General features: G+C 47.3%; 1 protein-coding gene across 6 annotated transcripts; it reads right to left on the bottom strand.

Annotated features, from left to right (window-relative positions):
- Nucleotides 1–55,862: 55,862 nt before the first annotated feature.
- Nucleotides 55,863–124,897, bottom strand: LOC144175853 (calcium-activated chloride channel regulator 3A-1-like). 6 transcript variants are annotated; one of them, XM_077704875.1, is made up of 14 exons: nt 124,735–124,897; nt 106,060–106,219; nt 102,714–103,011; nt 101,222–101,328; nt 99,458–99,631; nt 98,656–98,792; nt 96,651–96,765; nt 89,220–89,447; nt 83,745–84,047; nt 74,447–74,563; nt 72,636–72,906; nt 68,715–68,870; nt 62,078–62,398; nt 55,863–56,925 (listed from the first exon to the last, which is right to left on the bottom strand). In XM_077704875.1, exons 2-14 carry the CDS (start codon nt 106,213–106,215, stop codon nt 56,381–56,383), a joined length of 2,928 nt encoding a protein of 975 aa, XP_077561001.1. In that variant the 5' UTR covers nt 106,216–106,219; nt 124,735–124,897; the 3' UTR covers nt 55,863–56,380. The 6 variants fall into 6 exon arrangements, with proteins under 6 accessions (XP_077561001.1, XP_077560996.1, XP_077561000.1 ...); XM_077704870.1 differs by having other exon boundaries at nt 74,342–74,563; nt 124,735–124,896; XM_077704874.1 differs by lacking the exon at nt 124,735–124,897 and adding an exon at nt 118,096–118,130 and having other exon boundaries at nt 74,342–74,563.
- Between the last annotated feature and the right edge of the window lie 19,282 nt (nt 124,898–144,179).

Here is a 144,179-nt window from a genome sequence, read left to right as displayed (position 1 = left end):
CGATTTCTATACTGCGCTACACAGCGCATTCGATTGCTTTTTGCTTCTGCGCTCTCAATCCCCACGTTTCCGATTGCTCCGGCTGCCTTCACCCGGGACGCCGATCATCTACAAACAGCTTCGGAAAAAAGTTGCGCGGCGGCGCCACCGTTGCTGGAAAGTGCGATTAGGTTTTAGCTCTGTTATATGCCACAAACGGCCGGCCAGGCACTCAATTTTTCCATTCGGGCGGCCGACATGACAACCTGCCCGGAAGGGGCCGTTTTTGGTCGTGCTTCGGCACCTGAGTCAACCTGTCCACTTTTTCCGTGTTTGTTTGTTTTCCTGCCTTTTGTTGTCACTGAGAGCGCACGTGGCGGGGTCGCGGCAGCTCGGCTCGCTCGCGGCTATCCCGATTTCTTCGGAGGCGAGGTCAGTGCGCCAGGGGGGACCAGTATAGTCCAGCTCGGGCGTCTCCGATTCCTGGAAGGTGACGTTACAATCACGCGAGCAGCCCCGCACTTGCGGATGCGGCGGGGTGGCGAGGGCCCAGGGAAAGAGGGAACAAATGAGCGGGAGAGTCGGGCGATCGGGCGAAGTTTAATTTAAGGGGGTGCGAGCGGCAGCTTGGGGCAGTCGACTGGAAGTTTTTCAACGTGAAAGACGCTGGGAAAGATCAGCGAAGTCCAGCGCCCGACCACCGCCCCATCTACGGGATCGAGTTCGCCCCGCCGGCGTGACTCTCAAGGCCGAGCAGACTCCGCACCCCGGGTCCCCGAAAAACGTAACCGGCTGCCCGGGGAAGGCGACTGCACTTCGCGGCGACTTTCCGTCATTGAACTCGTGGTTACCCATAGCCACGCCTACGGTTAATACGTATGCCTCCTTCTCAAGTGTTTCTTGCGAAGTTTGCGTACTTGCTATGTTTTGTTGTTGTTGTTGCTAGGGTAAAGATGTAAGCCTCCCCAGAGAGTGTGTATTTGTGTTCCCCGCATTGTGTATTTGGTTTTCTTTTTTAAATGCGGAGCATTTCTTAGGCTCGCGATGTCACTCGTCGATGTTGTAGGCGCCGTCCACACGCTCACTGCGGATGCGCGTCGCGTCGAGGCGCAGGTGCGCGTCTCTCCCCCGTACCCTCCTCGGTCTCAACAACAGGTGCGGCGCTGCGGGAGGAGCGCGTGTACCCCGTGCGCTCCGTCACTCTCAACAACAGCTGCGGCGGTGCGGGGGGAGCGCGTCTGTGCGCGCATGCGTCGTAGCTACCCGTGCGCTGCGTCGCGCTCAACAGTAACGGCGGCAGGGCGGGTACACGTGATAACGGCGTGGTGGGTGCGTGGAAAGTTCGCGCGCTTGTGTACGGAAGTGTGCGCATGCGCGTCTCCCCCCGTACTCCTCTCCCTCGAACGCGGGCGGTGTGTATATAAGCGGCGGAGCGCGCGTTCGGAATTCAGTCAAGGGCGTCTTTGCTTGCCTTTCGCTTGACTTGACGCTTTGCTTGACGGCACCAAGCATTAAAGACAGACTTTAACTTTACACTCCTTGCCTTCGCTTCTCCTTCATTCAATAAATAAGAATAATAAAGACGAAATAACAATTAAGCATTCCCAAACCATACCCAATTACGCAACATTCACGCGATACCCCCACCACTCTGCGACGCATTTACTCGAGTTCCCCCCGTGGGAAGATGCGGGCGAGTTTTTTTTCTCTTGTTGTCGCCTGTATAGTCGCGCCGTGCGTTAGCCGCCCTGCGCGCACGTGTTCCCATTGTTCGGCGTTCCCAGCTTAGTGCTAATGGATTGCTGACTTCCTACTACGTCTTTTTATATGCTCGCTCTTTATGGTGTAGAAGCATAGGAGGTCCCGCCCATGGTTTCTTACCTTGGGACCTCCTCTTGTATACTTACATTATGTAGCCGCACATTATTGTATTTTTTGAAGTAAACTTTGAAGTGCCTGCGCGCACAAAGTCGATGTCCGCGTAAAAGGTTTTTTTTCTTTCTTTTTTGTTTCAAGCGCTGTCTGTACCGATTTAATCTCAATCTCATGTTGTAGATGCAGTAAATATATTTAGTTTAAAGCCTACTCGTGCCCTCCTGTACCCTCTCATTCACTCCCGCAACTTCGGCGCACGGGCCGGCCACCCTGCAAACGTAAATAAGTGTTATCGCGCCTCTAATGTTTGCGCCAGCGGGCAAGGGGGGGTTTGTGACAATGTAATTCCTCAATGAAGTCTCAGTGCCCTCCTATTCTGCGCTGAATTTTTAGCTAGCAGCGGATAAAGCTTTGATATGGCACAATACACAAAAAAAGAACGGGGACACAATAAGGAACACTTACATCGGTCTAGCGACAGCCCGTTCTTTTTTGAATACCGTTTTGTCTCGCTTTTTACCATATTTAAGTACCAGCTATTTCCTGCGTTTATTCGTGGCACGTGGAACCTTGATATGCATTTTGATTACCGCCTCCACACAGTTTCTTGGAGTGTACGTGAACTTTTCCTGCGCCACCACGCAGATGATTTTGCGTATGTAGAAATGCAATTTTAGCATAGACGCATTTTTTATAGCGAAAGCTTGGTTACTCCAGGTAAAAATCCACAAAACGCCTCGTTCCACCAGTCTGACGTCTAAGCTCAGCCAAGGTAAAGCCGGCACCTCTACTTCTTTCGCAAATAATGCTCGGCAAACTTTGGCTTCACTCCGCGTTTACGCAGACTAAGCAGCGTCGGTGTATTGCCCGTGGTGCAATTTTTTTGCGGTAGTTGCTGCTGCAAAAGCGGCTGTCTGGAAGACGTCTGCGCCAAATGCGAGCTATCACTCGGCAAACTCCATTTCACCACCTTCAACGCGGTGATTTTTTTGGTCTACTCCGAACTAGCCTCCTTCCCTCTTCTCATTTTCTGGTCGCATGGCTTTCCTTTGATTACTAAAGAGTACAACAACATCGTCGAAGAGTCCCACCGTTTCCAACATGGCCTTCTTCAGGGATAAATGCAGCTTTGGTGCTTCGTGGTATGCAGCCATTGACAGAACCTATTCGGGGTTCTATGCAATGTTCTGTGGCCTTTAGATTTTGTATTATAATTCCACCACCTGCCTTCAGGCCAAGACTCACCAATGCTGGCTTGCACGGGCCATCCAGGAGCGCCTTCCTGGCAGCTTGGTAGAAGGAGCAGCACGGGACCTCGACATCAGGAAACGGTGAATACACGATGCCGTCCTCGATCCTAGCCTTCATTGCGCCGAGTTCAAGTCAGTTCGTGGCTTGTGATCAGGATTCTGGCTGGTGGAACAAGAAGTTAACATAAAAAATTTGAATTTTCAAGGATAAAACGCAAGAGAACCACAAAAACCGAGTGCACCAGGCGCGACGACATTTTTCTTCGCAGCTGTATTCACACCGAATTCGACAGCCCATACCTTGTCAGCCTGCTCATCTGAGATTCCAAGCAGACCACTTCGCTTGCACGGATGATGTCATTTCAAGAGAACACAGAGCCTGTTAACAACCGGCCAAAGTCAACATGCGTTTCACCGATTATTTTTCACATTCAGTCTACATTTTGTTGCCATTGCAGGATTTTATGTAGGTGCGCGTAAAAACTTACGATTTAAATACTTCTCTTGTATAGACATGGCATGTGCCCTTTTTTTTCACATCTTACACCTTTCATCTTTCAAATTATGTTTCGCTGCTAAGGGTGCCTACCAGCGCAGTAATCATAGAATGGTGCATTACATGGTCGATCGTAGAGTAAATAATGATTTACAGCATGGTTTATTTGTGTCACTCTCGGTTTCGACGAAACTAACATTCAGGCAACCGCCATGACCTGAGCGGGCTCATGACGTCACCGTTCTCTTCATACCGCAACCGGTCTGGAAGCGCGCACAGGAAACCGCGAGTGCGTGCCTGCGCGTTTATAATGGCCTGGGTCGTACGCGCCCGGGCCGCATGATTTCAGTCCCAAAAGTGTGACTTTACGTCATGTAGAAGCAGAGCGGCGTGTGCCAGCAGCAGCCAGCACGTTGACTACGCCATGGGAGCCCTGAGGTCGGCAGTTTGGGGCGGGAAGGTCAGCGCGCCGGGCTGATGGTGATGTCAAAAGGGCTTTCTCGAGCTTTCATGAGCATGCGATTAATAAAATTGATTTAAAATGTAATAACTAACGGTTATAGTACACACTTTTTGAGAGATTATCTTTCTGAGAGACCATATTATTCGAAATACTTAGTTTTTGTGTTCGGATTTTCATGGTTTACATTTCATTTCTCTCCACAGTTGTTTCTCTGTTGTTGAATTTACTGCATTTCTTTCTCGGCTGTTCGTTTTTATGCCGTCTATTTCTTGTGTACACAGTGCACCCCCCAAGAACACCCAGGGCTGTTGGTGAGCGTTTGCAATAAAAAATAATAATCAACAATAATCAAATCTAACAATAAGCAACGTCGCGCTGTAGTGACTTTTCGAGAGTTCCTGTGGTTCTAGAATGTAGAGACGAGTGTGTATTCGAGATTTATTCTTATGCGTAATCAACTGTCCCACTTTTGGGTACTCAGTACTACTTGGCATCACTACGTTCACTGGGTTGAACGACAAAAACAACGAGTTTGCTGACCCAAAGCCACCAAGCGCGGAATGGAGCAGGAAGAACACAACTAGATTTCCAGCCCTTGCCTCTGTTTTATGGCTGAACAAAGAACTGAGAGGCATCGCCCAATCGCTGCTGAACAAAAGTCACTTGGATGGCACTCGGCGATGCTGACTTGTACAGTGAGGCTCTGTGCGACCGATGTAAGAATCCCGAGGATGAATTACCGCGGACACTGCTGGGGACATAAGTTTGCTGCGACGGATTGCGGTACGACGAAGTACAAGCAAAGCTGTAAGGTGGGCTAGGTGGTATCGTATGTAGAATATTGAAACGAGCAATCATGACAGACCTATAGGTGACAGTACTCGACTCAAAACTGCTTTCATTTCGGGAGAAAAGTGACATATCAGAAGCGCGGAGGAAATAGTCACGAATAAGACGAGTACAGCGGTACGAGGAGAATGACAAAACGCAAAGAAACAAGCATCCTGACCCTTACGCCTTCGCGGTCACAGCGCAAATCACACAAAGCCAGACGGCCTCTGCGCCTTTCTCTAAGTACGGTCCTCCAATTCTCGCCCAACACACCAAAAAAAATGTTCCTCAAGCCAATGACTACGCTTCCTAGCGACGCCTAAGCACTCTAGGTAACTAGTGAGGGCTGTTTCACGTACAGCCTTTCCGTTTTACAATCTGAATCCGCGTTTGTGTATTCTTGCCCTGCCTATGTCCTAAGGTTCGAGGCCACCAAGATGCCAGGTAGAATCAACTGCGCCACCTGTTCGCAGCAGGTCAATGTCAAGCAGCAATCGCTTCGCCGTGCTTCATATAGAAAATGCGTGCACACAAAGTGTACTGCCCGGCCCGACCAAGGCGCCCAACTTCTCCGCGCTGGTGACATTCCTTTCCACTGCAACGATTGTTGGAAAGAGACACCAACATCTCAGCCCGACGAAAACGCTGCACTGGCGCCATTTGCAGCAGCGGCCACCTCGCCTCACTCGGCTCCGTACCGCAAGGCATTCTTCCCCTACCCCGGAGACTTTGGCGGCCAACTGGGTAGAATGAATGACCTTCTCGTCAACGCAGTGGAAGGTATATCTACCCTAACCGACGAGCTACGCCAGCTGCGGCAGGTGAAGGCGTGTTTTCGAAGGGAAACGACAGAGGCATCAGGACTTCAGGCAGCCGTAATTGGATCCCTTCAAACCGAGGTGTGCGCTTTGCCAAACGAGCAATTACGGTTCCTGACACAACTGCTAGACCAAGCTCTCACAACGCACTCATAGTACCCTCGCCAAGCGACCAGACCTCCTCGTCGAGTTACTTAGACGGCGCTTCCGCGTGGACCTCACCTGTTATTTCATGGCCCTTCCTATTACTCCATTGCCCTTTCACTGCACTTTGTTTCACTGCCGTTCGTTTCATTGCTCGTCCCTCCCCCGGCCATACCTGTGCCCTCTGTTGAGAGGCAATCCTTCGCCATGTAAGTATTAACCGTTCAATAAACACTTTCTCTCTCTCTCCCATTCTCTATCTTTGTCCCCGCCCCGGCACCCTCAACAAAACGCAATTTCGTAGGTGCAACCAGCGTGAACCTAAACGAAGACAAAGCAAGTTGAACACAAAGACAGCGGCTGGGTCCTTGTATTCAACTTCTAAGCCACTGTCCTTGTGTTCAACTTGCTTTGTCTTGGTCTAAGTTAGTTCATGCTGCGCCAACGAACATGCATATCCAGCTTGCAACCATTCTCCAAAAGGCAACCCCGGCACCACCCCCCACCCGCTCCCCCACGCTTCCGTGAGGGCGAACAAATGCAGTGAGCTATTGACGTCCCCGGCCAGCCCCGCAAGAAAGCGCTGTTTATGCCCCGCCTGCACCAGAATGCCTCAGTGTCTACTACGACGAAACTCGTCACGTCTGTGAACAACTTCGTGAGAAGGTTGTATGCACACCGCTAAAGGCCAAACAGCCGAGCTACGTCTCATTCCGTGTTGCTGTTAGCAATTCCTGCTTTGGCCTTGTGAATAACTCGTCAGTCTGGCCCACGGGCTGTTTATTCCGCCAATTTGACAGCATTCTTAGAGAAGAGAAAACGCTGCTGGCCACTTATATAAATATTTCATGAGAATTTCTTTTTACTACCAGAACGCGCGAGCCCTAAGTAAAAAAGCACAGCAGCCCTTCAATATTTTGTCATTTTTAAGCATGACGTGTACTGAATTACAAAAACCTGCTTATCCGAAAGAATTTCAACCACAAACTACTTCCCCGATAAGTACAATGTCTTCTACCACGACAGGGATTACAAACATACTGGCTAAACATACGGTGGCGGAGTTTTATATGCATTGCGAAAGCCTATGACTGCATTTTGTTGTTGTCACCAAGAATCAGGGATTTAATGCGCTTGGGTTGAAGCAGAATTGAAACTTAGAAAACACTTGTTCATCGATGTGTACTGCCTTCATCCAGCTCTATAAATCCCCGCCTTCGTGTCCGCCTTTCACCAGCTCTCCGAAACCTTAGACCCTGGCAAGTACAACTTTCTTTTATTCGGCGACTTTAACGTGCCGGGCCAATTGTGGAATCCAGGGTAATAGGCTGGCAATGGAACTTTTTCCAGCACCAGTCCTCCTTGCGACCGCCACGGCGAACTTAGAATGACTGTAAAAGAGCCCCTCCCCTCCAGTAAAGATGGTGGTGTTCGTTTCCCCGAAGTCCGGTGTCGATCAGGAACCCAATCGCCCGGGCTCCGGTTGATTTGGCAGGGGGATGGCAGGGCGATGGTGTTGAAGTTCTTGGAGGCGGCGGTCGAATTGACGAACTAGAGGCGTTGGGGTTGATTAAGTGAAACGAAGAGTTTATATACAGCTATTTACAGTAGGAAAACTTGGTACATGAGTAATGAAAAGAAAAACTTCAAACTTTAGCTAGACGCTAGCTCCAAGTGCGCACAAATCACTTGAGCTTCTCAACTTCGTCTAACTCTCCTACCTTCGGAGCGTACACAAACCGCTCGAGAAACGACGGCCGAGACTCTGTCTCGCCGCAAGATCCGTCTAGTTTCCCGGTACGGTGCTGTACCCTAAACTTCCGACGCGATCTTAACTTCTAGCCTAAGGAGCTCACAAATCCCAACCTAGCTTTAACGGTCAAGACTCTTTGTCCCGCCGGGAACTGCCCAGCTCAGCGCTCAGACAAGAACGATTCCTAACGGCCAAGTTCGGCCTTATAACACCTCGAGGTCACACTCTCTCGGGAACGCCCCTGTAACGTTCGTACACGCGTAAGGGAGTGCCCAAATTCACGTAGACAGCTGTCACTCAGCACGCTACGGAATATTCCATGAGGCGCCGCCATCTTTAGGTCAACGGCACGCTCGCGGTCGAGCAAGTGCGCGCGATCCTGCGGGGTGAGAGCGAAAGGCGGCGACCGTGCGTCGTGCTGACCGGGGCGCGTTAACAATGGAGGCTCGCGCGGCGCTCGTCCCGACGTCGGTAATCACACCTCCCCGGCGCTTCTCGGAATCCGGCGGCGCCGTCTGCGTTTTCGATGGGGGATTATCCCCGTGGTATTCGGTCGGCCAGACAATCCGTCTCCCGTGCGCGCCGTGACGAATTGGCGACGGCTGCAGCTCTACGTAGAGTTCACAGTGCTGAACTACCAGACAGAGTGGCGGGTTCTCAGGCGCCGCCCGGGCGCTTGGCCCCTGACCTCATCAGTGGACCTTACAACTCCCCCCTTTAAGAGGGGGCCTGGACCTCTTGGTTCAGTCAATCCGAAAAGAATTTAAAAGGACCGCTCGTTTCATCTCTCCTTCAGCAATAATAGCGGAACATAAAAAACACGTGGAAGGAGCTAGGTATAACCACAAATGAGCCACCTATCATTTCTGCAGTTCAGCGGATCCGAACTCTCTCTCACCTAAGCTACAAACGCAACCTATTTACTAGCCGTTCAAACGGGGACGAAATACTCTAGCAAACCGGAAACACACCAAAAAATGCTAAAACACAAAGTGCGAGTAAAAAAAAACATGTGTCCTGTCTCCAGGGCGCGTAAACGCCACAAACAACGAGACAACTCAACCTATAAATAACACTGAGGCACGCTATAACTGCAAACACGCACAAACCTTCCGGCACTCGACAACAAGAACAAAAGGAATAAGGACTGGCAAACAACACGGGCAATTTTGCAGTCAACGATAATAAAACGTTAAAAAAGTTTGCGATGCCACTATGCGCACGCGCGCAAATGTCCTCCTTGACGGCGTAGCCTGATAACGTTCCTTCAAGAATGTTCGGCTGTGCTCTCGCTCACTTGCGGTGCACAGAACAGTTTGGTTCGATGCGCGGATTGATGAATTTGGTGCAGGGATCGAGCACCCAAGGCATCTCGTCGCGCAGAACCACGGCACACACACACACACACACACACACACACACCACCGACGAAAAAGGACGGGTGAACGGAACGTTCACGTCCGTCGTGGAGGCATTAAAGGAGTACTGACACGAAATTTCTCGCTTTCAGTTTTTATGCTGTAAAGAATGCCTATTGGCCCAGTAATTACGAAAATCGAACCGAAAGCCGTCAGCCGCCAACACAGAATTAATTATAGCACGTTTATTGCAACCAATTTCAAATTTGGTCGCCGCGCGGGAAAATGGCCGTTCGAAGGCCAGCCTGCAAGCGGGCAGCCTTACGTCACGGTCTCACCCGTGACGTCAGGGACGTTTTTCTTTCCTCCATGCGTTCGCCGCATCGTCTGCTACGATTGTACATGGTCCGCGACTCGCCCGCACACGACATGTCGTCTGAATCTTCAGACTCGGATGAGTCACTGCCACCCGACAGACAGAACAACTTTATTTGGCCAGGCGATTAGGCCGGCGATGTCTTTGCCGTCGTCCGTTTTTTAATATCACTGCGGCTCGAACCGGCGCAGACCGTGATAGCAACAGCTTGTCGCCACTCTTCTAATCAATCTGATCACGACAAAGAAGCTCTACATGCGAGAAACTAGATGTTAGTGTGTTGAAAATTGTGCTAGGAGTTGTTATCAGAGCTGAATTTAAAAGTGGCGTTCAGATATTTGCCGCGATGGGAAGCCTACGCTGACCGGAAGCAGAGGTTGCGCTCCGACCCAGCAGTGTCGGCACCACGGTGCGGCGAACGGCCGAAAGATGGCGCCACCTGCGCGCTAGAATCAAACCAGGCCGCGGCAGATGTCTTGGTCACCGATCGCAGAAACGGAAAATATTGCCAAAATAAAGCTTCGTATGCGAAAAAGGGGATGATAGTGTGGTGAAAAGTTGTGTAAGGGATGGTCATTCGCAGTTGTACAGATACCAGCGATCAAATAGTCGCCACGATACTAAATTCCCAACACCCAAGGTGACCCGTGCAACCCCGAGCCCGCTGGCTTGGGCGACAGTTCTTGCGGCCGCCGGCGTGCACGAACTCCACGAAGTCCACATTTAGCGCTGCATGTCGTCGCGTGGAAAATAATGCATCTTGGCGTCGTCGTCGATTTGCTCGGGCAGGCTTCCACGAGCAGTACTTCGCATACCGCGAGCTTGCCATAGCACAACTTGGGCGAGCTCGGCGACGCGCATCGCCGCGTCGCCGCGGTGCCCGTCGACATCGCGCACCACGCCGTTTTCGGCACCAGTGTCGAACACCATGCGCCGGCAACGAACTGAAGAGCAAAGACGTCGAACACGCAACGTTTACAAGCATTGCTCACACAGCTACGCCCACGTCTCCTGCCCAAACGAATACCACCGACAACAGCAGCGCAGGATATTGTTTCCGGTTCTGAAAACGACTATATGACGTCACCCTGAACCGGCCAGACACGTAGGCCAATGTTTCGTCACGCCGAAAGCGATTGCGCTAGTGCTGCCGATTTGTGGAAGCTCGCGGCCTGGACAATCAAAATCGATTTTAGATCTGATTCCGGCCTCGGATCGCTGCAAAAATTTCTGTGAGGCATCTGTACAAACTACTGAAGCCAATTATATCATTTTTTAGGTATCAAAATTTGGTGTCAGTACTCCTGAGGCAATTCAATAATGGCCTCCCCAAGCAACATTCCGAAAACAGGGTAGTGAATTCGAGTATTTTCAACCACTCTGCAGATGATCCGGACCGTGTAGCGTTGCAATGCCAACGCAAGTCTCGACAATTTAGCCCCATGAGGCGAACAGAACTTCGGGGAAGACGGAGTGGTATCGCAAAATGCGACCTCGCTTCTTGTCCCAAAGGCCAAGTGGCCATGCCTCTCCAATGCCCCAACGTAAGGCAATGCCGCGTGCGGGCAGCGTGAGCGAAGGGATGATGCTGGTGGGAAGCGGCGGCCCGCGAACGCGACGACCTTCTCGGGGTCATTCTTTCTCTTATGTATAGAGTACCCCACTGCAACCACCTCACCAATATCAGTTATTACCAAAAACCGCTCGGACACGCTATGTGCATTCTGAGCAGCGGCCTGACCAAGACTGTTTTTTAGCTGTCCCGGCATGCACTCGTCCTGGCAGAACTGCGCACGATATCGCGGAACGTCAACTAACGGTCCCATAATACCATTTTTCAACCTATTTGCACTGCAGATATACGCCGGAATGTGGTTAATAAGGGCATTTTACCCAGTATTTTCTGTTATAAGTTGGAATATTTGAGCATTTTACTTTTAATGCGGTGACGTAAACCTATATGATAATATTAGTTAGAAGTACCGGCCAGCTGAATTCAATATATTTATAAGAAGTTCTGGGGGTTTTAAAATAGGCCTGGCTTTGGTTAAACACTTCGAGGCTCGTTAATATTTCTATGCTCTAAAATCTATTCAATCCTGTTTCCAGTCGTTCTGGGGTAAATTATGTTACTGCTGTTTGGCAACGAAAGCTTTGTTAGACCGGTAATTTTTAAAATGCCCCCCCTTAAAGACTTGCGTGCTTGGAAGGCGAAAACCGATCAATACATACCAAAGAATTGTTACGTGATGCATCGTGTTTGTGTCACCCACCTCGCTTTTCTTTTGCTTTTTCTTTTCGTGCCAATAACTTCTGCCGGCACCACTCCAGGCTACGGATTCACCACACTCACAGTTCTCTGGCCCTGGTGTGCAGTGTGTCTACCCAGCTTGTGTCACATTCATTTAGGGCGCGTCCAGCTGTAGGCCAACCCTCGCTCCGCCGATGTAACACGCAAGGGGTTGCGCCGTTGTAACGCACGTGACTTCAGGGCCGGAAACTACGATTAAATTCGCATATGAACTGAAATGTTATTTTTTTCACCTGGGGTACTAAAACGTTTATGCCGCGGACGTGAAAAATGTATGAAATACACCTCCTCTTTTAAAAAGGCCTCCACAACTCTCAATCTCTTGTTGGCAAAAATCTTATAGGAAGGTGCGAATAGTAGCATCAAGTGAGACAGCAAGGTAAAACTTTACTCTCAGAGAACAATTCACAGAAGTCACCACATAGCCAATGCAGATTACTATGGTCACACTATGGGACCCTCGTAATTAAAAGGGCATCATGAATTTGACAAATTATCAAGACCATTAAATTCAAAATGGGTCTGGTCTGTGCTAGTTCCTACATCTTCGATGGGAATCAGCTTGAATAAAACGAACACAAAAGGAAGAAGGAGATACGCGACACACTGCTGACTATCAACTGGAATTTTACTGAAGGAAACACAGATATATATATATAAGAAAAAAACACGAAAAATATAAAAAAGCATGTTCACGTCAGTCAGTTAGATGATTAGCGAAGATCGCTGCGCAGAAACTCTTTTTCGGTACGTGACAGTGCCACAGACGGCACACTGACGCAGCTATCTCTAGCTTCGTCTATGGCCAATGCTTCAACTACCTCTCGTCCGATTCTACTTCTCTTCCGTCCGATAACTGCAATTTTGTGCACGTAGGCTTCGCAGTGGCAGTCTCGAACGTGGGTGGCAAGGTGGCCGGATGGGGTTGCTTGGAGCGAAGCAGCATGCTCTCGGGCCCTGCATCGGCCGGTTTCTCCGATTCATCTTTGTTTTTCCGGCCGTTTTCTCTGATTAGATACATCTTTAGAAAATAGAAAAGCGAGGATTCCGCGCCCCCACTAATGCTTACAAATAAAATCAGTTCACCAGAGCACAAGCGCGGAATTAGAAGCTTTCATTTACACTAGGCTAGGGTTTAGACGCGCTTGTGACATTCCATATGTCGCAACCTGCTCCCGCCTGCTTTATAATTGTGCCTTTAGGTATTGCCCCCCCCCCCCTCCCGTGCATAGGGCAACATCTTGGCCTGCAATATGAATGAATAAAAGAATGGATGATTGCAGCAAAACTTTCAATCGTTACTTTTTCTCAATGGGATGTTATTTATCGCTTCGTGTAAATGCAGTTGCTTCTGGTAATAGGCTACGTTGGGTATTGAGGCAGACGCCGCAATAATGCAACCGCTTCCGGTGGATTTGCGCTACTTCCTGCAACAACAATTATTCGCCGAACTAACCGGGTTACAAATTGACCGCAGAAAAATTGTGACGAAACACCAACATTGTTGTCAGAAAAACACACGCATTTACGTTGGACCACAGCAGCGGAGCAGCTAAGGCTTCACGCTACCTTTTATCTCCCGCAATTTTCGTGTTATTGACGGGAGCGATTCCTGCTGCTGTACGTTGTGCGCACTTTTAAGGTTTTGTTACCCTGTACATTTATCCGCGTACCTCAGGCGTGGTGCTTTTCATAGCGCAGTTGGCAATAGGTTGAGATTTTGTTTACCAGTAAAAATGAGTGATTGCGAAATCTCAACTGTCGAGCCCATAGCCACCTCTCTCACGGATACAAATTTCGGATACTCGTTGTGGTGTTCTTGAAAATAAGAAATGGTAAACATGTTTTGCAACCAGATCAACGCGTGGTGAAAATGACCTCACTTGCCATATTTGCAACCGAGGTGAACAGGTATGGCCTACCCGGTTTCTCACTCTCACCAATGTGGTGTAAAGCGAAGATTCTAGAAGACGAGCTGGAGACTAAAACGTCGTCCATATATGCACGGTTGCCGAATTAAGGCATTCTTCTAAATTTAAATGCGGAGAACACGTAACCATGTCGGTGTTAAAGGGAGCTGCTTCCCCCATATTGTATATGTTTCACCAATCGCATCCTTGTAGTGTACGCGGTGTCGTTCTCTAATTTCTTGAGGTGTAGTTCTCTAAATATAAATATAAAAAACGTGTGTAGGCCTACAGTGCCAGCTCCTGTCACGCACGGTGTCGCAGAATAAAGGTATAGTTCTTAATTTGCTGCGTAAAGGAAAGTAATAACTATATCTATATTCCAGTAGCAACGTTTTTGAGAAAGTGGAAGTCTGGGCCTGTTGGTTCATCATGTTCAGGGTAAATTCAGTTCAGCGGTGTTCAATTTTGCACACAGAGCAAAAAGCGTTTTTTAGTACTGCGGCTATTTATTTTGAAAGATGGCACCCATTAGTAGGTGTGCGCTTTCGGGCATGTTCGCGCCATTTCATGACAAGAACATAACAGAATTTGAGGGCTTTCTATGGATTTCTCTTTCTCGCCGCTTATTCTTTAGGCAATAAATGCATGCAACACAATATAATTTTAGAGCTAGGCCTTCTGAACAATCACTATAAAACTTTACGATGGAGGCAACTGGTGGCCTAATGAACTTTCATCACGGTTGGAATATCTTCGTTTTCTAATTGCGCGCGCTGTGTAAAGTTCTTGTGCTTCGCGCTAAAATAGGCCCCTGCAAAGTGGCATGACTGAAAAACTTGGGCAATATAAAGATTTTTCAATCTCCCTCAATCTCTTAAGGGTCTTAAGCCTTTTGAAGTTTTTGCAATATACTGCGGCTTGTTTCCATTAAAGAATTTTATGCCATCAATTCAGTACGAATGAAACTTTGTTGAGCACCCATCTACACAATAATTGACGGCAGATAGTTCTCCTAAGTCATACCAGAGTCCTTCAATGCTTTAGTGGTCATGAAACTGCTCTGTAACTCAATGGGAGAGCTTCATATGCTGCATTTGGCCGCCGCGCGGTGGCGCCACCTTCTCAGTGAGGTCACTCCTCAGGCGGCGTTGCGCTGGCTCGAACGGCGGAGCCACCGCGAGTTGTGTTTGTTTTGTGCGGGGAAAAAAATGTAACGTGCATCTCGCGCTCTTGTGATGCGACTTACGTAGTGCAACGACGATGCCTAACATGTGTTGCTTCCCGGGATGTTGATCCTTGTACAACGATACCACAGAAAATGTTTCCTTGTTCTGTTGACCGAGCGACAGGGAGCTGCGAGAGAAATGGAGGCGCGCCATTCCAAGGCAAGAAACGGGAGATTTCAGCTTCGATTATGAGTGTGTGACAGTGTGTGGAAATGCACTGTGTGTGAGAAAGGAAAAAGCAATGTATCCTTTTGAGAGCATCGTGGACCTAGAATTGTACAAGGCTAACTTAAAGCCGGATTTTTGTCATATATGTCAGGTCGTAGCGGTGCTTCATTACCTGTTTGCAAACTTGTATTACATTGCGCTCAGGCTCGCGTGTAAAAAAGCTTTGGGACGTCCTTGTGCTTTTACTTTTCATATTTCCGCGAATTATTCCTTAGGGTTCGTCTTGTTTGTTTTGTAACCGCGCGTGGTCGATTCCGGTTTCTTATCTGGCGTTTGAACCGGAGCGCCCGTTTGCTCTTTTTGTCGTACGTCCCGTCGGGCAATATTGTTTGATATGAAAAGGGTGCCACCTTCTCGGCAACTTGATTTTTTGTTTCTTCGACAATGTTCTCGATCCCATTTTCATGGATCTGAAATTTGTTCCGAGAGTAATGCATGCATAGCAATCGCCGCGCAACTCACTTTATCGACGTTCATCTGTGCACGTCACACTGTGGACTGCTTCTTCGACGTTTGTGTTTCATTCTAGTCTTTTGTAGAACAGGAGCTCGCTTGCTCGCTGCGTTCAGAAAAGCTTTGCGTCGTTCTTGGCTACGTGGCAATATTCTGTTTCTTCCGTGTGCTGCACATCGCAGTGCAAAAAAATAAATTTTTGTACGCTGGACCACGCTCTTTTGTCTGCCTTCGTAACATGGAATTTTTGTTGCGTGTGATAAAATCAGTTTTATTGCTCTTTTTTCGCTTCCTGTTTTTGCAAGGATTGCAAAGCGTGGAAGCGGAAAGACACGTGGTGCAACATATATCTCTTCGTGTTTTGATCCTTCGCGTTTCTGCAGCGTTTTTAGATGTTCTCAAGTATGTACCCACTCATCGAAACGACAATACTATTGGGCTATCTCTTTTAGTGTTCTGTGCATTCCAGAGCAGTCAACGGATTCATTAAGCGTAGTCTGAACGACGCGTACTTGGTTTCTTTCAGTTTTTTTTTATTGTATTATCGATAGGCCCGCACAGTCCATGACTACGCAGCTACCGTATGACAACTTTTGCTTTAAGAAAAGAAGAAATAGAGATTTAAAAATCCGAAAACACGACGGCGCAGCGCTTGTGCCAGAGCATGCAGAAGCCATTGCCGTTCGCGGCCGAAGTCTACAGTAATTTACTACGAAAAATAAAAGCCCATTGTAGGCAGGTGATGACTGGACTATTCATCGCTAACTACTACGAAAAAGAAAACACACTTAATCAGCGCGCAGACACCAAAAGCACCGAGCGTTTGCACGCCAAGAGCAGGCCAAGACGCCGCGAACGCGGCGGCTGGCTGCCCTTCGTGCGGCGGTGGCGCCTGTAGTGGCGCGCGCGGTCCCTATATGAAACGAGCGCCGAAATTTCGTGACCAGTAAAGCATTGAAGGACTCTGGTCATACATGCGCATAACACGTTTGTTCAGTTGCCTATCTAAGCTCTGAAGCTGGTCGCTTGTAAAGAGTCTAATGAAACTTGTTTGCCTAATTTATGTGTACAAAACGTCCCCCGTGGTTACGCTGTTACGGCTCTAATAAAGGCAAATAAGCAAACGTCCTGCGCGGGAAACCGCCTTGGGAGGCAGCTGTTATTAAATAGTACAGCGGTACAGGGAATAAACATCGTACGGGGAAATAAACAATGTATTGAAATACGTCTATATTCAGCAGTTTTCTAATCAAACACGTATTCAATGACCACACACTTCAGTGCTCTTCCGCGCATGCCTTTGTACCCCTTAATCTCTGACATTTGTAGACGAGCAGCCGCTAGCAAGGAGTTCAGACTCTGATTTTAAGAGTGTCCTGTTTCATGGACCACCATGTAGTGTAAAGTCGGCTGGAATAACAGCGGTGTGCCCTGAACGCTTCTTGTTTGTAACAGAAATTCCAATAATCCGCAGCGAAAATGTTTATCGATTTCATCTGAGCACTCAGAGTTACTAGCGTAAAACGTGGCCTCGACAACTCTACCAGTCGGTGGATCTTACACGGATTGCGGACACCGGCAAGAATAGTGGTTGGTAGGATTGCAGGAGCTATAAAACGGATGTTGAATTTCTTATTTCAGAAACAAGACACAGTGTTCGCATCGTCAGCCGCCGAGAGCAAAATTCTATGGGAGCAGAGTACATTATGCTTCCTGTCTGTAATGATTGCAGCGCCGATGACCCCCGTCTTGACGATGACCCCCCTCCCTTCTCGTGGCCTTGATGGGTCTCCCCATCCGGTGTCGGAATGTTGGGGCGGCCTCCGCCGACGCCAGCGCGTCGCAACCCTTTGTTGGGCCTCGCCGGCGGCTTTTGTGCGGCGTCGGGGGAGGCTTTCCTTTCATCTTGACCTTCGGGGACGGCCGGGGGGGAGCGGAGGTCAAAACCCTTTTTGGCATGTGCGCTGCTGTGGGGGAGGCGGCATTGCTCGCGCCCTGCTCGCACACGCTTGGACGAGTTTGTCGAGAGCTGCGACTGCAAGCGGTCGCACGAAGACTCGCTCCCGTGGCGGTTTCTGGGCGCCGGAACCCCACGCATCTTTCCAGCCAACCGTGCGGCGGTTTGGCACCTTTTTGGCCTCCGGGCCCCCACGAGGGATCGTGCCGCGATACCCCCTTGCGCGCTGCGGCGCCTTTTAATTTTAATCCAGTTTTCCTTGTCTAATGTTATGCTTCGTCGTCTCTTGTAAATACGTGTAAATAGACTTCTTTTTCTTCATCACCTACTGGCCTCGTCTCGTCATCGGGTCCTTCACCACCCTCCACGACGACACCAACCACCTTCACCAACGAACCTAACTTTACTGGCGCAGCCCGACAGCGTCGTGGATATCTTCGTCGCTTCAAGTGACGAACTCGTGAACGAAGTGTGACCCAAAGGTGACCGCGAGAATAGAAGAAAAAAGTCGTCTACACGCAAGGACAACGATGAAGCAGGGCGGCTGCGCGCCGCCTACGAGAAAACGGATGAATTAGTTTTCCTGCCGGGGAAACTTCACTTCAGCACCTTCCGATCCCCGCGGGACGTGTGGGACCGACGTGTGTGGTGCAGTGGAGCGGCCGTATCATCGACGGTGAATGGTCCGTCTCTTCACCTTTTCTTTTTTTGGTGGGACATCCTCATTGCCAGGGCCCACCATGGCTAGAGATTACGAACTGGAAGCCGAACGCGCAAAAACGCGAGAGCTGGAGCGGCTGGTAAGGTTGGCTGAAGCGGAATTCCTAGCGCGTCCGCGAAACGAGGACGTTGTGCGGCCGTGCTGCAGTTGTGGTCAGACAACACACTCGTCCGCTGACTGCCGCCGTTACCGCTATCTCGATCACGAAGCCAGTCCACCCCCTCAGAGGGAACGGTGGGTTGAAGTAGCTGATTCCGAGGTAGGGGAAAGGCCGCGTCTGGTCACTGCGGCAGTGTCCGGAATCTCTAAAAGACGGCCATGCAAGGTGGGTAGCCGACTGGTGGGGCTGAGGGTCACCACTAAGCCGTTCAAGCTAAAGCTCGACAGTGTCAATGAAATTGCGGTGTTGCGAAGGGTTTTCACCGCTGATCACCTGACCGGGCCAGCGAAATCTGTCTCACTGGCAGGAGATTCCTGTGAAATCGCGACCGCGAGCCCCACTGTTCCTCCCACATCGAAGGCTAGTGTCGGCGACACCTCGGCTACACAGCCAAGGGTAGCGGAGTCGACAGGCCAGGCCAAGAGTCAGGCAGGCACGCTTGCCGCGAAGGCACGCGCCGGGAAGGAGGTGGCGGGCTTGGTCAGCGACTGCGCGGGTAAAGCCAAAAAGCCAGGCAATACCCAGGCGTCTCCGCTGAGATCCACGGCGGTAGGAGTAGAGGCGGTCGGTCAAACAGCCAACGCCCACCTGGGTGCTTCAAAACCTCTGCCGTATCATGACCGGCCCTGCCCAAAGGGTTTGCTCAGGGCAGACGCTACCGCGGACGGCTGCGGGGGTAAAGCTCCTGCAGGCACGGGGGCTGACGGCATAGTAAGGAGACAGGACGGTGGTGCCATGTCGAAAGACCCAGACTTGCACGCCATTCAGCTTCCGTCCGCTCAAACTTGTTCTCGCGCCCGGGCATACCCACCGGTGCTCTCTTGCTTTGACAAGCCATTGTACAGGAGAAAGGGAGGCTTGCGTCGTGCACCGGGTGACTTCTTTGGTCCCCCCAGGCGTAGACGAAGCTCAGCAGCGTCGAACGTGGTTGACCACCGCACTGCTCGGAAATCCTTGCCTAATCATGCCCGAGCCTGCTCGAACGGGCTTCCCGTGGCAGTAGCTCCCTCGGACATTTGCGGTTGCGAAAAGACGGCAGGCACCGCGCTGGCGGTATGCAGTGGGTTCGATATGAGAACAAGGGTCGACAAAAGGGCAGTGGAAAACAACTTCGCATGCGCTGGGGGGGACGGGGTCAAACGCGTGCATGAGAAAGGAAGCGTCTTAAAGCTTCGGCTCGTGGTCATGCGTGTGGCTCTGACAGTGGGGACTTCCCCCACGGCTTGCAGAGGCGGATCACCTCACGCCTCCTCGACCTTGGAACATCGCAATTGGTGCAGCAACCAGGTGGACTCTCACCTCGAAGCTGCGCCCGATTAATCTGAGTGCTACTGGCGGAAGGAAAAACTGTGGTGAATGGATTGAACGCTCGTGCGCGGTTCATTCCGCTGCTGTTTTTTCTTGCCTGTGCTTTGGGCGGAGTGTAACGTTCACGCTGCGTTTTGTTGCTTTATTTTGCAGTTGCGTTGTTCATTGGGCCGCCGTTTTCTCTTGTTCCTTCCCTTGTTCCCGCGAGTGAGCCCCACGTTTTCCTTTGTTGGTGTATCCCGCACGCGGGTATTTTGCTGGTTGCATGATGTGCCCCTGGAGTGTTATGCACCTTTTTTCTTTGATTTCTTTTGCACCCTTTTTGGTTGATTTCTTTTGCGTAGCCTTTACTGTGCGCTTTGCTCGCAGCGGAAATGTCGCTTGCATGCATGGAGTCCTCAAGGGATATTCCTCGCAGTTTTTTGTGTGTGTTTGTTTGGGTTAGAGCGCTGTAATCACTTTGTTTTGGCGCCTGTAGTAGTCCAAGCAGTCCTGACACAGGCTTTTGATAGGGGAGCTGTAATGATTGCAGCGCCGATGACCCCCGTCTTGACGATGACCCCCCTCCCTTCTCGTGGCCTTGATGGGTCTCCCCATCCGGTGTCGGAATGTTGGGGCGGCCTCCGCCGACGCCAGCGCGTCGCAACCCTTTGTTGGGCCTCGCCGGCGGCTTTTGTGCGGCGTCGGGGGAGGCTTTCCTTTCATCTTGACCTTCGGGGACGGCCGGGGGGGAGCGGAGGTCAAAACCCTTTTTGGCATGTGCGTTGCTGTGGGGGAGGCGGCATTGCTCGCGCCCTGCTCGCACACGCTTGGACGAGTTTGTCGAGAGCTGCGACTGCAAGCGGTCGCACGAAGACTCGCTCCCGTGGCGGTTTCTGGGCGCCGGAACCCCACGCATCTTTCCAGCCAACCGTGCGGCGGTTTGGCACCTTTTTGGCCTCCGGGCCCCCACGAGGGATCGTGCCGCGATACCCCCTTGCGCGCTGCGGCGCCTTTTAATTTTAATCCAGTTTTCCTTGTCTAATGTTATGCTTCGTCGTCTCTTGTAAATACGTGTAAATAGACTTCTTTTTCTTCATCACCTACTGGCCTCGTCTCGTCATCGGGTCCTTCACCACCCTCCACGACGACACCAACCACCTTCACCAACGAACCTAACTTTACTCTGTCACAACCGTAAATAACTTAGTATGAAAGAATAAAAGCTTCTTCGGAATCACCGATATAATGAAGACAAACATTGAAAGCCGAGACACAGAAACATGCTAAAGAAATTCCATTGATCCGCTGGTGGCCTCGACAAGCTTCGAACCTCATTTAAAGCGCCATGCCAGTCACACAGGGCAAAACGTGACTACAGAATGCCGCCGATAGCGACAAATAGATTGCCGGGCTTCTTTGACGCAACCATTCTAAAGTCTGTGCTCACAGAAACTCAGCTCGCCTAGCCATGCGGCCTTAAAATTTGAACTCTTTGTGCTAATTCCCAGTTTGGGCGCATGCATGAGTGTAAGTGCACAACCGGTATTATAACATTTACACGTCCTCGTCGAAATAGTTATTGTTTGCAATACTAAACAATCACGGACATCCTGGACAAGGCGCAAAAAAGAGGAAGTAAATGAGGGTTCGTCGCTTGGTTTAATGTGTTGATGTCGTGGCATGTAGAAGTTTCCACTGATGACCTTCGGTGGTCACTGCGGCCCTGTTGACACAAAGACGAAAATCTTAAGGTGAAAGTTCTTATTGAGGCAAAAGACAGACATAATATTTACAGTCTGAAGTGTAGCAGACTCATAATAAAATGGGAGTCTTAGCCAGCTCAAACTTTGTGCACGTGGCACACAGTAAGCGACAGAGCTTGGCCTATGACATCCCCGGAAGTGAGACCGAGCTCAAAATACGCCGAGCTCAAAAATACGCCCACGATGCATATCACCTTAAACCCTGAGGATCCGACCCCGAGACGTCGTTTCTGGTCGTTTCAATCGGTCGCTTAGGCTCCCTCCCCCCTCCGCACTGGTCACTCAGGATCTCGTGGTGATCGGATTGCTTGCATTACCAAATACGGACATAAAATGCGGTGGGCAACGCCCCCGTAACCCTGAAACAGTGATCACTCACCCCAACCCAAAAAATAAAAAAAAACGTAAAAACAAACAAAACAAGTAGAACGGAACACTCAGAGCCCCACGAAGACACGTTCAAGCACCCAGGGAACCTTTTACGTACGCGGCCCACGCTGCCTGTTCGCACGGCCTCACGATGCGCGTATAAAGACTCGTCCTAGGTCTGACCGCCACCATAAACCAGCGGTAACACATAACCGTCAAACCTTAACGAACGCGGCGTGCCTTCAAGACAACACGTCGTTTACAAGCAATTGTCCCCAGATAATTGCACACCACGCCAGAGTCCATGTTCAGAGAACACCGGACGCAGGTATTGCCTTCCCCTTACTCACCCGGGCACCCAAAAGAAGATCTTAGCACGTCCCTACTGTGCGCGTTAACAGGCCAACAAAGAAGGAACCACCGCAATAGTTAGGGCGCCGTCCAAACATTGTTGACAGCTACAGGCTCCCTGTTTTCAGAAGAGTGACGGCCTACTTAGCTCTGCAACCGTCTTTCCGTCCAAACGCACACGCAGGCGGCCTAAGAAGCAACTACCGCCATATCCACAGACTGCGCCCCGAGGCTTCGACTAACGCTTTCCCACAGTCTCACTCTGCAATGTAACCCGTAGTTAAAAATGACGCAACAACCCGGTTGAGGTCCGAGACCATTCTGCTTCACCCAGGTGGTGACGAAGAATGCTTGGCATGCATTCTGGCTGCCAGAAAGTCATTCATTCCACATTCAGGGAAACGCCGCTTGCCGCGCGTACGGTAATTGCAGCGTCGCTGGCGCCTGAGGCAAAACAGGCCATATTTACAAGCCTCGAAAAGCGCGATTTAGAACTAACACAATTTAGTTTGGTTTCTCCTTTAAGTGATGCCAACCAATACTTCCGGATCTTGAAGCATGCTGCATCGGTTACAAGAGCTGATCAAAACCTTTGCTTTGTTATTTTACTGAACAACTAGTCCTGTGCAATTATTTAGTACACTTCAGTTTTTCTGCAGGTCATGTGCTATGTGCGGAGATGTGCAACACTAGTGGAGAGCGGCAAACATTGTTCTCTCTGGTAAGGAAACTGCATAACCCCAGAAACCCTCTCAACTGATCGTCTTAACATAGGGATATTATATTGCGCGGAGAGAGGTGTCATGACCTCAGATCGTAAAGTACTGGCGACACGAGGTTCGTTCATCCGTTCGGCACTATACATATCTTCAACGAATCACGTTGATTTTGGCAGCAAAAAATTCCGAAGTATCCTCCAAGCCTAGCTTCAACCTATGCGACGACACCATCTACCAAACACCCACTTCTACTTCTCATCTCCGTGTACCGTCCCACGCATCAACGCGTACCTATGCAATAAAAATATCATATTGTCTGAAGAGCTTTGGCACCTTATACTCTTGCACCGATAAGGAGACGAAACAACATATCACATTATTGGGCCGAAACTTGGGCCGAAAAAGAAAAAAAATAAGTTATTTAAGACGGAATTGTGGAGAGAGATTTGCCGAAATGCGCTCGTGGACGTGCTCCCCTGCAGGAAAGGGAATGGCGAAAGGTAGTAGATTAGTAAGGAAGAGGGACAGACAGACAGACAGTCTGTGGCAGGTAGTGGCAGTCGTAAGAGATGGTCCTGGAATATTGTCCAATTCCCACAACGAGAAGCGCTTTTTCCTGAGGCGCTTGATGTGCCTTCGCTTACCATCATTATCAATTTGTGAAGCCCGCTGTATAAAGTTGGATTTCCTGCAGTGCATTCTGCGCCACGAAAGACGCCATCAGTGATACATATAATGCTTGGCTTTAAGAGGTACACGTAAACTACTGCGAGGGAATACGCTATGATAAGAGCTTCCCGATTTATTCGACCCACTTAAAAATTGCAACAGTAATGAAGTATTTGGCACCAACTATAGTCACCCTTTTGCTCTGCAGCAATGTTCCAAGTAAATATTGTGATAAGCTGCAGGCACTTTCTATGCGGCTGCAAAGCGGCTGTCATAACATTTAGCAGCAAACAGTTGTTTCGAGCAACATATGCCGTAAGAGTAGTTTGTATTGGCCCGTATTCGTTTTGCGCTCTCCTATTGCATGGCTACAGATATTGACTGAAATTCACCTTTGTAATGGCAGTCAGCTTTTTCCTAGTGCTTTGAACTATTATCAATGCGAGGATTATACTTCACTTACGGGTTTCCGAAGTTGAAAGAGGCCGAAGTGTTCACAGAGCCGAAGTGGGCCCTGTGCAGATTGAAGTAGCTTGAGGAATCTATGCCAAAACGGTTGAACTCTGTGAGGGTTGGTGTTAGGCGCAATGGAAACTTCTTTATTTCAATTTTTCGTCATTGTAGTGTGCTCGCACGGGATTCCTGAAACCGTTTTTTATATTCCTCTAATTATACTGCCGGTCTTTTACCGCTGCCCCTCTCCACATCCTGTTCAAGCCCTTACTGCCAACTGGCGGGTATGAATACGGATTTAGTGCCCACCTGTCGGAATATTTTATGCAGTTACCGTGACTTCCGGCAGCTGCACGTACCCAAGAATTGAATCAATCTCCCACCGGTCTAAAAGGAATTAGCCATAAACCCTGAAGCTGGCTAAGCAGAAGCCCAACAAAAAAACAGGGGCTAATAATATGTGGTGACAATACCTCATGCGAACAGGGTTTTATTTCAAACTCAACGGCGGTAATGACGATTTACGTAAAGGTCTAGACTGGGTTTGGTGTTCAGCACGCGCAGCCAATACCTGAGGCCTATTTCAAGGCAACCCCGCCGCTGTGGTTAAGGTATTCTGCTATTCTGCTGCTGAACCCAAGGACGCGGGTTCGACCCTGTCCGCACTGGCCGTTTTCACATAAGGCGAAAAGCAAAAACTCGCGTTTGTCGACATTTCAGTGCGCGTTACAAATACCCAGGCGGTTTAATTTAATCCGAGGCCCTACACTACCGCTCCTTGACAGTGTCGTTTTGGCGCTTTAGTTCTTTTTGCGAAAGAACGCACTGCAGGAGAGCCAACTTTCCGTGACGATGATGATCGTTGGTGAAGTGAAATACAGTTGAAACACAAAGTTTCCTCCGATTGAAAGACAATGTCTTCAAGCTGAGAACTTAAAATGCAAAATTCAAATGGTTACTCCTAATCCGCGCTGCAAGAAAACCAACTGCACAATGGGTTTCCACAAAGACGACACGAGAGCCTCAATAAAAAAAAAAACGCCCCACATTTTCTGAATGAACCAAGGCCCCGCGTGTTATAAAGCCAACGACTATCCGACTGCGCCATTCTGAAACCGTTAAAGCAGTTTGGAATTTGGACTGTGACTCACGTTGCTACAAAGAAAGCTTCTCGTTTTAACCATCTTTCTCTCAAGAAAGACACCTTGATTCTTTTTTTAATGATGGCAACTACTACCTGCATAAAGGTCTGTACTCGTTTTCGCTTTCAACCACCAAGTTCATTCAGGTTAGTTCCCACGCAACAGCACTAGGAAAAGCAAAGCTCGTTACGAATTATATGGTTATTTTATGATTCATTGACTATTGCAACCCCAAAAGCATGATATAGCCATGAATTTTAGAGTAGCGTTGTTTATGACGTTCGATGAAATAGTATGCAAACAATTGGCCACACGGGTGCCCTCTTCGCTGCAAACTGCGCAATACGACAGCGTCCCTGCTGCCTCTTGCAGGTGGAGCTCCTGCTATTATTCCTCCCTCCCAGATCCTTCGCCTTTACTACTCCTCACTGCGACTTTTCCAATGCAGGCATGGTATTCTCTTTTTCCTCGTCCCACTGCCGCATTTATTTCTCACTCGCTCGACCCCATCCTTCGCTTACCGTACTTCCCGCATCTCTCTCCATTCCTTTCCTCGCCATCTATACATGCCGACCCAGCATGCTGCACGCTTTTCCTTTTCTCTTCCGATTACTTCCCCTCCCCTCTTTAGCTCACCTTCCCCACTTTCTCTTCTCTGTCGCCAACCCATGTATCACCTATATTTGTGAAGCAATTTTTTTAATAATTTCTTCTCACAATCAGGCGAGTAGCAAGAAAAAAACACGAATTGAAAGAAGAGGACACAATCCGAATGCTACAGGCCCTGGTAATTAGCAAAATCACCTACGGCAACCCATACTTGGGGCTAAAAATCGTTGAAATAGGAAGCTGGAATTTTGGTTTTGTCAAATTTACACATTAGCACTGGGACTGCAACCCAAGACCTCCGCCGAGAAACATTTTCGGTTAGGAACCCACTACACGTGGCAAGAACTCACCGTGGCGCATAAAGCCAGCCAAATGTAGCAACTCAAGCTTACCCTGACCGGCCAAACTACCTTGTACCGCCTCGATTACGAGCCAAGCGTGAGACCACAAAACCAAAAACGACGCATCCCCCAGCCTTGAGGGAATACATCATGGTAGAAAACGACCCACGCAACATGCAACCGGTTTACCACAACGGGCGCAGGGAAGCCAGTCCCAAGGCCTTGCTAAAACGCTACAGCAACGACAGATCAACCACATACGTCGACGCAGCGAGGTACCCGGCACGAACCAAGTGGGCGTACCCGGTTAGTGTTTCAAACAGTAAAGGAGATGACTTGGGTTCAGCAACGGTCAATACAGATGACACCGATTCTGCGGAGGAGACAGCAGTCGTGCTTGCCTCCACCACAGTAACAGATACCCGAGGCCAGGGGACCGTCATCACCGACTCGCAAGCGGCCTGCCGTAATTTTGAAAAGGGCCGTGTCTCAGCGATGGCACTTCCTCTGCTGCATAAGGCTTCAAAAGCACAGAAAACTCCATTGGACATTTATGTCATTTGGACACCAGGTCAGGAGTTCTTAGAGGTTAATGAAGCGGCAAATACCACAGCCCGAGGCCACTAACACTGGGCTTCAACCCTCGTAGGCACTCACAACTCTGCCGACAACCACCCGTGCAACCCCAAGCGCAGCAGAGACATACTAGAGCTCTACAGGCTATCAAGAAGACGATACCCGCCCCCCCACCCGAACCTAACCAAAGAACAAGCCACACAATTCCGGAGACTGCGGACAAATTCATTTCCGCACGCCACGCAGCTGACCAATATACCCCACGCTCTTCAGCTACGACCGCAACTTCTCCTCTGGAACGCCCAACACCCTGCACCCCCTGGTGTTCGAGTGTAAGGGCGTCACCGAACTACCTGAAGTCATCGCACCGACACAGGAGTAGTGGAAGGTCCTGCTGACCAGCGAGGTCCTGGAAAAGCAGCTAGGCCTGCTGACCAGGGCCACCTGAGGTGCAGCTGGTTATAGCATCCAGGACTAAGGACGCCACCCACCATGGATGACCGACAAACACCCCGTGCTCCTTTCTTCAAGTTAAATGGGAGCAATAAACGTTTTTCTTCACCCACGTCCTCATGTATGAGCATGTGCATGTGTGTTTTAAATACATTACAGGGGCACGGACCCCGTCAAGTGGATCTGATGACTTTTTTCGGCGCTCCTGTCATCAAGTTGTATCCGCCTAGCTCAAGCAGATGTCCTACGCAACCCGCATATCATCCACTACATAGAAAATAAACCGGGTCACGTAGGAGCCAAGGCGGCGGTCACGGGTACGCTAACAACCAGCACTACATGTAGAGATTATAGAGACAAGGATGCATATGCACAGACTTCCTCTTCCATTCTCCTGGAACTTCGACGGAGTCGCTCCACCCCACAGGGACCCCCCCAAATCCGCTCAAACTCGCACTCCAGAAGCAGACCCGCACTCAAACTCGCACTCCAGAAGAAGGCCGGTACCTTACGCATCCTCAGTCAAACAATTGACCCCCTCCTCATTAATATTGACAAAAGAGGAGCACTGGGAAGCCCTCCCCAGACACGTTGAAGCAGTTCTTGGGGGCAACTGGTAACAGCAGCTCCACCCCCCCCCCAGCAACAAGAAGCCTATATAGAAGGGCAAATAGCAAATAAAGATGTATCTCTCTCTCTCTCTCTCTCTCTCTCTCTCTCTCTCTCTCTCTCTCTCTCTCTCTCTCTCTTTGTGTGTGTTTGTGTGTGTTTCATGTGACATAAATTGAATCCAAGTAGCGTGTTCGCTACATTCGGAAACTAGAGTTCTGGGGTACAGGGGCATCACAAAACCCGTTTCCCTCATAAATCGAGCACTAGCGTCATATTTATACTTCTATTTTGATGTGGCGTTGCAGGCCGTTTGAAGTTTTCGCACACAAGCCCGCAATTCTCCTGCAGCTTCTCAGCGAAGCCGGGTGAGAGGGGCTAACGGGATCATATCACTGCCGGCACGGCGCGGCAGGAAACAGCAGCTACGGAGCTGCCGTCATTGTTTTTTTAAACAAGCAAGGATGTCTTACGTATGTCAATGCCTCGGGACCGGTGTCTACCACGAAAAGCCGCACTTGGCAGTGATGCGTCAACAAACCCCAAGCTTTTTAGTCGTAAACCACAGTGCAGTTAGCTTATGAACTTTACATTGCAGCTGTAGCCAACGTAGTTTGCGAAATTCTTTTCCTTTACAAAGAGTGGGCACTGTGCTTTTTACCAAAATATTAATGAGCGTATCTTCATGATTTTGTGTTTGTCTATCGAACACGTTTTAGGAGAAATCCCTGTTTCGTTATTTTCTTTATCTCTTGCTAGCTTCAGACCGTTCGTGAGTGTTCACTTCTGACACCCCTGCTATAATCCTAAAGCGATCGGATTATAATTAAATAAATAGATATATAGACTGATCAATAAAAATATGTGAATAAATAAACAAACCCATACATTGAGCACGCACCCAAATAAATGAATAGGCACCCTGAGTATTTTGCATGCTTTGTATTTGAACGAACAAATACAGGTGTGTGGGCGGCACAGAGCCATGGCTGTCGAGCAATTGCTCCTTCTCGAATGTTTCCCAAACATTTATTACGTAATTGTCAATGTTTTTGGCCGACAAGCAAAAGAAGTAGTAATGCAAACAGCATGCCAGCCAAGTTGAACAAGGAGGGCGCTATCACAGAGGGGGGCGTTCTCGAAGGTCGTCCTTCATTAACGATATACCGTACACTAGTGGCCGTCTACCGCTAGTCAAGGATGGTAATATCCTAGCAAAATGAAGCCCCATCATTAAGAGGAAGACGCTTGAAAGGCGCAGCTTTCGTCATGCAGCCTGAGTCTATTCAAAGTCTACAATCCACCCTTGTAATATTCAAGATCCCAAGTGCCAATGTGAGATTCAAAAGTCCAGTTCAACTTAGCCAAAGTCCAAACCCAACCACGGCGCCACCAGCCCAAAGAAACTTCTGAGCCCCACGAATGCGACAACGGCAAAATGGAATAGACGGCAGAGTCATAACGTTAGGGGCCCTATCCACATTGTTTGCCGTTTTGAGTGACTCCAAACACGGGTGGGGTTCGATCTTAAAAAGATCCGCTACAAAAAGTGCGTGCAACCTTCGCTGAAATTGCGAAGACCGTCCAAGTGATCGCCAAACGTTCGGAGACCGAAATCGCAAACGAATAACGAACTCATTCGAAGATTTGTCGTGCACTAAGTAAACGCATATACGAATGATCTGAATGTATACCAATGTGTGGTTTATGAGATAAGGGTATACTATTACACCGCTTCTTCACGATCGATGCGCCTGGTGTCTTATGTAAAGCTGTCCCTTTTTAGCAATTATAAAGTAACCATTCTGACGCAATTGAAGGCGGTTCCACGCACGCTCCCTGTGGTGTCCAGAGGTCTTATCAGCGCTTTCCGTCGACCAACCGATCACTTAGGAAATTCACTAGTTTTTTGACAGCCCACCATCAATCCCACTAAGAAAGCTTTGATTTGATTTTGATTGTAGGGTTTAAAGCGCCGACGCAACGCAGGCGATGAGGTGCGCCGTAGTGGGCGGCTCCGGATTAATTTTGACCACCTGGGGATCTTTAACGTGCGCCGAAATCTCGTACACAGGGGCGTTTTTGCTTTTCGCGGCCGCGACCGGGAATCGAACCCGCGACCTCGTGCTCAGCAGCGCAACGCCTTAGCCACTGAGCCACCGCGGCGGGTAAGAAAGCTTTCGCGTTAAAAATTACAGCGAGCTTGCACTCACGCACAAAACATGAATAATAAGTAGAAACTAGAATGGCAACCAACTAGCCTAGACCAGGGCCATTCTTGAATGGTAAAACTGTTGCAGGTGAGCATGGCCGTACCCATAGTTGTTTTAGCATCATTGTATATTTACATACTTGCGGATTCAGTAATCATCGTAATACGCATCGAAGAGGTCGTCGTCATCTTCGCGCCGGATGATGGCTGCAAAGTCATCCTTAGCTTGGTAGAGTTCCACCAGCTTTCGTCATCGACTCGGGGCAAGGGTGGCGGGATCTGCCAATCGTCTCCGGAAGTGGCACACTCGTGGCCGCGCCTCCAATTGTTCATAATGGCTTCTAGAGAATGAGGGGGCCAAGGAGACCTCTCCCAACCAGGTCGTGTTTTAGACATTGCCGTGCGCGAGGGCTATATTACCGTACCTAGCGCATGCCCATGACGACACGAGGACAAACGAACAAGGGGCGCACACTATGACGTGTCTTTCTCTTTCCCACAGTGTTGCCACGATTTCGGAGAATGAACAATAGAGTAGTAGTAATAGTAGTAGTAGTAGTAGAGACTTTATTTTGCCGTTAACGGGATTAAAAAGGAAAGGGACGAATGGGAAGGTGGTGTCTTCCACTCGTCTTACTCCCCCTTCCGCAGTCGTCAGCCAGAAGCCCTTGGACTCTGGCGGCAGCCTCGGCCATCCGGACGACCCGAAGTTGCACTTCCGGCTCGGGGCTGAGCAAAGCGGTCTCCCATTTCTCGATATTCGTTACAGTGAACGAGTTTTTCTTGGCCTTTGCTTGGAGTTTCTCCTAGCCTAACCATAGCATGTGGTAGAGGTCCGCCCGACCCGCATATAGCTTACAATCTCCTTAGTATACTTCGGGATAGCAGCGACTGAGCGCAACGGAACTTCGAAACGTGTTCGAAACGTTACGTATGTTGAGCCTCTTGAGGTATGCCTGTTGCCGTACCACTGCGTCGGCTTCGAGTTTCTTTGAACAGCTGGCGTCGTCCTAATGGTGCGGTCCCTGACAGTTCACACATTCGGTGATGCACGTGTGAGCTTCGTCCTTGTTGGCGTACACACAGTTGGGGCAGCGAGCAGTCGTTGCGCGGGTGCACACATCAGCTCTATGTCCTAGGCCGAGGCATTTGAAGCATATTTGTGCCTTGTTTCTTGTTCCTCCCGCGAAGCCACTGAATTTCTTGACTTGTGTAGCACTTTTCATTTATCGCAGCTTGTGACGCCCAACCGACATCTGTAGTAAGCGCTAACGTGTTCGACTTCGTTCTAATCACTTCGCCAGATCTTGTCCACTCATCGCCTTCACGCCAGCTCTTGGCGATCACTGTATTGTCCAATTTTCAGCAAACACACGTTCAAATAAACTGTAAATACAGCGTATTGCATTACAGAGTACCGCCAGGCCGACTTTCCGGCTATTAACACCGAGCTGGAAGCCTTTCTAAGGAATTTTATGGTACACTTTTGTGAACGTACTGTGAATGCTAACCATGGGCTCTTTTTAAAGATAAAGTTAATCTATTCCTATGAAGAGAAGTGCCCGACTGACTGACTGACTGACGGACTTTCAACGCCCAGCCAAAACTCGTAGGTTTAGAGACTTGAAGTTTCTCGAATACATTTGCGTCATAGAGTAGGGGTTCACTCAGGCGGGATTTTCGGAAATGGCACTCGTAACCGACGAAAACGGTGAAATTGTGTTTTCGTAAATTCGTGATTATCTCGGTCACCCGTTCACATATCGAAGGGCGTTTTGCTGATATGTGTACTCTTCAAGAATACCTAAAAAGTAGTTTTAGGATTTCGACATAAGCTACCCTATAGAGGTGATTTCGCATTCCGGAACAAAATGGGTGTTCCGAAAGATTCACCAATAAATATTTCACTGATTCATTTATGTAACCGATTTTTGCTAACATAGGTTACTCACACAAATTCAGAAAACCATTTTTAAGGATTTCAGCTTGCGACGCCGGTAAAAGGCCAACTTCTTTTCTACATATGACATGCCTGACAAGCCGAAAAGGCCAAACAAGTGATGTGCATGCCCACCAAAACTGCTGGTTCAAACGGCTTCAAATTTGATGAGCGCATTGTGATTACGGTGTTGGAGCTGAACATTGGTGAAAATTTCAAAAAACACCATGGAGGGATTGAAAAGTGGTGAAATAGTTTTTCAGGTACTAATTTTTTTTTATCACACGCTATTTGAAATGTTGAACCGGTTTTTGCTGAGATAGGTAACCCACTCAGATATGTAAACACTTTTCTACAACATTTTTTGATTCCACCTACCGTATAGATGCAAGCGGGATTTCTCTGGACATGGAATGCAGTTGAATGTTCCCGCATTCGCATAGCGCTCGCCATTTGCTGGCACTTTCTGCAACCACGCACCTCCCTGTGACCTATGAGCGTTGGTCATACCTGCCCAGATAACACCTCCTATGGGTAAGAATACCTACCCTCACCCAGTCCGCTTCCATCGTATGTTCACAAAGCAACCTCCTCCAGAATGCAAATTCTGTTTACAACCCGGCACTCCTCCTCATATCATACTAGAGTGAGCAAAAACCCAACCTCTCCCTTCTTCCATCCACTCTTCCCACCCCTGAGCTGTGGGAGAACCTGGTGACTAGCAGCTATCTGGATGTCCAAACATCACATGGCAGCTCATCACATGGCTGCCTTGAAGAGGGAACCACTCCGACGTCACCGGCTGAATAAAACGGTTTCCACTATTTACTCACTGGTTTGAACAGACCATCTTGGTGCAATTGTTTACCGAGAGTTGCAGTAAAACACGACACCAGACGTTTACCATTACCACGATGCACCTCCGGCCAGAGGCCATGTATTAACAGCAGGCAAGAGTTCTTGTGTACCACGTCACGATGAACTAGCAATTAGGACAATGCAGAAATAACTGAACACGTGTTATACCCATTAGTGTCATTAGTATAATGGCTCACAAGGGCATCACCCGGTACTACCGCTAGTTCTTTGATAAAAGAAAGTATATAAGCATGCGGATTCCTTGCAAGCATCGTGACCTTGGTTAGAAATTTACCTCAAGCGTCTTTTAAATAGAAAGAAGCGATTGTTTCGCAAAGCACGAAAGTGCAACCGCCAAGATGCGTGGTTTACTTACCCACAGAATTATTATGCTTGAATAAGAAAGCAGTAAATAAAGCAAAGCATGTATTTTTTTCAATGCTACGCTTCCCTTGCTGCTTGTAGAAAGTACTAAAAGAGTCCTTCAATGCTTTACTGGTCACGAAACTTCGGCGCTCGCTTCATAGAGGGACCGCGCGCGCCACTAGAGGCGCCACCGCCACACGAAGGTCATCCAGCCGCCGCGCGTGCGACGTATTGGCCAGCTCTTGGCGTGCAAACGCTCGCTGCTTTTTGGTGTCTGCGCGCTGATTAAGTGTTTTTTTTATTCGTAGTAGTTAGCGATGAATAGTCCAGTTATTGTGTTTATCACCTGCCTTTAATGGGGTTTTATTTTTCGAAGTAAGTTACCGTAGACTTCCGCCGCGAACGGCAACGGCTTCTGTGTGCTCTGGCACAAGCGCTGTACCGTCGTGTTTACGGATATTTAAATCTATATTGCTTCTTTGCTTAAAGAAAAGTTGTAAATACCACACATACGGTAGCTGCGTAGTCACGGACTGCCGCGGGCCGATCGATAATACAATAAAAAAAACTGAAAGAAACCAAGTACGCGTCGTTCAGACTACGCTTAATGAAGCCGTTGATTGCTCTGGAATGCACAGAACGCTAAAAGAGATAGCCCAATAGTATGGTCGTTTCGATGAGTGGGTACATACTTGAGAACATCTAAAAACGCTGCAGAAACGCGAAGTATCAAAACACGAAGAGATATATGTTACTCCATGTGTCTTTCTGCTTCCACACTTTGCAATCCTTGCAAAAACAGGAAGCGAAAAAAGAACAATGAAACTGTAGTTATCACACGCAACAAGAAATTTCAATGTTACGAAGGGAGACAAAAGAGCGTGGTCCAGCGTACAAAAATTTATTTTTTCGCGCTGCGGTGGAGCACACGGAGGAAACAGAATATTGCCACGTAGCCAAGAACGACGCAAAGCTTTTGTGAACGCTGCGAGATAGCGATCTCCTGCACTACAAAAGGCTAGAATGAAACACATACGTCTAAGAAGCAATCCGCAGTGTGGCGTGAACAGATGAACGTCGATAAAGTGAGTTGCGCGGCGTTTGCTACGCATATTACTCGTGGAACGTTATTAATTTCAGATCCATGGAAATAGGATAGAGAACATTGTCGAAGAAACAAAAAAACCTCCGTCGGATGCCCCCGCGCGAGGGACACGAGTAAATGCAGATCATTGGGGGTGGTCACGTGGCGTAGGTTGTGGTAGTTGGCGGTGGTAGTTGTAGTTGTTTTTGTCGTACGGGTGTGTCGACGGCGCTTGAAGGCCAAGTACGACGAAATGCACGAGGCGTTGGAGCACGGGGAGTTTGCGAGCTTGGACGAGTTCCCGCGCGCCTTCGACGTGCGGTCCGGGGAGGAGTACTCAGAGATTCTGCGGGCTGGCGCGTCGCGTCCGTGCTTGCTTCACGCGAGGACCCCCGCCGAGAAACGCGTGAACGCGTTCAACCCGTGGATCGGAACGGTTCTCGACTCCAACATGGACCTGCAGATCATCCTCGACCACTACGCGTGCGCGGCGTACGTCGTGGACTACGTCAACAAGGCCGACCGCGGCATCTCGTTCTCGTAACGCGGGGTCCGCCGCTCGCCGCTGACGTTTCGAAGCCGTGTCTCGCTCTCGATTCGATGGATCCGCAGCTCGACGCTGACAACTGGCGGCGGCCTCTCGTTCTCGACGCTCGGGATCGGCCGCTCGACGCTGACGCTTCGCCGCTGCCTTAGCGCGTGCAGTAGAGGGAGAGGAGGTAGCACCTGCTGCTGCAACGCCTCTTTCAGCGCCGGAGCACGCGCATACGCGCCCGCACCTGTTGTTGAGAGCGGACAACGCCGAGGGACGACGGGTGACAGTGCGAGTTAAAGAAATGCTCTGCATTTAAAATCAAGTTAGCGACAAGGTGGCACCCTTTCCATATCAAACAATATTGCCCGACGGGACGTACGACAAAAACAGCAAACGGGCGCTCCGGTTGAAACGCCAGATAAGAAACCGGAATCGGCCACGCGCGGTTACAAAACAAACAAAACGAACCCTAAGGGATAATTCGCGGAAATATGAAAAGTAAAAGCACAAGGATGTCCCAAAGCATTTTTACACGCGAGCCTGAGCGCAAGGTAATACAAGTTTGCCAACAGGTAATGAAGCACCGCTACAACCTGAATGATATGACAAAAATCCGGCTTTAAGTTAGCCTTGTACATTTCAAGGCCCACGATGCTCTCAAAAGGGTACATTGCTTTTTCCATTCTCACACACAGTGCATTTCCACACACTGTCGCACACTTATAATCGAAGCTGAAATCTCCCATTGCTTGCCTTAGAATGGTGCCCCTCCATTTCTCACACAGCTGCCCGTCGCTCGGTCAACAGAACAAGGAAACATTTTCTGTGGTATCGTCGTACAAAGAACGACATCCTGGGACGCAACACATGTTCGGCATCGTCGTTGCACTACTTAAGTCGCAGCACAAGAGCGCGATATGCACGTTACATTTTTTTCCCGCACAAAACAAACAAAACTCGCCGCGGCTCCGCCGTTCGAGCCAGCGCAACGCCGCCCGAGGAGTGACCTCAATGAGAGGGTGGCGCCACCGCGCGGCGGCCAAACGCAGCATATGAAGCTCTCCCATTGAGTTACGGAGCAGTTTCGTGACCAGTAAAGCATTGAAGGACTCTGGTACTAAGAAGCTCTGGAGTGTAATTGGTGGTCCAACAAATAACTCTGTGCCTTTAGTGGACGAAACCGGTTCGGTCATTCCTCGTTCAAAAATGTTTTTTTTTTTGAACGACGGGCTCAAGAAGACCTCCAGTCAAGTGACCCCGAATACTAACTCATATACCATCTAAGCCTTCAAATTCCCATTAATGGAACGTGTTGTTGCTGACTTGGTTTGCGTCCTACCACTCATAAAGATTTTAGAGGTGTCATCATTATAGGATTACATGGAATTAAAATTTCTCAAAAACACTGAAGTATAGTATATTCATCTGTTACTCTTGCTGAGATTTTTGCCCAATCAACGAACTTGAGTGCTTTACCAGACGATTGGAGGATTGGCAAGGTGGTGCCATCGTTTAGATCCGGCGATGCCCACAATGGAATAAATTATCCTCCCATTCGTTTCACGAGCATCACATGCAAGCTTTTCGAACACATAATGTATTCCCACCTGCTTATGTTTCCGGTAGATATGTTGTTTTTCTTCATGCCAACACGGCTTTACGAAATCATTCTCTTGCGAGACTCAGCTCATTTCTTCCACTAATGGCCTTTTCTGTGCCCTGGATAATGGATCTGTTGTTGGCTGTATCTCCTTGAAATTCTCCAAAGCATTCGATCTTGTTTCTCATCAGTTATTTTGTTTGAAGCTTCGAAAATTAAATATTGACTCTCTATTGCAGCTTGGGCCGAATCGTTCTGTGAAACCGAATGCAATTTGTAACCGCTAATGGTTTTGACTCTTCTCTGTTCGGTCACGTCTGGCGTTCCTCAAGTATGTGTACTCGGGCCTCTTTGTTCTCATTTATATGAATGATCTGCCTCACACCATTACATTTTCCGTCAGGTTGTTCGCGGATGATCGTGTACTGTACTGGTCAATTTCGTCAAATTCCGACACATTTCGTCAAACTCAGTCTCATTTAAACAAAGTATCTAACTGCTGTATTGGCAAATTCGCCTAAACATAATGAGAATTTTCCGACGTCTTAATCCTCCTGTGGGTTCCATTTGCACAACTGAAGGCCGCCAGTTTGAACAGACTAAAGCATATAAGTACTTAGGTGCCCACACAACTCGCAACTTATCTTGGCAAACGCACGTTAATTACGTAATTACACTGCTTGGGTACCTACGAAGGGATTCTTATGCTGCACCTTCTGACCTAAAATTGATGATTTACAAATACTAATTCGTTCGAAACTAGAATACGCGTGCGCAGTATGGGACCCGGGATACGAGTATCGTACGAACGCACTAGAATCCGCACGAAACCACAGCGCATGTTTTATCTTGGTCTACTCTCGCATCTCAAGCATAACATCAAGGAGCTCACCCTAAGCCGACCGAGTCTTTCTTTGCGCAGAAAAGTAGCTCGATTCAATCTGTTTTACAAGATCTACCACTGTAACCCAATTCAGAAAAACGAACGGTTATCTAGGCAATCATACATACCACCATCATTCCTACAAACATCATCCCTACAAGGTTAACGTTCCGCAATTCCATACCAATCTATTTTTTATTCTTTCATTCCAGAAGCATCGAACCAATAGAACCGGCTGCTAACCTGAATTGCCACAATAATTGAAGCACTGGCATATCGAGCAGCAGCTGAAAGGTACATCCTTTTGTTGGTAACCAGTTCTTTTTATCTTTTTTTGTACGCACGCCCGTGGTACGTCCAGCACAATTATTTTCTCATTTTGAGCTTTTTGGCTGATTTGTGTGTGTGTGTGTGCGTGCGTGCGTGCGTGCGTGCATGCGTGCGTGTGTGTGTGTGTGCGTGTGTGCGCGTGTGTGTGTGTGTGTGGGTGGGTACCTTCAAATTATTCCTTCAGTCGTTCTGCCTTTCGTTTTCCTTTGTTTGAGTATGCATATTATTGCACTGTATAAATTTAGGCATCTTTATTTTGGTTTGTCTAACCCACATTCTCGTATACCTCAAATATTCCCCCAATGTGAAATTGTTTTTTTACTTAGAACTAAACAACTGCATTCTGTAACGCCCTCCCGCCATTGAACGTACAGAAGTGAATAAATAATCAAACAGAAAATCCCGGGCCATCTCTACTAACTTCAACCCTGTGGAGGAGCGAAGCATGCAGTGTAGAAGTGTATTCTTGGCCCTTTGGCGTTTGGCCAACGGAGATGAAACCATTGGGGGTAAAGTGCAGCTTTGTGTAAAAGTCTTTGAACCACGAAGCTCTCTAGCGCGAGGCGCAAACGAGTGTCCCGGTGTTCTGTAGCGCAAGCTACACTACGCTACCTCGGGCACTCTCCCTGGGGTGACCAGTTTTGCCCTTGAGGGCTAGAGGACAAACCATACCCCCTTCCGCAAATGCCCGGCACGGAGCAGTGGCCCGATAACGGGGAGAGACAGGCGGCAGGGGTGAGATTGGCGAGGAGGCAAAGGAGACGTGCGCGGGGCACGTGTCACCACCTGGCAGAGGAAAACGAGGAGGCCGCCGCCGCAGCGATAAGCCCGCGCTACGAACGAAGGCCACGCGGCCACGTGGGGCTCAGAACAGTGTGCGATAGAGGAAGGCGAACATCCGGGTGGGGTCTCTTGTACAGCGGCGGTTTAAACAACACCGTGTGAAGAAACATAGAGTTTCATACCAATGAAACATATTAGTATGAAACTCTATGTGAAGAAAAGCAGGAAACACGCTACTGTTGCGTACAGCTTCGCTACCCTCAAGTGTTGCGCATTAGTGTGAGCTTTCTTCGTTTTTAGTACGCGTTACGAAGCGCTGCCAAGCGAGGTGTAAACGCGTGTTTTTAGTACCCCTTACATTCTAGCGCGAAACGTAAACGAATTTCTTGGGGGTTTTAGTACCGTGACTACGTGAGACGAACGACGATTACGAGGACGACGACAGGAGACGCCAACAGCCTCAGCTTCGCCCCTAACAAATAAATTGAGCAATAGGAGAGCGCAGTGACACAATCATCGCCGGAGAAACAGCAAGCCCTCGTGTTTAGAGCCTTGAAAGCAGCGCGGGCTACCGACCTTCTGGACTAAATAGGCAGAACTCAGCCCCTCAACTCGGGTTACTACTACCGCCACTACCACCGCAGCACCGAATCCGCAGAAAAGTGTCGTTGCTGAGTGAAAGTGACAGTGAAAGGGCTGAGAGTTTTGAGGCACGTATATGAAAAACCATGGGAGGGTACACAAGTAGAGCCCCGCTGTAAAATAAAAAAAATATTGGGTATCTATTGATCGATCTTTAAGAACGCGTTACCATGCTGTTTTCCTCCATCACCAACTTTGGGTTCGGCCGGTATAGCTAGCCGCGCTTCGGCTTCATTATTCCACGAAGCGGCGTTTCTCTCAGGTTCCATGTACATCACGCCAACCATGTTTAGCGCCCTAACCTTATCATTGGTCCAATCTGCTAGGTTTAGCAACGGCATTGGCTTTCTGTTGGTCCTTTTGTTGCCTATATCTTCGCCGTCATTCCCACTGCTTCCGTTCCCCCTTTTGTAGTGGCTGCACACCTTTATACTGGCTGCGGGCGACCGAGGCGGTCCGTCCGCAGGGGAAAGTGCCCAGCACCGCCCCGACTGACGACTTCTTAGTAACGTCACCGTCTCGGGGGCAGTTCTCTCTACGCGCTGTGTCCACTGTGTGCGCGCATTGCGTAGCTCACTCTGTAAAGAAAATTAACCTCGCGAAAATTAACCGAGATGCCACATAAATAACATCCCCTATCAATAACAATGAACCAGCATGTCCCCATAAAAAATAATTCTCAGGCGATAATACTTGCGAAATGGCTTGAGGCCGAAGCATGGAAAGGTTTGGTTCACCCGCTATAGCCGCCTTGTACACGGAATGCCATAATACGGCCAGATTACTTTTTTGTCCACCTCTCGGCACTGTTTCGCAGTCAAACGTAACCACAACTGAAAATACAAATTGATCCAACATTTTCTATGGCCAGCGAAGCCCCGTAGTTGCACTCGGGGGGGTACTGCCGATTCGCCACTGAAGGGGTTGGAATTTCGCGAAGTGATTGGATGGCCCTAGCTCACCATCTAGCTACAACGTCGTCCGCATGAGCGTGCGCCCACAGTCGCCTGTTCAGGAACACCTGAGGTCTCCGTGGTAGACTGAGGGAAAGGGGGAAGTCGTCACATGTTAGTACAGTGATAGCAGGTGGGAATTCCATCATCAGTGCCGGCACTCCACATAAAAACCATTACCAAGCATGCACTGCAGTGACGTCCACCTACAGGTGCCTAAGCGTTATAGTAAGGCATACAGAGGTGCAACATCAGGAACGGATGATCATGCAACCATCCATTTTCGGCTCGCGTAATTTATAACTGAGTCTAAATAGGAGTATGTGCGAATTTCTTGGAATAAAAAAAAATGTTGCAGGCGACATCTGCGTTTAAGTCTTGAGATGTATGAAGCGATAGCATTACATCAATGTGGAGGGATAATTTTGGATAGGAGTTCATTCATTACCATTTATGTTTTCCAAGAACTGCAGTTCAGCCACGAGAACTAGAGTAGCTGCAAGGATTTGTAATCGCTGCGGCACAGGGAAGGCTGGGGCCTTTTACCCTTTGGTGGCTTAAAGGGGTCCTGAAATACCTTCCGCCGATGCATGGATGCACATGTACCCAAATAAAGCAATGTATTTGCAATCTCCTCCCGCAAGAATTTTGTTAAAGCGATGAGTATTAGCTGAGAAATCGTAAATCACAAACCGCGCATTATCGTCGCTCCGCGTTTCCTCCTCCTTTCGACTTACTCTCCGCTGTTGACGGCGCGCGAGCTTTGCCTCCCATGATGCTGCGCTCCGCAGCGGTGACGTACTTCCGCTATTGCGCTGCTACTGTCGTCTGCTACGGGCAAGCTTTGTTGACACCATGAATCCCGCACTTCGCTCAAGGCTGGAAAACCGAACGAAAAATCCGGCCGCATGTGTGCGGCGGCCTGGCCTTGCCCTTTCGCGGTGTTCGTTTGTGCAGTTGCTATCGGTGGCACGTGACTTTTTATCGGCGGCGAACTCGCAGCCGTACTGGGAAGATCGTGCGCTCGTTCCCTTTGATGCACCGACACTGTTTATCCAAAAAGTGCCGTATCAGATGTGGCCCCGCTGGTGCCGGGTCTTATTTTGCGGCGGTCGTAATTCCTGCCGGCGGCATGTGAAAAAGACATTTTAAATCGATACAGAACCCGTGCACAAAACCCTTCAATCATGTGACCAGTTCAGCTTGGGGCGACGCGTGGTGGAGAGCGGCAACGTTGGCAAAGCATGCTCCACCGCGGCTCTGAGCTTTCTAGCGCTGGAGCGAGCGCCACTTCTTTGAGAATCTCAAACATCGGTTGCCTTGACAACAAGGCACAAACCACTGTAGAACTCAGTTACGGTTGCGTGTTCCCGGTTCAGCTCGGGGCCCCACCTCGCGACATGTGGGCACTGCAGGCGTACCACCCACTCCCATTGGGAAGTGCGAGATGCGTTTGACATTACAGGAGGCGATGGTGTGTGTGTGTTGTGGACATCTTTGTTTCGCGATGCAATGCGACGTTGTGCTTCTGCGGGTGGATAGTGCTTCCCATGGTCTGGGTTATCTTTCTCGAGCGACGTACGACTCAACTTCGCATGGGGTATGTGCAGTGTGCGTGGCTAAAAGCCATCTCGGCTTGTGCGCCGGAGTTAAGTGACTTGCTGTTCGTCCCCGCAAACCGCGCGCGAGGTGAGTGCCGAATTTACGACGGGCAGGAGCAGGCAACCCATCGTCTTTCAATCGCGGTTCAGACTTGCAACGCATGTTGTGACGTTGTGTTCGTTCGAAACCCATCTCTGGATTGTTTTGAAGTAGAATAAAATGTATGCGTCAAACCCGGGCATTAGGCTCAGGGCGTTCTCTGCGATTGCACGAAAGAAGTGCCACGGGGCTTCAACGCTTTCTTTACGGAACGTACTCAGGTAAGGGAATATCCATGTCGTGTTATGGCCGTGCTGCATTTAATACAAACGGTTAAACGTTTGTTTACACTTGTTTCGTTTGTCGTAAAATGTCCAAGCACTCCGGCACTCCGCCGGCAGATCAGCCGGCGAGCCGACGCTGAGCAGACGACTATCTCTTTGCCGGAAGTGCGTGAAAAAGCCGCCCAATAGCAGGATGTCTAGCTCATGACGAACATCTGGGAATCGATGATGTAGACATGTGAAGATGGCGGCGTCCAAAAACACGAAGGAAAGGGTGAGAAAAAAGCGACAAACTTTGCAACAAAAGTGTGAGCTTTCCGCTGCGCGTAAAAGAGTAATACTTGGCACAGATGACGTTGACGACCCAATCTAACGATTGCGCTAGTTCATTTAGTGTGCTCAAAACGCCTTTCAGGGCCCCTTTAAGATGCGGGCGTGGAAGGTTGCGGCTGTGTGTGTTGGACACTTTGAGCAAGAAGGTGACTGTCAGTGTTTCAAAGTGTTTATTCTTTAGCGTCGGGGCCCGACACAAGGTCTTGTTTTTTTATAACACACACACGAGGAGAGAGAGAGAGACCTACATTGAGTAAGATTTAATGAACGTTTGAGAACTGGGGTAAAGAGAAGGCAAACTCCAAGGGTGGCACCCGAAATCCAGTGCCACAGAATTAGCTTATGCTGGTCTTGATGTGACAAACTGACCAGGACAGCTTCGTATGTGTCGATGTAAGTGTGCAATGTTTGAATTGTTCACCCCTGAGCGTATCTTTCAATTAGACCGGGTTGCGTAAAGAAAGTGACTACCTTTCAGTCTCTAGCACATTTTAAGGTTAATGTCGCAGGTTTCCTACTTAACATCTTCGCTCATCGTGACTTCTGGATACATGTGCTAATATGTATTCCGCGCAGGATTTGCGATTCTTAGGCGTTGCGGTCCTCGTATGGCACGGGGAAAGGTGCTGTTCCTGGGCGCAGGATCACAAGACATTCTCAATATTTTTTGACATGGAAGTGTCGCAGTCGTTGCCAAAAGAGTGCACGGTATGCGAGTTTTCGTGGATCTAGGTCGGCTTCGTCATTCCCTTCCAGGCCCTTTCGAACAGGTATTGATGTCATGTGAAATTTCATCAATGTGAATGCTTCTGAGCACGAGGACGCGGGTTCGATTCCCGGCCGTGGCAGCCGCTTTTCTGATGGAGGCGATGAATATGAAATGATAGCCATTTTTTCCTTAGTACAGATACAGTTATCATGCATCTGGCTTGTGGGATCCCCGATATACTAATTATGTGTATAGTTTTTTTTTTGAACTAGCAAAGCGCGGCAGAGCAGAAAGCAATGAGCCTAATGTGTACGGGATTTAAAGATCCCCAGGTGGTAAAAATAATCCGGAGCCCTCAACTATCGTGTACTACATTTTGCAAGGTACAATGTGAAAAACTTTGCAAAGTGTAGTGCATGCACGATAGTGTTTACTTGTTTATTTTCCGACCGAGTGCTGTTCTTTTAACTATATGTGGTTTTGTGTCACTTTTAGCTGGTTTATTTTTGGTTGAGCTCTTTTACTGTGATTATTGTGTCCATGGGTCTGCATGTGGTGAAAAAAGGGTCACTGATGCACGAACTAATTTTGCATAGTTTCAAAACTTCCTGTAATGACGATGTTAGTGTACTGTCCTCCATGTATTTTTTAGTGTGTGCTCATTTCATTAAGCCCTTCAACGTTTTTCGCATCTTCACTTTCATATTGTTAGATTTAAAAATTAGCTATGTTGTACACGATTGTTTTAGTGTGGATGAAGACTGTAGCGCCCTTAGATGTGAAGTGTAATTTTTTTAATCAACATCAAATCGGCTTTTTTTCCAAAAGTATTTTTGGCCTAGTTGCTATTTTATTTATTTTCAATTGGTTTAAACCTGCGATAGCTTTGTTGGTGCGGGTTTTGTCCTCGTATTTTTTTTTGTTTTCTTAGTGTGTAAATTAGAGGACAGGAATTAAATGGGATTAAATGGTCAAAATATTCCGGAGCCCTCCACTAGGGCGCGCCTCATTGCCTGCGTTGCGTCGGCGCGTTAAACCCTACAATCCATCATCAACGTGAATTTAAGAACCCTCATCAAGCTTTTAGGTACTACGCCTGCAGCCAAAGCAGTAATGGCATTTTGAGCCTGTGTAAGGATGTTTAAACAAGTATTTGATAGTTACGCTAGGCGCATACTGCCAAGAGGATTTCCGCTCTTTCGTTCCTGTGTGTGAGGGCAATGAAGTCATATCTATTGTCCCGTTAGGCAACTACGACAATTGTTGCCTTCGTCCATTCTGGCGTCCCGGCGCCGCTTATGCTGGGTTTTTGTAGTTTTGGAGTTTTTCTCGGGGGAATTAGATGTCTAGGCTTGGGGCTATTTTCAGTAGTAAAAAGGCTTTCTTGGAAATCCGCTGGATCGGTGACATATTCATCATAGTGACCAAACGTTGTCCCTCTAGAGGTGCGGCATGTATCCGGTAGTATAGCCGGTACTATTGTTATCCCCGGAGGCTCCTTTCCAGTTATAAGGGTGCCTTCTCTGATATATTCAAAGTTAATATAAGACACAATTTCGGACCTGCGTGGTGATCATGAAAATTTAGGTGTAGGACTGCATTATATTCTTTTGCGATAACGGTGCTTATTTGGCTGTATTAAGAGCTGGGGCAGGCTTAATAGACATCCGGATCATGATCAGTGCCCACATAAGTCTTGTAGTTTCCACTTGTATTCATGCTCTTCCCATATATCAGCAAATTACAATGTGTGAGAAATCTTCAAATGTTTCCTGTATTTTACCGATTGCACGATCGGCTGTGCCGTTTTTCTGTACGGACCTGCTGGTGACTGTTACGTGACTATTTTCTGAGATTACATGCCAATTTATTTTTAGGTTTTGTAAATTGGAAGCAGGCGCCATTTATCATTTGCCGGACAGAGCTTGCGGCGGCGACAAGGCTACGAAAAATTCGAAAAATCGTTTGAAAATTCTTGTAATAAGGAGCCATATACTACACGGTTTGATGTTTTATTAAAGCATATCTAATTTTGTTTGTGGTTATAATCTAGATTTTCCTGGCTGTTAGACACCCTGGAGTTAATTTTTTACACCTTTTTTTATGTGGGGACACAATGTTAGCTAGCGCCAGCATTAGTATCGTTCGGAGAGGCGCCTTAGTGATGACACGGTGTTTTTGTCCTGAGCTTTCCTACCTTGAATACAGTCGGGCGCCTACTACAAAACTCGGCCGCCGCCGCATGCCATGAATGGTTTTCGTATTCATATGTGGGTCGCCGAACTTCTCAGGACTCGCACTTGCATTGATGCGCCGAAAGCACCCCGAGTCACGACAAGGCCTCATTCAAACACGAATAAAACTTTCGCAGGGCAGCTTTAATACATTCTCTACCATTGACAGAAGCACAATGCGCTCATAAAAAAAGCAGTTGCCTTCTCAGACCACATTGCGAAACGGAAATCCCTGAGCAAGGACTCCATCAAGCACTGTTCAATGACTGTACTCACGCAATGACCCTGTGACTTTATTACTCAGGGAAGCCAGATTCAATAAACAAATGACTGCGAGTTCGAGGCAATGTACAGGTAAAGTCCCACAATACCTTTCAAATTTTGAACGCTGTAAGTGGGATTCGCACACACGCTGTGGTTAGTGCTACTAAAGGACAACCAGGTACTGTGGCAGGCTGCGTGATCTTCGTGCTGGATGCTCATGTATTGCAGAAAGATTGCGTCAGGAGCAGGCGTTCTCGCACGTTTTCATGAAGCATATAATCCTAAAGTCTTACAAGCTGCTTGTCATTTTGAAATTCTCTGTACTGGTCAAAAGTTACGTGCTTCTTGGCAATATTCTTTTTCTTCAACATTGTTTTGTAGAAGCATATCAAGTCCGTCGAACACTCAGTTAGAAGATTATTTTTGTGCTGGCAGCCAATTTTTGTTTACCATTTCGAAAAGCACTAGTTTCTGAGATACGATACCTCAGAAAAAATGTGTGCTTGCGTACCATTGTATTTTGATATATACGTGGAGCTCCTATGTCTTAATTAGGCTCGTTGCTTTCTGCTCTGCCGCGCTTTGCTAGTTCAAAAAAAACTATACACATAATTAGTATATCGGGGATTCCACAAGCCAGACATGATAACTGTAACTGTACTAAGGAAAAAATGGCTATCATTTCATAGTTTTAAAATTTAGTAACATTAAAAGTTTTTCTTTTCTAAATTATATTTTGACGAAACTGCCTTGTTTTAGCGCGCCTATCCTTGATCTGCCTTCGCCCGCACAGGCTTCAGTGACTCACACATTGCCACATGTTTCGGTATAAAAAAAAAACCTCCGCGAAATTCTCCGTGTCAAAATGAGTCTGCAAGAAAATACCCATTTCAATAGCAGGACGAATGATAAAACATTAAACAAAAACTAACATTTTCTTATTCTTTCTAGCTGAAACCACCTCTGCGTTCTGCATCCCGATGATCAGGCCGGCGCTGGGCCGGTTCTGGACAATCGCTTCGGTGAAATCTACTGACCACGCTTTAGCTGTTTCCTCTGATGACAGCGCTAATGCGACTGACACGATTAGCCCTATGACACTCACCCTGTGGGTACTGGGCTTACTACCGAAAAAACAATCACGGCAGGCCACTGCTACAAACAGCGTTGCTTGGACGTCTTCTGGTATCAGGAGGGAGCCCCTCCGTCAGAAGTTTCGGAGGGCGTCGCTGATGCTATTCGTCGTCTTCGGATACCTTGCTCACTTCTCTGCCGCCACCGTGTACAACGTGACTCACGAGGGAGGATTTTTCGGGTTCTTCGCCAACTGCGGCTACGTTCTCCGCAATGTGTTCGCCTGCTTCACCATGGTCCACTTTCTTGTGACGCAAGATGAACTGATCGCCGTACTGGAAGAAAGCCATCCCCTGCGACAGCTGTTGCCGGCTGCGAAGGTCAAACAGGTTTGTTTTTTTTACTCGTGTGCGATGGGCCCGACTCTAACTATGAATCATTCTTTATGGATCAACCATAGTTTCAGTGCACTAACAATTGCCGTGGTGAACGCCGTGGCAGAAGCTTCGAGGATGGCAATTTTATACCGAAACCAATCTGAACCATTCTCCTGTCCCCCGTCTGAGCGACTAAGGGGTGATGGGAGGCGCTGGAAGGAAGGGGAAAGAATGAAAAGGATAAGAGATTTCAGTTCATCAACGCATTTGTTGGACACGTTTTCCTTGGATCTTGAGATTCAAGTCGAAATTGCCACTCAGGCTGAGTTTCGCGACCCCAACAGAGCAGAAGCTGCCCCCCGTGAGATAACGTATTGCAGGTTTGTTGCCATCCAGCTTTTAGTAAAGTGTCAGCTATCTACTGCGCAAATGATAGGTAAGGCATTATAAAAACAGTCGCTTCTGCGTAGCCTGCCAATAAAGTGTCAGCTATCTACTGAGCAAACGATAGGTAAGGCATTTTAAAAATAGTCGCTTCTGCCATCGATTAGCGAAGAGAACGCTACAGAAGAACAAGAAACGACAGAACGCGTGGCGTGCCCAAAGGTGACGTAAGCACAGCCGGAGGTGGCATTCTCTGCGGCGGCGCTGCGTTCGCACTGATATAGACCTAGCTGCAACGGAGTGGTCAAGTCGAAGCGCGGCTCACGTCTCTCTCGGCCTGTCATCGAGGCGCCATGTAACCGCTTGTACGCGTCGTAAAATTGAGTGGGCAGCAAGTGTGGGACCCAGTAGTTGGGAACAAAAGATTAACTTAGAAACGAATGCACCGCAATGCCGATACCAATATGCAGCAACGGGAGCGAGAGGTAGCCAGTTCCGCTGCCAAAGCGAGCAAACATGACTGCTGAGATGCTTAGAACTTAAAGCCCAGTGGACAATGTGTGCGACGGGCGTGCGAGAAACCTCGAATTGCGGGTGTCTAAGGCTGGAGAAGCGCGCCTGCACCGGCTCAAGCTAGAAGCCTCGAGGAAGAGAGATAAAGTGTCCGCGCATTCTAAAGGTCCACCAGAGAACCTTCTATACATATTCATGTACAAATATTCCTGTCCCGATAAGAGAGGGAGCATGGGTGGTAGGGTTACCTAAAATAATAGCTATACGTGACATACGTCACAAATAATTTTCATGATACATCAGTCAGAGAAGTTTTAAAGAAGTTGAATACGACCGGTTGTTCATTTGTGCTAATGTACGTGTGTGCAGGTTTGGCGCTTCTCCGCTGCAGTAGTTGCATTTACCGCGTGTAGCTTCGTCATCCTTGGAGGGGCAACTGCGTACGCGGGGTTCGCCAACGTGCAGCGCTACTTCGACTACTACCTCTACAAGGGCGACGTCACCAGCCCCGGTGCACTCATACCTAAAAGGCTTGGATACGTGTTTGTCTTTCTCGACGCGACCTCATACAGCGTGATGACCAACTCATTAACCTTACTCCTCGGCTGCCACGTGTGCGTCGCCTGGTACATCCGTGCCCTGGCAGCTGACTTCGCCGAAAGACTCACCGGCACCAGTCCGCGGACAGCCACTGCCGCTCAGGTACTGGATGTCCTAACCTACTTAAGCTGCCATTTTTGATGAACGGAGCAGAGAGACTACACAGTAAGGATGCTTTACCACTGCCAACTCGCTTTTTATTCAGTTAGCACCTTTTCTGATCATATCGTCGTAATTTTTTCATTATTTATTGCACACCTCAAATTCCAGGAACAAATTGAATTTTACAAGAGAGCTTGTTGAATGGATGCCTTGTTTAGTGGTTCAGTCGAAAACACGTGCGGTGTCCCATGACTATTCGCAGGTGAAGCGTCTTCGCTGGCACCTGGCCTCTCTTGGGGAGCTTCTGAGGCGCTTCGAGAGGATCGGAAGCCCCGTCGTCCTCTGCTGGTACCTCAACGCTGTCGGCAACCTGGTCCTGAGTGCACCCGGCATTCTGCTGGGCCTGAGCTCCGCGAGTACCTACGATTACCTGTACATGCTGACAGACCTGGTGGCAAACATCGCTTCCTTCTCCATTCTCACGGTTGCCCTCTCGGAGCCGGCACTCCTGGTGCGTGATTCGCACCGACACGCCCTGTGGTTGGCGGCGTGGAATGTGCCCGGGTCGGAAGCACTGGCGGATGGCGTTGAATGGGCCCCGCTCGCGCTCTCCGGGTGCGGCTGTTTCTACGTTACACGAGGAATGGTCTTTGTTGTCTTCGCTACAGTGTCCACTTACATTATTGTCATCTACCAGTTTATTCAAAACGCTGCATGATTAGAACAAGGGACTTGACTGAAGATTGTCCCTATGCCAGTCGTTTCATGAACAAGCATAAGATAAAAGCACCACTCTCACTCCAGGTATGCTAACCTCTGCCTTTACAAGTCATGCATACATTGTTCGATTTTGCTCACGTGCGGTAAGCAAAAGTAAGAACAGGTTCGTGACAGCAAACCTTATTGCAACCGCAGTCTGATGCCATCGGTTTTCCAGAACACCCCTTGTGCAAATATGTTTCATCACTTCAGTCAACACTTTCAGTGTAAAAGATGCCAACACCCTGGCTCTTAAGGTTACATACAACCAATGCTAATGTTGCGTCATTTTCTTATTAGAGTAACCTTTAATTTTCGAATGTCACCTAGCGACTTAGTTACACATGTTTTTGTAACAAAGTGTGTTTGTAACAAAGCATTTTTTTATGTTGGACTTCATGGGGAAAAATGCAGGCTTCCTGAAACGCATGCTCAAATTCCCAGTAAAACATCATGCCAGAGAGGCAATGTCGAACTTGGGATTCAATTGTAGGGATTCAATTGAATTTGTTGCTATTTGACAATCAACCTCACGGGACATATGTGCGTAGTGTCACAATAGAATGTTACTGTACTCACTTTTCCTGAATAAATCGCCTTAATTTACCTATTGAAAATGCAGCCTAATGTTTGGCCTGTAAATGAGTCGACGTTTATTTGTTCTGTGCGCCCTGCGCTAGCTTTGATGATAATTATATATTGAATTACGACACGCATGAATATGACAATGATGTATCTACAAATAAAGGCTTTTATTGGTTTTAACGTTACGCAAATGGTAAAAATGTCGAAAAAACTTTGGGATGCAAGTACCTGCAGTATATTCGTGTAGGAATGACTGCTGCGGTGGTTCCCCTTCTAAACCTTGCTGAAAATATTTAAAATCTGACAATAAGCTAAACGTGGCAAAAAACATTGTTCGTGTGTCCTCAAATTGTTCGTATGTCCTCAAACTTCAAGAATAGTACATACCACTATTACCACGGGAAGACGTACTTACACACACAAAGAAATGGGCATGTTTAGAAACAGCTGGAAATTTTAGGATTTAAAACCAACCACCCGTACACGGCAGGGTATTTGTCTCTTCATTGTTAGAAAATTGCGCCAGTGTCCTAGCTTGTTCAGGCACTCCATGAACTCTATCTGTATCCTCGGCAGATCCGCTTTTTTTCTTTACACCAGATGTTGATTCCGCAGGTCGGTGAACCTTGCGCTGGGGGAGGGAACAGCGGAAAAAGCTTTATACTAGAGTACATCAGTGAAAACGCGCCGAGCGAAGGTGGCTCCATCTTCACAGGATTAGTATGATGTCTTCGCCACCTAGCCCTTCGAGGTCATCCGAAGCTGATCCCTTAGGGCGGGGCTGGACAGCAAGATCTCTCCTTCCTTGCTAGGGAAAAGGCTGAGGGTATTAAAAAGCAAATGGGGATGGGTGATAGGTGTTCTCGGTTGAAATTGCATTCCACCACGATGTGGCGAATATTGTGTAACCATTTAGAAAGTGGAAAGCTCTCGTCGTACTAAGGTTGGGAACGTGCATTGGAGTGTACGGCGGTGAGGGAACGACGCGTGTTTTATCGGGATACAGTATTTGCGGCTCCCGCGGCGTGGGTTTTGGGTGCGCTCCAGAAATCCCAGGCTATAGCCGCGATACTGTGCTGCTATCTTTGCATAAGACACTATAGATTCACTCATGACCCCCTGTACGGCCTCGTCCTGGTATGTCAACGTGCATGCCTGCCGGTGGGAAAAGTAATTGCCTTCCACCGAGAAGTGATCCGGAACTCTGAAACTTTAATGGCTTCTCTGGGGGTGTCATGTCTTTAAGTAGGCAAGGCAGCAGACGTGACAAAATGCCCCATTGAACATTCCTCTACGCCTGCTGTGAGTATTGCCCGCCTTGGTAATTTCATTTCATTTATTTCATCCTTAAGGGCCCGAGGGGATTACATAAGAGAGGGCAAGGGACGAGGTACAGCGAAATGTTCAAAATAACGCACACAAAAGCAAAATAAAACACACAGAAGCCAGGATCGAATTCAAAAAAGTAGAACAACCAAAAAGCATGAATGTTGTGTCAAAATTATATAAAAAATACACATATAAGAATAAAAACTATGGGTAAGGACAGATCTCAACTACAGCACAAAAGATAGGGGTGGTAAAGTTATTAGGAACAAGCAAGTTGCACAGACAAATGGTCGGTAACCTTAGTGCGGAACGTTTCGCGGTTGGTGCATCATGCGCAGTGCTCCGGTAAGGTATTCCATACGACTATTGCGTGCGTAAAAAATGACGAGGTAAGTGCTCATGTATGGCCGGTGATACGAGTCATGGGACTGCAGTGAATCAGGCATGCTGAAGTTCTGTGCGCTGGTTGAAGCAATAGATGACGTGAGCGGGGATGATCGAAGTAGCGATCGAAAAGGCATAGACGGGCAACAATTCGGCGGGATTCAACAGTTGGGAGGGAGAGAGAGTGTTTTATTGCAGTCACGCTGGTTCTATGGGAGTATTGCGAAGAAATGAAGCTGGCGTCTCGGTTTTGGATGGACTCTAATTTGGTTGTGAGATAGGCTTGTGATGAATGCAAGATTGGCGCTGCATATTCAAGTTTTGGGTGTGCGAAAGTGATAAATGCTAACTTTTTTACTTCAGTCTATTCGCACTTGAGGTTGCGTAGAAGGTAGCCAAGACTTGTGGATTCTGCAGAGAAGATGGTATCGATATGGGTAGTCCATGATAGCGATGACGTAAAGTGAACCCTGAGATATTTAGAAGATGAAACAAAGGCGATACGAGCGGCATTAACAGAATAAAGGTAAGAAACTGCTGCACGTTTACGAGTAAATGATAATGTTTTCCATTTAGCTATGTTTAGTTGCATGAGCCATTTATCACATCATGCAGCAAGGGAGTCAAGGTCGCCTTGAAGATCCGAAACATCGCCTGGTTTGTTAATGACCGTGTAAATGACGTAGTCATCAGCAAAAAGCCGAAGATGGGATTTTATATTTGCAGGCAAGTCAGTGATGTAATGAGAAAAAGAAGGGGTGATAATCCGACGCCTTGCGGGACACCGGAAGTTACTTTGGAGAGGGCTGATTCATAGTTGTTGGCGGCCGTAAACTGTATGCGCCCTGTTATAAAGTGCTTAATCCAACTTGATATGTTAGCAGGGAGACCAAGAAAGCTTAGTTTGCGAATTAGGGGCTTGTGAGGTGCACGGTCGAATGCTTTGGCGAAGTCAAGGAAGACAACATCTACCTGAAGGTTATTATCCATGAATCGGAGAAAGTCATGGATAAATCCGGCGAGCTGTGTATCACAAGAATAATGTTTGCAGAAACCATGTTGGTACGGATAGAAGTTAATTGATTCGAGGTGGTTCATGATACTAGAGGCTATAATAGGTTCAAAAAGTTTCGAAGAAATGCATGTCAAAGAGATTGGACGGTAGTTAGCAGGAATTGACCTGTCACCTGACTTGAAGACTGCTGATATCTGGGATTTCTTCCAATCGTCCGGAACTGTACCTTTTTGAATGGATTCTTTAAATATTAACGAGAGTAGAAGGCTAGAATATTCAAGAGTGTTTGTAAGAAGTTTGGCAGTAAGGCCGTCACAGCCAGCGGATGACGAAGCTTTAAGGTTCCGAATTAGATTGGAAATTCCGCCAGGGCTAATTTCGAAAGTGGGTAAAGCAGGGGATGAATCGAGAGGACGGGGTGAGGAGGAAGCTGTGTCACTCGCGGAAGTAAATGTTGATACAAAGTAGTCATTCAAAACGGATGCGCAGTCTTCACTATTAATTGGCCTGCCGTCGGAATCAACGAGATCGATTCGGGTGGTCCTTGATTTAGGGGAAAGCAATCGCCAAAACTTGTTAGGGTTAGGCTTTAAAATTGATAGTAAATCCACGGAGAAATTTTTTTTTTTGGCTTCAGCCAACTCTTTAATATACTGGTCTGCGCACTGGCAATATTTTTCCCGAGCATCAGCAGTGTTTTGTAATTTCGCGAATCGGTACAGGCGCTTTTTTCTGTTGAGTCTGATAATGAAAACTAGGGCAATCGCCAACTTATCCGCTATTAACACGTTTCTGAGTTCAAACGATGCGCTCTTCACGAACTCGCGCCTTGCTGTCACTATCACCGCTGCTCTGGTCATCCCTATTGTCCTGGGAGGCGCCCGGAGAAAACGACGCCCTGTTCCCTCCCGAGCTGTCTCTTGAGACAACGATCCTGGAACAAACGCCTGCCGCCATTGTGCGTCGTATTTTTGTTCCTTGATCGAGGTGATATCACAGTGCTAGGCAATCGCTGCATGTCGTGTTCATACTGACGGAACTGCTGTGACGTCACCACACCTGTATCTACAGTAAGGGTAGCCAAAATACAAGAATACGTTACACCAACATGCCATCGTGAAACTACAAGTGAGTTCAGCCATCCGTCCACCGGCTTTTCTCTATCTGTACGCTCTCCGATTTTCCTGCCGATTCTGCGCACTACAAACCTACCACCCGCCATCTGTATTTGGTTGGACAGGTGGCCCTCGACTACCCCATTCAGTGTATTGTGCATGCCATCTTCGGGAGCTTCTTTGCCGACACATTTATGGGGCTGCGTTGCATATGATTCTGCCTGCCTTGCATTTACTTTTGTTCATCAGGACATAAGGGGAAGCCTACGCCATTCTCCGCTTTACAAAAGCTTGTACTAGCCTCATGGTGTCGTTCACATTCCTTTTTAAATACGATAGCCTTTCTTGGGCTACTTCAGGTGAAGGAAATGGGCCGGAGATGTTCGATAGAAAGTGCTTTGCATGGCTGCTTTGCATACTACTCAGGGCTCCTCTACGAGAAGATGGTGTAATTTTTTCCTTCTGATGTAGTGAGCCGGCGGGTTCGGCTGACTCAGTGGTGGCGTGCAGAGCGGCTTGACGTCGTCGAACGGCGGCCCATCCGGGTTCTTGCAATTCTTCAGAAGAAATTTCCTCTCCTTGAACGGCGTACTCCATGTCGGGGTATTATCCAGAGCGGTGCGCCAGAGCCGGCGCGCGGTCACGTGCAGTCTTGCAACCGGCGAGAGGAGCACGTGCTGGCCTGCCGCCGGCGGGTGATCGCCGGCGTGGCAAACCTAGGCAGGCTTAGCCAAGTGTTCAACGGGGGGAAACGTTCAACGATTCGTAATTGACCTTGCGGTGCGCCAAAACCGATGAAGGTGGTATCGCGAGGTTCCCTCAAACGTCGCGGATCCCGTGGCGCTGGTCAGGCCAGCGGTAGATGGTTTTAGCTGCTAAACAGAAGGGTCGAACACGGAGCCGATGTCACACGCGTATGCATCGCTTGGCCCCCTAGCCCGAGGTACCCGAGAACAAGAAGCAGGACCAGTATCGCGTGGCTCGGAACGAGAGCGTGAACGAGAGCCTGACACCTCGGCCTCCGCTCCCTTGTTCGTCTTTGGTCTCCATGTCTTTACAAACGTCTTGCTGCCCCCCCCCCCCCGGCTATAAATCTCCTATTTATTTATTTATTTATTTTCTTAGTTAATTAGTTAGTTAGTTATTTGCTTAGTTAGTTAGTCAGTCAGTCAGTTAGTTCGTTCGTTAGTTAGATCGCCGCCAAGGTCCTACCGGGACATTACATGAGCGGCCTGCCTTTCTTGTGTCTCGCGATGGCGAACTCCAGTATTCTTACTCTGGGGCCCGGAATGATGTCTTTGCCTTCATGAACAACCTACCATCTTGTTTTGGGCTATCATCAGATCAGACTTTTGAGACCAACATAACAGTCTGCACTGCTTAACACATATATCAACCATGCCCCCGTTTGCTTGCAGAGTGTCTTGAATCGATTCTGAAGGAACCGCCTTCGTCCTCCAGAGCGAAATCTCGGCGACTTTTCCTTGTGACTACTCTGAGAGTCCTGGGCAGGTCCAGGAGTGCCGTATTGAATTAGAAAGGGAGGGGACAGATAGCCTAGGCGACGCCCGTGTTTCCAAACTCTATTGGTGGAGATACCTCTTCCCACACTATTATTCAAGCCCTAAGGTCGGTCAGGAAGTCCCCAATATGATTGTGTGCCCGACGTCCATAATTTGTGTTGTGAAGGTTGGGTAAAGCGGTAGCGCGGAGACATTGTGAAAGCTGCCTTGATGTCCAGCGCCAAGATAGTTCCTGGCGATTGCTTCCTGCCTTGTTTCATGACCTCCGTCTTATAACAAATCACCATTAAGCGCCGTAAGGAGCCAGAAAAGAGACAGGCGCTACTTGAAGACGGGTTTTATGATCACGAGGACATAGAGGAAACATATAAAACAAATTAACACGAACAAATATTCACCACGTCACTGCGCAGTATACAAGCACGCGCACGTTTCATATCGCATGTGTAACGTATTTAATCAAATACTTCAAGCTGTATCTTTTTCCGTAACGCCGAAATTGTGACCCCACGCGTGGTCTTCGGTGAAAAACTTTCAATTGCAGCTGCTGGCTCGGACGACCATACGTTTTCCTGTACCACCTCGGTACCACGACATCCCACCTTATAAGAAGCTTCGGCGGCGAACTTTCCCCTCCCTCATTTCAAGCTAGACAAGAATTAAGAAACAGTGCTTCGCAAAATCTAGACAGATTCCTTTCCCGTCTACCTACAGAACTCGAGCCTATAAGGTTTATCTTCCCCAGTTCTCCCCAAGAGACCAATTTTCCCCTTCACCTCGTTCTCTACATAATATGGTATGGTAGGGCATCGACACCCCAAATGTATTCCTCTCCCAACGTCTTTTCAAGAGCAGTGGGTGAGCCAGCTGGCTAGCTCCCACCTCGGGGATCAGCTACAGCTGGTCTTCTGGTGCAGCCAGCTGCACGTCCCAGAACATCCTGGACTGAGGAAGTGCCCCGCACGAGTGCACAGCTACGCCATCTTCTGTCTTGCTCCAAACAAAGGCTCCTTCCTCGTCCTCCAGCTTGCGCGAACATATGACAGTTCAGCTTGATCATAATGATCTTGAACACTTCGAAGTTTTCAGGGTATGAACATACAAAAATAAAGAACCAGCAACACAGAGAAACATGTTGATGTCTAAGGGCGTCAGTTATGAGCACCAACTCACACAAGCGTCTATGGTGATCATGAACTGGCCCCAGGTCGTGACTTGCGATGACATTTGCTGTGGATGTTTACAGGTGCTCTTCGGCAGTCGTTCATAGGCATAGCTCAGGGGGGATGATACCAATCATAGAGAAACTTTGTTGCGCTACGCCCTCGTCGATATCACCGTCGCAGTGATTCGGCTGTTGTGAATCATGGCAACCGGTCGACTCGCGACGGGGAGATCACCATTGTTGCTCAGTGGCGTCGGTCTCTTCTCGTAACCCGTTCGGGAAGTCTTGCAACGCTGTTTCCTCCGTTTGATGACGCAAACGGCCGCTGCAATGATTGCCGCCACGACTGCCAAAACGGTTGCAATGATTGCAAAGAGTAGCCACCACGGCCAGTCACCCGACACGGCCCGAAATAGAGGAGGCCTTTCAAACGTGACCCTGACGACGTTGGACGCCACTGACTGGAGCCCGTTCTGGTTCCAGACTTTAGCCGCTATGTAGAAGTCTGGCCGCGACTCGTTCTGCGCCGCAGACCACAGCTCGTCGGGCAGACAAAGTGTCACTGTCTGCTTGGAACCGACTGCTGCTGCAGAGATAATCCCGTGCTCTGTAGCGTTGGCGCTAATGTCCACTGCAGAATTGAAATCGTCGACCAGGTCTGCCAGGCGCGTGGTTGCCCTCAGCACGACCCGAGATGCTGCGTTCAAAGAGGAAGGAGCAACGTTACTCGATAAAACACGCTGTCAAGAATTTCATTTGGCACAAGTGCTGTACGAAGGGAATGAAAAAAACTACAAAAGGTATTGCCCCCTTTGTGGATATCGTACCCTTTGTGAGTGTACAAAAGAACCTCCCTAGGGTGAGAACCGTACTAGGGGTGTGCATAAGGACGTTTGACAAAGCTGTGTACTATAAAAATATAAATGAAGAACAAAATTTCTCTGACTGCAATAAACGATGCGAATAGTCTAGCCTTTCACGGATCATAATTGGCAAACAATGTTCACTGCACCCTCAACTTCTGCTCAAGGAGTAGAGTTGCCGCCCCCTCCACCCAGTGACCTACTCCTCTGCCGACACACCCGACCATGTTTTCACAAGCGCAAATCAGGCGTATATTAACAGAGAGAACTACGCACGCCCACACAGCTTTGACGAGCATCCTTTTGTTCTTCCGGTAGTTTCCAAAACATAGGCTTACAAATGCAGAGACACGTGTCTTTCCAAATTCGCCCTGCCGAATTATATATCCTAAACCAATAAAGAGAAAAACAGCACGCGAGCTACCCCTATTTTCTAGGTAACCTACACAAATTCCGAAACCAGTTACAGCCCTCAAACATCAGGATCTGTCGACGGTAGGAGGGGCTTGTCTGGCACCAGTATTGCCTACGTGTGATAGGTGCTTCACTTTGTGCAATCATGAAGCTGGCCCCCTTAAGCGTCGCGCAGTCATATTTTCTCGCGAGGTTCGCGACGTGCACCTGGGTTACTATCTGAAGGGTGGGCGCGCCTGGAAGAACGACAGGTGGAGATAAGAAGGCTGGCTTATCTTGGTAAATGTCGACAGAAAAAATTCTCAGAGAAATTGATTGATTGATTGTGGGGTTTAACGCGCCGACGCAACGCAGGCGATGAGGCGCGCCCTAGTGGAGGGCTCCGGATTAATTTTGACCACCTGGGCATCTTTATCGTGCACCGAAATCTCGTACACACGGGCGTTTTTGCTTTTCGCCTCCATCAGAAAAGCGGCCGCCGCGGCCGGGAATCGAACCCGCGACCTATTCTCAGAGAAATTAACTTCACTCACGTGCCTTAGAGGTGAAAGCATTATGGTTTCCCCTGGCTATACCTGTCAGGCTGATTTACTGATACATCGTTAAGTTGAACGTTATGTAATACCAACTAGCTCGAACGCAAGCCCTTCTTCAAGTGATACATCGTGTTTGCGTCTTTTTCTTCGGTTTCGTTTCTTCGTCTTTTAACGCGAGTTACTTCGACGGGAAAACTAGCCACGCTTAACGTCACAGCGACACTTCACCAATAGGAGCACTCCAGCAATCCGTCTGTAGAGTCAACGCCGCCTGTATAATCCTCGTCTAACGCGTGAGCGCAAAATGGCCACCTGTTGCTCTCTCCTACCCTTTCCCGCTCCGTAGGCTTCCTACGTGCTTTCATGTCCGCCAGCCAGCGCCGCTTCTCGGAAACTATGCAAAATCATCATCATAATCATCATCATCATCACCAGCCTATCTACGCCCACTGCAGGGCAAAGGCCTCTCCCATTATTCTCCAATTACCTCGGTCCTGTGCCAACTGTGACCAATTTATCCCCGCAAACTTCTTGATCTCATCTGCCCATCTAACTTTCTGCCGCCCCCTGCAACGCTTGCCTTCTCTAGGGATCCACTCTGTTACCCTTAATGACCAGCGGTTATCTTGCCTTCGCATTACATGCCCTGCCCACGTCCATTTCTTCTTCTTAATTTCTACTAATATGTCCTTAACACCAGTTTGCTCTCTGACCCACTCTGCTCTCTTCTTGTCCCTTAATGTTACACCTATCATTTTCCGCTCCATTGCCCGCTGAGTCGTTCTCAATTTAAGTTGAACTCTCTTAGTGAGCCTCCAAGTTTCTGCCCCGTAGGTGAGTACCGGTAAGATGCAGCTGTCATACACTTTCTTCTTCAGCGACAATGGTAGGCTGCTATTCATTATCTGAGAATGTCTGCCATATGCACCCCACCCCATTCTGATCCTTCTAATTATCTCTGCCTCATGGTTGGGATCTGGGGTCACAACTTGGCCTAAGTAGATATATTCGCTTATCACTTCCACTGCCTCGCCACCTATCTCAAACTGCTGTGCTGTCCCGAGGTTATTGATCATTACTTTAGTTTTCTGCATATTAATTTTCAGGCCCACGGTTCTACTCTGTTCGCCCAGTGCGGAAAGCATGCTTTGCAATTCGTCCCCCGAGTTACTTAGCAAGGCAACGTCATCAGCAAATCTGAGGTTACTGAGGTATTCTCCATTAACCCTTACTCCCACCTGTTCCCAATCCAACGTTCTGAATACTTCTTCTAAGCATGCTGTGAATAACATTGGAGAGATTGTGTCTCCTTGTCTGACACCCTTCCTTATAGGTATTTTACTGCTCTCCCTATGGAGGATGATGGTAGCTGTAGACCCACTGTAGATATCCTCTAGTATTCTTACATAGTCTCATGCAAAATAGTTGACAGTTTCTCTAGCGTTTCCCAGGCGGCGCTCCGACGCCTTTGTGGCGAGCTTACCGACACACGCTGTAGATGTGGGTGCAGTGTTGGCGACTCGCGAGCAGTGACGTAAGGTGGGACGTCCCCCGGCGCGCGCCACATACCGGATGAATGCCTGAACTAAGCGTCCCTACCGTACCCATTAAAAAGCGGGCGACGCGTTAGGCAATGCTTATACAGGCGGCGTTGGTAGAGTGCACCTGCTCTACTCAAGTGCTGTCACGCGGACCTGCCACGTGATATGACGTCACCGCCACGCGCTTTAGGCTAATTGTGGACTCCGCGATCGAACCGGCTAGGCGGCGCGCCATTGCTCGGGTTAACTCTTCTTCTGCGGCTGCCGACGATGCTGTGGAAACGCGGTGGTAGCGCACCCGGCTCCTGCTTTCAATTGTCGGATTCAATAGAATGACTGTTCGATTCCCAATTGAATTTAAATGTTTTTTGTGTACTTTTACGCCGGCGCTCATTTTTAAAGCGATAGCTTTCTCAGTGGAACCGATAGCGTCCAGTCAAAAAACTAGTGCGTTTCCCATTAGAACGGTTGGTCGAACAAAAATTACGCCCACCTCCCCTCGCGGGAACCCTGGTGTGATGCGGCGCTGAGAGGGGTTCAAGCGCAAGCGGAGAGCAACCGCCGACCGAAAGGCCGCCGGAGAGCGGCACACCGGTTATATGCGTAGCGCGCCCGAAGGAGAGGAGATCGCGGAGAGAGGAGTACTGCACATGCGCAGCACCGCGCGCAGCGCCGCCCACCGGCGGAGTGAGAGCGCGCTGGGACGCACACCCGCAGATGTTGAGTGTTCGCTCTCACCTGGGCACGCGCCGGCGCCAGTGCGTCTGCCGCGGCTATGACGCAACACAATCCACTTTAATCCAGTCCAATCCAAATCCAATCCAAGCCAAGCCAAGCCAAGCCGATCCAATCCAATCCAATGCCCCTCGCGAGAGAGTGTTCGCTATCGGAGAGGAGAGGGGTGAGCGGAGGAGAGTGCGGACGCCGACGACGACGACGGACGCACGCAGGAAGGACAGGGCCGCCGACAAGAGATGCTCTTAGCGTCGCATCTAAAAAGCTCTGAACACGCGGCGCGTGCGTGAAACCGGGCTTCCATTATGTCAAAGCGGTGACTTGAAAATCAAGAAAAATGAACGCTTCTAGAAGACAGTACCCGCCTCGATCATGAAGAAGTATCATAGTATACCTTTATCTCATAAGCCACATATCGGGGTACAGTGCACGGAAAATCGACGCATGGGTTCGTTCTTTGTTTGCGATTTGGGTCTGAAAATTTGATGATCGATTGGACGTACTTTCAGCGAAGGTTGAACAAACGTCTGGCGAAGGATTTGACGCACTTTTTACGAGGTTTGATCAGAGAAAGCTCACACTCCTCTCTCAACTTTCTTTAGGAAGGAATGGTAAAGTTTTTGTACGAAACATCAACTATATACAATGCCGGTTTCTCGCTCATAACGCTTTCGCCTTAAAAAGCTCCCTCTGCACATGCGGTATGTTTTTTTCTGTTCTTCTGTCTTGAACTCAGGATGCCTCTCACAACATCTTACTGCTCACAAGTCAATGAAATGTTTGTCTTTCTTCCTATCTCTCTGGTCTGTGTCCACATCACATTATTTTCCTGGCTTGCCTTATCAGTTGCTCATACAAAAACGACGTTCGGCTGTTCCTCATTTCTAAATGATTGCTTGGAGAGTGGGGCACCTCTTATCTGGGCAGTGCGTCAAAGAAGATCGTTGCACGAATTAAAACTGAACAGTTGTGACTCCATTCCGCCGGGTATTCGACTGCGTCCGGACGACTGCATTTGAAAGTTGTTCTTGCTGTGACTCGGGAAATCCGCGCGAGTTCTCACCTAGTTGTTTGATGGAAGTGAGGGGCAATATTAAGAACTAATTTTAATCTCGCAAGCTTACTGTGGGGACTAACAGATGAAAGGGAAAAGCGTTCTCATAGTATCCTTGCAGACGTGGAATACTAGTTGTCTGAGCATGCAAATATAACACCACAATTTTGTAGGACTTCGGTTGCTTGGACAAAGTACTATTTATGCGTATACGAGATAGCGGCTGCATATTTATAGTTTGGGGAAACGGGTGTTGCGTAGGCTCGCAATTTCAGTTTTGAGGCTACTAATTTTAGATCACATTGCAGAAAGCCGAGTGATATCCGTGATGCAGAAACAATGGGGCAATGTGCACAGATCACGAGCGATTTCTTGTTAGGTGCCCACGTACGTATTCATTCGTTTGAGTAGCTTGCAATACTAAATCGCGTAAGGAGTGCTATGACCTAGAGCGCCCGTGGAGGAAGTGCTGTCCTGAAGGATAATGGAGGACATATGAAGTTTCTCGCCTAAAATTTGTCTTTAAAACTCTGCTGGAAGGTTACATAACGTTCTCTGTCATATTTCTTTTCATATGTAGAGTAGTCATCTGCAATGAAGGGTTTGGTTATTAACCGAACATGGGAGATCAGATACAAAATAGTTTGATGCAAAGAACGCACTTGTATTCATGGGATCGCTTGATCTTACAAGGGCGTCAACTCACCATTTCCTGAATTCAGGTGGGCTCCCGGGCAGGTCCAGGATAGAATGATAATGCGTGTGGAGTTGTCCACGATGGAGGCGTCCTCCACGGTCAAGTCATTAATGGAGCCCGGTGGAATGCTTGCTTCGTCGATATTCCTGCTCACCCGGAAAGAGCCTCCCTCGGCGTAGCGTACAAACGCAGGCGCGTCATCGGAGGACACGAGCCACGGCTCAGCCACTGCTATGTCTTCGTCAACGTACACGAACCGGTTCAGCGGAATGCCTTCAACAGTTCCCATTACTGACGTCACTGCGCCCTTTTTGCCACCTTGAATGGCACCTGAAAAGACATGTCAGAAATTACAATTGATTTACTGGCGGCTTTCAGTGTGACATGTAAACAATCGAAACCCGCAGTTGCATCAGCAGCATTGTGACAAAAGCCCGCTTGCGGGTCTTTCTACCCACTTATGGCACAAACGGTATACCGAGTTCTCGGTTAGACGGTATGCAACCATCGCTCCTCTTTTCCCGCGGAACCATAATATTACAATAGCAATCACCAGATTCCCCCATCAACTTACTAAGCGAAGTTCTTTATGTGTGCCAGTAATATTAGAATCCATACCCACACACATTTCCGATACTTGCAACTACGTGTTTTGGAAAGCAGTTGGGAAGTACAGTAAAACCTCGATATATCGAACAGCGCGGTGCCCGCGAAATAGTTCGATATAACCAGAATTCGATATATAAAATCACGTAAAAAAACGCGTCATAAACAACTGGTACAAATCAATAAATGAACCAATTGTGCAGTAAATACTCAGTTGGTGCTTCAAAGTATTTATTCTTTTGGCTTAAAGTACTGCAGCAGGGTAGCCTGGCGTATTATGCACGACTTCCTCAACGTAGTCCAAACGTTCCACAAGCGACAGGCCGGTGCCTTGTATAGCGCTGCAGTAGCGGTGCGGTAGGGCCAAAACCGCTGAAGCCTCGGTCGAAGTCGGGAGCGAGACACTATCAGCGCTTGCGGGTACAACCTCGGCAGCGTCTTCGTTTGTGCGCTCGGTAGTAACCTCCGCTAGGATCTCCGCATCCGTCAACTCCGCCGTCGTTCCGGTGCTGTCGTCACCGCCAACAAAGACATCAATACACATGCTTCGTGGCTCAGCAACAACAAAGCGCTCCAGCTGGCCCCAGGTTTCTTCAAGCTTGCATTCTTCTTTTGCACCGTCCAATTCTGCTTCGGTGCAACCGATGCGCAGCAGTCGGGAACGCCCATCGCGCCACCGCTATCCTCGAGGGTACTGCGGGATAGCTCGCCGCCTGTCAACAGAGCGCGAGCGGTCTGGGCAGTCTGGGGTGGCGGAGTTCGATATACTGTCCGTCCCAGTTCGAAATAAAAAATTAAAAATGCATGTGATTTTCCGCGTGATATAGAAAGTGTTCGATATAGGCAATAATTCGATATACCCGACTTCGATATATCGAGGTTTGAGTGTAGACATTTCATCTAAAAAATAGCACTCCCTGTGTTTATGTGGTGACTGTGGTTCCAGAGATTCCTCTGGGCATCTTATCAAGCTATTTTTGACCTTTTCTATCTCTGGAATTGTCGAACATCATGTTTTTCCTGGATGGCTCTCAAGCAGATAAACATATCGCTTTCCGCAACAGCGCACACGCCTGTGCATTTTTGTGCATTTTTTTGGGGTCAACATCAATGGTAGTTATCTGAAGACCATTCACGGCACTACTTCCTACACTGCTGCCTATATGGTTGCCATCCAAGAGGAGATTTGTTTTATCTATCGCGAGCTTTTTGAAGCATGGACGCGGTTTCTCGTCGCCAAGGCGGGTGTTCACCCCTGAATTGTTATATGCCCCGAGGAACATTTGAGAGAGAGAAAAGACTATATTTGACCCAAATGAGAAGGCTGCTCTTATGTCTTCTTTCTCACAAGGGCTCAACCGCCCCCATGGGAGTCAGCGGCCTCTCTTGCTATTCGGACCAGGGCATGTTGATCTTCAGCGGTAGGGCTGTGCAGCGCGGCCTTCCACTGCACATCGTTGTGTATGTTTAGTAAATATGTGCTGTGTTTCTTTGGGTTCGTAGCGATGTGCGGGCACTTCCACATCAGGTGTGAGAGGGTAGCCCACCCTGAACAAAATTTACATTTCGGTTCATATAACTCGGGATACATCTTATAATACAGTACTGGGTTTGGAAACAAATTTGTCGGCAATAGTCGTAGTGCTACAGCCTGTTTTCTATCGAGGGACTGGTGGGGACCGAGATATGCTCGTCTTCCCTCCCTACAGTAGTTGAGAATTTTCCGATACGTGAGAAGCCTGCCGCTGTTCCGAGGAGTGTCCGTGGATGCAACTGGGGAGTTCCTTTGGTTGGTGAGAGCGCAAACCAAATCATGTGCCTCCTCGTTGCCTTCCAAGGTAGCGTGTGCAAGGACCCACAGTAGCGTGACTGTGGGGACGTTCTCAATGTTAGAGGTCTGAGAATGGCAAGTCTCTTGGGCGATATACGTCCTCTAGTGAAGTTTCGAATGGCAGCGTGCGAGTCTGCGACTGCCACACCCGACGTTTGGATGCTGGAGATCGCTAGAGCGATAGCCGCTTCCTCCGATTCCACAGTGTGCGTAGTTACAATGGCACCAACCACATGCTGACTTCCTGGATGGTTGGTTGCAGCTATACACATGGCACTCTTCTCCCGAAATTTGGCTGCATCCATGTATTAGACATTGGGCTCCGCTCGAAGTATTTTGGACAAAGCGCGGATTCTGGCTCGCCTACGTCCTGTGTCTTGGGTGCGACACATGTTTCTAGGGAGAGGAGTGAATTTTATGTGCGATCTGAGAAAGTTGGAAGATGAACTTGCTCGGGGGTCTCCGCGTTCACCTCTACTTTAAGGTCACTCAGAACTTTAAGTCCAGCCCGTGTAGATGAGAGACGTACGAGTTGTGTCGTGCGTTGCGCCTCGATTATTTCTTCCAGTGTGTTGTAGATACCGAGTTCGAGTAGTTTGTGTGCCGCGGCAGAAATAGGAATGCCTAGAGCCAGTTTGTATATCTGGGGGATTAGTGCATTTGTTTTCTCCTTTTCAAGTCTTCGGAGTCGTAAGAACGGCGCGGCATATGCAATTCGGCTGATGATGAAAGCCTAAATGAGTCTTTTGATGCTGTTTTCAGACATCCCTTGATATCTATTGGAGATTCTCGATATCATGTGGCTAACTTGCATGCATGCTTCTCCAGTTGTTTGAGAGTTGCTGTTTGTATCCATTAGCTTGTATCTGAAGGCCCGCCTACGTTTGGTATGGCAGTCCCATCTTTGATTGTTATTGAAATGCTTTAGCGACCTTGCGGCTGGCGGCCGTTGGGATAGATGAAAAATAGTTCCAATTTTTGCGGTGGGCAGGAAAGACCTCTAGGCATGATTTAGCTCTCAACCACTTCTATCGCTTGTTGAAAGGGTATCTTGTATCATCCCATCGCTGCCTCCTGCTACCCAGAGTGTATGTCGTCTGCATAGAGACTATGACTGAGTCTGGGTATCTCATTTAGTTTCGGAGGCAGCCCCATGAAAGCCACATTGAATAAGAAAGGAGACAGCACTGATCCTTGAGGAGTGCCCTGTTCTCCCAATTGTATGGGGTTAGATCGAATATCACCTATCTTGAGGCTAGCTGTCGTCACCGTTAACGGTCTCTCACATAGTTGTAGGTGCACTTGACCACTCCGAGCAGCTCGAGATTCGGTAGTATGGCCGTGTGTTTGACTTTGTCAGATGGTTTAGTTAAGTCTGGTGTAGCACTGTGCTCTTCTGGGCTAAAATAAGCCCATGTTCTGCAATCCGGAGGGTTTCGGGACTCCGTCGGGCAGATGGTCGTGGCTGGCTTGAAAACAGGAACTCGTGTAGTCGCAAAATGAGGTCTAATAAAAAACGCGACTTTGTTCACCTTACACTTCCCTCATATTATGACCAGTGTGACAAATTATAGTGATATTTAGGCTAGTTTTCTTCCTTGGCGTCCAAATTTAGATGATTTAGATTCATCTGCATTTGCAGAACTAGGTACAAGGAAAACCAGACCAATACCAGGTCGAGGAACCGGAAGTACGTAATGTGCGACAGTCTAGCGTCCGGCACAATAAACTTTTTTACGCCCTTCTTGCCTAAAAAAACGGAGAGTATAAGTGGAATAAGACTGTTAGGAAGTCATTACGCCCTTTTTCTTAGGTTCAAACGCCCCAATCTGTAGCATTACATCCATTTTTGTGCGGCAAAAAGGCTATTGACAGACTGCAACAACCTCGTTTTTCTGAAGAGTGTTGCAAGGGTGTGGAATAGGTGTTCAGATGCAAAAGAAAAAAACAGCGAAGCTAGGGGTCGACCTAGCTTCTTCTGGTGTTGCCACGTTTTGCTAGGCATTGCTAAGTTTTATTTGATTTTGGGATGTTCTCGCTAGGCTAGGCTAAGTTCTAGGAGAGAGGCCAACGTTGGTCGGGTTTTACCAGGCTCTTCCAATATGTCTCCCTTCCCCCCACTGGCAGGAGATTCAAGGGGAAACAAGCTAGGTCGACCCCGAGCTCCACTGTTACTCCAGCCTTTCACCACTACTGCAAGCTACGCCAATGTTTTGCGTTTTAGTAGCCCAATAACACTATCACCTTTAAAATGATACAGTAAGGGTGCGCGTACGCATGTGCCCCTCCTGCTCACACCAAAGCAGGCGTGAAAGCCAGCTTCATTGTTATAATCCGCTATCTGCGGGGGTGCACCCTTTACAGGCGGCGCAGTTTCTTGGTTTTTTTGCTAAAGCCACCAAACCAACCTTAAACAGCTCGACTGGTAACACATTATGCCAATTCATATAGTTTTAAACAACGTGAGGCACAAAACATCTCCGCTCGTGAAAATGTTCAAGTCCACCCCTGTAAACAGGCAGAAATTACTGCCACTGATGGAGGTCTTTTACACCCTTTTCCTAGGTTTCCAACACCCTAATTGGTAGCTTTAAACTCATGTGGAAACGGTGTTAAAATAATGGACGCCCTTTTTGGTGGGTGTGTAAAGGGTGTGGAATAGGTGTTGGGTATATAACAAAATATCATGACTTATTGAACATAACAACATCCTCACGATTAAAAAGTTTTTGCAAATACGCATGCTGACTTGTATATTCTCACAGTAAATGCATAATTTGAAAAATTGCCGCGTAAATATATGATTTTTGAGACAACCCCACCGACTCTATAAGAGGACATTCCTTTGTTGACTGTAAAAGCAAGAAGAGCAGATGTATTTATACGGTAAGCATGCACTCGCTCTCCCCATGCATACCGTTAGTTTTCTTGCTCAATTCACTCGTGGTCCAAGTTCGTGCATGTTGATGTGTCTGAATGTCATGCTGCGCGCTCAGACGGTTCACATTGTCATGCGTAGCTCCGCTGTCCACATCATTATTTTAGGGTGTTCATAGGCACATCCTTTTTTTGTCCTTACACCCATTTTTACCAAAACACCTTTTAAAGGTGTGTGCCATGACACAAGCTTTGTACACCCTTCCTGAAAAAAGGCTGTAAAATTTTAGTTTGATAGCTATGTTTGCATTTAATGCGACTCATGCGGAGTTCATGAAAACTGTTTAAAAGCCCTCGAATGCCGATTTACTTATTTCGGCAGCAAATCGCACACCCTGATTTATTTTCTCCTGTCTCATTTTGCCCCCATTATTGTCTCATTTTGTCTTCATGTGCTGTCTCGTTCTGTTCCCCTATCGGGAAGGCAGGTAATCGTTACTTTTAGAAGACTGGTATGTTTCTTGCCCTGCACCATTTTGCTGTTCCCAGCATTTTTACATTTTGTTGCCACAATAACGAGAAGACAAATCATAGTCGCAGATTGCTAGTTTGCGCATGTTTTTAGAGATAAATATATTATAGCCTATTTGCCAATTCTCATTTTTTCACGCCTTCCCTGTATCTATACCGTCTGGTTACCCACTCACTCTCTTTTCCTACATTTTTGCAGCGATAACAAGGGTTATCTGACTCCTTCCACGTCTATTACAGATCGGTTTCATCCTTTCATAGGTTTCAGACTCCCTCGAAGCACATCGACGCTGACTCATCTGGTGCGACTCGGCACACCTCGTTACTAACAATGCATTATGGCATTTCGGGTGTTTGCCACGAACGTGCTTCCTTTGAGTCACAGGGAAATATTAGCCAATACGCCCGCCCGTTTTAGACAATCTGTTTTGTACAAGGAAGTCCTGCTAAACAAAACTCGAGGCCACGCCTTAAGAGTCGTTCGGTGCCATGCTCCCGTTTTTTTGCAAATTAACGGCTCGAAGGCTAGCTTGCAGTGTAGCAGTATTCACAGAAACGTGGAATGGACCCCAGAACAACTCTACAGGTGGTCATGTAACTCTTAATACCCCGTGTCTTCTCGTGCCTTAGTCTGCCTCGCATATTTTCTCTCGTTTTCATCGCCAACCCACACGCTCTTCTGTTGCTCATCATCCTCCTCATGCCCAAGGTATATGTCAAGGCCTTTCAGCATATAGCGGATTGCCTCATTTTCTGCTAAGTTACATTCATTTTTATCATCTCTCTTTTGGCGGCACATACCTGAACCCAGCTGCATTCTTCCTGCTGCCTTCCGTCCCTTGGCGATAACGGAATAACGGCCGCTGACCACGCGAGCCGTGACCGAGTAACGGCCGGTGCCCTCGAATTGCGTGAAGTAGGCGCTGTAGATTCCGTCGTTCGCAGTCACATCCGCCCCTATGGCAGAAAAGAAATTCGGTTTCGTCTATATCCTCAAAATGTTGCTGAACAGAGTGTCGAATGGTGCACACACTCAGAAGCCTCGTGAAAAAGCAAAAACAAAATGTCGAAAATTTCAAAACAGCCCGTGCTTGACGTGGCATGGCCTGCGATGGGATAGCAGACATGACCTGTGACGTGGCATATCCTGCCACTTTCGTCTGTGTCAATAACCTGCATTGCGCATTACAGAAAAACATTCCTTGTCATCATCATCAGCAGCAGCCGCATCAGCAGCCTACTCAGGTCCACTGCAGGACGAAGGCACCCTCCATTGTCCTCCAACCGCTCCTGTCCTGCGCTGCTTGAGGCCAAAGTTCACCACCTAATTTTTTTTATTTCATCGCTCCATCGGAATATGGCCTCCCCCTTATTGTAGACCCATCTCTTGGTATCCCCTCTGTTATCCTAATCGTCCACTTACTACATGGCCAGTACAACTATATTTGTTTTTCTTTATTCGAACTACGATGTCGTCTGCTCTACTTTGGTCTCTGATATAGGTAGCTCGTTACCTGTCGCTGAGTGTTACTCTTAATATTATTCGTTCCATGGCCCGTTGAGCCGACCTAAGTTTGTATTCCAGTTTTTTAGTAAGGCGCCACGTTTCAGCACCATCTGTCATAACCGGCGGTATGCACCGGGCGTAGATTTCTCTTTTCAGTGACAGAGGTGCTTACTTTTCATTATTTGGGAGTGTTTGCCGACTCCAACCCATACCTATTCTGCGCCTGAATTCTCTCTTGTGGTTGGGGTCAGCACCAACCATCTGTTTGAGGTAGTCGTATTTTTTTTCTTCTTCTAGCATTTCGTTTCCTAAGCTCAAGCGGACGTCTCGGCTTACTTATTCCTCAGTACTTTAGATTCATCCATATTTATTTTTAGCACCACGGCCGTGCTTAATAAATGTACTTCTTTAAACATTGCTTTCAGGTATTCTACAGTCTCACTCAACAATGCTATATATCGTCCGGAAACCTCAAATGGCTCAAGTGTTCTCCGTTTATCCTTAATCCTATGTTTTCCCAGTCAAGCTTTCTAAACACCTCCTCGAGACATGGTCTGAATTGTTTTGGCGAGATGGTATGTTCCTGTCTTACTCCCTTTCGGATCGGGAATGTATCGCTTTGTTTGGGGGGGGGGGGGGGGGGTTATACTGTCCGAGGATTACTTATATGTGTGTTCTACAAGACTTATGTAGGTTTCCTCTATACCCTGGTCTCTTAGTGCTTCCAGCACGGCTGCGGTGTGCATGCAATCAAACGCTTTCTCATAGTCTATAAATGCCATATAAATGGGTTTAATGCATTCTGCGGATTTTGCTACCATTTTATTGACAACATGGATGTGATTCATGGTTGAGTACGCCTTCCTAAACCCAGCCTAGTCGGTGGATTGATGGGAATCCGGGCTGTCACCTATGCGTCCAACTATAACTTTGGTAAGCAGCTTGTAAAAAACTGAGAGTAGGCTAATGGGTCTGTAATGCTTTCGGTCCTTGGGATCTTTCTTCTAAAGAATCAGAATAATGTTGAGTTTTTCCATGCTATGGGCACTTTTTGAGTCTTCAAGAATTCCGAAAATAGTACAGCAAGCTTCTCCAGTACAATATCTTCTCCGTCCTTCAAGAGATCCACGCTTATGCCGTCGTCACCAGCAGCTTTTACTAATTTCGTGCCTTTGAAAGCCTTTCCAACTTCCTGTCTAGTTACTAGTGGGACATCGCAAGTTGAGCTTGTACTCTCACTAGATTCCCCTGGTCTAACGTCGCAGGCATACAGCCTGGTGTAGCATCGTTCTGCCACCTTTATTATTTTGTCCAAGTGTTGCGTAATGTTACCTTGCTCGTCTCTAATTGCGAACATCCGGTCTTTGCCGTCCGCTAGCTTCTTCTTGGTTTCCTCTATGTTCTGCGTTTCCTCGACCACTGCAATGTTATATGTACGACTGCAGTTTGTTTTACCTCTCTTAATCAGTTTCGACAGCTCGGCTAATTCAATCCGATCTTCCGCACTTGACACCTCCATGTTCTTGGGTTTTAAAATTATTTCCTTCTTTTCTTAGTTCGTTTTTCAGTTTGCTCCTCCCACATCTGCCGCTTATTCACTGATTGCCGAGGTTACGTTTTCATTTAGCCTGTCTACACTAAGCACGTTCTGCTCGTCTAGAAGCGCAAATTTGTTTTGAAGAGTTATTTTAGACTGCAGTGATCTGGCCCTGACTGACTCCTTGCGGGGTCCCCTCCCCCACTCCCACCACCCCGCGGAGAAGAAACTTGACTTTATGATAGACATGTCTTCGATCCAGCGCCTACTTCTAAAAAGCCTTCCCAACCGAAATCATTGGAACCAAACGTACGCAAGCACAAGCGAGCAGCCAGGGTTAAATTCCTTCATTTAAATTAACAAAACCATGCACAGTATACACCGACACCAGAACGTGTGAAGGCACTGAGGCAACAATTGCCGCAATGAACTACCCTGGCATTCTTCGTAACTACATGGCCCTCGCTCACACACAGGAACGGAACAAGAGGAAATTGAACCTGTCCTCTCCGCAATCCAACTAGAGAAACTAACAAATAGAAGCATACACATCAATAAAAATCTCATCACAGCATTTCAAACATCATTGAAGACGGAATATCTAAACGCTTCCGTAAGATTCTTCTATCTACAATGAATGAAATTGAAATTGCAGAAGAACACCGTTACACGAGGGTCTGGAAGGAATTGAGGGTGCTGACCAAGAAGCACGCGGACTCACATATCGTGCGCCTTGAGAAGACGGCTGCCACACTCCCCTCCCCGAGAAATAGGCAGAACCTCTTTACACGATCCTTCGCGTGCTGAAGAATCGCAAGCTCTGTGCAGGAAACAAACCAATCTATATCCGGAGATCGGTAGGAAACAACCGACGTTAACTGGAAACTGTGTAAATGCCGAAAACATACACCCTCTTCCACGCAACTTAGCCATGTCCGAGGGCATGCTCACCACAGAACAACGCAATATTCCACTTCGGTAGATAAATGGGAGGCAGCTTTGACGATCTTGTCACCAGAAGGTCAGCGTCAGCTGTCTGAGTGGGCAGAAACTTGCTGCTGCGTCCGGGGCTCGCTAAAACTGATCAACACCAACTGCCCGCAACCTTTCATGCCCACATATTAAGCCACACAAGCGTAGATGGCGTCTATCGTTCCTGTACACGGCGGTTTAAAACCATTGAAGCTAGTCTTGCTCTCATCACGGACCTTTGGAGTTTGGAAAACATAAATGGTAAACGCAGCAAATCTGTTCCAAAATATCCTTTGGCGTCTCAGTAACGCTATCGTGTCGTAGACTTCAAGGCCTAAACGTAAATGTCACTGCAACTTTTTATAAGTTATGCCTGTCCACGGTAAAATTATTGCGTTGTATTGCCACTGTGCATCAAAAAAGGAGAAAGTTACAGACATAAATGTTATCACATAGGTATAAAAATAATTTTATGAAGGTTTTAAATGCTCTGGTGTCTACGCAGCTCTCGTGTGATAAGTTCGGTTGAAGAAAAAAACAGTTTCTTTTTAACTTTGCTTATCTGGCAACTTAACCTCTACTTCCGCGAGTACAGATATGAGTTAGTAGGTAACTCAGCAGAATCTATTCGATTTCCACTCAAACGCAATTAGTTTTAAATAATTTCCGCATGAGCGGGTACGAAAATGCAACCCCACCAACCCACCTAGTCCGTCGTCGAAGATTTCCACCTCAACGGGGTCAGGCTTCTTTGGCCGGATGACAGTGGCCGTAACTCTGGCGTGCAGCACGGCGTGTGGCCCCTTGGACACCTCGGCGTATATGACGGCCTGGTCCGCGCTCTGAACCTCCGGCCGCTTCACAAACGCGCGCACGAGCACTGGATCCGCCGACGCACCGCCGGCCACCGACGTCACGCGCACGTGCACGTGTTCTGAACCTCCACGGCCCAACACCACGAGCGTCCACGTGCCCGGCTGCGTGTGCGGTAAAGGTAAAGTCAGAACATCCCGCTCTTGTAATAAAAAATGGCCTCGCATCTGCTCCTCTCGTTGCAAATGACGACGAAAGACGACAGTCGACCGGCGCCCCTGTCAAGTAAATGCTTCCCTTCGCTTTCCCGCTCACCTCTCATCCTGTTATCTCCCGTCGCTCTCCTCCCAAGGTAAACACGCGAAAGGTTTGCTCAAGTCACTTTAAATTTACCGCGTTTCACTGTTCCAGGCCGGGCGCCTCGATGCCAGCGCTGCCATACGGCGAAGACGATGAGTCGAGGCGCCCTACTTCAACGTTTATAGAACCACGTTGCCCTACTTCACGAGCGTTCCATGCGAAACGGGGAACTAATCTAGTGGAACCTTTCGTAATTGTTGCCATGTGATTTCTTCGAATACGGCCAGAAGCTATAGCGACTCGGGCGACAGCAGGCGACAGAGTGATTTTTTTCTGCAGTGGATGTAGTATTTCATGTGTTAGCGCAAAAAGCGAGCGTCCGTCATTTTTTTTATAAAGGAACACTGCAAATATCACTTATCAGTTGATTTTCTGCCTTATATTTGCGTAATGTTTTGCTCGCGTTCAACACCGCCGACAAGTATGAACATTGCCACTCGGCTTAGACGTTCAGATTTGAGTGTGGGTATATAAACCTATTCTGCAGCTTCTGTTTCACTTTGGCCGGGTGGTTGATTAGAGGAACAGGAAGGCAGACATACAGACCGATCAAAATGTTCCCGCTCAAGTAGCCTAGGAAGGACTGTCGTTTTCAATAATCTCCTCGTTCATCGCGTTGTAGCATGCCTTCGAGCAGTGGTTGAGTGGAGAAGTCGCTCCTTCCTCACATTACTCAGTAATTTTTGATGCCTCAGGGAAGCAAGGAACGAATGAAGTAAACAATGTTTTTCTAGAGATATCTTCAGCGACTACGCGTGCCCCTGCGATTTCGCATTTCCGAGGTCAATGGCAAACAACAAGGGATGCCCCACGGAACACATCACTCCGAACCGGTTGTGTAGGTACCGCTTTAGAATGATGGGCCAACGCATGGGGCGGATGCTTATCTCGAGCGATTTCATGGAATTCCCGTTGCTACCGCCGTGAAGTAGTGCGCCTGATTCAGATTTAGTGAACCATCGCTTCGCAGTGCCAGTGGCTTGGGATTAATTCACTATTGACCACGTGAAAAATTCGCGAATAGCCTCCCACACGTTGGGGGCGTAATCCAATCATCGCATCAGTTACTGCAACCTCAACTCTTGAATCGTTCTGCTCACTAAACACTTACTTATCTAGACCATTTTTCGTCGTGCATTTGGCGTTCTGTATTTAACGTTTTAAAACTGGCTTGTTGACCGTAGTGAAAAATAATTTCTTATAAGGCACACGCCAAGCCAGCTTGATGCGTCCGCATACCGTAGCTGTGCCGGGAATCGTCAGGGTCACGTAGCTGCCCGTTGGGCTTGACATGGACCACCGGCACTGTACGCAGGGCTTTCCATCGGGGTACAGCAGCTCTACCTTGAGAGTGGACGCCTTGTTGCACAGGACCGTGACCTTTGTCTCGTTTCCGACGTCTCCGTCGATGGTGACGTTGAACCTCTGCTCGTCCACAAGAATGGCCGATTCTTCAAAGATCTACAGAAAATAAAGAACAGTTCCACGTAGCTGTAACAAAAATGTGTACATTCAGATCGTTTATATTGTTCCTCAAACGTCGAACCAAATGGGACTTTTCTAGATGAAGGCTGATGCACGCAAATATATACTCTAAAATATGCGCTAAGTAGGGCAGTCCATCGAGGTCATGGGCATTCACCTTTTCCGACGCGAAGTCGAAATCTGGTCCTGCCGGAACTGTATTGGTTCATATCTTGATGACATGATCACATCATATACCAATGAAGGAAGGAAGGATAATACAGTGCATGAAAGGCAGGTAGGTTAACCAGGTTACAGTCCGGTTGGCTACCCTACACATGGGAAGTGGGGAAGGAGGGATTTAAAGAGAAAGAAAGAGTATTGAAAAGACAGGAATAGAGCTTGAGAAGCAAGCAAAGAAAAATTAAAGATAACTAAAAAACAAAACAATAGGCGCTAATAAAGCCTGAACTGAAACGGCAAACTAATCACATAACAAATAAACAATGGTGCACAGTGTCTCTACAATCATTCAGACAGGCCTGTGTCCTTTAAGAACCGAAGTAGCGCTTTTGTGGCCTTTTCGGACTGTGATGGGCTACGTCTGTGACACAGAACAGTTGGCGCAGTTAATGACTGGTTGTCGTGTTTCCGGAAAGCGGTTGACAGGTGCAGTCTCTGGGTTCGCAAACCGGACACAGTGACACAAGAGGTGTTCTATTGTCTCGTCCGTGGCGCACACGTCACATGCAGGGCTTTCAGTCATGCCGATAGTGAATGAGTAAGCTTTAGTGAAAGCAACTCCAATCCACAGTCGGCACAGTAGGGTGGCATCTGAACGTGGCATGTTAGTGGGTAAGTGGCGCTGCAGGTCAGGGTCGAGCAAGTACAGGCGGGGATTTGAAAACTGCGGCGTATTCCAAACGGTCAGCGTGATGTCGCGGGCGATGGAGCGCAGTGACCTTGCTGCATCATGGCGCGACAACGGGATGTCGGCCAATTGGGCACTTTCATGGGCATGATGTGCCGCTTTATCTGCACATTCATTCCCATAAATCCCGCAGTGGCTAGGGAGCCATTGAAAAATAATATTGTGCCCATGCCTTGTTAGGAAGTCATACGCTTGACGAATCTCGGCCACCAGCTGTTCGTACGGGCCGCGGCGAAAAGCAGAGTGCAGACTCTGGAGAGCTGGCCTGGAGTCGCAAAGCAGAGCGCATTTTTGTGGTAATTATTGCTTTAGGTACAGAAGAGCCTCGCCAATAGCTGTGAGTTCGGATGCAGTTGAGGTAGTTAAATTGGACAGCTTGAATTGAATGTCTACCGATCTGGCCGGCACAATTACAGCTCCCGCAGAACTGGAGTTCGTTACCGAGCCATCGGTGTATATATGAATCCGGTCTCTGCAGGCTTCATGTAAAAGGTGCATAGAGAGCTGTTGGAGACCTTGTGGTGGAACGTCCGATTTCTTGGTTATTCCCGGGATGGTTAGGTGCACTTCTGGCTTCGAGAGGCACCAAAGGGGCGATGATGGTCGTGCCGCAGGTGTGTATCCTGAGGGGAGGCTCTCGCAGTGAGCGGCGACTATCTTAGAAAAGGATGCCTGTGGTCTAGTTGACGGGCAAGGATGCAAGGTGGTGATGAGGCGGCCGAGCGAGATGTCTAATGTGAGCCCGGAGTGCATCCGCTGCCACGTAGGTCGTTATCGGATGGTATCTTGTGGTGCATATGGTTGCCACTGTAGAGGCGCAACGCGGTAGACCAAGACACGTTCGGAGACCTCGGGCTTGCATCGCCTGAATTGCACGCAAGTTGGTTTTGCTTGTATTGGACAGAACGGGCAGGCTGTAACGTAGAACACCGAGAAATAGCGCATTGTAAAGATGTAGCATTGAGCGAATTCGTCGTCCATATACCAATGAAACCGTGGCTGGTGCATTTAGGCTGTCTTAGGGCACTTCGCAAACATCTTTTGCGCGCCCTTTGCAGAGAATGTACGTCTACTGCAAAATCAGTCTGACAGCCCTTTGCTATAAAGCCAGATTAAGAGCGAAAGCTAGGCTTTAAAGCACACACACTGGAAAAAAAAAACAGCGCTCGAAAGACATGGACAAGAAAGGAGACAAACACGGCACTGCACTCACAACTGACGTTACAGCAGTAAACGACTGCGCGAGCACTGCCTCTCCATTCAGGATTCTTCATTTTAGAATTTGGTTTCCCACTGCGACTCGTGTGGTTACACACCTGCCTTGTCTTACACAACTGTGTTATTCAAACATACTGTTCAGCATACAAGAGAAGTGTCAGAGGCGTTTTACGTGTTTTTAATATTAAGGGGACACTGAAGTGAATTTGTCAAGCTCCCGTTTTTGCTTGCACTGCGTAGACTGGCTCAAATTAACCCACTTTTCATCGTTTACCCGGTTGACAAGTCGGTAATTATTCGATAAAGCTTGAAAGAAGAAAAACTACCATGCGCGTTCTGCGGCGGCCGCACCAACTAAACGCTGTGACGACGGGAGGAGGTGCACTGTGATTGGACGATGTCCACGATTAGCATTCAAACAAGTTTAGGTTTCGGTTCTGTGAAACAACGTGCTTGATATCCGACGTTATCGGTGGATGAGCATTCTCGATATCTCAGTAATCGTCATACCGCGCTTCTGCCATGTTGTCGGTTGTAAAATGCCTAAGATAAGCTTCCCAGGACGGCTTGGAATCGTAGCAATCACTAGCCGGGCCTACGCAGTTGATGAACGCCCTCCACATCACCGCAGACGCTCAAATGCCATGCGCTTTTCCCCCATATTTCGAGCTTGCCTCACTCATGCCCGTACCGTAAAAAGCGTGTTCGCACCAGGCCAAGGGTCTGCTGATTCTGGCCTGTTCCCACTGCCCGCAAGCAGTCGGTGCTTATGGCAGCAGCACGCCAACGACAACTCGCTAGGGCGTCAGTGTCAGTTTGCGCGTGTTCTGCGAACTCACTCGTGGAGCAGTGAACGTTACGGCCGAAAAATGGTGAACTCAGTTTAGAAAACATCGGCCGAAAACGGAAAAAAATCAGCTTACAAAAGAAATGTACCCTCGTGGATTCGAACTTGCGACTTCTAAAATATCATACCTAGCACTCGAGACCACTTGGCCACGGGCCAGCGCTGTCGACAGCGGAAATATAAGGCATATAATGTATAATCGGTTTAGCTTTTATTAATTTTTAGCGTTTTAAGCAGTTTAAGTGACTATTTGTTGTATAGCCCTTGTGCAGTAAGCGTCCCCCCAAATTCCACCATATCTCACGTCTATAGGAATCGCATTTCTTAGACGGAAAAGCGTTCGCAGATGTGTGGTCGTGCTGCTGACCACTGTGCTTGTTCACAAAGCCCAAAAAAGTGCTTCCTGCTCCCTAGTTTTACGCTGTACGGTAAAAGTTACAGTTGATTTTATTTCCTTAGTACTTATATTGACTTCGCTGACTTCTCCCGCCTTCAAGTGGCCTTAGATTTTCCTACAAGGGTACGAGTCAGCGAAGCGTCGCATGTGCGCTTGTGCAGCGTTTGTGTGGAGCGACCTGAACCTCGAGCTTGATAGAGTGTACGAACTAACAAACTAAAGAAGCGCAGATTCTTCCATTCAGCGTGGCTTAGTTTCAACTGAGCGAACGAATTGCGACGACCCGTCGGCGGCGGGCGGACTAAACGATGTACCATAAACGCTGGGCAGACTGACTCTGTCGTATGGTCGGCGAGCCATGCAGTAGCGCTACTGTAGTAGCGCGGTCAAGCCAAGTCATCTCCTCCTGACGTCACACGAAAACGCCACAGAAAATGGGCGAGGGTGCAGAGAGGAGGACAGCATTTTCGAATTGATTTGTCTACCAAATAAATTCGCGTAAACGCACCCAGAGTGGTCGAAACATGGCGTGTGGACTCCGGACTACAATTTGCGCTAGTAATCCCGCAATGTTTACAAATCACTTCAGTGGCCCTTTAATATAAAGAATCTTGCGTCAGCGAACCTTCAGTGATGATGTACAAAAGTGAAGTTTCTTATCTTGCACAGCGTGCAACTTGACGAGATGCAGACATACGTATTTCCCTCTTCTAGAGTTCAATTCATTCTACATGCGTGTTTTTTTTTTCTATATGTTTGTTTTTCAATAAAAACGTCAGTTGTGAGTGCAGCGCTGTGTTTGTCTCCGTTCTGGTCCCAGTTTTCGTGCGCTGCTTTTTCCAGTTTGAATGCGTACCAACTCGCTTAACTTGCGAACTTGGTTTAAAGAAAACCCCGCAATGTCTACTGTGGTTGTCTGTCAGGGGAACCCACTGTGAAGCCCATATAACGAGTGCCACTGCAAGGTGACAGATTCAAATAGCGCTCTTTATGGGCAAGAGGGTGTTGCGTTTTGTTGCGCTTGACATACAGCGATAATCGGAATGTAGAAGAACACGTGTCATGGGGCAGCCAGTGGCGGACAGAAAAGAAGATAAGAAAATTGGCCGCGTATCTGCTTCTTTCGTTGCAAATGTCGTCAAAAGACGATAGTCTTTATCGACTTTTGCCAAGTAAATGCCTCCCTTCGCTTTACCGCTCACCTCTCATGTTGTTCCTCTTGCGTCGCGCTCCTCCCAAGGTAAAGACACCAAAGGTTTGCTTAAATCATTTTAAATTTCCCGCGTTCCACTGCTCCAAACCGGGTGTGTCGATGCGAACGCTGCCGTACGGCGAAGATGCGCGTTAATCGAGGCACCCTACTTCAACGTTTATAGAACCGCGTTTCCCTACTCCACGTGCGTTGCAAGCAGAACGTGGAAACTATCTAGTGGAACCTTGCGTAACTGTTGCCGGTTGATTTCTTAAAATGGCGCCAGAAGCTATAGTGGCGCTGGCGACAGCAGGCGACGGCGGAGTGAATTCTTTTTCTGCAGTTGATGAAGTATTTAATTTCGCAAAAGTCACGCATGTTTGAATTTTTATAAAGGAACACTGCAAATATCACTTCTGTATTGATTTGTTGTCTCATATTTGCGTAATGTCTTGTTCTTCTTCAACAATGTTGACAAGTATGAACATTACACCGGACCAAGACGGGTAGATTTAGCTGTGACTATATAAGACTATTGCGCAGGCATTCGTTTGCTTTGGCCGGGTGGCTGAATCGAGTCACAGACCAACGCCGCCTGTATAAACAGTGCCTAACGCGTGAGCGAAAAATGGCCAAACAGCCACTCTCCTGTTGCTCTCTCCTACCCTTCCCCGCTCCGTAGCCTTCCAGCGTGCTTTCGTGTCCGCCAGCCAGCGCCGCTTCTCGGAAACTATGCAAAATAGTGGAAAGTTTGTTTAGCGTTCCCGAGGCGGCGCTCCTATGCCTTCTTGTTTTTCACCATGCCTGTCTGTCTTGGTCTATCACTGATAAAACTTCCTTTGTCACGAAGCAAATCCCTTGCGCTGCCGCAGGCTGATGCTGGCTTTGCGCGCTTATCTACTCGGATCACAGGCCCTGAAATTTTCTGAGGGGGGCATCCCCCCTCTATCCCCTCCGCATTTAGGTATTGTTTTGACCCCCCTGTTCGCACTCCGCATCGGTACGCACTTCTAAAATTGAGGACTGTACTGTAGAAGCGCCAAGGTAAATATAACTGGTAGCGAAGCTTCCATAGAAGCCCATACGTTCAGAAAATGGCGGCTCTTAAGCTGCTCATGGGGCTTAGCGCCATCTGTGTGAGGAGGGAACACTTCCGGCGGAACAAAAAATAAACAGGATGGGACGCAAGATCCGGTCACAAAGTGACGTCATTTTGGTGGCATTAGCGGGAAAATTTGACTTCAAAATAGCCTTAGCAGGACTCTGATCGGTGAGGGCTCATGTCATTGCCATCTGACGCAAGTTGGCGAGCCCTTGGCGTGTGTGCTTCAAGTCAACGCCAGCTTATACTCGTGACTAGAGAAACGCACTTTAGCATACTGTCGTATGATTCGCCTCGGTGTTTATAAAAGCATCTTGCATCTTCTCTGAACCTTTCTTCTGTATTCATGCCTTCCACTGCTGTATAAAAGTAATCAGTTGTTTATTTTGATTGCACCGGGTGGCAAACATACACCCCCACCCCCCCTCGGGACCGGAATTTGTTTTCTGCCTTGGGATACAGAGCCCAAAATGACACTTTACCACTCTCCCCGGCCCCCCTTTCATATCAAAAAGGTGCCTTCTCCTTACCCCGATACAAATTTCTACCACCGCCACTGCTGGTTTTAATTGCGTCGCACATACGCAGGTTGCGTGCGTGCCTTAAGTATAGATCAAGGTTATATAATGCTTGCTCAGTTTGTGTACTTCTGTTTTAAGAGAAGAAATAACGCATAGACAGGCTATAACCAAGACATTTGATTTTTATTCCAGGATAAACATAAAACAACTTTACCACGCTGCACAAAATCAGCACGTATACAAATAAGAACAAAATGTTCGTTGGCATTATGATATGCATCATGATTTTCCTTACGCGCCGAAAAATTGACTTTACCCGTAACACATAGCATTATGAGCAATGAAAGCGTCAACAGCAGAACTACTTCGAAACAAGAGAAAAGAACTAGACACTGCATCTTGACGTAGAAAACCGGGCCGCAGGAATGCCGATTCACGAAAGTGCAGCGAGCACACTGCAGCTGTCCCGGCGTCTTATCAAGTAGACAAGGGTTTCTACAGAAGTTCACTCAGCATTCACGCCTGCAATTTCCTGGTTGCATTATTAGGCAAGTGTCGCAACAGATAAGTAAAAAGAGGAAAAATGGATCAATGCAAACGAAAGCGGCGGCAGTATGTAAAAGCACATAGCAGGAAATATCTGGCAGCAGCGCAGCACGGAGCAGCACAACACAGTACTGCGATGGAAATAATGCTTGCGCATACAAGTGCGGGAAGCAACGAGCACTACAAGCGTTGTAACGCAATAGAGAAGACACTGAGATAGACAATTAAAGCGACTCGTTTAAATTCGAGTGGTACTACCCCGAGAAGTCCTAGAGTAATTGACACAACTTGCTCTGAGCCAGCCTGAGGTGAAATCAAGAGATAACTGTGGCATAACAAAGCTTTAGACCCATTTTTTTTCGAAGCACCACCACGTCCCCTTACACAACCCCCGTGCACATATTAACAGTACAATAGTTTCTCATTACCTGTGGAAATGAGAGGAAAATGGTGCAGTAAAACGCCAGGTGTACGGGAGTTGCTGTTGCAACTTTTACAGCACATCGTTTCTGTAGGTACCGACGAAAGCGCTCCGCTCCAACCGTTGGCAGCATCGTCCCGTAGTTCACCGTGCCTGCCGGGCACGGTACTACACGTGTTCACCGACGATACAACACACCTCGCAACTCCACGCACAGCAGAAATTAAGTGCACACCAAATTATCAAGGAAAAACGAATGCAAATGCGCACCACCAAAACACGCGAGGGGCGTTTCCTAGCAGACGAACTTTAGGAGCGCCTTTCCGATCACTACAAGGACTGCATCACAAAGCAATGACATGTGCCATTCTTCAGAGGGCGCTACAAAAAAGGTTTTTGAGAATGAACGGCATTTTCATAAATTATCTCTACACTGTGCCTAAATAAATGTTATTCAGAAATATAGTTCGTAAAATATAATTGTTGTTTTATTGTTGAACAAAACTTGGTTTTTTGTTACTAGTGTTTGTTCCCTCCTCACCTAGTCGCGCTTCAATCGCCACTCCCATAAGCCCCCATGCTGATGTCGCTGGCAATAGGTTCTGAACCGCTTTTTGCCCGAACCTTCGCTACCATTTATATTTACCTTGGAAGCGCCCGGACAGCGTGGTGGGATCGCAGCTGCTTATCCTTTTGTTTTATATAATTTTCTGAAGTTTACAAGCATGTGATATTATTGGAAAGTAGAAGTGAGCGCCTGAACAAAAAACGTGCACGCAATTTTTTCTTCTCTAAATAGTCCAGAAAGAAAAATATCAGTAAAATAATGGCTGCCCCATCCGAAAATATCGTTTTTCTGTTAGCTATATGTCTACCCGACAATCAGAATGTTCTTAGACTATTTCAGTCCGCCTCCGTCTTTATCTTTGGAAAAATGCAGCAAGTATGAAGCGAGCGACACGTTGAACGAGATCCCCAGTGCGCCACAGAACTAGCGCCCCGTCACGGCTAAGATGTAAGCGAAACGGCCCTTGAAGCCCAACAGGCAAGCTGACAGACACACGTCGTAGAAGTGGGTGCAGGGTTCGCGACTCGCGAGCAGTGACGTAAGGCGAGATGTCCGCCGGCACGCGCCACATAGCGGATCAGTGCCTGAACTAAGCGTACCTACCCTTCCCATTGAAAAGCGCGCGACGCGTCAGGCAATGTTAATACAGGCGGCGTTGCACAGACAGACAGACGGACAGACAGACATACAGACAGACCAAAATTTCTGGGTTTAAGGAGCCCAAGAAAGACTATCGTCTTTAAAAGACGAGGATCATCGGAAGCCATGTACAGTGCTCACGGATTGAAACGCGACACTGCGAGCGCGTGGCCTGTGGTACATGCAGCGCCGCCTGTGGACGCCCGTGGAAGCTAGGTGTTACATTGTGGTATGGTTACTACTCTTCTCTAGAAAGCGGTCTAGCGCGAGCAGTTGAGAGCCGTAAGCCTGCTCTCCTCCCCCCCTCCCCCCCCCCCCCCGCGGCCTGTCCCGCCATCTCAAGGAACCCACAAATTTCGGTTTTAACTGTCCGTTTTGAATATGTCCCAAGTCACAAACACCCCGCCTTCTACTTCCACTTACCCCACTTGACCTAGCGTCTTCCTGTTGCAATAAGGGTGTGACTTTAAATTCGCTTCCAGTGACGTCATCACCCACGGGTGTTGGAAAAGTGTAGTGAAGCAAACATGAGAGCGTGACTTGTGGACACTGGAGCTTGAGGGAGGCTTAAACTATCAGAGATGTTCTTGTTCTAATTTCTATATCAACCATATAATCAGAAACCACACAGACTTGGTACCCATTCATTCCTTCAAAGGACTGTGTACCCGTTTGCTTCACTACAATGCATCAAGATATGGGCATTCAAGAAACATCGATAGTTCATATTTCGCCTTGTCGGGATGTTTACCGTTAACGCCAGCGTGGGGGAGTAAGGAAATGCATTCAGTCTTACCACGACAGGTTTTCTATCGTCGTCCAGCAAGGAGACAGTGACGTCGAAGAAAGCCGACTCCAAGGCGGCGGCAATGTTCGATTGGCCATCTCGGAGTGCGAAAGCCTTGCCTCCGGTGCGCCGGGCAAGCTGTTCAAGCTTCTCCTCAGCCTGGGTTCCGAAGGCGATCGTGTTCACAACCACGTGCTCTTCGATCAGCTGGTCAATGACGTCTGCTATATAGGGACTGTCGTTCTCCTCTCCATCCGTCATGAGCATGATGACAGAACCTTGGACCCGCGTGTCGTCGTTCCCTTTGAACATCTGAGAAAACAGCAGCACAAACACGTCAAAAATTAAGTCAGACTGGAACAGTTTGAGCCAAGTCAAGTATGTCGAAAAAGACGACAAGAAAAATATCTGTAGTTTGTCCTATTTTCGCGCATCGTTCTGTCGTCTTGTCGTATTCTCGTCATGTTGTGTATTCTGATGTTCGGTCGTGTGTGGTATTCCGGTCCTGATTTTGATATTCCGTCTGGCCGAATTCCTGCCTTGTCGTGATCATCATGTTCCACCAGTTTGAATGTTCTGTGGTTTGAATGTTACTGCCCATTGTGAAGAGTAGCGTAAATGACAATTCTGTTGTGACTACAGAAACGTTTGTCGTTGAGAAAATTGACTTTGTCGTTACGACAGAAACGTGTGTTGTAACAACAGATGGTTGTGTCGTAACAACAGGACTTCTGTTTTAACAACAAAGGTATTTGTCGTACGACGGGAATTCTTCTTAGGTTTCCGCGGTATTCCTGTTGTGATTTTAGACTGGGTATAGCTCTGAACGCCAAGGGCGAATGCTGCATCTGCAAGAAGTTCTTTGTGGCCGGTATTGAAAAAAAGAAATCAGGTCAACGTTTTTACGCTGACGTTGCAAGGAAGGCTGGGTGAGTTGGCAAGGGCGTCTGGCGAAACGAAGCACGAAAAAAAGGACGACAACGAGGATGGACAAATACAACAGGACGGCGCGCTACTACAGTCGGAGACAACTTTTTGTGGCAATGCATGATGATGACGATGATTTCTATTGATTTCACCTTTGTAGCGGGGTGATGACGTGTCATCTTACCAAAGAGGACTAATATTCCTATGTTTTACACTCTTGGTTTAATACTAGCACTGCTCAGGGCAGGCAAAAAAATTTATTAGGCACAAAATACTTTTTTTTTCCTGTTACAGGTGGCAACTATCCTAGGCAATATTCCCCTCTCTGCATTTCGTTGACCAGCATTCTAATCTTCTTTTCGTCGCCTCGACAGCCTGGGTGCAGTCAAGGCTAAAGAGCCGAGCCACGCCGTTTCGCTGTGCAGCTGGAAGTATTTTGACAAAAATAATTTGCTCGGTGTAACCTAAGCAATTCAGAAATTAAAGCAAATAGTTTTTAGCCAGGAATTGACAATGCCACTAAACTACTAGCCAGAATATGTGAAACAGAAAGCATTGTTTTTAGATTTTCGCGTTTTTCTGGTTGCGGCGTTGGCCACTGGCGTCGCATAGGTTCTCTTCTAAAAAAGCAAACATGGCGCTCTTGTCGACGGCAGCCTTTCTTCCGTCCGCAGATGGCCACATCGCACGCGCAAAGGATTTTTAAGAAACTTGAGAACGAAAAGCTTGCAAAACAAACGAAGGAAATTGTCTGCAACGTGTGCGCAAAGTGAAACTGACGCAACCGAGAATATCCGTCGTTTCCGCATTTCGTTCAGTTAGCCAGCTTGCTGGCGTAGGTGAGGATACTGTAGCACGTATAACTTCTGAGTGGAACAATGAAGTCCTTGAAGCGTAAAAAGCGTTCGTTTGGTGACTGGAAGACCACCTAAATTTAGGGAATGACAACACTGCAGCGGTACGATAGTTTCACACTTCAACGCACTCAAAGCAATCCAAATGGGATTCGACTTCGCACCGTAGTGTGTGCGTGCTCTTTCGGTATACCGCGCCCGCGCTGTTTAATCACGCTACACATGTCCGTGGCGCTGCCCAGTTTTCAGCTCCAGGAGAGCTTACATATCACTGCATGCCCTCAAAACTGCAGCACTGACAAAATTCACGTCATTCGTGGACGATACAGAGTTGGACGTTATCGTACTCGGTGTAAAGTATTAAGTCTGTCCGAGTTCTCGAGTGAAAGCGTTGGCTTGTGTTGAGAAACAAATGAAACGTAGTGAAGGAGACGCCAGTATGCATGCAGGCTCGGGGATTGTGGTTCAGCGCCCTCAACCACGAAGCTCATGCTTTTTTGATTGATTGATTGATTGATTGATTGATTGATTGATTGATTGATTGATTGATTGATTGATTGATTGATTGATTGATTGATTGATTGATTGATTGATTGATTGATTGATTGACTGCAGGGTTCAACGCGCTGACGCAGTGCAGGCGATCAGGCGCGTCGTAGTTGAGGGCCTCGGATTAATTTAGACCGCCTGAGGATCTTTAACGTGCGGCGATATATGATACACACTGACGATTTTGCTTACGGAGCTCAAGCGAAAAAAATGATCTGTAGCATATCCTCCTATTACTGCAGCAAACGCGTATCTACACGGCGAAAGTGAAACCGAAACCAATTTATCGGGAACTACTTTGTCGAAGCCCCTCCATCACGGCCACGGTCGTTTTGTAGGCTGCGGACGAGAAGAGTATGGAGGGGCTTTAGGCGCACTAACATAATCCAGCCCCCTCCCTCACTCCCCCGTAGCTTTCTCTCTATTGCCACAGAAAGTTGTCCCTGAGTATTCTTGGGCTTAGCTCAGATAATCTTGCATATGCAAAGCGAATGCTTGGCTTGGCCTGGTTAAGTCTTGGTTTTACTTGGTTAACTTTTGATTTCGTTGTAATTATTATACTATTCTTCCTAAGCCTGCCTTTGTCTACGCTTGTGATCCCGCTTCCAGCGTTTTCCCAGCCGAACGGCTCGCCGGGTAATAATCGCGGTATATCTGTGGGGTGGTCAGACGCTACTTGCCGATGACGGCTCAAAGCTTCCAGCTCCCGCGCAACGCTCGGAGAAGGCGGCCCTGCCTCGCTCTCATTCATGGCCAAACTCGCATGCAGGCGGTGAGTCACGTGGGCAGGCGCGAACCAGCTGCAGGAAGCGCACGCGCCAAGCGGACAGCGGCGGCAGCAGCGCACGCGACCGCCTGCGGGCCTGGCCCGGCAGCGTATAGGCGTTTCCTAGTGAGGACAGCCAAGCGACGTATGGCGCCATCTAGGGGCATGTTTGAAGATATGTCCACGTGCATGTGACCCTCATTTTAATCGCTAACAATCGCTTCGTCTCGTAGTGTAGTTCCCCTTCTGCGGCTGCAAGCGAACATCCCAACCCGGGTTCAAATCCCGTTACTGCTTTTTGTTTTCATTTTCAGGGGCTTGTCATATTTGAATATTAACATTTATTATCACGCATATAACCTATTTATGACATCTTTATGCATTATAAATGAGATTTGGGGTATTTTCATTGCCTTTTGGTCAGTTTCGCCTACTGCTTCTTGTTCGTTTTTGCGCGTTTTCCTCTTTTAGGTCGGTTTCGCCTATTTCTGTTGAATATTTCTCTACACCATGGTTTTCAACCATCGCAGGTCTGTTTTGGCTGTAGTTTATTTCAATTCGGGTGATTTTGTAAGCTTCAGGTATATTTTTATCCTGTTTCTCCCCATAAGCAAGCTCAGGTGACCGCTGGCCGTACTGACTAGGAAACGCATATGCGCGGCCCCGGCAAGTCACGTAATGCGTTGCCAAGGGTACGGCGCAGCTGCGGCCAAATGAATGTTCAAATATACCGCGATGGCGTAACCGCTCGACGAGATGAGTAATGATTGGCTCTGAAACACGAAAATGCCGAGAAAGACAGGAAAGTACACAATGTGTTCAAACAATGCAAACCGAAGCGGTTCAACCGTGGCCGACTTAGACGTTTGCGAATGCCTACGGCTAAGTCCAAGCCGTTTAGAAAGACGTTTCTTCCCTCGTTCCCTTCACACAAGTGCGGCAACTTAACTAGTGTATATCATAGAAGTGACGATCGTAAACTCCCATCTATATCCTATCGTTCAAGCACCTTTCAAAACCAAGAATCCCTCTGACAGGAGAAGGGATTGCCGTATCATTTCATTTTTTCATTTCATTTCAAGTCTGCATTTATTTCACGCTTTTTGGTACACAAGGAGGCGGGAGAAAAAGCCACCTTTCGTTGGCCTTTGCGCACGCACGCACGCACGCACGCACGCTCGCACACACACACACACACACACACACACACACACACACACACACACACACACACACACACACAACATCGTCACCCGCATAACCTGGCCCTAGTCATACGAGACTGACCCAGCCCCATCCCTACAGGAACTGTGATGCGCTCCACCCGAGAACAGTAATGCAGGGAATCTTGCGTACTTGGTGGTTTCGCAATAACGCTTCTTCCCTCGTTCTCTCTATATTTAGTAGACCCCCACCCCACCATAACTTCCCCTGACCACTGGACGGAGGCCCTGGGCCGCTCGGACGAAGACTCCCAGCGCCCACTGGTCACCCGAGCACAAGCCGTGGTGGCGGCCCCTTAGGCCAGTGGCGTCAATAAAAGTTTTTATCTCTATATATATATATATATTTAGTAGCGCGAGGCGCCAGCTGCGCGCCTTCTGCTTGCTACACGGTCTTAGCGGACGAAGCAGTGTGACTCATAAGAAGTGCACCTCTGAGGAAGTGGCCGAAACCTCGGCGGTATAGTCTTCAATAAAATGCCTGCGCCAAAGTTATGTAACCACGCTGTAGATGAAGTACCCGCTGTCATTGCCCACGGCTCGGCTAAAATTACCCTGTGTGAACATAATAAATAACAGTTTAGGTTAACTGTAAGGTAAGACCTTCGTGACAGGAAAGCCGTAGCGAGCGTATTATATATTTAAACATCTGCGAAAGACAGTCCGTCTCCTCGAATCATGAACTTAGAGTGGGATACTGCTGGTGCTTTCCTAATTCATTTCGCGGTGGAGTATGGCTAACTACATGCAGGCACACAGACACACATCCACGCGAGCACATTCACATGCGCGCACACGCACGTATGCTATACTAGGATACTAGTTAAGAACGGCAACGAAAGTTGCCGCTGTGCTTCATCCCTGCAGCCGCAAGTTACTCCGCGCGGCGCTAGTAGTGCATTACTGGGAATGTTTTGAACATGGCACGAGCTGTTTTCGTGATTTCGAGGACTTAATATTCTTATAAATTACGGCAGTGACGACAAACATCATGAGAAGACAGGCGGTATCACGCATTCATATCTACCCTCTTTCAAAACGCGCGCGCCCGTTAAAAATCGGGCCCATCGGTGAGGTGGAGTGATACCGTACATGAGCTATTGCAGTGCTTAACTTGTTCCCAAGTACACCATGAGTTGCTCACCAAGAGCACAACCGTTCTCACCTCTAGGCACTGCTGCAAAGCGCATCCGATGCAGGTGCCTCCATGAGCTCTCAAATTTTTCACTCGTTCAACGAGCATCCTTCGTGACTCTGTGTCTACGAACGTAAGCGTAGACAGTTGATAGGCTCCGCTGCTGAACGTCACGAGACCTAATTCCAGCCCATTGGGAATGACAACTTGAAGAAAGTGGGCCGCGGCTACCCTTAGGTGATGAATGCGATTGGCAGTCTGAAAAACAACACCAGACATAACATGGTGATTGAATTTGCTCTGTAACTGCGTGATCAATAATTATAAAAAAAATTTCTTCGAGACAAATACTGATGGCTAAGCGGATATATGAAATACACTGAATACGAACCATGATGTTTATTACGTTTAGATATGGAATGCATATAAATAAGGAAGTCCCAGAGCACGCTGCTGTAAAGCGGTCAGCTGTAAGTGAGCGCATCCACAAGTTACAAGAAAGGGTAGATAGTTTTACAAGTCATTAATAGTGAACGCAAGTAGAATAGTGAGACGGGAAAAGTAGAAAATAGAATAAAACATGGGAAATTTAATAGAATTGATTAGCAAACAGAAATCATAAATTAGTGAATGGAAAAGTACAGATGTGAAAAGCAAGTAGTAGAACACGAAAACGTATAGCCTGTGAAAAGACAAGTAACAATGCTTATACAATCGCAAACATCCCAAATAACCCAGTTTTAGACCGATTTGTAAAATATAGAGCTTTAATTTAATTAGGGAGACTGTAGCAGTCTGAAACGGCCGCAAAACAAGCAGCGTGTTTGCCATAGGAAGCGTTTACATTTGGTAATAAGAAGTCAATATTTGAGGCGAACTTGCATAGTGCTTGTATGGTGCTCCGCAGTTTTATATGATCGAAGCAATCAGTTTTACATTTGTTGGTATACATAGGGATACTAAAGCTTCATTTAAATTAATTGGGTTATGTTATTTGTATATAAGCCTTGCGTGGCTGAGCAGTATTGCTATTGTAGAGGTACGTGAATTAGATTGGAGCGTACGTGAATTGGAGCTGTAATATGTACGATAGGGGTTACCGCACGACGCAATACCGTTCGTTAAGTGACTGTGCATGAAAGCGTAATGAAGGGATATTAAGGTTAATAAACTAAAGGATGCACGGCTTTAATTAGGATCCGAAAATCATAGGCCATATTTTGTTTTATATACGACACATGGCTGGTGTATGTTACACTCAACTCGTGCGTGACTGTTAGGGATTCATATTTTTTAACTTTATGAAAAGAAGAACCATTCAGCTTTAAATCGGGGTCAAAAATAACACTTTTATAGCCTGAAGTGAAGGCCATGAAAGCTGTTTCAGATATGTTAATTTGGAGATAGTTGTGTTCACACTAATGCAATACATTTTTGAGATCGGGTGTGAGTTTCTCAATTAAATTACGAGTTTAACTGTCATTAGCTAGTAACGCTGTGTCATTGGCCTAAAGAAAAGCTCCTTAAAAAGTAAGGCTTCTGGATAAGCCGTTGTGTATATTAGAAAAAATAGGCACAAAAATGCAGCCCTGTGGTGCATTTCTGTTAACTTTACATTTACACTGGACTGTGTGTTAGGTAAAAATACGATTTGTGTTCAATTAGCCAGGTAAGTTTTCATATGTACCAATCCTGGACCTGCGACGCGTATTAACTTTTGTTGAGCTAATAATCAAATCAAATGCTTTGGTAACATCTACACAAAAACGGGTCAAGTGTATCTTCCCGTTTCAACAATGTACCTAATTTCATCTGTAAAGGAAACGAGAGCAAGGTTACTGGAGTATCCAGGACGGAAATCAAGATGATTATGCAATAAAAAAAATTGTGAGGTACTTAGTTAGACGCAGCGTAAAATAATTTTGGTTACTTTATAGAAATAAACTCACCAGTGCGAGTCGGAAAAAGAGGAAATTTAGTAAGGAAGACGTTGTAAAAAAATATACTTTGATCAAAACTTGATCATCGGAAAAATTATTGTTCTTGGTGTTTACTATTTGTTCTGGCGAGTGGTATACTTTCCCAGAGGAATAAATTTCGCTGATGGACACAACTTGAGGGCCTCTGTTCAAGCATCGTTAAATGTTTTTTTTTTTTTTTGCGGTTGTTTTACATTGCAGCCTGCTGGGCGAACCTTAGATCCATAATGCCACCCTAATTCCTTTAGGGGCTTGTTAAAAGTTTCACTGCAAGCTCTGTATCTATTTTTGTAAGGAATATTGCAAGGACGCTGTTTCGTTTTTCCGTACAAGTTGTCGCGTTCACACATGCATGACAGTAAGCTATCTGTAAGCAAGGGGCTGTGCTGAGCCGCGAACTTTTTGTGGTTATAAACTTGTGCGGTAGAAAGGTACTGACACTCTTTTTGACAGAAACGAATTCACTATATACGGAGTCTGCATCGGTCATTAGCGCCGGATGCGACCAGTCGGCATTTGCAGTGAGCACAAAAAACTGATCTTTGCTTAAAACAGACCTATAAAACGAACTGGAGTTATTATTAGCGTTACACTGTGGAAGAAAGGTTGGATAATGATCAGTGATGTCACTCATTAGGATTCCACAATCTTGAGAATGAAATAAATTATATAATATGTGGTCAATGAGTGTGCTCGTGTTGCCTGATAAGAACCTCGCAGATCAAATTAATCACTCTAAACTATACCCAAACAAGCAATTAGTGTAATGAGAACTGGCGGTTCAGTCGTTGTCTAGAAGGTTACTGTTTATATCACCCGTTATGCTCATCTTTTTGTTTCGAAGCTATATTGTGCCTAGCAGTTCATTAGGCAATTGATGACGAGGATGACCGATAGACGCAGCCCAGGTCTGTGTCGCCATGAGACATGCCGAGGCCTCTCTATTACAGTACCCAGACGCAATATACAGTATACTAAAAAATGTTTTGTCATCATTTGATAACGAAGTCTCTCTATACCCACCGCGGTGGCTCAGTGGCTAAGGCGTTGCGCTGCTGAGCACGAGGTCGCGGGTTCGGTTCCCGGCCGCGGCGGCCGCTTTTCTGATGGAGGCGAAAAGCAAAAACGCCCGTGTGTACGAGATTTCGGCGCACGTTAAAGATCTCCAGGTGGTCAAAATTAATCCGGAGCCCTCCACTACGGCGCGCCTCATCGCCTGCGTTGCGTCGGCGCGTTAAACACTAAAATCAATCGATAACGAAGTCTCAGAAATGCTGATGAATGAAAAACTGAGATTGTGAAAGTATGTCCTGTTGACGTTTTCTGAGGCAGCGCGCATTTATCACCATCACCACCAGCCTATCTACGCCCACTGCAGGGCAAAGGCCTCTCCCATTATTCTCCAATTGCCTCGGTCCTGTGCCAACTGTGACCAATTTATCCCCGCAAACTTCTTTATCTCATCTGCCCATCTAACTTTCTGCCGCCCCCTGCAACGCTTGCCTTCTCTAGGGATCCACTCTGTTACCCTTAATGACCAGCGGTTATCTTGCCTTCGCATTACATGTCCTGCCCACGTCCATTTCTTCTTCTTAATTTCTACTAATATGTCTTTAACACCAGTTTGCTCCCTGACCCACTCCGCTCTCTTCCTGTCCCTTAATGTTACACCTATCATTTTCCGCTCCATTGCCCGCTGAGTTGTTCTCAATTTAAGTTGAATCAAATTCAGTCAACGAAGATGAATCTTTGAAAAATCTGCGTAGTTGATGGACTGACAGATTCGCAGACTATCTGGACACGACCACGAAGCGATATCACAGGGCATGCCCGGCCTGCGAAAACAAGTCTCGGTCAATGGCAATGCAAAACAACTTGCTGACCTCAGTCCGTGCAGCACGATTATGGCAGTTGATCATCCAAAGTAATTACCATCCTGCCTCTTTTTTTAGATAGACGGCTTTGATGAATAGTCTCTTATAGTCAAAGACTATTGCATTACCTAAACGCGAAACATTTGTTCGGTCAATCCGTCACCCGTTTCATCCACCCGATCAAAAGTCCAAAGAACTCTTGATCAGAAAGTATATCCATAGGCCAAACGTTTACAAACAGATATAATTGTTGGCACGCGTCGTATATGTCAAGAGTGTTCAGCAAAAATAAATCATCATCACCATCAACATTCTTGCTAGCTCAACTGCAGGCCGGCCCGTTAAGGTGTCGGCTTCACGCCAGACAATTACAGTCCTCTACCTCCCCATCCCCAACCCCAACAATCACTTTCTTCGACTTGATTGATTGATTGTAGGGTTTAACGCGCCGACGCAACGCAGGCGATGAGGCTCGCTCTAGTGGGGGGCTCCGGATTAGTTTTGGCCATCTGGGGATGTTTAACGTGCGCCGAAATCTCGTACACACGGGCGTTCTTGCTTTTCGCCTCCATCAGAAAAGCGGCCGCCGCGGCCGGGATTCGAACCCGCGTCCTCGTGCTCAGCAGCGCAACGCCTTAGCCACTGAGCCACCGTGGCGGGTTTTCTTCTTCTTCCACTGCAGGAGGAAGGCCTCTCCCATTGACTTTCAACCGCTCCTGTCCTGCGCTGCTCGAATACATTCTTCGCCTCCGAACTTCTTCACCTCGTCCCTCCATGAAGTCATTGGCTTTCCCTCGTTCTAGACCCGTCCTGCGGTATCCACTCTGCTACCCTGGTGATCCAACGGTTACTATTTTGCCTCACTGCAGGGTCATACCAAGCCCATTTTTTTCTTTGTTTGAGCTATGATATCATCTACTCGAGTTTGTTTCCTGATCCAACATGCTAGTATCATGTCCCTAATTGTTGCTCCTATCATTATTCATTCCATAGCCCACTCAGCCGATCGAACTTTGCTTTCCCGTTGTTTAGTCAGACGCCAGGTTTCAGCTCCAAATGTCATCGCCGACAGGTTGTATGTATATTCTTTTTTTGAGTGATAGAGGTAGCTTACTTTAAAGGTAGCTTAGGTAGATAAAGGTAGCTTACTTGTGAGTGCGTGCCCAGTGCACCCCAGCCCATACCTATCCTGCGCTGGATTTTTTTTCTCGTGGTTTGGGTCAGCACTCACAAATTGTTCAATGTAGTTTTATCTGTATACTTGATCTGGCGTTTCGTTACAAATGCTGAAGAAGGTACTTTCAGCATGGTTATTCACCATAACGTTAGATTTGTTCATATCTATTTTGAGCCCCACAGTTATGCTTTCTGCTTTATAACTCGCTGTCAGACATTTACATATGTTTTGCCTAAAATATGTGCAGTGTTTTATTTATTTATTTATTTATTTATTTATTTATTTATTTATTTATTTATTTATTTATTTATTTATTTATTTATTTATTTATTTATTTATTTATTTATTTATTTATTTATTTATTTATTTATTTATTTATTTATTTATTTATTTATTTATTTATTTATTTATTTCACATACCCTCAAGCGCTTACGCATTGTAGAGGGGAGTGGGGTACAGAAAAAACAGAAAACGTAAGTGAACATAACTGCGGCACAAAACAAAGCACTCACACAAACAACACGTGGGCTGACATGTTGCACTGGCAATACAAAAATTGTCAGAACAGCAGCACTGCAAAAACAACCCAGAAGATAGCATAAGCCATGCTTATCCGCAGACGTAATATAACAGTATGAAAATTAGTCATGCCGCATCGTCGCCCAAGAAAAAAGCACATAAAGTCTGACGAAAAAGAGTAAAGTCAGACATCTGCGCAATGTCGCTGGTTAGACAATTCCAGTCATTTGCCGTATTTAGAAGAAATGAATTAAAGTAGGTATTCGTGCGACATTGTGTTATCGCGACTTTATGTTAGTGATCTATACGAGCACAGCGGTACGCAGGCAGCGAGAGAAGATTGTTTTTAAGTGAGGCATGATTATATATCTTGAAAAAGAGACTAAGGCGAAAACCTTTCCGATGAAGCGATAGACAAGGTAAAGACAGTGTAGATTTCATGGATGAGACACTGGCAGTGCGGTTATAATTTGATAGGATGAAACTACATGCGTTGGTTTGTACAAGTTCAATGGTTTGATGAATATTAGCGTGACAGGGATCCCATACGGCGTCGGCATGCTCAAGTTTGGGTCGAACTAACGTTTTATAGAAAAGTAGTTTTAATGAAACGGGGGCTCTGCTAAAATTCCTTCGCAGGTAACCTAGAATGCGGTTCGCCCTGCTTGTTATGGTCTCGATATGTGGTTTCCACGATAATGTGAAGTTAGGTGCACGCCAAGATAACGGTAAGATTTTACGCTTTCTAAGTCAATATTGTTTAGCTTATACATTGGGGGGTCCTCCTTCAAACGTAAGACGCGGATTAATTTACATTTATCTGAATTTAGCTCCATGTAGATCCAACTTGTCATGGTCATTACGGATTTCGCGATAAATGACGCAGTCGTCTGCATATAAATGCATGTGAGAACCGACACAGCAGGGTAAATCATTAATGTAAACAAGGAAGAGTAATGTACCTAATACAGAACCGGCTTTATCTTTCAGCAAAACAAAAAAAATTACACATATCTCAGGCAAAACCTACGTACATAACTGGCAGTACCAACAGTGTTTTGTTGAACATGGACGTGTGAGCACCGTTTTTGCGCTGGCAAATAAAAAAGCGCGTTCAGACGGTCTTGAAGAAAGGCGGCATAAGAGTGAACAATAAAAAAAGAAATTTCCTGTTGGTTCTTCTAAGAACAAAGGGAACTAAATGCCTCCGCAGATTCCAGCGAGCAGTGCGAACATGGAAAAGTTCAATTCAATTGAGCGAAATCCAGTTTGGATTAATCGTGGGAGGAGGGAATGGGAGGGGAGCAACCTGAGGGGAGGGAGAGTTAGAGGAGGGTGTCACGTGGTAGGGGTGGCAGAAGACTGCCGTCTTGTGACAACATTTGCAGTGAAGGAAGCAGATGCGCGGCTAATTTTTGTAGTTGTGGATGCTTGATATCTATGAATGAATTACATTACACTATTCCAGCCTTTAGAGCCTACCTTTAAGAAAAACAAGAATTACGTTGTGAAGTGTTTGTGGCGTCGATGAAATGGGGTATCGTTTACACCTCGTCCCCCCCCCCCCCCCTAAAAGCTGAAACTAGCGACATTTCCAGGACAGAAGGCACAAGGTTGATGGAACTAAGTTTTTTGCAAATCACAAGATCAAAATATTGTCTCGAAACCATTTCTCTGTATTCAGGATGTTTTCCGGGGATACCGGAACTACGACGTGAATTCAACTGACAAAATAGCAAATTTACGGATGCTTGTTGTTTGTTATTCACTTGAGACCATTCTGCCATAGACGAACATGACTAATCCGTCTGAAAACAGAACCAAACTCAGTTGCCTTGGGCCCATTATGTATACAACTGCCGCGGTACAGGGTACACAAAATTGTGCAATGTCAACGATTTTCAAACTTACGTCCATGCTTCCGGAGACGTCCAAAGCAAATATTATCCTTCCGATAGCGCCTTTCTCTTTTTGGACCTCCTTGAAGTTCACCTCGATGACCTTTCCGACGTCCGCGGGAGGCAGGCTGGCACAAAGGGAAAGCGTGGGAAAAAAATAAAAGAATCAGGTTTAAGCAACGGCATGAAAGATCCAAATTAGGACAACCCTGATGCATCAAACCGGCTAGTGCATTTTGTGGCTGTGTGTATTAAACGTTTGTCATTATTACAGTAGCGCAGTGTATGTGCGTTATAACTGGTCAATAATTTGTCAGATCCAATGCAAACGTTGCCAGGTGTTGCCTTGGCCAAGCTTCGCCGCAATGAGCTCTGAGTATCGTCAGTCTTCGCTTATCGTCATCATGCCGGCAAGGGGTGCAGACCTTCCGCAGCACTCTGGTGAACTACTCAGACTATGGCAGTTCAAGCATGTATTGATTGATTATAAAGTTTAACTTGCCGAGGCTACACAGGCGATGAGGCGCGCCGTAGTGAAGGCTTCGGATTAATTTCGACCACCAAGTTATATTTGACCTGCGCCGGAATCTCGAACACACGGGTGTTTGCGCTTTTCGCCTTCATCATAAAAGCGGCCGCCACTGCCGGGAATCGAACCTGCGTCCTTGAGCTTAGCAGCACAACGCCTTAGCGAATAAGCCACAGCGGCGGGTAGTTCAAGCATCTGACTTCGCGCTGACTTTCAGCCTTAGAGCATCCGACAGTACAATGCTGTGGACTAAATTTAGAGTTCATGTTCGCGTCATTTGCACCCTAGAGTCCAACGCACCGATTGCGTTGGACCGATTGGGATTGCGGCGTCCAAAATGGCCTCACATGGCAACCCAAAGGCGAAGTTGGTGTTCTTGCGCTTCTGCAGACGCCACGTGCCCAATGCACATGTGAACTCAAATACTTCCTGAAAACACACCTACGTTGCTTGTCTTCACTGCATCATACCTAGGAAAGTTACGCAGATGCTTCGTGTTTCATTAAATTTTTAAGGCTGACCTTAAATGAGAGTAACCGGACTGTCGAATGTAGCCTGTTCAATATAGAAGCGAGGTGGGCAAAAATAAATTACGCACTGCTTTTAATCAGGCGATGTTTAACCTTTTTTCCTACCACTACGATGCAAGAGTTGGGAAGAGCGAGGAAAAAAATATTGTTCATTTGTGCTGCTACAATTCGCGCTAAAAACAACGCCTAGCAAGTGCTCTTAACAGGGGCCCCATTCTCTAAAAAAAAGGGCCGTCGTTTTGAAACGTTGCGGTAGCGCTATGCAAATGCATGAGTTCTCCAATTGGGGCGCCGCTTTGAGGGCCGGAGGAGGAGCAAGAACCCTTGCGGGGAGCCGTGTAGCAAGGGCGCAAGACGACACGCAGCACTGTATACAAGCGACACGCAGTACTGCGTGTCGATTTGCGCATTTGCTACACGGCTCTCCTCAGGGATTTTCGCTCCTCCTCCGGCCCTCTAAGCGGCGCCCCAATTCGATAACTCATGCATTTGCGTAGCGCTACCGCATCGCTTCAAAACTACGGCCCTTTTTTTTAGAGAATGGGGCCCCAGGGGTCATTTCAGATCACCCATCTGTCAACACTGCGCCCATAGCACCACTGGCTGCCTGGGCCCCTCTCTTATTTTCCTCCAGTATACTCATCGCCCGTGTTTAACCACGTTTTTATGCCCAAAAACTTAGACAATTCGCAGTCGTGCATGCTGGCATCTCCGCCTAATACTTTTTCCCGCTTGCATATACGTGTATGAGTGAGGCTTCAGGCATGTGTTCTGCACTTCCACATTTGTTTTTTGTTTTTTTACTTCAACCGCTTCGCGCAGTAGCAAACGTTTTCCAAGACAGCTTTAGAGTCTATCCTCTGTTTCACTCATTACTATCCTTGCTTGTCCGCGCTGCTGGATAAAACGAACAATCAGCTTCGCCAAATTTCCTACTTTGAACGAGAAGTGCATCGAACCTGCTGAAATCCTCGTTGCTACTGATAACCTCCCAAGTTGACTTCCGGTCGCAAAGGTGGTTTTGCTTGTTGGGAGCAAAGGCGTTGTGTTTCTTGCCTTTCGCTGGAACAGTTCCGTTGTCACAGAACTCTGAGACCTGTAGACAAAAGTAAAGCAGCCTATTTAGTTGTACTCCGTCTTTATTGGGCGAGTTTTAGAAGCCCAACATTACAATGCTATCATAATTTCGCCTTTGTAAAGTATACGCAGGAAAACTAACATTTTACGGAACAAAACGGCGCATTTCACGCTGGTTAAAGTCTAGTTGTGGCATATCGCGGTATCTGAAATTACAGTAATAACAGCGAGGGTGAACGTGGATCGATGTGTATGGTGAGAATGGATATGGGGACAGTGAATAAAAAGTGAGACGTTCTTACATATTCGTACTTACGCAGCGTGAAGAATTCCTCGTGCAAATGTAAAAGTTACGAGGGAGATTTGCATGAAACGACGGACGTTCTACATTTTTGTTTTCTGTGGAAGTAAATACTTAATGTCTCTCTAATATTGGGAACAGAAACGTATTATCCAATCATTAACCCCCTACCTTCCGTTTGGGCAGCTATTGAATGGGTGCACTAGGAACACGAGATTTAGGTAATGGTCAAACTAGTTTACGTGACTACACTTTTTAGACACTGCTAAAAGACTAACTCTTCTCCAAACGCCGGGCAACGAGAGCAGCATAAATTTGACGTGCCGACGTTGACGTCATACGGTAACCAGAGGACCTTCTCCCAGTTCGTGGCAGGGACTCACGCCTTCGAGGTAGGGCATAAACATAATGGACGACGTGACCGGGTCCTGCGCATTGACTGCAAACTGAGCCTTGCACTTCGAAGAGACGCGGCAACCCTTGTAGATGCGGCATGGTTCACCGGAGTCCGTATAAACTGTGAACTTGATCCTGTCCGAGCACGTGTTGGCGCGGACCTGGAACGCAGCAAACAATTTTATGAATGTCTTCATTGCAGCGGTGCACACACATCTTAAAACAAGAAAGAAGCAAGCTCGCACTAACGCGTAAGATTTGAAGATAGCGAAGCTGTACGCAACATTCACGACTATCACGACGATGAAACTCCATGATTGCAGCCGATTTTTCTCTTCTTCGCTGCCGCAACGACGTTTACTCCTACATTGGTGCTTTGGTGTGAGCTTCTTTCATTTTTTTCGAGGTGATGATCATCGGACATTACCTTGGAGGGGCGTACGCTATGACGTGTCTTTCTCAATCCCAGCAAAAATTACCACGATTACGGCGAACTATATATTTTTTGCCAATCTTGGTCAATCTGCCTAAGTGCCCATTCAAAAAAGCCACAAAAAAGATTTCTGTAGTTTTGTCGCATTTTGTCGTGTCGTATTCTTGTCATGTCGTGATTCTCATGTTCTGTCGCGTGTCCTATTTCTGTCTTGATTTTGATGTTCCGTCGTGCCGAATTCCTCTTTTCTCGTGATCCTGATGTCCAATCAGTAATTGCGCATGGTTTGAATATTATTTCCCATTGTGAAGAGTAGCGTAAATGACAGTTCGGTTGCGACTACAGAAATGTTTGTCGTTGAGAAAATTGACTTTGTCGTTACGACAGAAATGTGTGTCGTAACAACAGATGGCTTTGTCGTAACAACAGGACTTCTGTTGTCACAACGAAGTTTTTTGTCGTACGACAGAAATTCTTGTTAGGTTTTTGCGGTAGTCCTGCTGTGATTTTAGACTGGGTGGGTATGCTTGGCTTGACAAACGTGTGTCACGGATGCTGCGTGGTCGCCGCGAGGCACGCACACATGAGCGCTAGGCATTTTCTTGGTTTTGTTAACTGCCGGGTGGTCACCGGGAGGCCCGCGCTCATGTCCGTGCGCTCGGTAATTTCTTGGTATTTTTAGCTGTGGACACAACACATTAAGATTTGCCAAACAGCTTCGCTGTTAAAGCTCACTTTCGGGCAGTGTTTCCAGGCTACCATGTTGGTTTGGTCAGTAATAATTGCAATTGAAAAAAAGAAATTATAATTTTTTTACATCAAAAAGAAACATTTACCGGCAGAAGCTGTTAAACTAAGGGAAGTTATTTGGCCCAATCCAAATTTATTCTCATTGGTCAAATTTACGCAAAACTAGAGCATTCTCAACGCACAGGACGCAGGATTCCGTCATACTAGGGACTCAGGTTTTCCCGACAGCGCCCGAACGATAACGTGCCCACTTCTTCATGTAACTTCAAAATGGCGGCTCCGCTTGGTAGCGTGTACGGTTGCCAGCCGGATGTCACGCCAGGCTTTCAGTCACTTGAAAAGGTCCTTATTATTCGCGAGGCGTCCCGCAAACCATATACAAGGTTCAAATGCGTTGCCAAAAGACAAGACCATCGTCAGTGTGCTTGTATTACCGTAACACGTTGCTGGAAGACTGTACACATCTCCGACATCATTTTGAAGCGTCAAATGTTCATTCTATGCCGACATAAATGCATCATATGTGCTTTAGCAAAAAAAAAACGGAAAGAGTTGATCTCTTTCTTACCATTCCAAACTCGCAGTAGAGGCTCGGGTAGCGGAAGCTCTCGGGGTCCCCGTATTCCTCGAAGACGCCGTACCGGAAGTGAGCCCACTCGTGCACCAGCTGGTACGCTGCAACGGCGCGAGATACAATTTAAACTCAGACAGCATCATCAGATTTCGACAGTAGGACTTAAAAAAAGGAGAAAAAATTGGCCGCGTATCTGCTCCTTTCGCGGCAAATGCCGACGAAAGTCGATAGTCGTCTGGAGCCCCTGCCAAGTAAATTCCTCTCTCCTCTTTCCCGCTCAGCTCTTATGCTGTTTCTCTCCCGTCTCGCTCCTCCCAAGATAAATACGCTACAGGTTTGCTCAAGTCAGTTTAAATTTACTGCGTTTCAGCGTTTACGTCGTATCAGCGCTGGTCCTGTTCACTTCTTTCTTATTTGTGTCCCAAGATGAAGGTGAAATCGGAAAGTTTGCTTCACATTTCTTGCGTTTTTTCTGTTAACAAACCGCTTTCGCGGCTGGAATGGAGCTGCTCGAAGTACTTAAGCCTACTTCTTTCAGATTAAAGAAAGTTGTATTTTGTATTCACGTCCCATTTAAGAGGTGTTCTGCCCTCGTAACCACTAAGTGGCGAGAGCAACATATCCGCATACACTCATCCAAGCCGGCGGAGGACTTCGGGGATCTCCAGTTTAGGGCGAGGCGTGTAAGACTTGTAACTATAAGCTTGAAATCCTTCGGTCTTGCGCCACAGTCTTCCCCTACACATGATGAGTGTCCCTTTTCCGGTCACCCTAACTTTTTGCAGTGGTAGCTCTTTATGTGAAGCTCCCAACCGCAGCTTCGAAGTGACGCGAACGCGGATACCAGGGGCCGAATTCTCTGAACCGACAGCCATCATTTCGAAGTGACGCGGTACTTCCTCTGAGCGGAAGTCTTGCGGGCGGCCGCGGAACCGTAAAAAACACGACGCCCAATACGCGCAAAACGATGCGCAAAATGAAAGGCAAAGCGACGCACACACTGCGCGTAGTTTTGGGCGTCGCTCCTGTCCTAAGCTTCGCGACACGGGAACGCGCTGCGTGGTTGCTACGGCTCCTCGGCCGCCCGCACGAATACTACACAGAGGAATGCATGCCTTTCCCCTCAGTACCACGTCACTCCTACTCGCACTTCCCCCACTTGAAGTAGAGTCTTCCTGCTACAATAAAGGCTACCTCCTCCTCCTCCTAAGTTCGAAACGACGGCCGTCGGTTCTGGGAATTCAGCCCAGTTGTGCGCACTGCGCCCACCGGGTGCGGCGGCCCCTTCACATTCAGCAACTCCGCGGCAGTTGCAGAACCCGCGCTTGGCCAACTTGTACTTACACCATACACTTGTACAACATACACCATACGCTTGAACAGCATATACAAACTATTTGCTCCACGGCTTCGCTGTCAATAAATGCCCAATCTCACAAAGCATGTCACTTCTCATCTTTCCCTTGTAAAGCGCACCGTCTCTCACCCGGGCTGCCGTACATCTCGGCGATAGTGTCATTCATCTCGGACAGGAACCGGGGCGTCAGGTGGATGTACTCTCCGCGCTCCCCGCACCCACGGGGCTGCAGTGTGTACGGAGCATCCCCGTACTGCGGGTTTTCAGCCGCCACGCGCACGTCGGCCACCGGGAACAAGCTGGCCGTTGTGGCCGTCGCCTGAGGCCTCGCCGGCCACGTGTCCGGAATGGCGATGGTCACACTGCCGAAGTGCACCCGGCCGCGCGTGGCCTGGTGGAGGAAGGACGAGGCAGACCGGAACAAGGCCTGGGGGAAGGGGTATGTGGAAGGAACCGCCTTAGTGCGTTAAAACAAACTGTGGCCACAAAAAACGCTGACGTGACAGCTCCGGATTGTTTCATATTAATCAAGATTAACTTAGTATAAAGCCCTCTTCTTTTAACAGCTACATCAAAACTTGGCCACCACAGCTTTGTTCTGAAAAAGTGACGCTGCAGTTTCTTGTGGCCTTATCGCCTTAGGCCCAAAGCAACTACATCGGCCCTTAGCGAAAAGAAGCCGTACTTCTAATGTATTTTGAATGCAGTTATACATGAATTTACTATGTATTTATTTTACATTATTTTTCCGCATTCCATATGGTAGCAATGAACAGATGGTAGCAATGAATGCAAATACATGTGAGCAGCAATGAATCGCAGAAACGCCAAACAAGAATTTTAACCTAACTGAATGAATAAATCCCTCAATTAGTTCACTGAAAGGACCTGTCCAAGTCGTTAATCCGACTCTCGCCCCTCGCGCCCAGCTGTGCGTTCAGAGAGCATAATGTGAGTGTTCGTGTTGCCTTAAGTCATTCACTTATTCAGAACATTAAGTATTTGAAGCAATCAATCAGAACTTTATTCCAGTCCCTTGTGTAAAAAAATGAAGGTGGCGACGACAAAGCGATGAAATACCATCGCTTCACTGCCCCTGTAATCCGCACATGACGGAGGTGTTCTCGAACAATGATTGCCTTGAAAATTCATATATTGCCCAGGTTCTACAACCGATGCAACATTTAGATAAAAATAAAGTACAGTATGGCGATTACATCAGTTTAAACTATATGTAGGGCGAAACAAAATGGTGGCGAGGACAAAAATGCACATTATGTAACTGCTGACAAAAGAGCGTATTCAGAAATTTTCAATGTTGCCAGCGTAAAGTGCTCCGTCAGGTGCAACACATTCGGCTGGAATCGGTCCAGCGTACTTGCAGCCGCCAATTTCCAAAGGGGCGATTTCCCGTGCAAGCCGGGTGAACTTCGCCAGCGTTTTAGTCCCACACAAGGGCCGAGCGCCGGGCCGGGTAGACGCTTGTACCTATTTTACCGGTAGGTTCCCGGCGCCACCAAGGCACAATACTGCACATGGTGCCTTTCACAGCCACGGTGGACGCTCAACTCGCAACCGCCTGTGGCAGGACATGCCGCCAGACTCTTTTACCCCCGGCAATGGCGCAACGCGGCATGATGGTCGGGGGCCCCGGCAAATGGACAAGGGTCAGGGGCCCCTTGCAAGGGTAAAGACAGCTTTCCAGGCATGGATTCCCCTTTCAAGGGTTCGCACTCGTCCAGGAACGCCTGTACCCATTCAAGAAACCGGTAGACGCACGGCGGTACCGGGATTTGAGCCCAGTACCTCCCGCATACGAGATGAGTGCTGTACCTCTGAGCCATCGCTGCGGTATGCACCTCTGTCACCTTCGGGAGAACCTTGAAAAGAGCCATCGTGTACACAGCGGGTGACGTCACCGACCTGACAACTATTTTGCACATCTTGGGTACGTTTTATAGCGTTAATTCTGGGATTGATCAATCAGAAGCGGCGTTTTGGCGCTAAGATTTCTCGCTGACCAGTTAGGATTGAGTTCGTGTCATCATACGATCCGATTGATCAGGTAGTCAATCTGAAAATGGCGGGATGGGGGAAGGGAGAACAAAAACGTTTACTCAAACAAAAAGAATCCAGGCGTTAGTCATTGAGCATTATTTTACACATCACGTCACTGGCGGCGTTAAGCATAAAGAGGGGCTAGAGAGTTCCTGGTACTATAAATATTTCAAGCTTAAAGTAAACCAGGACGACGAGCAGGAAGAATACCGGACGAGCGCTTCCTCCCGCTCTTTTCCTGCTTCTCTTTCTTATTTATTCTTTGCTGTCATAGGAATACACTGCGCTAGTGCCTGCTCGAGAATCCTTCATTACTGTCCGGTAAGTTTCATCCATGCCCGTTCACAATTAGCCAAACAGGGGTGTGGCTAATGGCGAAAGGGTGAGTGTCCACCACCGTCAATGTCCCAAAATGCTTAAAATGCTATCCTAAAAGCTTTTTTCGCTAATTTCTCGTAATCGTGCAAAGGCAAGCCGCTTGACTCTTGAATCGAATTTACTCTTTGACTGTTGGTAACGGAAGCCTTCTTAAACTGCCAAACTTAGCCTAACCTTGAGAACTGCCCAGGACGAAGTTTTATTAGACGTCTGTGCACTCGTAAAAAATGTTAACATTAACAAAGAAGCAAGTTCCACCCTATGCACAGAGAGGGCAGCGTACGATAGCCCCTGGCGCATCTTCGGGTGCTCTAGTGTCACTAGATAAGGTATCAGAGTACCACCACTGAGGTACGCAAGTATGCAACAGCGGCCATTTCGGTGTTTATCAGTGATGCGAGACTGCCGCTTCTTTGACCTAGCCGCTAACTTCGACCAGCTCGTATGTTAACAACACTGTCGAAGATGCAGCAAAACGGCATCTTCGTACACACCTGTGCTGCTTAAATGCTGCTACACGTGTTATCTTTCATACGCATTCGGAACGGCGTCAGCCGCGCGCAGCCTCAGAGCAGGGTGGACAAGCTTAGTCTACCAGAGTTCATCGACTACAACGCATAAACAACAAAATGGCGGCGTCCATGAACCGCCGCAGTGTAAACAAATGTCCCTAGATGCGAAGTGGCCAATGATGATGGCGGCAGCACGAAACAATAGGAGAAAAGAGTGCCGATACTCTGTGACCTTACCTAGTGACACTAGGCTGCTCGTGATGGGCGCATACGAAGCTGATCTTGTGCACTAGATTGCTCAAGCGCATGCGCACAAAAGCCTCGCTGGCTAGCCCGGGCACTATCGTAAGCTTCCGCTCTGTTCAAACACCGGAACCTCACTCTTTGTTGTTGCTAACACTTCTGGGGATTGGGGACTGCACACTGCTAATGAGTTAGGCGGAAGGGCAGAGTTTTTTACTCCTACTATATCCGAAGCCAATTTCGCAGTTAAGATTTTGTTAGAGTACCAGGCTATGGCACCGCACCTTGATGTTGTCGATGATGCGCTCGTCATACTTCACGGACGGGTGGATGGCAACCACGATGTCCTCGTAGGCCCCTGTTGCCTTGTTGATCTGGAGTGCCCGGCCGGAGGACAGCCAGCACAGTGCCACAATGAGGAACGTTGGAAGGGGCTGCATTCCTCTGCAAGACAGCCAATGGACGTTATGGTGCTGAGCGACCTAAGCCAAGTACGTGTTTCATCTGACTGTCTTCTTTGAACTTTCCTTCGTATGAACCGACGCTGAAAACAACGTTTACAATGTTGCTCATGGCGCTGGAAACTTGACGGGAGAAATGGTGTCTGCGATAAAGGGCGCTTAGCTGCAACAAAGTTGTAACAGTTTGTGATGGGAGTGGGGAGTCGCTGTGCCCTTTTGTAATGACCGTGTGATTTCTACGCCATGTTTTCTTAGCGCAGCTACTGTGCTCCCGCAGTGTACGGTTGACGGGATCGTAGTCTTGACATTCTCAAGTGTAGTGATAATTTGCCGGAAAAGTGGAGACCTTTTAGTAGGTTGGAGTGCTTCATCAACACTTGCAAACTTTTCTTGCCACTCAGGCACATCATGTGACTTTTGATTGATTGTGGGGTTTAACGCGCCGACGCAACGCAGGCGATGAGGCGCGCCGTAGTGGAGGGCTCCGGATTAATTTTGACCACCTGGGGATCTTTATCGTGCGCCGAAATCTCGTACACACGGGCGTTTTTGCTTTTCGCTTCCATCAGAAAAGCGGCCGCCGCGGCCGGGAATCGAACCCGCGACCTCGTGCTCAGCAGCGCAACGCCTTAGCCACTGAGCCACCGCGGCGGGTACATCGTGTGACTTTTGCCGTGCAGTCACACCGAAGCGGTCTGCTCTATTTCCCTGGTGCCCTCTGGAGCCGCTACCTCAACGCTTTAGTGACGTCTATTCCACAAAGCTTTGCGAAGAGCATTATGGTCCCCTTTGCTGCCATTAAGGTTTTGCGTCGGTGCTGAGTTGACAATAACAAACTATTCAAGTGACGTAGTAAAACACCCTCCGTGTAAAACTTTCCGGGGGTACCCAGCATGCGTCGTCTCCTATCGCAATTTTAACGGGAGTTCGCTTGTCCGTTCACAATTGCTCGTGTTCTCGACCAAGTTCCGCGGCATGATTAGCGAACCACTTCCACTACTTCTAATCAATGAACGCTACGCCCTTGTCCAGGTTCTCCCTGGCACACAAGTTTTCGATTTTCATCGGTAAGAAATGTTTTCTTAAATTTAGGTCAGTCGGGCTCACCATTAAACATATACCGTAGAGGAATGGGGGATTAGAAAGAAGCCATGGCGCGTTTCTTTGCAAAAACCACCGGTGAATGGCGTTATACAGGAACCGTGCCGTCCTTGCATATGCCAGCTCGACGATGTCATCATTTTAGTGGAACAATTTGGAAGCCAAACATCGGCTTATCTCCCTACCTGACTAGCTTAAAGTGGCCGGTCTATTCCTAAGTTTCTGAACATGCATGCCGATTTGGAGACTGTCAAGCGCTTGTGCTGATATTTTTGTTCTCTAAACATGTCAATGAGGACACGGAAGATCCAAACCGCATGCCATTTCAAGAAACAGCGTTCTGCCAAGGACATTCGGATTTTTTCTCCGGGTTCTGCTCTAATTTCGCCGTTTCTTTCCTGGATTTACCGACACAGCGAGCACGTAAAATCTCTGGCGCAAGAAAAAAAATTTTTGGTGTACTTCTTAGCGCGGCATAGCTTTTCCCGTAACTGAGGCCTCTTTTCACGTCAGAGCCAATACTTTTAACTCGTTGACGCCTTCACTCAAAAATTCATTGCGACGCAACAAGTCCCAGTCAACACGCTATTGCCTACCCTAGTTTAGCACGAAGAAACTCGGAACGGAACTACTCAGCAACAGAAGAGGGACGTCTGTCGTTTTCGCAACACAGAGATTTCAACCTTATCTCTATATATGGGCACCCATTTACCATTGCGACCGATCACCACTCGTTATGCTGTCTCGTCAACCTTCGTGACCCTCGCGGTTGACTAGACGTTGAGACATGCGTTGGCAAGAATATACCTTCACTGTGTCCCACAACAGCGGCCGTGGACATTCCCACGCCGACTGCTTTTTCCGGCTGCCTTCGGAGACAATCACCGGTGACGCCGACCGACAGCTCTCTTGCTTCTCTGCCAACTCCCCCTAACACTCAAGACGGAACAACGCCGAGACAATAGTTTACAACCGCTTTTCACCTTTGACCATAATGACAGGCTGGCAGCCCATTACACAAAATGTGGGCAGCGGCGCACTGTACAAGAACCAGTGGGTTGTTTATTGCAGTTTAGTGTCGCAAAGTTTTCCTCTGCAGTGTTCCAAATTTTATGCACGAGGACTTTTTTTTCTGGTCATATTGGACTATTGCGAGAAATGAACCGCGTCAAACAACGTATTTATAGGGTCAACAACATACGCAAGACAACGCAGCATTATGTGGTGACTTGCACACAGACAGAGCAAGTGTGTCGCGATATCTACTCTTTCGCACTGTGGAGTTCATCTATTTACTTTGCTTGTGTTGGTGTCACTGGCGTTCATCTATTTGTTTTTCTTGGGTTGGTGTTGTTACTCTTTTTTTCGGGTCGTTTACTTTTCATTTTGTTTCAGTGTTTACATTAACGATTCTCTTTTCAATTGTATTTTTATGTCCGGACTCTGCTGGCAGCATTCTCTTGTTTTTACTTTCCTTTTTTTTTCAACGCTTCTTGTTTGTCTTCTTCCTGCTGTAACCCTAATGTCTGATATTGACCACTCATCAACGTAGTCACCCACCATCTGGTGTAGCAAGCCTTGTCCCTAGCAGGGCTGACCTCACCAGTTCACATTAAAGAGCTTTCTCTCTCTCAAAGACCCAACAGAGGTCCGAGTTATCCTTGTGTTAGCTATGACGCGGAATATCCAGCATCCGCATATTTTACCGAGGATACAATACATATTTTAGCAGCGCCCGAACATCCTAACCAAGCGGGCAGTTTGCCACCGCGAAAGTTGTAGCAGTGATGGTTTGTTACGAAAGCACGAACAGAAACACCGCGAAGGCGATGTTTTCGTAGGTATGCGCCAAAAACCTTTCTAAAAGAACAATTTTTTACTTCAAATGTTTGCGAAATGAGGTTCTTTAAAAAGTTTCTACCAAAATTTACATTGTTGTTAACTGCCTGCTTGGTGTGCAGAATATTAGACATAACCGCTCTGGCAGACATTCACTAAGAACTAGCTTTATTTTTTATTTCTTTACATTTACAAAAGAGTGTTTTATTTTATAAATAAATAATGACACACTCTTCTTTGCGTTTTCGTGGAATTCTATTTAAATTTACGGCAATTAAAACGTTTCAGTCCAAGGTAATCATAGACGCTAGCGCCAGATCCCTCTCTAGTGTATATAGTAAGCAAATTTATATATATATATATATATATATGTGTGTGTGTGTGTGTGTGTGTGTGTGTGTGTGTGTGTGTGTGTGTGTGTGTGTGTGTGTGTGTGTGTGTGTGTGTGTGTGTGTGTGTGTGTGTGTGTGTGTGTGTGTGTGTGTGTGTGTGTGTGTGTGTGACCATGTGACCATGTGTGACCGTTTGTGGTTTCTAGATCGCGCACCAACAAAGTTGCAGTGTCATTTTGCCAACCTCGCGTGTTATCGCTACAAGAAATTTTTCCTTTTTTTCAGACGTGCCCCGTTCAGCAGCTTTTCCAGTGTCAACATGCAACCTCGTTTGCCATTACATACACAGGAAGGCTAAAATTGTTAAAAGTATTACAGGCACGAGGACGCGCGCGTTCGATTCCCGGCTGCGGCGGTCGCTTTTCTGATGGAGACGAAAAGCGAAACCGCGTGTGTGTACGAGATTTCGGCGCACGTTACAGATCCCCAAGCGGCGCGCCTCATCACCCGTGAAGCGTCATCGCGTTAAACCCCAGAATCAATCAATGAAAGTATTACATTAAAATTCTCTACAATTTTTAAATGCCAGGACAACCTTTAGCGATCTAGGAGAAAACTTCAGACCAAATAAGGCAACTATAAGTAGCAACAATGAAAACGTACGTATGAAAAAACTATAATAAATTTTACTCAATGATTGTTTATGTGTAGAAATTGCCGATAAGATAATGTTATTAAAAAACACCGCCTACGCAAACGGATCTGTAGTACATTGATCGAGGGCCGAGCGTACTGTCACCAACAAAGAAAGCGCACACAGGCACATATGAATGAATTCGCGCACATCTTGTTGGTTTCATTTTCTTTTTCAAGAAACGTTAAGAATATGTGACGCTCTTCCATGCGTCCTCCAACCACAGCATTGGTTTCTGTACAATCGACACGAAGGCTAGTGCTTCTTTGTAGTATTTAATGCAGTGCTGACAGGAAAAGCAGTATACCTCGAGCAATACAAATGCAAAAGTCAGAAGCACGTGATTCAAATTCGAGCTCTGCGTGCCGCAGATACAACTTTCCCGAGGCATGCCACAGTGGAAAGAGTGGACATCAATTTGAGCCCCCGCGGAAATCCTGCGATTTTTTCTTCTTCCTATAAAAGCATAGAGTGGCAAAAAGTTTCATGGATAAATTGTGACATCTTTATGTGTTGTTGTGTCCTGATAGACGCAGGGAAATGCACCTATTTGCACGGTGATGCACGGTGATGCACCTATTTGCTAAGTGCACCGCCTAAATGGAGAGGCAAGGCAGCAGGTCAGGTCTCAGCGAAGATGGCTGACGGACTCAAGTAAGTGAGTAAATAATCTTTAGTTGCCCAGTTTATTTCCCAGTATTCCCAGTTTTCCCAGTATGAGCGCGCCCAATGAGCGGGGCACGCTCATTTCTGCCGACCAATACACACCTCAAATAGGGGTTGCTCTGCTTAACGCATAACCGATATCCTCACGATTATAATATAGTTATAACGGTACAACAAAATAATCCAAGTTATACCTACGTAATGTATTATATAGTTAAAACGTATAATATGTTGCGTCGTAATCTAGTTTGTTCCTGTTTCCGAACTCCATATTTGTAATCAAGTATATTCAAAGAAAGCCTCAATGAACCAAATTTTCCCGTTTTTTATGCCACTGAAGCGTGATTTCGGCATAGGACAAAATACCGGGAACTTCATTATACATGTCTGGCCTTTCAAATATGTTATTGCCAACTGAAAACGACGCCAATAAAATGCACCTTGCTTTGTCACTGAAGCGCTGCCGGAATTATTATAAATGTAAATTAGGTAGGCATTTCGGCAGAAAGCATCTCATCAAAAAGTACTACTTAGGGAAACAGATTTTTGCCTAGTGTACGCATATCAATCATGTGGTCCCATACCGGCGTGATTTTTACCTTCTTTTGCGTTTTCAAAATGTTTGATTGATTTTATTGTCTAACGTTTCCCCTCTAAGCATCCGTAACACTTCGTGACCAAAAAGCGCAGCAAAGATTAATAAAAGGTTTCTTATAACTGCATAAACACGGCCGATCAGTTTTTATAAAAACATCTTTAGCTTTAAAAAAACTGGGCATAGCCGAAACAATATAACACATCCCCGTTAGTTCAACGCGACAATGCCGTCTCTAAAGGCGAAGAAAGCACGAGGCTGGAATACGCTTGACTGGACACAGAGACGCTTGATTAAGTGGCGATAAGCGGCTGCTAGCCATTTGGTGGTATTGGGCGCGATTATCGCCGTATCCACTTGATGCCGGGAACAGAATACATTTTACATGTATCGCCTTATTTGCTATTCGATTGCCTCTGGGACGTTGTCACGACGCGAAGTACTTCACCGATAAAAGCTGTGCTTCCACACTCAGCTGTAATATACCTCTGCGTGAAACTGTTCTGCAGGACTTGTGCTAGCGATGTTTGTGATTCATAGTAGTCCAGGACGACCTTACCTAATAAGTGTGACAAAATATATGGAGACCATAGCCCATATGTTGCGATGCCCAAAAATCGTCAGGTTAGCTAATTTAGGCTATGTTCCGACTACCGACGCAAAAGACGTATCGTGGTCTATGGATGTAAAAAAACAGCGTGTCACGCAGTTCGGTTTGCTGAGACGTGAATGACGGCATTCTTTGAAGTTATTACGACAGTTGCGGCAACAGTCTGAACACGGCCTTAGCCGAGCTCGAGGTAACGACGTCTTACTGTCTTCTGTGCGTATTCTTCATGCGAGCATGAATACCGGTGGTCAGTAGAGAGCTGACCGCAAACTTACCAAGGATAGACTCGTACACAGAGCCATCAATTTGCGCAGAACCACCGAAACGAAATCGGATCAGGCTGCATCCAGGGTTGTTCACATGAAATGGAGAGAGCGCTGTTCGCAATGAAACAAGCGGAAGTTTGTTACCGGACTAAATGCAACGCCGTCAAAGATATTACAACAATACCTCGTTAACTCGAACTCGCATATCTCGAAAAGTCGGCTAAGTCGAAATTTTCTGTGGCACCGAACCATTTCCTATACGTCCCATGCATTTGTTGCCCTTTGATGCCAAGTATTTTTGGGCCAAACTGAGGATATCTTGAAATTTTGACGACAAGTGGAATGAAAATTTCGCCGCCGCGGACTGTTTTACAAGATTCGCGTGAAGCTGCCCCGCCTAAGTCTCTCGATTTTTTTTTCTCGTTTGGCCGCCCATACCACAGAGCCGATGTTTTCCCCAAAGGTGAAGTCTGAGCCTAGAGGCATATCAACTTCGTAAAGCAACCCTGTGGCACGTCATGTGATGGTAGAGACATGCGCAGAGGTGCAGTGTACTAGAAGATAGAGGTATGTCGTGCGGGGAAAAACCCAATGGAGAGCGCGGGTCCCTTTTTCGATGGAAAAAATTGTATGGACCTTCGCAGGCGTTCACCAGAGACCTCCTGTTGCAGCCAGTGCCACCTATAAGTTTTTAATCCAAGCTGAACAGTTGATTTAAGGGTTTTATAAACCTTTATGCCATAAAATAAAAAATAAGACTATATGGGGCAATATATAAGGACTCCTTACTAGGCCCTAGTGCGACCGCAAAGCAGACCAGCATTACGCAAGTAAAATTGCAGTGCCACAAAACCCAGCCGGTGAACGTCTCTTGCGTGGTTTTCTTTCTCTTTCAAACCTTTATGAAAAGCTGCTGTTGAAGAGCGCTGGCTGGCAAGTAGTAGTGCCTTTTTTTGCAAGCAACTCGATATTTCATGGCAATTCGCGCAACCTTGCTTATCTCGAAAATCCGCTAATGTCGAAATATTTCCCGGTTTTTACAACTTCGAGTTAACGAGGTATTACTGTGTATGATACTTTACATGTCAGCGAGGCGAAGTTCATGGCCACAAGTAATTAAAAACTATGCAGTGAATATGAGGTGATAAGCTTGGATTTTGATCGTATTGAATTGAAACGCTCAATTTGATGTGACGTTCTTGTGAAAACTTTATTTAAGTTGACTTTCAAGCATGGTGCAATTGAGTTTCGGTGGAAGAGGCATTAAAAACATGCAACAGGGCTTCAAGAACAGTAGGACTATGCATGAAGAGCAGGTGAGTCCTCTTGGAACCGTTGGTAGCTCTTTTTAAATTCTTCCCTGAGATAATTTTCTTGGGCATGCCTGAAGGCACTCACGAAGTGAGCAAGCTCGTCATTGGTTTGCCATAAATTTCCAAAACGCTTCACAAGAAGGCTGCTCGTGTCTTCTTCTTCGCCTTAATGAATTCGTTCGTACTGTCAAAGGGGCGGGGAAGATTTGCCAGGGCTTCTAAGCGGTGGCTATTTAGTTAAATGGTAAATGTGGGAGTAAAAAGATAAATATACCCAAAGTTATTTCGTAGGGTACGGTAAGACGAAATGAAATCATTGTTTCACATCTCTCACTTTCATTTCGTTCACTCCTTTCGTTCACTTCGTCGTTGACATCTGGGGACAGATATTTCGCTGTTCTCTAAATTGCCGTCTGAATTCATAATAAGCCAACTCCGAAACGCAAAAAAAAAACTCCCGAAAAAACCTACGAAACAGTCTGAACAGTCGAGCCAAAAGCAAACGCCCATCGGGCAAATGGATTTGGTACATTTTGATCCGTGAAACAGCAGGCTCTGGCTCATTTTCAATACGAACTACGATCTGCGTACGCGTTTTCAGGGCGTTCTCTCAACTATTTTCTTGCCACCCCTTTTTTAGGGGAAAGTTGTCGAGTTTTTCTTGTCACTGCAGTTCTACACGGCATAGTTTCGGTTTCTGTATCTGGCTCATTTCCAAAGAAAACGTCTCACATGCTCAATGCAGCCGGACACGCTATCCGTTGCAAGAACGTTCCTGTGAGGGTAAAGTAATCAGGGCAGAATAATATGAGAGGAAACGACGAAGGGTGACTTCGAGGAGGCGTGCGCCCCGTTGTATTATAATGTGAATACAGATCTCTCCTTTTACCGAGAGCGTTGCAATCGATATGAAGTGGCGCCAATATACCGGCGGGACGAAGAACGAGTGCTGTATTGCTTGACGTACAAGAACAAATGCATGCAAAAAATTAAATTGCGTTCATCATTACCGAACCGCGACCGCATCAGCTGTATACATAAACCGAAATATTCAACACAAAGTTATAACAATTCACTCTTACTGGTAACATTGTGAACCTGTACCACACAACGACGGTAAAGTACGAGAGCGAAGCTGACTCTAAAAAAAGGCGCAGGGAAGAGCATGGGGCTTCCAGGGTACGAAATTCTTACAGGTGTAAAAAAAGTGGTTGAGTGCCTTTCAATTCCTCCACGCCCCAGCTGCACATTCCCCACTCCATCGGTAGTTTCGAAGTAGTCCTAAATTTGGAAATTATGACGCGTGGTCTTTTCAGTGACGTCGCGGTAGTCACTCTTACCTCGCAATTTCGATGCTCGACTCTGATGCTGGGCTCGCTGGTTTCGATGCCGGACTTACTGGTGGTTAGCCGTCACAAATGTCGCCAGGCTCTGGTGCCCCTGTCAGCCACTCTCCAGAAACAAACGTCTGCCAAATGTGTCGTAACTATCGTCTGCTATGCCACCAGTTCCCACTTCGAGCAAGCTGCGTTGACGAGCGTGTCTGACGCCACTGTGATTCACGCTTTCTCTGTCAGGTTTCGTTTTGGCAACTTTAAATGGCAGGGCGGAAGCAACGCTCTCGTGTTGTCAACGCGGAGACAAAATGACGCGAACAGTGGCAACATCCATCGATCAGACAAAGTGAAGACGCGTGTTCCGTGTTATGGCGCGAAAGTTGCCCCACCCTGCCGTAACTGGCTCTCTCTCTTTCTCAGCCGACGCGTGCAGTGTTTATGAACGGATGTTCCGCGGATAACATCACCCGCTTCCCGTTTCCTCCTTGTTTTAAGCCCCTTCCGGAGCTAAATTTTGGAGACTTCCTTCAAGGCCAAGGAAACCCCCTGAGATTGCGTCTTGAGTTTACAGAACAATGGACACCGCTCTGGTAACAGTGCCACACTTATTACGCCCACCGTCTTAACTCGTCTTGTTTTCGGGTAGAAAAACCATTTTATTGGTGAGGCGTACCGTGGAATATGTGCTCGACTTCTGTGCGTAAATTGTTCTACGTCACTTTTTCAGACACGAGTTCCCAGCCTCGTTTTTTAGAGGGCGCTTTTATTTCATAGACAACTTTTGTTGGCGTTCATGTCCCGTACAAACACCGGCTCAGACATTGGAGGTTAGTTAACTCTGAACCGAACTTTCTACTAACACGTGATCAATTCGTAATCACGGAAGGAACCCCAGTAGATTATGAGTACCAGACAGCAACTTACTGGGTTTACAACGTAAAGAATCCGAAATAGCATTTCCGAGTGCTCAATACGGGTACATGTTTTGTAAGGCGCAAAAGTTTGAATTCCACGCGATGCGACAGCCAAAATTCATTGAAGCACTATTATGAAACACGGTGGTTGTGCGGCCTCTTTTCGCTGCAGGCATCTTCCTTGGCATGCTCGAGTTGATCTCAAGGACTTAATATTTTAGTTTAAGCCGAGTGCCAGTTTACATTTTCTGTGCTACAACCAGTGGAGAATGGGGGTTACCTGAATTTCTCCGCAACAATTCCCCTTGCCAATTAACAATTATCGCCCAGCAGCGCTGCTTCCCCCACCCCTGCATTAGGCGCCAACATAAGAAATAATCGATTGAAAAGACGCGTAACGACCTTAGTATTTACTGCTCACTTTTCACCCCCTTTCCCCCCACCCCTCTATAAGCTTTAGAAAGTTTTTTTTAAGACGACATGCGCAGTATCTCTTGGACAAATTAAACGCAGAAAATTTTCTTCTGTCTCTCTGTCCCTCGATTCAGCCGCCCGCTTAAAAGGTAAAAGAATTCTCGAACTGTACGTGTGTATAGAAAGTATTTCAGAACTACTAAACCTGGTGGCAAGGTTCATACTAACCAACATTGGTGAGCCAAACGTAAAAAATAGGCATTTTACCGACAAAGCATAAACACATACGTCGTATTTGCAGTGTTCTTTTAATTAAAAATACATGCCTGATTGATCTTTGCGATAGCAAGCAAGAAAAAGATATGTTGAAAAGACTGTTTGCACACACAAATACGAAAAGTGATCACTCTGACACCAGACCTCGTGGCGGCATTCCAGAGGTCCACCAGTAACGAAAGGTTCCAGCAGGTGGCGCGCGAGCAGTGGAACACCGTGAAATTTAGTTGACTTTGGCAAATCTCCACCGTGTTTATCATTGTTAGGAGCCAAGACGGGAGGAGAAGAGCGTGACAGAGTGCCGTGTGCGTGGCAGAGGCGGCACTATCTTTCGACGACATTTGCAACGAAGTGTGCAGATACACGGCCTTTTTTTTTTGCTCTGTCACTCCCTCCACCAACCTTCCTTGCGCTGCTTCTTCATTGCGATTCAAAGCCAACCAACGTCTGACTTTCATATTTGTTTTGGTCGTGCACATTATGAACCGGAAGGGAACGCTAATGTATCCAAAGATTCGGAAATTGCAGCCTAACTCGCAAAAGCTACGCTTGGTCTATGAGATGCGCCGTAATGGAAGGCTACAAATTATTATAGACAACCTGTGAACCCTAAACTGGCCACCAGAGTTTTGCACCTACATTATAAAAGGGAAGCCTCCAAGGCTAAGAATTGTATCCGAGGTCTGTTTCTCAGTAGCGCAAAATCTTGGCAGTGTGCCGCCATGGCGGGGAAACAACCTTGACGGGACAAAATAAGTGCACTAATTTTTTAACAATGATTTACAGACCCACCTTTAAACCATGCCTCACACGTGTTTGCTGAGGTTCCAGTCAAAAGATCCCTCGCTCCCCACTACGCAGCGCAAAAGAAATTGAGTGAGGTCAAGTGGCGTAACTTAGACCCAACGTTATATGATGTTATTTTTGAGGTGCTATTCCAGTTTGCGGCAGCCGTAGCAGGCACAAACATCATTGATTGCACTACCCACCTTTAATAGCAGCAGGGCGTCCTCTAAAGCAGGAGCCAAAAATACCGGCACGTCTCGGGAAGAAAAAAAAAGCAAGCAGGAAACCTCACGTGCTTTGCTATGACAGTGCACTAAAGTAGTGTTACTAATATGCAAATCTGCGCTTGTTAATATTCCCACTGCGACAGTGTAGACTAACAAACAATGTAAGTTAAACGTTGGGTATCCATTATACCACACAAAAATTCACACCATTAGGCTCATTATTCACGATTTCATCAAAAACAATTTCAGAAGAATGCCACTGTTTTACCTTGCCGTCGAACAGTTTGCATGCCCAATCCCCGACTGCTCTAGAAGAGAAATTTCTTTTATGTCAAACACTTACCCAAAACAAGGAAAATACCAATCACCAAAGTAACAACTAATGGCAAATCCGCAGCTAGTTATGGTTATAAATGAGCAACTGCATTTAAAATCTGCGTACAGGGAGTTCACTCAGTGGGCAGCATCCAAAAAGGCCGAGTTTTCTACCTCAGGTGTGATCTCTTCTCCTCGGGTCCGAAGAGGACGAATAGTGAACATTTGATGGCTTAAGTATACAGCGTTGAGCAAGAGTATCCTGCTTATCAACTTATCAAGGCATCTTTGGGCAGCTTCGATAAAATCGCAGCGTTTGGCGCAAATAGCCGCCATTTCAAAGAACAATACGCTTCCACTTAGAGCTTATGGCACTGCCATCCACTTATACATGAGCAAGTCACCATTGTGATAAGCATAGCTTAATTAAGCAGAAGGTGGTTGCGCAGGCGGTGCCCTGAGCGAGATGTCTCTACCAGAAACATTGATATCGGACGATTTATGTGCTTAATCAAGGGCATCTGAGGTAGACTCCTTGATTCCGAGTAATCCGTATGAATGTCTAGATAACGGCGAAGAAAAATTATAACAAGAAAAACGTTATGCGATCTGATGTCACTAATAAAATATAAAAAATAGACCAATGATTCTTTTTCGCTATCAAGGCTTCATGCACACGGCATTGCCTTCAGACGGTTAGGGTAGGTTGAGGCGACAAAAACAAATGAACGTAATCCGATTTTTGAGTGTTGTATCGCTTCATCTTTTCCTCCTCCTTATGCATAACTTATCGTAAAGTGTCAATATAACAATCCGAAATTATTACAAGTGTAAGTCAATGCTCTAATATTCACCGCTCCTGACTGTTATCTGCTTCCTCCGTGGCACCATAGGTCCACTTGCTGTGGGGAACATACCGCAGCAGAGTTGGAGCGGCTCACTAAAACGCACTCACAAATTTATTTCGGAATCAGGACTCACTCAAACTCAAACTCATTGCTGAGCAGCACATCTTCGCTCACTCAAACTCACAGTCAGCGCAAAACTCAGAACTCAGTCGGGCTCAAAACTCAAAACGTACTCAGAGCTCGAAATGTACTCAGAACTCAAAATGCACTCAAAACTCAAAATAGACTCACAACTCAAAATGTACTCAGAACTCAAAATGTACTCAAAACTCACTTGGACTCAATACTCAAAATGTATGCAGAACTCAAAATAAACTCAAACTCAAAATGGACTCAAAACTCGAGATGAATTCAGAACTCAGAATGGACTCAGAACTCACTCGGTTTCAGGCGTACTCAAACCCAGTCGGCTCAAACTCACTCAAGTCACACTAGCCTCGTGCTCACTCAAACTCAAACTCACGCGTGAGTTTGAGTACAAATGAGTCTGAGTGAGAGGACTCATGAGTGAGTCCGCCGACCTCTGGTGGGGAAATCCTCGACGGTGGTGGTGACGACGACGATGACGACGACGCCGACAGCAAAGCTCTCATTCGGCGCTAGCAGCCTAGGCTAAGCAGGAAAAGAAATTTACTCCCTCCTTAATGAATTCATCATGGCCACTGGAAGACTTCTGCGCTGATCCGTGCTATCACTTGTCTTCTCTGGCCCCTACGGAGTTTGTATGTTTTTTTTTTCTTAACAATCATTGTGGCTAACAATCTTTAGCAATCATCGCTAAAGTTTCATGGGACCTAAAGTGGACCTAGGCCCCGGAAAAGGTCCACAAAATGGAATACGCGGTGTGATTTCTAGTATCTCACCCTTCCACAGGACCACCGAAAGAGGAATACATCTAACGCGCCAATACCGCGTCGCGTCAGAATGACCTCCGCCATTTTTGAAAATTCGGCCCCTGAAGGCCATCATTGTCAACGTACTGCTTCGGCTCGTCCATTAGGGTGGCGAAACGCCGTAAATGCGCAGCCGGAGGATCCTGAATGTCGTCCTTGGGGGACAAGAACTTTTCGCGTATTGTTTCATTGGCAAATAACACGAAAAGTACAACGCACTTGCGGCGAACTAGGAAATTGGATCACCACGCTCTGGACGATCTTTTAAAGGGGCCACAAAGGCGAAATACAAGTTTGTTCTCTTTGAAATAGCTCGACTTTTCTAACTCATGCAGCTCTATTCCAGACACAACAGACATCCTCAAAATTTCGCGCTATACGGTAACGTATAATAATGTATACGGTAACGTAAGGAGTATACAGTAACGTCAGGATACGTAACGTAAGGATACGGTAACGTATACGGTAACGTAAGGAGTGACGTAATATTGGCCAGCACTAAAAATTCAAATTCAAATTTAGTTTATTTTGCATTTCTTACATACCGAAAAATGCAGGGAGAGGGGACAGAAAGGTGATGCTATATTAGCTTGACTGGGTCCCATCCCCCCTTACAAGGCAGTGCACGCTAGGGCAGAGTGGAGCGGTTAATGAAATGAAATTCACATTGTACAGTAGAGTTACAGATTGAGTAGCGTTACTGAAAACAGCAATAATAGAAAACATCAAGTACAGGAATGCAGAAAAACACTGTAAAACACGGCTAACTTGCATATTTTTAACAAATTACTGCAGTGACACAACTTAGGAGAGAAAGAAAGAAATCAAGTATGCAAAAAAAAAGAAAAAGGAAAAAATCAAGTAGTCCAAAATATTGAAACATAAAACAACACAATAATGTACGGAATACGAACCGTACCATGTTCAACGAGAAATAATGTGAGAGTAATCTACGACTCAGTGAAATAAAGCTGCGAATTGGAATAGAAAACCGAGCAAAAATACAACAAAATTTGAGCACGTGTTACTACGCTTTTACCCACAATGTTTATGTACAATTCAAGAATGGCTGTTTATAAAATAATGCTTTATTCGGATATAAAAACACTGTTTATGTTAACACCTTCTAAAATCATGTCATTTAATAGTCGAGATATACGGTTATCAATGTTATCTAGCCCATGATTGGTTCTAGAGAAAGGAACCGACCAAGTGGCTTCATTTCGAAATGTATATCCTGTATCAGGAACATTTCTCAGGTTGCATAGTGATAGAAATGCGGTGTTATTACTTTTTAAGTTCCTGTTATAACTAGCGAGCAAAATAAAATTTTGTACAATTGTGGGATGGGAACGATATTAAGGGAATTATAATAATCGTGTAATGACATATCGTAGGACACGTTCGCAACATTTCGAAGCGCTTTCTTTTGAACAGAGAATATGTTGTCTATATTATTCTTCGATGTTGTGCCCCAAACCAAACCACAGTAACTGATTTATCAGCACAGTTATCAGCTTGTTAACTGCACGTCAGCATTCAAGTGAACGTCAACATTCGATCAAACGGAAGTAGAGGCTGCACTACAACCTCCCAGTTATAGTTCTTGGCGGTCTCGTATGTCGGCGGCCGCTTATTGCCCACACATACACACACACACACAAATAAAAAACCTTCCGAGACGACATACAGAAATCTCCACGAAGTTTTGAAGAGTCAGCACTGCTCTGGAATATTTGTTTGAGGTTTCCGATAAAATTGGCATCGTGGTTATGTAAATCCGTCTTCTTAATGAATCCAGCCTGTATTTTGTCGTCATGGCTCCTTTAATAACCTTTCTTGCTAGTTCCATGCTGCAACTTCTCTCCCGTCGAGCCGATAACTGCGAATGATAAGTGGCTCAGAAGGCTTCCCTGATTCTATACACATTTGCTGATAAACGCATCGCCGGTGGCTCAACACTAACCATCTTATCACAACGCCGACGCGTGACCTTCTGATTCCTGAATGATATCTGATATTTGCGTCATGTCGCCACGGTTACTTTACGAGTCATTGTATTCCTTCCCGGCTTCATGTATACGGGACCCCATTCAGACGTTTGAGAAGAGGCGCTCATGCGAGAAAGAAAGAGAGAACTTTATTTGCCCAGAAGAAGAGAGCTTGGGCTCAGAGATTTCCAGAAAAAAAATGGAAGGTAACGATGTGAGGCGCAAAGCGCGATTTCCCGATAATTAACCGGACAGCTTCCTCAGGACAAGTGTTGGTGATTATGGTACTCCGCAAGAACTCGTGGCACAGAGGTTCTCTTAAAGGGACAGACAGCCGAATTTTGTCGAATGTATTTTCGGTATCCCAAATGAAAGCGCATCACTTAAAACAACTTAACGCGAAACGGTTTTGTTGATAGCGCTATGGAACTTCTGAAATCGGGATTGTTACACCTGACGGACATGCCGGCCCCCTCTTCCGTTGACTTTTGCAGATATATCGAGCTTCTTATCACGAAAGATCTCCCTTGAAATGTGCATGTAGAATACATAACTAACAATGCCAACCGCATGCTTGGATATTTGCGCCGGAACTTCTACTTCGTGCCGTCGGATGTTGAATTAACACTTTATAAGTCTCTATAGTTCGTCCAAAATTAGAGTACGTCTGCGCTATCTGGGACCCCGGAAAAATCCCGCTCGCCCAATCCATTGAAGCCATCCAGAATCATGCGACTCGTTTCACTCGTTTCACTATAGCCGTAATGCCAGTGTCACCTCAATGAAATCTGCTCTTGGCCTGCCTGAATTGTCGGCACGTCGCAAATATCATCGTCCTTGCCTTTTCCAAAAAATATTTTCCACATCATTCACCTGAAACAACAGCTGATGCTTCCGCACTACATATATTTCATCCAGCACAGACCATGCAAACAAAGTTGGCGTTCCTTCTTGTCGGACTAATTTTTATATTGTTTTTTTTTTTCATTCCAAGAACCAGCGTTGACTGGAACCACCTTCCCGCCTCCACTGCTGCCATCTCAGAACATTCCCAATTCAAGACAGCCCTACAAAACCTAATTTGTTACAGCGTGTAGTAATACTTTGTACTCCCACCTATGTACTACCATTCTTTGTTGTCATAGTTGTGAACCTCCCCCCCCCCCTCCCACTCCTTTCTGTAGTGCGTCCTGGCCCTAAAAGTATTGTACATAAATAAATAAATAAATAAATAAATAAATAAATAAATACGTGGCCCGCCAAAATGAATGCTGGCAACCATTACAGTGTGCCGTTTCGGCAACACACTTTTACTGCACGTGAGATTAAAAAAGGTATTTAAAAACTTCTCTCTGGCAAAAACAGCAATAATGTGCAACCATTCCTATTACTTCATGCGCTTTTCGAATCACCCGTTGAGACCGACAGAGTTTTAGTGGCGAAGCCCCTCAGGGGCTGGTGCTGTAGGCGTCTCCTGTCGTCGTCATCGTCGTCGTAATCGTCGTCTCATGAATTCACGCTACTATAAAACCTGGAAACTCGATTACGCCTCGCGCTAGAACGTAACGCGTACTAAAAATGGACACCGGGACACTCGTTTACGCCTCGCGCTAGAAAGCTTCGTGCTTCAAAGACAAGAGACTTTTACAGCAAAGCTGTATATTTCTACACCCAAACGCTTTCATCTCCGTTGGTAAAAACGCCATGGCACCAATAATACCTTGCACTGCATGCTTCGCTCCTCCACAGGTTTCACGTTAGTAGGGATGGCCGAGGATTTTTTTTTTTTTTTTTGACACGTCCGGTGTTGCCATGTTTAGACGCTAAGTGGCGCCACCTTTCAGGGTGCAGAAATTTTAGTGCGAAATAAAATTATATCGGCCTGTTTGCTTAGAAATTCCTTACGGTTTCTCCAGTATATAAAACCCTGGCTTTCATATAAGCTAGACGATATGCCCTCTAGAAAAATCGGTTGTCTGTACCTTTAAAATTGAATACAGTCGGTTGCAACCGAAACAATGAGGAGTTATTTACTAATGGGCTGTGATTAGAATAACGAAATTCGATTCCGTTTCATCGTCATCATCACTCCCACCAGCCTATCTACGCCCACTGCAGGGCAAAGAACTCTTCTATTAATCTCCAATTATCCCGGTCCTGTGCTAACTGCAACCAATTTATCCCCGCAAACTTCTTGATCTCATCTGCCCATCTAACTTTCTGCCGCCCCCTGCAACGCTTGCCTTCTCTAGGGATCCACTGTTACCCTTAATGACCAACGGTTATCTTGCCTTCGCATTACATGCCCTGCCCACGTCCATTTCTTCTTATTAATTTCTACTAATATGTCCTTAACACGCGTTTGTCCCCTGATCCACTCCGCTCTCTTCTTGTCCCTTAACGTTACACCTATCATTTTCCGCTCCATTGCCCGCTGAGTCGTTCTCAATTTAAGTTGAACCCTCTTAGTGAGCCTCCAAGTTTCTCCCCCTAGGTGAGTACCGGTAAGATGCAGCTGTCATACACTTTCTTCTTCAGCGACAATGGTAGGCTGCTATTCATCATCTGAGAATGTCTGCCATATGCACTCCACCCCTTTTTATCCTTCTAATTATCTCTGCCTCATGGCTGGGATCCGGGGTCATAACTTGGCCTAAGTAGATATATTCGCTCACCACTTCCACTGCCTCGCCATCTATCTCAAACGGCTGTGCTGTCCCGAGGTTATTGATCATTAATTTGGTTTTCTGCATATTAATTTCCAGGCCCATGGTTCGTTTGTCCATTGTCCAGTGCGGAAAGCATGCTTTGCGTTTCGTAATAAGGCAAACGTGCGTGTCGGCAGCATCAGGGCGGGAAGAATGAAGCCGTGAACCACAACGTGGGAATGGTTCATTTACGTTACGCTGCCACCACGTGGCCACGCGTGGCTATCTTATCCCGCATTTGTTTCTTTCGGCGTTAGGCCGTGCCCGGCTCTTTTACATGATAGGCGAAGAGTGTAATCCATTCGTTACTCACCTAGACCGGCCTGGTGTAATCGAAAGTGCACTCGATCTTATTTCACGTTTTTGGGAGGCAGATCGGGGGTCATTCCCTACGTCACGAACAGAGAGCAGAGGATCGTTGCGGTCTGCGTGACGCGATACGCAGAAACGGCTGCTCTTTCCTACGGGACAGCCCTCGAAGCAGCGAAATTTTTTTCTATACCATGTTCTGCTGCAACGCAGAGCCCTTGAAGCAGTTATCACAGACCGCAGAACAGCTTTCACCGCAAAGCTGACGCGACGAAAGGAGACTTACGATAATGCAACAGGGAACAGCGTAGGACAACAGCGTATACCACCTCCAAACGAACAGACCAAAAGAACACCTCGACAATATACTGCATATGCTGTGCATGCGCATTACCGTCAACTTAAGACGTAAGCAAAAATCTTCCCTCGTGTCACGTTCGCGTACAATTCGGCTGTCCAGGAAACGACACACATGTCTCCTTTCGAGCTTATCTTGGAAAGACACGCGACTGCGATACTCGTGCTTCCGCGCGTGAAGACACCTCAACGCCGAAATCCAGGAATACCGTTGTCACGCGTCCTGACCGGCAAAGAAGAAGGACATGGGAAAGCGAGGCAGGCTTTGCAAAACAAACATTTATCGCTAGCACACACCTATGCACCCGAAGCACACCAAACAGTTCCACACGAACTAATAAACTACCGAACACTCCACAATAAATTATCTACAATATCAAGACAGATATACCTTCAATATCTGGATGTTTTGATATGAGGGTTCATTAGGCACAAGGAGTACCTATGTCATTGGCGCTTACGTGAGAGTCATAAAGAGCTGTTGCCCCCTTGCTGTCGTAGCGATGTTATGCTACCGACGTACGTGTGCCCGGTTCGTGAAGTTTGCCGTTGTATAGGTAATAACTCTGTGTTGTCGTCGTAATGTGTGACTCGATTCCTAGAACGTTGCCCTCGTGGTCTTGTGGCTTGATTCTGAGGCGTCGCCGTTGTGGGGACCGTCGTGTCGTAGGACGACGGTGCGATGCCGCTTCCCGAATGCACGCGCCAGTCGCCGCTGGAGCCGCCAAGGCGTGGGTTGGCGCAGCGTCGGGAGACCGGAGCCGAAGCGTCGTTGGCCCGCTCGCGCCCAGGCTTGTGTGGCGACGTCGGTGCCCTGGAGAGCGTCACCCCAGGCTTCGCTCTTCGGGAGCCCGATGTCTTCTTCCGCCCCTTGTTGTTGTTGTTGCGCCTTTTGGTATGGCACATACCCAATCAGGGGATCGGTCAATCAACAGAGGATGGTTAAAATGAATGGAATTCTTATCTAATCACGAGACGTTTAGGAAAGATAATTTAGACCGGTTTGAAAAATGTTTGGGAAAAAAGGAAAAAGAAAAAAAAAATCCTGAAAAATCAAAGCGAGGGTGACCAATCGCAATCATAAAGAGAATCGTTTTGAAGAGCATACATCCCGGCGCAGTACCCCGTTTCGGATGCCCCGAACGATAGAATAGCCGGCACTGTTAGGGGTATCCCCAAGCTGTAAAGCGGCACCTCCAGGGACTGACGTCTGAGTCGGGAAAAACGTCGGCATGTCAAAAGGTAGTGATCGACAGACTCGTCTTCGTTGCAATAGCTGCACAGAGCTGTTGGCGCCAGACGAGACCTGTGCAAATACCTATTTAACTTGGGTACTCGACAACGTAAGGCTGTAATAATCACCTCTAAGTTGCGTGAAGGGCACCATTCAGGTTTCCATGAGAATTTAAGATGATTAAAATCCCTTAATGATAATAAAACCGATTCTTGCTGTACTTGGAGTTTCAGCATCCTACGGTACCTAGCTGCTGTTATTAAAGGTGTCGGCTCTACGACGTCTACTACAGGCCCAGAAAGTGCTACCCTTGCTAGAGAGTCGGCAGTCTCGTTGAATGTGATCCCTGCATGACCAGGAACCCAAAGAAGGTGAATTTCAGTGAAGTGAGGTGGCAGGAGTGACCGAAACGTCCTCAGAAGGGGAGTGTCTTTAGGGGAAGAAAGTGCTAGGCATACAGAAAGAGAATCGGAAATTATCATTGGAGATGTAATTGACACATCCAGCTTTCGTAGCGCCAGGACAATTGCCAGGAATTCCGCAAAGAATATGGGGATAAAATCACGCAGACGAACCGAAAAGGTCCAGTTAAGGGAAAGGGAAAATATTCCGATACCGGATTTTTCTTCTCGTTGAGAGGCATCTGTATAAATTATAGCACCTGGCTGCATAGAGGCCAAATAATCTTCGAGAAGACGATTGAGTAGCCGGGCTGGTAAAAGTTTAGCATTTTTGGGGAAAATGTTCCGGAAATTGATAGAAAGAGGTGAACTCCTGTCAGTATATGGAATAATCTGATTTATTGCTACATCCAATGGAGAAAGGAAGCTCTGTATCAAAGTGTTTTGTGGACATAAGGACCTGGGCCATTGGTGCACCGTAAACGCACTTGGTTCTGCAATAAAGATAAACTGCTCCCTGTTCACCTCAGAGCTATAAGCTCTCAGAAAAGTTTCAACAGTCAAAATCCGGAACCTATTAAGCAGAGGAGGAACGCGCGCTTCCAAGTAAACTACTGCATTTGCTGCATTCTTGGGCAACCCTAAACAGCAGCGAAGAGCCTGACGCTCCAGAATAACCAGACGATGAAGCTTATACGCGGCGCACCCAGAGAATAACACGCACCCAAACTCTAAAATGGGGCGAACGTACATTCTATATATCATAAGAAGGGTCTCTCTGCGCATGCCCTTCTTTCTATGACTGAGACTTCTCAACATCCCAACAGCACGTGCACCTTTGGCCTCAATGAGGGCTATATATGGGGTCCAGTCAAGTTCACTGGTGTAAATAATGCCGAGGTACTTTAAAGAAGGAACCTGAGGAATTATGCACTGTCGGTAACTGAGAGTAATGTTAACAGGACCTGAGAGTGGAAAAACTAATAAGGAACATTTGTTCACATTCATAGAGAGACAAATACTGTCCAACCAGGAGGCAATAATGTTCAGATAAGACTGCAATAATTTGTAAAGAGATTGAATGTCAGGTGCTGATGCAAAAAACGCAATATCGTCGGCATATACATATGTAGAAACACCAGAAACCACCGGAATAGCGCTTACAAGGATGTTAAAAAGAACAGGGGAAAGGACCGCCCCTTGCGGTACGCCCCTAGACTGTGGCCGCTGTGAGGAGGTAACATTAAATTTTACACAACTGAACTGCCTGTCTCTCAGAAATTCACAAATCCAAGCTATGATATACCTTGGGAAGTTTAAGACTTGTAACCGGGGCAAGAACACAGGGTATTCGACGCTATCAAAAGCTTTTGCTACATCTAGGGTTACAGGGCCGAAAACTGGTTAGTGCGACGGGCTAGTTTAATCCGGCTTTCAAGGTCCATATGCGCACTCCAAATCGAACACCCAGGGCGGAAAACAATTTGTCTTGGGCTAAAGATTCTAGAACTGGACACCAATTGCATTATGCGCTGCTGCAAAATCCGCTCGATTAATTTAACCACATTAGATGTCAACGCAATAGGCCTGACGTTTTCAATCAAGAGGCCCTGACCAGCATTCTTAAGTACCGGAAGTATTTTGGCGAGACGCCAGACATCGGGGATCTATGCATGTCGAATAGAATAATTGATCATGTTAAGTAAATGATTGGGAGCCTCGTCAAATAATAACTTCAGCATTTCAGTTGTAATGCCATCTGGGCCAGGAGCTGCAGCAGTCAATTTAGTCATGACGTCAGCGAGCTCTGATAGCGTTACCTCTATGAAGTCGTCTACCACGTCTGGCGGAGTAAATGACATCGCTAAGGAAGACGAAAAACGAGCTTGAAGCCCATCAGCTATCGACTCTAGGGACTCTGAGAGTTCACCTGGAGATAGCACCACAGAGTCTGTATTATCTGCAGAGGGTACTGCTTTCCGCGACCGAAGAAAGCGAAAAAGCGCACGCTTATTGTTAGGCTTGGAGAGACACAGAGATCGATCTGTGTCATAAGTCTGTTTAGCATTAGAAACAGCGCGTTTGAATACCGCTGAAAAATATTTGTAGTTGCACCAGTTAAGCGGGTATAGGTTATGGCAAAGTTTCTTCCAGGCCGCCTTTCTACGTCTAAAGCTGCGCGAACATTCTTCGTCCCACCAGGGTCTCGGCAATACTGACTTCTTCGACATCACTTCAAATAATGACGACTGAGCTGAAGAGGAAAGGGCGGAACAAAGGCCTGTCGCACATTCAGCTTCATTTTGTGTGACCAGAGAGGACAGGGACTCCTTCAGAAAGGTTTGAAACCTTTTATAGTTAACAAAAGAACGGCTCTGGCGGTTAACGAAACGGATGGGATACCCAATGTCAAAAACTATTGGGATGTGGTCACTACTCGACCCGCCATCAACGGTCGACCAAGAAGGCACTGAAACACCTCGAGAAGATATAGTTAAATCCAAAACAGATTGCGTTTGTCCCTTATGGTAGGTCGGAGAATCCGAATTTATGCATGTTAAGTTGTTATCTGTAATCCAATCCAACAAGCGATTACCGCAAGAATCCGTCCGGAAGCCCCAAGTAACGTGGTGGGAATTAAAGTATCCTGCAAAGATAATGGGAGGTACAGCCGAAGCAATAGCCAAATCAAGTGGTTCGGAATCAACGACGCCACTATGAAAGTACACGTTGGCCAATGAGAAGGGGAGGCAACCAGGTAGCTTTAATTCCAGCACTAAAATTTCACAGTCTGGGCGTTGAAGTTGGAAGAACACCTTCGCGGTGTGGGCAAACTTTGTAGATATCAAACTTAACAGACCGCCACCTCGGGTTGGCCTGTCTAGTCGAAAAGTGCGGTAATTATAAAGTCAAAATTTTTGGTTGCTACTAAGCCAGGTTTCCTGTAGCAAAATTACGTCTGGGGAAAATTGGGAGCACAAACAAAGTAAATCCGCAAAGCCTGCCGAAACAGAGCGACAATTCCACTGAATGACTTTTAGAACCCCTATGATTCAGAGAGACCGGCTGCAGCAACTGCAGCTTGTAATATCTGATTCTTGGGCTTTGAAACAGATTTACCTTTCTTGGATTTTGCTTTTGGCTGCACTTCCAGGGTTTCGGTACTAGGTGATCCGGAACGTTTACTAGACTGAAGAACAGTCTCCATAGGCCAAGCCTGAAGCTCCATGTCCGAGTCTGAAGAGGGCGAAAGGGGAGGAATATACTCGTTGTTGGCCGTAGGACCACGAACAGATGAAGTACCAGCCTCAGCGTAAGTAGGATGTTCCGATTCACGCACCGAAGTAGCGAGAGTAGACGAGACTTTAACAGAATCCGAGGCAAGATTAGCTCCTGAGAGCAGCGGACCTTCAGGGGCGGTGGAAACTTGCTGGATCACTTGGGGAAAGGAGGTACACAAAAGGGGAGCGGGCTGCAAATGTGGCGCCAGCTGAGTCACCACTGTGCGAGACACGCACTCGATTATGGTGGAAGTTAATTGGGTGATTACTGAAGAGACACCCTTCTCAACAGCCGCTGCTACAACGGAAGCAAAAGCTGGGTCAGCGAGGGAAGACTGTTGGAGCTTGGCAACGGCTTGTACAACCACTGCAACAATGGTATTCACTACGGCTGCATCAGCGAGTGATGGAGAGTGTTTGGCCGTAACTCCAGCATAACCATGTGTCCTTTCTTTGGCAATTGTAACAGCATCCCCGCGCGAGCAGCGACGCTTACCCATGACCTCGACAACGTGGACTTCTTGAGCTCTGGAAGGGCAATTAGAATAGTCAGCTGGGTGTGCCGCTCCACACAAACAACATTTGGCATCTTGGGCAGTACATAGCTCGACAGAATGGCTCTCACCGCATGCGCGACACCGGGGAGACGATTTGCACGCCCTGGATGTGTGGCCAAAACACCAACAGTTGTGGCACTGAAGAGGCCGGGGAGAGAGAGGTTCCACACGGTAAATGAGTGGCCATACTTTAATCTCCGATGGACATTGAGTACCAACAAATGTAGCAATGACAGATTCTGTTGGCACCCTGTTTTTCTCTACAACACGGCTGCAACGGTAAACTGAGGTGACTCCCGCTACCGAAAACTGCTCTAGTACATCCTGAGGTGTCATCTGAACATCAACACCTCGAACGATGCCCTTCACGCAAGCAAGGTGAGGGGGGATAAATGCACTCACCTGAACAGAGGTAAACATTGTACATTTCAAGAGGTCAGTGACACAGGTCTCGTCTGACGATCGGCACAAGACGCCACCTTTGCCAAACGGGCGAACCTCCGTAATGTGCTCGAACTTCTCAGTAGCCGCTCGAAGTGCCGCCTGTACAGCCCGCGGGTTTTTCAGCCGGATGAATCCGCCACTTACTGGCACCAAGGCCACGGGGATGCTGCCCACCCCACTGCGCGTTAGGGCTTCCAACTGCATGTCCTGCGGACGAATCGAGGCCGCCCAGGGGGAACTCCCCCGGCCAGGAGACTCAAAAGACATCCAGGCGCGGAAACCAGCAACCTGGAAGGAAAGAAAAGACCTGCCTCGATCTCCTTTTTCTTCTCTTCTTCCATCTTTTTCTCTGGGGTATCATTGCGGGGTTGACCTCGACTCATGACAACCGTCGACCCTCATTATAACGAAGCAGTATCGGGGCAGTAAATTAGTTCGTTATATCCGATATTCGTTATAACCATATAGCGGTAAAAAATCGGCTCTAATCAATCGGCAATCTGGCTCGCGCAACAATCATAGATAAAAAATGCATTGTTCTAGGCTTCGCACCCACTATAAACGAGGAAGTCCTTATGTGTCTCCTTGTGGCATTTCAAACTAAACAGACCGGAACGTGAGATCGTGAAATTACAACAGAACAAACTTCGTTCGGCAAAACAGGCGTGCGTTCTTATTTACTTGAAAGAGGATGTAGCCTACGCGTGGTGGCTTTTCACCGTCTGAGCGGAATGAAGTTTTTCGCAGTGTCCACGCAGTAAAGGCCCTTAAGCTACTAAAAACGGTAGTTTTGTCTCACTTTTTAGATTTTGCTTTTATTATGCTAGCTGTCGCGTTTAGAGCCTCGCGGGAACCAGATATTTCTTCGTTATAACCGATATCGCGCTGATCTCGAGGTTTCGGTTTCGTTATAAAAGAATCATTCAAATGAAGCGTGACCAAACAAACTTCGTATTTAGTTCTCTATATCCGATAATTTCGCTATATCAGTGTTCGCTATAACGAGGTTCGACTGTACCTAGAAGGAACTTTCTCGCGCCTGCCGCATGCATGCACCGGCCGGCTGTGGCCGCCGACGCGCCGTTTCCATACGGGAGTTCGAGTATGAATCCGATTTCGCGGGAACAGTGAGGAGCTTCTTTTGACCTTATTGGGCACAACAGGAAGCGCTTTGCCATTATTAATTGTGTAGGTTATGTGGATTCAACGAAAAAACCTGCCTGTTCGTCTGTTGCGCTTGACTGTCACACTTTTGCCCCATACGAAGACTCCATCAATAAAAGGCACTGTGACCTTCATACTCTCGTGCCAGATGCCGTATATAGTCCGGAGAGAAACGACTCCCCAGATATGCATTTGTAGTAGTGAAGCCAAATTTCAAGGGGCTTCAGTGTATACGCCTCGACCGCTGCCTGTAGGGGCGCCACTGAAATCCCCCTATGGCCCGTTTCGAAAGCAGCCGCGAGTCTCCGGTGCGCTCCCCCCTGTCGCCGTTGCTTTTGGGACACGTTCAAGACTGCTATTTACCGTTTGTACGCGTTCTAAATACATATTAATGTGGAGTATAGTCACTCTGTTTGCAAGTGTGGTGTGTTTACGAAAGTGTAAATGTTTCTGACGCGATCTTAGTGTGGTGCATTCGGTCTGTATGAGCGCCAGGTGTGTGTCACAGGCCGGCGTCGCGAAGCCGGCCTATGCATGCAGCTGATTACAATTCCACTCCCCTGAAATTTAGTAGCTGTGTCTCCGTAGCAGCGTTTCCTCCGATGGTCATGTTACGGCCATACACTATGATGTAAATCGGCTTTGTGCGCTTACATAATTAATGTATAGGAGCACTCGCACCTGTCAGCACGCCAGTTACGCTTGCCAGTATCATACCTCAGATATTGATCACTACACTGGACAAGCCAATGTGACATAAATTTCACGAAAATTCTACGAAAGAAGTACGATGGATAATGCAATCTGGTTCCCGTCCTCCTGTACCGCCTTCAGCGCAACGCTTAGCCACAGGACGACATCCATGGTCACCAAACTTGCCGCTCTGCGGGCTGCTTTCGCCTACATCATCGAGCAACCAGCACGTCAGTGGGCAATCTTCACGGATTCTCGGGCGGCCCTTCAGTGCTTAAAATCGTACCCGAAAGAACAGCTTGTTTTAGACATCCATGCATTGCACTTACAAGCTCTAAATGCACACCATCATGTAGAGCTTCAGTGGATTCCTGCCCACTGCGGTATAACTGGAAACGTCAAGGCGGACACTGCGGCATCGATAGCGCATGATCTGCACGGGCCAGTGATACCGATACCGTTCTCCAGAAAAGATGCTTCTGCCCTTTCGTCCAAGGCTGCCTGGAGATTTCAGCGATCCATGTGGGCTGTTGCGCCGCATAATTACGCGCCGCTTCACTCCATAGACCCGCACGGGACCTTTAGGATGCCTGAAGGACTTTCCAAGCATGACGAAGCGGTTCTTCACCGTGTGCGGCTAAATGTCGCTTACACCAATTACTTTCGATTCAAGACGAAACAGGCCGCTTCCCCCTTGTGCACTCTTTGTGACGTGCGCGAGGACTTGAACCACGTGCTATGTGAGTGTACGCGGCATAGAGCCGCCAGAACGTCCCTTTTAGTGTCCTTGGGTCTTCCGCTGTCTAGAGGCCTAACTCTCAGTGACGTGCTAGGCCCTTGGACGAACTCTAAACGAGCATCTCGAGCGACAAACGCTCTACTGTCTTTCCTGCGAAGCACAGGATTTGATCAGACTCTTTAAACAAGACTCTCTTAAATGAGCGCGTCATCTTCATCACAGTCATTATCATCATCTCTTCATCGATCTCTTTTTTTTATACATCTGGTGTAGCAAGCTAGGCGCCTTGGCCAGGCTACCCTCACCAGTATCATTAAAGACTATTATCTCTCTCTCTCTCTCTACCCGGGAATCAGCACAAGATGATGATGATGAATAAATCTTTATTTGTCAAGCTGGTGCAGATGTTAGGGCACCCGCCGGTGGGGGGCTGAATTCCCTATTCCGGAATACCCTGAGCTCGGCTGGCGGTCCAGGCCCTCTTCACCAGTTCACGCTGGATCCCAAGGTCCGAGCTCGTCAGACTACCCTGATGAAGACGAAAAATTTAATGCTGGCTCGTCTTGTCGGAAGGTGAGCGCTCGCAAACATTCATTTGATACATTTATTTTCCACGAGAAGCGCGGAGACGGGCTTATAGAGAAATCCGCGTGCGCGACTAAGCACTTCTTCATCGAATCGTCATATGACACAGGAAGCCTCCAGGATCTAGCACTAACTGATACCAGAGGGCGTTATCAGATACCACACTCTTCCAACGACACCTTTCATCGCTGTGAACTGCCTACCCTGTATTCTTCACTTCAAAAAATGCATCCGCTGAGTTATCAGCCGTTCGTTGAAGGCGAAAAGCAAAAGGAAAGGGAACGCGCAGCTTTTGTTTGCGATTACTAAAACTTTCCTTTATTCCGCTCCGCATTTTAACACAACGATAGTTAAGCGTCCCCTCTCTCCCCCTCCATGTTTTATGAAATAGCAGTGCATTTCGCATATAATTGGTCTGGCGAGTTCTACCTGGCTTAAGTTGAGACGAACGTCTTTAGCCTTTCCGGAGCTACACTGTTTTTTTTTTTCATTCCCGTGCGACTATTCTATTTCTTCCGGAATTGCAGACCATTCATTTTCCCCGTGGTTTCATTTTTACCTTGGTTCTTGCTATAAGGCGTGAGTGGGCACATATTGTAACGTGGCGGCAGAGCCAATGACTCGAACGATGGTTGAAGGATGAGCAACAATCCATTTACAGAATTTAGAATGCGGCAATAACAGCGCGCGCTGAGGCCCAGCCACTTCTTCGTCGTCCTCGTCGTCTTCTCTGATGAGCCATGGCAGTATGGGGCATTTGGCCGCCTAGGTGTCCCGTGATATTACCCCCCGGTCGAGGGCGATCGTCCTGGTGGAAGCTGCAGCCCGGTGACGATGGTGACGCAGATGAGCAATGTGGGAACACGTAAGCCAGGCAGCATGCCCCACACAGCTTCGCCGTCGTCGCAGATACTTGTGCGTGACGCCACATGCGGCTGCTGTCTTCATCGTCTTTGATGGCGTAACAATATTTTACAACGCACAGCCTCTAAATATATTTAACATTTTCCCGTGGCGTATATTCACACGAAAGGCACAGGGTATCGTTGGGTGTTGGGTAATCACATCCCCGAAACATATTTTTCTAGGACGTACACATTCGAAGCAAAGCCGCATGTGTTGTCCGCTCTGCAAAACGAAACCAACCTCTCACTGTGCCAATATTTTATCAGGTCTAACTAAACGAGGCGTCAATAAATAGAATTCCCTTTGCTGACGTGTTCGAAGCTGACAGTGGTGATAAGCTGCTGCTGTCGCGGACGATAAGAGCGGCCAGGAAGCGCGCAGAACCGCCTCCCTGGGTAGCTTCTGTTGGCGTTCGAGCACTCTAACAAGACGCAATGTTTTTTAAATGCAGAGCATTTTAGTAACTCACGATGTCACCCGCGTTGGCGTCCGTAGTCCGCATCACTACGTAGTCAGCACCCTACACTATATAAAGAAATAATACCTTCCGGCGCCAGGTTTCGATCCCACGACTCTGCGGGCGGAACGCAAGGTACACGGCACTTTACCGACTGCTCCACGGAGCCGACACAGAATGGAAGGTTACGCACGCGCCTTATATCCTTGACTCATTAAACCGTCGGCCACAGGTGCGCCCTCTCCCCCGCGTCCTCCTCGCCTTCTCTCCGCTCGCAACACCCTCTCTCGCCGCGTTCGGTTCGCGTTCATGTGGTGGCGCGATTTCGGCGCTATAACACTCTCTCGCGAAGGGCATTGGATTGGATTCGATTGGATTGGATTCGATTGGATTGGATTGGATTGGCTTGGCTTGGCTTGGATTGGATTCGGATTGGGTTGGATTAAAGTGGATTGTGTTGGATTGTGTTGCGTCATAGCGGCGCCACGTTGCGTCGTAGCCTCTCCACGTTGCGTAATAGCCGCGGCAGGGGGTTCACGGCACGTTTCACGTTTCACCATCGACTTCATCGACAATGTCTACGCTGGAAGACAACAATTACAACAACAACAACCAATACGTAATCCATAAGACTGGCAGGCACGCCCCCCGCGGAAATGCTCTGCATTTGATCGTGCCCCTCGCGAGGGGGATGTTTAAGTGCCCCAAACGTAATATTTGCTTACATACGTCACCATAACAAGTTGTTTAGTGCGCGGAAAGGTCAATAGAAGCGAAAGAAAACCAAAACACCACACGACCCCCTATCAGCCACGCAGCGCTGGTACCGTAAACTCCGTGGAGAACCGGCGGCAGGCGGCGCAGCGATCGCGAAGCTCGAGGCGTAGAGCTCTTCGTAGGGACCCGTGCGGTCTCAATGAGGTACTCGATCAAAGGCCTTTGGGTCACTCTGTTTCAATATTAGATTTTCTATAATCTCCCCCCCCCCCAAAAAAAAAAAAATGTCTTCCATGGAATGCATTTTCGTGTAGTTGTGCAGCGGACTACACAAACCTATTCATAAAGATATATGCATATTTCACATAAAGTCCTAAGACCTTCATATTTCCATATAAGACCTCTTACATTAAGACCTCCTACCAGCCGAGTAATCATAGGATGGCAGATTAGAAGGTCGACTGCGGCGTAAATAATTGTTCACAGCTTCCTTTATTTGTGTGAGTTGCGGTTACGACGGTGCTAACACTGAGGCGGCTGCCATGACAGGAAAGCACTCTTGACGTCACTGTTGTCGTCGCGTGCACTCGGGCAGCATGACGTCAGTCCCAAAACTGTGACGCCGTGCACATGCTGCAGCAGCGCGCGCAAACAGCAGCGAGTGCCTTGGCTGAGTCACGGAAGCCCTGTCGTCGGCAGTTTGGGGCGAAGCTCATGGCAAGGAACTCAACGCTTCATGCTGATGCCGGTGTCGAAAGGGTATTCGTTTTGGGCTTTCCGCGGCGTGAAAAAATTAAAATTGATTTAAAATACGCTATACTGAGCGGTACTGTTGAAACTCCCAGGGAGTTACCTCCGTACACAAAATAAGCCCTTTACGCAGTTATGTCAGCATTGAAATCTCGTGTCAGTGTTAATTCAAATGGGATTGGCGTGTAGCGTCCTAAGAAGGTATGGGTCATAAGAAGGTATTTAATAATGGGCCCTAGAGATTTCCTACTTACCGATCAGACTGCTTATAGGGCACCCATAAACATGTCTTCTTAGCAATAATTGTGTGTGTAGTGGTGAAGCCAACGTTGGAGTGGCTCTGTGTGCAGCATTGCGGCTTTATTTCATTCCCAAACGGAATTCCGGCAAACTTTTTACTTCAGAATAAACTGAGTCCTCGCACTATTGGCAAGGTTGACTTCCTGCATGCATACCCGTCATTTATTTTTCCGCATTGCCCTTATGAACCTGCACGCCAAAAAACTGTGCCGGGTGTTCAGCACAAAATTAAGTGTGCTAGTCAGCTAAGCTTAAATTTGTTAGGTCAATTTTTAGTGTAATACGCGACGTAAGTCTGTCGACATGTTGGTTTAATAGTTAACAGACGAAATGGGGTTGTGTGGAATCTATAGCCGAGGTTGTTGGAGATATTTCTCAAGTTATAACTATTCATTGGCATATGGATATTACGTAGTAACAGAATGCATCTACACTTTAAGTCACTAAGTAAAGATTTCACTGAGAAATACTTCATGCAATGTCACATGCGTTAAACTATTTTCTCGATCATTGCATGCATAAAAAGAAAAATTAAGTCGCAGTATAGCAGTGATAAAAAATAATCTCTAAAAACAGGAAAACGAGCCTGAAATTTAAACTAACGTGGTTTCAAGGTAGAGGCACTAACATAGCAATATGCATTGACAAGCACTGCGAAATCTACCTCCCAGAGCTTGGCCAAGTGTACGCTTACCGACTTTGTCAAACTCCTGCCAATAATGGCGACCACAATGTTGCGAAGCTTGGAAACACAAGCCTATAATGATATGCCATGACTGGACTTGGGTTTGACACTTTCTGCTGCTCTGTTCCCTCAGTCACTCGAAATATAGTCAGTTATATGCCGGCCGTTAACTATTACCTCGGTGAACGTTGTATACAACCGAACAGCGACGTACGCTGGATTTCCCAGGGGAAAGGGCGGGCCGGACCCCGAAAAAAGAGAGAGTGAAAAAGTCAAATTAAAATAAAAGATAAACTTCGTCTTCACTTTTGTGTTTCTTTAGGGACTGCAAATTGTTGATCACTGTGATAAGACCAGACACTAAGCCGAGTAGTGTTGATTGGTCGCTTGCGACAAGAAAATACTTGTCAGTTTAGTCGCTATTTGTTGATAGGCGGTGGAATTGGCCTCTCCCCTCCCCCTACCCCCTTCGCCACACGGTAAAAAAAATTTCGGAGGAGGGGCTGTGACACATTCTAGTGTACGCCAGCGAAACAGAGAACGCACTGATGCGTGTGAACTTCTCAAGCCCTTCTTGGGGATTAGAATGTCCTTTTTTCTCGTATCGTCTTTAGTTACTGCGGAAACCTCCCGATTCCCAGTCAGTCTGTTCAGTAGCTGTTGGCGTACTTTGCTACCATCGAAAGCTAGATAAAACACTTCCGGTCCTTTCATTACCTCATCGGTGTTGCTTACTGCAGATTCGTTTCTGAGACCGTATACATTCTAGCTCAGCAAAGAGCAAGCTTCTAACTCCAGCAGCGTCTTATTGTCTCTGCCATATTTGCCTTGTTGCGGTCACAAATGGCACTTTTCTTGTTTTTGTTGGGGAATTTGCTGTTCCGCTTGTGACATCTTCATATTTCAGCGTTTCTCAGTAAGTTCCTTCGCTTTTCAGAGATAGTACACGTGATTGATTGATTGTGGGGTTTAACGCACCGACGCAACGCAGGCGATGAGGTGTGCCGTAGTGGAGGGCTCCGGATTAATTTTGACCACCTGGGGATCTTTAACGTGCGCCGAAAAGGGAGATAGTACACGTGTTTGTTTTCCAGGTTCTCGCCGTCCCACAGCCACTGCTCATCACGTGATTATGTCATACGTTATTTGCCGTCATTCCGTATATCTCCTCCTCCGGGGTTACGATCACAAATTTGTTCTACAGCTCCACTTCTTGCGCAACACCTATGTTGGCACTTAAATTTCACTTTCTATTTCACTAGTGGGGGCTCGTTCATGTTTATTTCCTATCCTCCCGTTTGGGGAAGGTTTCCATTATGGTACGGCCTCACTTCAGGTTTCAGGTTTTATTGAAAAATATTTGCATACAAGACCGAACAATGGCAATTATTGTTACAGAAGGAGGTCCCAGAGTTTACACTTCCAAGGAACCTTCTGTGCCGAGTACAAAATAAAAGGTACACACAGGCAAGTAGAGCGTTACAGATCAGTGAAGCAATATTAGCAAAGATAAATAGATAGCAAAACGCATAATATCAAGAGAACATAATTAAACCGAGATATATGCAAAGAACGGGTTAGACATTTCACGGTCGTACATAACAAAACAAAGTTCATGGTTAATAATGGTAATTCATTAACAGCAAACTGTGTACCACAAGTGATTTTTTTAAGGGTTTACGAAATAAGCGTTTGGAATCGATGAATTTGATGTTTGCAGGACAACGCAAGCGGGAAAAACCTGTTCCGCAAAGAGAAGGTTTTAGCATGGCGGCTAGCGTATACGCGAGACTACCGGCGGCGGGTACCAGGATCCGACAACTCACGCGCGCACGGGCATGGCGAGGCAGACCACGTACTCCTCGCCAGAACAAATGTGCACATTCGTTTTTTTTTTTTTTTTTTGTTTGCTAATCTTGGCCAATCTCCCTAAGTGGGTATGCCATGGCTTGACAAGCACGCGCAGGGGACATTGGGCGTTCGCCGCGTGGTGCGCACACACGAGAGAGCGCTCGGCATTTTCTTGGTATTTTTAACTACGGACAGGAAAAATAACAATTTGCTAAAGAGCTTCACTGCTAAAAAAAACAAGAAAATGTCGAGCGCTCGTGTGCGCGCGCCACGCGACGACCGCCAGGGTCAAGCCAAGCATACCCACTTAGGGAGATTGGACTGGAACGATGCCCGAGAGCAGATCGATGACTTGACTTGCGTCGGCTACGAAGAGAATGCGGACAGAAACGCCGGAGGAGTCAGCGTCTACGTCAAAACGACCGAAGACCTTCTACTGGAACTACAAAGAGCGGGTTTACCAAAAGCCGATGGGTCCACGCCGGGCGAAGCGTTGGCGCTGAAATCGTACGTCGGGCGGCTTTATAGTTGTCATACTGTACGTTGCACCTCACGCTACTCAAGAGAAAGTCAAGGGATTGATCCGATTCAAACTCAGATACATGTACGAACAAGAACGTGGACCTGTTCGGGTGGTGGGAGACTTCAACATGAACGCCAAGCTGGAGGAGACGAGGCTGGATGAGTGTACCTGATGGATACGTTCTGTATGAGTTGCCTTAAAGGGAACTGTCACTGCCGCTGTCCCTGCAACCCTTTTTTAAAAAAAAATCTTAAATCTTAAATGGTTACAGAGCGTAGTCACCCAACACACCCAGTACCTAAATTAGGGGTCGCGAAGCACCTCAGCCGCAAATTACTGCTGAATTGCCCATCAGGCAACTTCGAAACTCGCTCAAAAGATTTTTCCCTCTTTCCTGATCTTGGCGTTTTTCAACCGCCCGAATTACGTCGCTAAAGCCATGTAGCGGCTCTTGGCCGGTTTTCCATCAGTTGCCGCAAAGAACGCTTTTGGATAGCAACTTTAAAAATAAAGACACAGAAAAAAAAGCAGACACGGAAGGCGTATTTGGTACGACGAGCCAATCACGCAGTGCAGCTCCACGCCGGCTTTAACTATAGCTTTCGCAGTGCTTCCAGACGCGAAGAAAATAGTGAAAGCGCTTATCGAAAGTGTTGCAGGGTCCCTTTAACAAGAAAGGGGGTATCTACCCACTACGGTTCGTGTAACTTGCATCGATCTGGTCTTCGAAAACTTCGGCAGCTCTCAAATCGATCATCTCTGTGTCAGCCACTGCCGGTCTGCAATAGCGATCACAAGGCACTACTGCTGAAGATGAACAGAACGCCTAGGTGTACTTCCAACATCCCCTCCACCACCACCACCACCACCACAGGCAATGGAAGTGATCACCGAGGGAGAAGAAGAGTTAGTTGAAGTCTTCAATGGAGATGAAGAGTACTCACCTACACGCGGTGATGATTAATGAGCGCACCTCGAACTCAACGATGTCAATGTGGTGAAAAGTTCTAATTCATACATACCTTCCATTGTCCAATGATTATTATTACTGTGAGCCTCCCTAAAGCAACAAAAAAGACGTAGAGGTCATTGCGGCAGCGAAGAAGAAGCAAATCGGCTGCAATCGTGCACTTAAACCGTCGTGATGGTCGTGAAGGTTGCGTACAGCTTCAGCTACCTTCAAGACTTACGCGTTAGTTTGAGCTTCCTTGCATTTTTTTTTCATTGAAGCTACGATTAAATGCGTTACTTCAGCAAAGTATGAATTTTTGCGCAAATGCAGGGCGTTCCACCGTCCCGGCTGTGGGGGTATACTCGACAAAGAATGCTACCCATTAAAAATAATCTTGCGTTACGAAGCAACACAACGAAATAGCTGGCGAACTGTAGCGATTTGAATGGATTGGAGAAACCGCAGAAATTCTTGTTCACGCTCAAGATTCGAGACACTTCGCGAGAAAGCGCGATGAATTCTCACACGTATATGATCGACTACATCGCGGCGAAAAACACAAGAACTACAGCAGGCACGTAAGACGAACGTTCCAATGGGCCCATTTTTACACAACAATTTGATCCCTGAAACATTCTTTCGCGATGCATCGCGTACATCGCGGTGCAGAGACAAAATGTGCGCGATCGGGCGGTTCATGTAATTTAGCGGCCTTAAAAAAATTAAAGCAGCTCCACTCACCCTGAAAGCTGTCGGAAGTGCAGAACAGCGAATCGCCATAATGGGTTGTGGCGACGTTATGCGCAGTGGGTAATGGGTGGTAACCCATTACGATCTTCGCCTCCCTGTATCACTCCGCTCTTGATGAATTAAACGGAGGTTTGTCCAAGTCAATTAAAATTTCCCGCCTTCGCAGCGATCGCGCGCCCCCTGCCTGGAACAGCGCGAGCGGGATATCGCACGTGCTGGCACCTTACTGCGCAGTTTGGAGCGCGTCGTTTTTGGCGGCCACATCTTTCGCTTACTATCGTAAAACCCAACCCAACGCCAGCGGGTGTTCCTAACTAAATGGACGTGGGGGCTGCCAGTTATATACACAGATTCTGCCTCAAATGTACCTGCAGTTTCTTTCCTTTTGTGCTAAACAGCGGGGAGATGTATGAAAAGCGCCAGCGGCTCAGGAGTTTCGAACGGTTATGACTGTGTAAACCGCTGGCTTTTCGAAGCCTCTATTTGGGTCCGCTACGCCGTAACGCCGTGGATCTCTACTTGGGTCCGTTATCTCGCTGCGCCGCCTGATTCCGGCAGTCGCTGTTCATTGTGACGAGCTACGGCGACAAGGCGGGCCCGTAAAGGGGTCTCGATGTGCGGATAAATAGGCCCTGATACACCGCGCTTAGTTCAACCTGTGGGTTTATTCCCGTCCAGTTAACGTGGACATTGTCGCGTTAAATACCCAGCCAGTTTCCTGACAAGTCGAGCGCGCTACTAAGAAGCGGTGCCATGTGTAAAAACAGTACCATGGTGCACGGGTGAGTGCACGCGAACGTTGTATCGTTGATAATGAGGACATTCATCTCGCTTATCCATATACTCCATATATCCATCTAACAATGAATACCTTAATGGTTCAATTAATTAATACAGGCAATTATAAGGTCCAGGTGCGCACGGCCTATAGGCCCGGGTCAACTTACCAATGGGTTACGGAGGAACCTCAGTGAGGCCGGCTATCAGCTTCTCCAGTGATGAGCGATGCATTGGAGACGGAATCCTTCGAAAACAACGGAAAGAGGTGACAGTCACATTCATCCCTAATCCCGGAAAGCCCCGGTGAAAATTGGAAGCCTCAGTCCAATATCGTTGTCATCATGCATCAGAAAAGTCATGGAAAGAATTGTACTTAAGCGCCTGGTCAAACACCTAGAGGAAAACAATTTGTTACCTCACCAGATGGTCGGGTTTAGAGCACACAGATGTGTTACTCCAGAGTAAATTTAAGAATTGCTGAATAAGCCTAGTAAAGCGCAAGTTCGAGGTGGACTAGCAGCAAATCTGACAGATTTGATTATGTGACGCACGATGGCATTCTAAGTGAACTTGAGGCAACAGGCTGTGGGAGGCGCAGTACAATTACGTATGCGACGTCTTTCGGGGCCGCACGCCTAAGCTGTCTTTGGGCACACACACTTTCCAATCAAACACCCAAGGGAAGAACCATCCCAGGGCTCAGTCTTGTGACCTATACTCTTTAATATCGCTATGTTTGGCATTTCCAGGAGTCTGCGTAACATACTGGATGTGCAATATTCTTTATATGCCGAAGACATCACAGTATAGATCCCAATCGGATCGCTGGACCATATCGAAAGCACATTACGGAGAGCACAATACAGTAGGAGGGAATTCAGAAAGGGTTGAGTTGCTGCCACACTAAATCGGAGGTTCTGAAATTCTGCTTGTATACCAAACCATTACGGAACCCAGGAAAAGAAATAGACCCAAATCTACTTTAATGGCTGGCTGATACCACAAAAAATAACAGATTAAGATTCTAGTGCCCAGAGTTCAAAGTAACGGGAAGCCAACATAGGCGAAAGCAGCCCTTTTGAAGCAGAGTAACCAAATTATTCATCTGCTTAGGAGGATTACCAATAATAACGTTGACCTTAAGGAGGGAAAAGCGTTGCGTGTTATGGATGCGATGCTCATCTCAAGATAAAGATAACACGTTTCACACCTTAACCTTTTCTAAAGGAGAAAAAGTCGATTGGAGAACCTTATTCGAAAAGCCACGAGTTTCCCGATTACTGTTAACAGTGCGGCGTTAGTGAAAACGGCCACCTAGACGAA

This window comes from Haemaphysalis longicornis, unplaced genomic scaffold, assembly GCF_048455015.1.
Source record: "Haemaphysalis longicornis isolate Haplotype H1 unplaced genomic scaffold, Haemaphysalis longicornis Haplotype H1 scaffold_3, whole genome shotgun sequence".
Lineage (NCBI taxonomy): Eukaryota > Metazoa > Arthropoda > Arachnida > Ixodida > Ixodidae > Haemaphysalis > Haemaphysalis longicornis.
This window is presented reverse-complemented; position numbering and strand designations above follow the sequence as displayed.

Excerpts from the sequence above, each read along its gene's own strand:
- LOC144175853 (XM_077704870.1), bottom strand. The coding sequence starts at position 106,215 with ATGCAGCCCCTTCCAACGTTCCTCATTGTGGCACTGTGCTGGCTGTCC. Across the intron at positions 99,632-101,221 it reads TCTACTGCGAGTTTGGAATG|GTCCGCGCCAACACGTGCTC; the intron begins GTAAGAAAGAGA and ends GCTGCGTTCCAG. Across the intron at positions 62,399-68,714 it reads AAGAATGCAGCTGGGTTCAG|GTGCCATTCAAGGTGGCAAA; the intron begins GTATGTGCCGCC and ends ATGTCTTTTCAG.